The sequence below is a fragment of the Numenius arquata genome, chromosome 10, assembly GCF_964106895.1.
Source record: "Numenius arquata chromosome 10, bNumArq3.hap1.1, whole genome shotgun sequence".
Classification (NCBI taxonomy): domain Eukaryota; kingdom Metazoa; phylum Chordata; class Aves; order Charadriiformes; family Scolopacidae; genus Numenius; species Numenius arquata.
This window is the reverse complement of record NC_133585.1, coordinates 48,039,747-48,183,925: the sequence shown is the minus strand read 5'-3', so window position 1 is coordinate 48,183,925 and position 144,179 is coordinate 48,039,747. Positions and strand designations below refer to the sequence as shown.

The window sequence follows — 144,179 nt, the reverse complement described above, 5'->3', positions numbered from 1 at the left end:
CTTGAGGCAAGTAGTCATAAGAAGTAATTCTGATAATATCAGTGATCGACAAACCTCCAAAAAATATGGAAGTACAGTTACGATAAGGCTCAGTGCTCTCCCGTGTGGAAGATCCCAGGGCCCCTGACAAGTGATGCATACAGGCATTACCCTGTCTGTCAAACAAGCGCAGAGACCTTCGGGATGCAGCAGTTGTTTAACAAGACAACATAACGATGCTGTGGGACGCAGATGAAGTAAGGCAGGTGCGGTTAGATCGGTGGGAATATTTACATGCTTCCAAAATAAACGTCTGCAAAGTTGATGTTTACTTTTAGAAGTTCAAAATAATTCATTGCCTTCCCCTTCCCCTTCTCAAAATGTGATGTGTAGTCTAACCAATTTGTTATTTTTAAATGTCTAGAAAAGTGGAAGGATGAGATGTTTGGCAGAACATGAGTGAGGCTTATCGTAGTTGTACTATTTCAGAACAATCAGGGTAGCAAATTCCAGATCCCTGGAACTTTATTGCAAACATCTAGTCAGAAATATTTTCAAATATTTCAAAATGTGCTGACACACCTCATGCACTGATTTCTGTGGTGCTCTAAGGGGAAGGGAGGAGCATTACAGCTGTTTCCCCAGAAGCTGCATGCACTGATACACAGCACGTGACTCTGCATCTCAGCTGGGCCAAGAGTGCTGGCAATTCTTTGATCACTCAGATGGGTCCAGATTATGGTATCTGCACCCAGGGAAGGACAGGAAGCATTGATGGGAAAGGGGAGTGGGTAGCAAACAGAGTGGTTATCCAGATTTGTGCTAGATCCCTGCAGGCACTCAGCCAGGGCTTTTTCAGGAGATAGGTGGTGTCCACCTGGGTGGCCCTGCAAAGAGCAATGTAACCACAGGATGTCACCTACTGGTTCAGCCTGGTCAACAACCAAATTTGCATTATTTTTATTTTTTTAATTTTTATTCCCACAATTTTTCCAGTCCTTCTTTACAATTAAAAAAGGATACAAGAGCTTAACATTTGCAGTTGTGAGGACAGGAGTATTCCTTAATGTTAGTATTTTTTCTTTATCCTTTTCTCTGTTACTGTAAAGGGAGAAGGAGGAAACGGGTGCAGTCACAGTGCTGTTCAACAGCATAACTACATCTCTCACCCTGGCAGCTAGCACCAGTACAACATACTTCATGAACAGTTACTTTGATGGACTGTACCCCTGTGACATTGGACAGGAGCCATAATGGCAGGCAGTAACTCCATCAAACAGATTCACATTGAAAAAGCTGCAGACCTTGTCAGAGGGTGACCTGTGTGTGATGGTATGACCATTAATTTTCTCTTTTGTGATTTTCTTTTCCTTTTCATTAGCAAAGATTAGGCTTAATTAAACACTAGCTGTTAGATCAAAGGGAATTGGATCAAAGGAAAAAAACCCAATACATTAATGATAAAGTATTTAGCATAATACTTTCCCTACAAGCTCATGAAAACTGTTTTTGAACCATACATTGGTAGCCAGAGCCTGAAAAACAGGAGCCTCCTGTTTATTTATAGCTAGAGTCCTGCAGGTTACTTTTTTTTTTTTTTTCCCCAAATGTTATAAACATCACTTTCAGGACTGTCTCAGATAAAGGTATCCAGTTATTGACAATCAACCTGGAAGTGGTGCCCAGCTTCACTAGTAAATACAAAATAGTCTTGCCTTTGCTACAAATAAGCATCTCTGGTTTAGGAGGCAAGTGAATTTGAAGATGATTAAGTGGAAATCTGCTCAAAGTTTTAAGAAGGATTTGACAAGAGAGGCAATTTTCCTTTGAGCTTGTATTCAGCTTTGAATTTCACTAGAACAGAGCTTTCATTTTGCAGGCAGTCACTCACTGCACACCCGAGCTTTAAAATTTAATGAATGCACCCTTTGCAGGAGAGTCTGGCAATAGCTCAGATATATTAGTAAGTGCAATGATGTCAATCAAAAAAAGAAAAAAGAAATGCAAGTGATGTCTTTCATTGTTATAACCATATTGATAGTTTCAAAGTGTTTGGAATTCCAGAACTGTTCCCTATTTTGAACAAAACAGAACCGCAAAAAAAAATAATATGAGCCAATAAGATATATCTGTTCTTTTCCTAATTATGTTAATTAAATTACATTAATTAATATACATATTTTAAATAAAGTCTTTCCAGTTGTGGTGGGTTGCCCCTGGCTGGATGCCAGGTACCCACCAAAGCCACTCTATCACTGCCCTCCATGGCTGGACGGGGGAGAGAAAATATAATGAAAGGCTTGTGGGTCAAGATAAAGACAGGGAGATCACTCGGCAATTACCATCACAGGCAAAACAGACTCAACTCAGGGAAATTAATTTATTAATACAATTAATAAGAGAGTAGAATAATGAGAAAAAAAGAACAAATCTAAAAACACCTTCCCCCCCCCAATCCTCCCTTATTTCCAGGCTCAACTTCACTACCAAATTCTCTGCCACCTCCTCCTCCCAAGTGGCACAGGGGGACGGGGAATGGGAGTTGTGGTTAGTTCATCACACGTTGTCTCTGTCGCTCCTTCCTCCTCATGCTCTTCCCCCACAGGGTCACAGTCTCCTTCGGGTATCCACCTGCTCCAGTGTAGGGTTCTCCATGGGCTGCAGGTGGATATCTGCTGCATCATTAACCTCCATGGGCTGCAGGGGGACAGCCTGCCTCACCATGGTCTTCACCATCGGCTACAGGGGAATCTCTGTTCTGGTGCCTGGAGCTCCTCCTCCTCCTCCTTCTTCACTGACCTTGATGTCAGCAGGGCTGTTGCTCTCACTTATTCTCAATTCTCTCCGCTGGTTGCTGTTGTTCCCCATCTTAACTATGTTATCCCAGAAGTGCTACCACCACTGCTGATGGGCTCAGCCTTGGCCAGTGGTGGGCCTGTCTTGGAGCTGGCTGGCATTGGCTCTGTCAGACATGGGGGAAGCTTCTAGCAGCTTCTCACAGAAACCACTCCCATAGCCCCCACACTACCAAAACCTTGCTACACAAACCCAATGCACCAGTTTAAAATAGCCAATGCTAGTTTTCATTTAGCTACTCTAAAAGGAACCCACAACTCACATACATAACAACTTCAGCCAGTGTTAGGGTTCCAATTAATATTTATACATTGCACCGACAGGCTTTACAATTGTGCCGTGGCAAGGGCAGGGTTAACCTCATGAGTGAAGCAGGGCTGAAGGAAATGGGTTCAGCTGCTGGGAATTACAGAGCAGGAGGAGGCAGCTAACGCTGTGCAGAGAGTAGGGAAGCCTCAGGGATGTGGAGGGTATCAATTTCACAAGCAGCAGTGGTGTGTGACTGGTGTTGGGAAGCTGCCCTCTGCGTTGGAGGGGATTTTCTGGAGGACAGAGGCTGTCCCAGGTACAGTTGTGGGATTTCGGTCCAGCGGTGGGGCTGTGCTGGTGTGCTGCTTTGTGAAAACTATTGGTAATATGAACATGCAGGTAAACCTCACCTGTAACTTACCTTTCTCTAGCAAAGCACTCATCACGTGTCCTGTGGACACGGGGCTTTTTGTGTTGTGCTAGGAACCGATTCGGAAGAAGTACCAGTTTCCTTTGTGAGAATTGCTGTGACATGAAGCCATTTCAAGTGCTGTGTCTATCTGAGATTCCTGATTTTTTTTAGGCTGATCAGAGACAGCTGAAATTGAGCTGTTTCTATCGTCTGCTTGAAGTTAGGATGCCAAAGGCGGTTTTTAAAGGCTGAGTTTTATTAAGGTAGTCCAAGTAAGAATGCAGAGCTGCTATGTAACATGAAACAAAATAGGAGTTATTTAACCTTGAGTTATCTTGCCCACTATATCCTTGTACAAAGGGTGATTTCTTTTGTCACAGGTCCCAATAAGAGTGGTCTCTTGTGTGTTCTGTGGATGGGATGGTCTCTACCGTATCTGAGACTTAAGTGTGGATCTGCTCTCTTTTACTTCTTAATTGTGCCTTAAACCTCAGTCCATGCTGTAGATAACCTGCCTGCTTAGTCTCTCCCCATCCTGCTGCCTATAATCGGTATAGGAGCCCAAACCTGTAAATATAAAGTTGCTTTTCAGTGTGACACTTCTAAGCTTGATTTAATCTCTATCAGAAATACCATGCACTCTTGTTCTTGCTACGCCATTTTTGATTAGGACTTTGAAGATAATACTGATAATTACTGCAAACGTGTGCCCGCTGGAAGCACAAGTGAAGAACTCCTCAGCCCAGCAGTTTCCTAAACTGAGCAAATTGGTAACCAATCAATTATTTCTAAGTAGGAAGACAACTACTTTGCATAAGAAAAGATTCATGTAAAATGTAATTGTTGCTTTTGTAAACCAGGATTATTCATTATTATGTATCTCATAAAGCTGTAATCCTAATTACATAGAAGGCTACATGTCAGATCCACAAGCCAAATCACTCTTATATCCTCTAGTCCTAAAATATTTACTCTAAGGACGTGACTAATTGTGTAGTATTGTCTTTTTTTTTTGTGAACAATAATCAGATTTGCCTTTAAATTAATGTTTTCTTGAGGCTAAATAGGATAAATATAATACATGTTCTAGATAATGTAGAGGAATGAACTGCTAAAAGGATGAGACATTATAGGATCTAAATAATATTTTCTGGATAATTCTTGCTGAATCCTGTTATGTTGGATGGGATCAAGAAAAGCTGTCTGTGTACTAAGAAAAGTATAGTAATTCAAGAAAAAACATTAGTAATACTAAGAGAGTTACTCTTCTTTAATGATGGACTGTACTTGAAGAAACACAATAAAACCTCAATAAATTTCCAGTGCTTTGTATTTTCTTAGATTTAACAAGGGAATACTATGGTTTATACTTATGTACAAATTATGGATATGAGGTGAAGAGGTTTATCTCAAAGATTTACTATTGCTTTTTAAAAAAATGAAACTAATCAGAAAACAGTAATACTGTGTATGTGAACATTACCTTTCATTTCAAGGTGCTTAAGAGGCATTATCTCTATATAGAAGCTAACAAATTGCTCTCCAGTTCCCAAAGTTACTCAGCAACTGAGGATCGATTAGTGTTTTCCGATTTGTGCCTGATGTACACACATTCAAACACCTTCCTCAATGGCTCTGAGTATGCAGCTACTCCTCTTAAGCTCACAAAACAGTTGCACTTAAATGTGCCTGTATATGCACCTTTACAGGATGATGGCTTAGTACACCTGTACTTTTTGCATAGTTTTTGGCATCTAGCTCTACAGTAGATGTGGTGTTTGGTGCTGAACTGAAAGGCCACAGCAACTGACAAGTTATTACCTGATGAAAAATACTCTCTGTAAAAAGAATGAAGCATGTTTATTATTGGGTTTTAATATAATTACGATCAAATACTCATCAGAGCTAGAAATAAGACTTTGTACTGCTGTTCCTTAGGTGTTTTCTAGGATTTACTTCATTGTTGAGAACAATAACTTATGTTGTGGTTCTTCTTCCCCTCAAATTACTTAATGGAACTGATTTGGTTTTGGAGATTGATTCTATATTTAATAATAAACCAGTGCTGATTGCAGAATACTATCTGTTTATTTACCTTAGCTAGTTTGTGTATGAGGTGTGACACAGCATCCTGTATCACCTGTTGTAGCCCATGTGATAAAATACCTAATTTGCAATATTTGCATTTAATCTGGCTGAGAGGTGATGGTGGCATATATAGCAAACAATTGGTAGCAATTTAGAAAGGCAACTAAATTTTCTGCTTTGGTGAGTTGATTTAATTGTTTTAGAAACTTGGCTATCATCTTCTCCCCTAGAGACCATCAGGTACTCTGTTTTATGGCTACCTGGAAATGGAGGAACCTTCCCTTGGTGGAGGGAAGATCACTGAAGATAGTTGTTTTGTTAAGCTCAAATAACGTGCAGCTTCCTCTCTGTAAAGAGTACGGGCTGAACGAGCTCTTCCCAGCCATTTCCTACAATTAGTATTATGCAAAAGCTTTATTTTGTGTTCTGTCTTCTAAAAGTACTGCAGTCGGGTTCTTTGCGCAGGCTGTAGCACTAGGCACTGAATGGCAGCAGATCCTTTACAACACACATGCATTTCTGCTTTAGTTATTTTATTTAGGAATAAGCTTTTCAGTTATTTACCTGAATACAATATACTGTTGGCTGCAGCTAACACACAAGTTTAAATAAAGGATTATCAGCACATAACATATCTGAATGCAAATAATGTTTATGGGGAGAAGGAGGCCTAATTCTATTATTTCTTCACAATTTAAACATTAATTTGGGAAGTATGACAACTGTGGACACCAGGGAAGCTTGCATGAATTGAATATACTTGTTAGTAAACTGCAGCTAGCATGGGATAACTGAGAGCCTGGTATGTATCAAAAGTATATTTTTTAGCTGTAATTTATTTAAAAATCCACTGACATAATAATATTCTAAATCTACATATTGAGCAGTACTCTTGCTTTTAGACTTCTGACACTCCTGGGAGTACTGCTGCTTGCTTTATCCTATCTGCAAATCATGTTGAAAGCTGGTCTGTATCAAGGCATTCTATTATACATCTTCATTTATCTCTATTATCTTGCCTAGCTTTTTGTCTTTATTAATGCATGACACACTAGAGCACCCTTCGGTGCTGATTTATATTAGTATCACAAAAATTGCGACCTGCAAAAAGGAAATTCCCTCCCTCAAATGGATGATAAATATCTACTTAAGCCTGTAATGACATTAAATGTTAATGTTTTCCTGAAATGAACCAGACAGAAGAGGTGTTTGAAGGAAGACTAACCCAGAAAGCACAACCAATTGAAACCAAAGTCTCCTAATGCACTTCTTCAGGTCCCCCTCAGTGTGAATGACACTTGAAAGTACTAAGCCACTTCAGAAAGAAAAGTGGTAATACTTGTGCACTAATAGCAGTAGAGAGCCTCTTTAAGGAACAGTAAATTTTGAGGGTTTTTAAATATGCCTAAGATTTGGCAAGAAAGGAAGCTGAAAGAAAGACCATGAAATGAGGGCTTTAAGCAGAAGGCAGGCTTAATATGGGGTTCTGGACACCTTGGTTTATTGTGGATTGGTTATACATCATGCCCTTCTTATGTTATGTACTGTTGTCGAAGAACTCTTAGTGATCAAAATGTTTTTTCAGTTTTTCATGCCACTTAATTTCATAATGAACAGAGACCCCAGAGACATTCAAACGTCCCTGAATACATAGGGAAAGAGGTGTAGGTTATTTGGGGTTGCTTTGTGGAAGCAACTTCTGGTGAGGGAGTTAACAAGAAAAATAAATTTGAATGTAACTTAATATCTTAATAGTTCCTGGGCTGTATCAGCTGGTTGGCCTGTTGATGGTGATTAATATATCCCTGAAGAGCATGAGTTGTAGCATATGTGGATTTTTTTATGGATATGAACACTAGGATGTGAGTAACTGTGACTTGTCTGTCAGAGGACACTGATGTCTTGAGCATCCCTGAGAAACCATGGAGATTTCAGATTCCTCCTTGCAGGAGTCTCTGTGGGGACAGAGGTCGTGGGACCTTATGACATTTGGATAATTAAGTATGTAGCCACTTAAAAGTAATTTTCTTAACGACTTAAGAATTGCCTTATCTGGCAACAGTTTAAAATATGAAAAATCCTGTATCTAAAGCTGTGGTGTCTAGATTTTTCAGTGTTTTCTCATATTGTAAATGATCGCAACTTCATTTACTACCACAACGCAAGGGCATGAATGCTTTCACTGTTTTTATTCTGTGAACTAAAATGTAGTCTTAGGATTTGCTGTGATGTCTGTGCCTGTGCCTTAGATGCTTTTTTTGTGGAACTGGTCTGGGGAAGGATCTATACGCTTAGAATGAAATTTTGTTTTCCTTTGAGGAAACTCCTTTGAGATAGCTCTTATGGGAGAATTGGACACTGAATGCTCATTAAAATTCTCAGAACTTAAAAAAATTCCTAAATAACTGAGCTGTGAGGGTAAAAGTTTGACATCAGCCTACAACGTCTTCAGGATAGAGGCAGCATTATAAAGCCAATGAACCGTGACTGTAACCCACTCTCACTGAAAGAGAAGTGCTGGAGAAATGCTTACTCTGCTCTTTCTACGTGTTCTCTGTATTCAAGTATTTGTTGCATGATATGTTAATTGAAGATTTAGCCTGGAGAAAAGGAGGCTCAGGGGAGACATTGCTCTCTGCAACTCCCTGAAAGGAGGTTGTAGCCAGGTGGGGGTCAGTCTCTTCTCCCAAGTCACAGGCAATAGGACAAGAGGAAAGAACCTCAAGCTGCACCAGGGGAGGTTTAGATTGGATATTAGGAAAAATTTCTTCACTGGAAAGGTTGCCAAGCATTGGAACAGGCTGCCCAGGGAAGTGGTGGAGTCGCCATCCCTGGAGGTATTGAAAAGACATGTAGACATGGAGTTTAGGGACATGGATTAGTGGTGGTGGACATGGCAGTGCTAGTTAACTAGACTTGATGATCTTAAAGGTCTTTTCCAACCTAAATGATTCTATGATTCTAAGATCTTAGGCAGTGTTTGCATGAAAAATACTGTTTGCAATACTATTTTTGCAAAGCTGTATCTGTTGTTCTGTTGTGTCTTCAGCCTGTCCTCCAGAAACAAAGGGCACTAACTGCGGGAAGACTTCTCTGGGCTGATGTGACACCATAGAGCAGAGGCTGATTTTTTGCTTTGTTTCCTCTTTTTTTATATGCTTTTTATATATTCCTCTGGTTTTATAATATGTAAGCTGTGAAAAGGGAAAGACCATTCTGCTTCAAAGGGCAGGGCCATTGGGCCAGCCAAGCCCTCTTCTGAGAGAGGATCACCTTAGGAGGAGACCAGCAGGGAAGCTGGTCAAGGCGAGAGGCCGCTTGGGTCAGGCGTCCAAGGGAAATGCTGTGTCTGAGAGGAGGGAGCTTTGGCCTGGGGCTGGACACCTCTGGAGCTAATGAAATTCTCTGAGAAAAGACATGGCACAAGCCAGTCAAGCTCTGTGACTGATTTAAAAGTGGTGAGTGAGAGAGGCAAGAGGAGAGCCTGGAGAAAACAGGGCATCTGAGCAGCAATTAGCTGATGAGGATTTTAAGTGTCATAGTAGTAGGGCCATCAACCTGCCATGACCCTATCCAAGGGGGAGGTGGGGGAAAGAATTGATTAAATACAGCTGAGGAGAGTGAGTAATTATAGAAAAGTAAGGGCTAAAGTCTCTTCTGCACCAGGTATGATCATTCCTAACTCCAAATACCTTGACTAGGGAGGACTTTCTATTGGTACAGATGGACAGCCAAATCCAACCTCAGTATTGAGGTGATTTATTACTTGCCATCAGATGTGCCGGTGGTAGATAGGCCTCTCGAGGGCAAAAACTGGCTACAAGCTTCCTCTGATACTATAAGAGTAACTTCCACTGGCCTTGACCAATGAAAACATTCTCAGATAAGTAAGCTGTTCTGTTTAACTTCATTCTGCAAAATTACTCCGTTGCTTGTCAAAATACATACTATCACAAAACTAAACCTGAACAGGACTCTAACAACTCTTCTTTAAACATAATGTAAAGCTTCCTGTTCTCTATCCTTAAACCCAGAGGATGAAACTCCTACACCAAGTGCTACCGGAGGGGAAACAAATACTTATGGAAGTGTGTGTGTGACAGCCTCGATAAACTCATATTTTCCACTGTTTTTGCCTGAAGCGCTCCTCAGTAATGACTTGCCTTGAGGCTTTTTTTTCCTCTCTAGAGTAAGACTCCTAAAGCTAAAATGTAACTATTAGAAGATAAAACAAAGCTTTCCAAGTTGGGAACTTCTGAGGCTTCTTCATTACTGTTTATATTTGTGAAGCATTTTTAAAATGCAAGGCAGAAAGTCTAAATACAAACCACAGAAATATTCCCTATTCAATTCAAGTAGTTTTAGAGCGACCAACACGCAGCCTAGTATTGTGGAAGTTACTAACATCAAATAAAGTGTACTGACCTGTGTTAATGCACAATACAAACCTCTCTTGAAAACATGGAAAGATAGGGTTTTTTGGCATCATACACTTTCTGATGTCAAAAGAAAGAAATTTGGGTTTGCTTATTCATGTTAGCTGTATCTTGCATAATAGTACATAGCTAACTGGGGTGAACGGAGGACAAGGAATTAAAATTTTTAGCATAGGTAACATCAAATTAAAAACCATTCTGTGGTTTGTTCCCCTGCAAATACTAGTTTATATGATAATGTCAGAGAAAGCAAAAGCCTTGAGTTGCTTGACCTAACCTTTCTTTATGGATGGTGTTGGGCTCGGTTTGCCACACGACAGACAAGGAGCTCTGAGCTTGTGTAGCTCAGTGTAGCGTGTATCCATACTTCTGAGGAGAACATACGGTGCTCCTGTTCAGGTATGGACTGTGCACGGGTGAATGTCTACCATTGGATTTGAGAGGTTCTAACAAGAAATTGTCAGAGCTCCAATATTTTATCCTTAAGAACTCCTAATGAGACATTCTTTTGTATATGTGCGTGTGTCTGGGGTGGATGGAGAGATATGGGGGTGAAATTCCTCTAGGGCAGAAAATATAGGAGGGTAAAAAAAACCCAAAAGCCTCAACAAGTGTATAAAATATTCAACTCGTATTACAGCATGCAAGAATACTTCTATATTACATTTTCCTCACAGGCAAAAACTATAGGCTATTTTTGTCTTGAATATAATTATTCAGTACTACCAAACATAAAGAGCAAAATCATATTCAGTTGTTCATGTATTATGAAGAATTGGAAGAATAACTACTAGAGTTTCTAACTTGGTTTAAAGACATCTTAAAGTTTTTGAGGACGAGGCCCTGAGTCTGTGTATGACTGCCTGAGCAGACACCTGCATCCATGTGGAGGTCTGTTCCTAATCCTTAACAGGACAATGAGCTTTGTTAATGTCACTTACGTGACTGTGGAGAGAGTTTTATTTGACTTTTCTGAACAGTATCTGCAGTTGAATTTGATTGGAAAGAGAATGTTGATTTTTTTTTTTTTTTAATTTTTTTTTTTTACACTTTCTTTGCAGCTTCAGTTGCAGGGCTTTGCTGCTATAAATCCTTATGCTTTGATCCTCAAGTATAGATTTCTTTTTTTAAAAGTTTGTAGGTGTCCACTGATGCAAACACAAACTAGTGAAAAATGCCATCAAGCTTTTTAGTACCACACTCCTGCTCATTTAGAATCTGGGTACTTTTAAGAGATATTGCTGGCTTATCTCAACCTTCATGTTTATACAACATTTAGTTTCATCTAAATGGTCCCTTTGGACGTTATTGCAACTACATCAACATCTAGTTAATGTAACTAACAAAGTGCAACCAAACAAATGTAGAATAACGTTTCCTTAAACATGAGTTGGATCTGTGTTAAAACGGAGAGGCCTGTGCTACAGAAAAAGGACAGAAGGAAGAAGCTGCTGGTACATGAGGATGGAAGAAAATGGAGCTAATGCTTTTGAAAATGCTTGATAAGGTATATAGAAAAATAACCAAACCTGGGGGTGGGGAGCAAGCATATGTGCCAGGTAGTAGGCAGCAGAGCAAGCATAAGAAACAGAGAACTCCCGTATTGCCTGCTGCGTGGAGATTCACAGTTCTCATTGCCTGCTACAGCTGTGTTGTTTCTCACTGCTTGGCTTTGTTCTTTAAATCAAACTCCAACCTGTCCCCATACTACTGTGAATGCCATAGTTAGGGTGATAAAGTCACAGCACTGGAAGTGATCACCTATAAAACATGACAGGAACTGAGTTATCAGCTCCTTAAGAATGAAACAGGAAGGAAAGACATCTTACAACAATAGCACGCACTCTAGCACTTCATAATATGTTGTGCATTAGCATCAAAAAATGGACCAAAGATTTTTGATGTATCACATGGGACGAAAATATCTTAAAGTTGTTAATGACACATTTCTGTATATATTTTAAAACATGGTTGTATGTGTTCTTGTTGCTCAGGACTTGAGATCAAAATGCATTACTCTGTTATGCTCAATTTTGAACTCTTTTTTTTTTTTTTTTTTCCTACAGGGTTTGCCTGACCACCTGCCTTTGGACTGGGGTCTTTTGAAATGTTTCTTATCCTCCTAAGCACTGCCAATACCTGTGTCTGCTTCCTCCTTGACTGCTGGTGCCTTCTGGGCTGCTTGTTTCTGCTGTCAAGAGAACAAAAGTTGCAGTAGATCATACAGGTCTTCTTAACGCCACCTCCTTCCTCCTTCACAGCTCTTAACGAGCTCACAAAATGCCTTAGGAGGTCAGACTAAAAGCCCATCTAGGTCAGTGTTCTGGCTGACTGGCGATACTATTTAGAGAAAACGTGGGCCAGGTCTGTCATACTCTTCCCGGAGTCCAGAATTACTGTGCTAAGGATGGTAAACAGCGCGTACTTGCCTCACCTTTAGAGTTTCTTGTGGAACTGTGACCGTGAATTTTCTGACCGTATTCTGAACCTGCTGATATTACCTGGCAGTAATATACCACCTCCTGTGGCAGATCGTTTGAAAAAGTAGTAAGGATGTACTTCCTTTTAAAGAAGCTGCATGTTGGTTCTAGTATTGTAGGATTTGGTGAATGTTCAGTATTCAGCTTATCTGATGTGTTTATAAACTCGTAAACCACAATCATACTTCTCCGTTTTTTCTTTTCCAGGTGAAGAGTTCCAGTCTTCCCAGTGTCCCTTCATAAGGAGGGACTCTGTCTCCCTGATCAAGCCCCAGTGCCGCCTTCTGTACCTTGAACTGCCCTGTGTCTTTGAGACGTGTAGATCAGAACTACATGCAGCACTTGTTCAACAGGAGAGCACAGACATTTTGTGTAGTTGCAAAGGGTTGTCCTTTGCCTTGTTACCCATACCCCTACCAATGACACCAAGCATCTTCTCGTTGGCTGCCAGTGCACACTGACAATTCTGTTAAAACCTGTTAAATTATGACTCTCCTGTTTCTTTCCTGAGTTTTAGCTGAAGAAGGCATGATTCATTTCTCTCTAGATGCATTGATGCTCACCTGCCAACTTTTTACCCATTCATCAAGCTTTGTGGACTTTTCTCCCCATCAGCACAGCACTGTATGAGCTTATCTCTAATGCAGGCTGCACTGCACATGACCTTCTACAGGTCACTGATGAAGATGTATTCAGCAGTCTTCGGGAAGGTCCCACTGCTGATTTTTCTGCCATGAGAAATGACCATTAAGCCCTATCCTTTGCCTGGTATCTTTTAATAGGTTTTCAAGCTGTGAAAAGAACACCTCTCCCAATTCCAGATTAGGTTCTTTAATAAAGCCTTGCCAGAGAATTTTTATCCACGTGCTTTTCTGACACTGTTTTAGCCCTCTAGAAGCTTTGTGAACTTGAATTCTCCTTTATACAAGTCCTATACCTTTCTCAGCTGACTGTGTTTACCCTCACTCTCAGGAAGTGAGAGTCTTCATTGCAGACTCGACCATCCTATCAGGATTGGCAATTGTTCATTGGTCTGTAGTTCAGTCTTCCCTCTAGACTCTCCTTGTTACAGAAGAGGTGTGTTGGCAATCTGTCAGTCCTCTGACACAGAGGCAATCTGTAATGATCGGCGAAGGCACCTTGCTCAGCAGTTCTGCAACCTCACATCTGATTTCCTTCAGAGCTCTTTGATAAATGGCACTTGGGCCTGAGATCTTACCAGCCTCTACCTTGTCTATTTAAAGCTGCTACAGAGAATTTGGCTTCTCCAGCAGAGTCTCTATTGGTGGATGCCCCTTTGTCATCAGCTCTCTCACTAGTTCCCTGCCTGGTCCCTGCTTTTGATGTCTTTAAAGAATTCTATGCTACCACTATGAGCATCATCTTCGGATCATTTTTTTTAGACCTGTTATGTATACAGTTGACTTGGTCTAGTAGGAGGTGTCCCTGCTCATGGCAGGGGGGTTGGAACTCAATGATCTATAAGGTCCCTTCCAACCTGAACCATTCTATGATTCTGTGACCCATGAGGTGCTGTGAGTTTTCCTGTTCCCCTTGCCAGCATCCAAAACACAGAGCTCCCTCTGAGTAACCTTCCTGTTGAGCCATGTAAGTATTTGTGTACTTCTTTTTGAGTTGTGCCACATGTTTTACCTGGGCTTCTAATACACTATTTAACAGCCCCCAGGCTGGTTGTAGGCATCTTGCCATTTGGACTGTTCCTTTTTTTGTTTTTCTGTTTATTAACTGCCTTTATTTCTACATTGCTCCAACTTATTAGTTCAGATTTCACTTTGACTGTCCTCTCTTGGAACAGTATTAACCCTGCTGTAGTATGGTTGCTGTTAGAGAGTAGCTCTCCCATGAATAACTCTCATGCTAGTACCCATGCACTACTGAACTGCTGCTTTCAATTTGATTATTATTTGAGATCTACTAGTTGTTCCAGGAAAAAGTCATGCATTACTGGAACGCTTTACCTCATCACATGCTGAAATACTTAATCTCATTAGGATGTGGTCTTGAGATCTTTCACTAGGAGAATACACTACGGAGGCATATGCAAAGGTTTATGAGCAATTCATGTAATATGAGATGTCAGCAGCTACAAAACCAGCATTTTTAAATGGCATTATGAATTCCTGCATAAGCTTTTCACAAAGCTGGGTGAACACAGAAAACTGGCAACTGCTGTAACTCCTGTTCCAGCAGACTCATCTATATTGCTTTACAAAATACTATTCGTGATAGTACATTCCTTCTGCTGCTACTTAAGAAAAAAGTGTGTTATGGATTACAAAATATCATTGTCCCCCAACCTCCCACTTTGCCGCCAGTCAGTTAAAAGGATCTGAGTTCCGACTCAACTAAGCCTTCTTGCCTTCATGATTCCACAAACCACTTTGAATTGCTTCCTTTGGTATGAGAGAGAGGAACTGGCATTGCATTTACTCTGAATACTACTGAGCCAGGACATGAAGAAATTCAGGATGAAAATATGTAGAATATAATTTTGTATTATTGGCTCAACACGTCTGAGGTGATCAGAGACTACATATACATCAACAGTTTCAAAGCAAAGTGATGGCAAGGTGCATGTAGTCATTAAGTTATAGTTTCCACAATGGTATTTGTCTTACTTGAAGAACCAATGATATTTTGTTCAGTTCTCAAACACATCTGTAAACCTTATAACAAACTTCAGGTGAAAAGTCTTGGCAATATCCTTTGGATTCATGTACTAACGTTAATGAAGAAGCCTTAAACAGAAGTCCATTATAATGAAATTTATTTAAATTCTTGAGCACACTATTCATAATTTTTAGCACTTCCCAATGAGGTGTTTACTGTATGTTTCTATAAATTACGCATTCATTGCATAAAACTGCATTCATTTCTCTAGCAGCATACTATATAAATTATCACAAAAACAGATGAACCAACAAAAGATTCTTGAATACATGTAACATTGGTGGGCAGATAATATCAGTTATAGCTTATCTTCATGGTAAGCAGCTCTAAACGAATCCCTCTTGAATTCATTTAATTAAGAAGCTGAAAAGAAAGAAAACATGATTAAATGCTGAAAAATGCATATAAAACATAGCATCACGATTATTTGAAGAGAATAAACAAGGACTTCAAAACATTCATTTGAAGTCATTTGACATTTGTGTAATAATCTCTTAAGTTTTTATATCCCATTTAGTAATTACTAAGCAAGCATGAAAGTTATCAAATAAAACTTGACTGAAACTCAATTTGCCTATTTAAAAAAATTAAAAAGCAAAGTGCACTCCAAACATCTGTTCTCTTTAATCAAGTTCTGCATCTGCTCTTACTACTTACAGTGAGAACTACCTCTCCCAGAAGATGTTGCAGATTTATTTAAAACATTCTTCCTTTACTGCTGAACCGGCCCCAGAGTGGGGTGGGTATAGAGTTCCTGGCAAGACTCTGTGGGGTTGCAGAGTCTTAAATTCTTAATATTTGAATAAATTAAGAAATTTCAGATGACACTGCTGTTTCTTTACTCCTGGAACAAAACTTTGTATTTTTAAAAAAGTAGATATATATTGTGTGTCACCCCTTTCTAAGTACTTTACCAAAGAAGAGGTATCTCATAAATTGGGAAATGGGAACCCAGAGAGAAAGACTTGTGCATGACTATAGACTGAGCTAACTGTACAAAACCAAAAGCAATGAACTACCGAATGGAAGGGCTCCTTCACGACCTTTAGGTTTGCATGAAAGATCTTTTATCTCCTAATAGATACGCAGCGTGCTCTAGCATACACGTGTTGTAGTAATTCCATCAGTTTTCCATTGACGGTGTAATTAATTAATCATTACAAAACATAAATACAAGTGCCATAGGCTTAAAAGACTGTACCAGCATAAAGATGTTCCCTGCTGTAACGAGTTGACAAGCTCATTAGGCAAGACATACAAACCAAGGCAAAACAGATGGCAACTGGCTGGGTGCTGGAGGGTGAAGTGATTGTTGAAAGGGAAAAGCGAGTAAGAACAACGGCACGAAGAGGTGAATTGTAGGGTGCTGAGTGGAGAAGAGAATGCCGAGCACATGAGCCTAAAAAAGATAACCCAGGTCTAGGGTAGCTGTATAAGGTGATGTATAGGAAAGAAGGAACTGAGAGGAGAAGAGAAAGGAAGAATACTGGTACTGAAAATGTGTGTGGGGAAGAGTGGGAAGGGATGAAGATTACAATAATCAGGCTGGTAGCATTGATAGTTTCAGGAAGGGTAGAAGACTGAATGATATAAAAGTAGGAAATACAAATATGGCAGTGTTTTGGTTAAATATGCCACTATCATATCTATTGTTCCTTACTTTCTGTCTGTAAGCAAACTGCATCTTTAGCACTAAGAGCCATGATATAGAATACAATGTAAACACTGAAAGTTATATGGAAGTTGTAAAACAAGTTTAAGAAGCTAGATACACAAAGAAGAAAAAAGCCTAAGGCAGAAAACCACGAAAAGCCAAAACACCATAAAAAAATCATAAACTAGAAAGCAGCCGAAAAGAAGGCGATGGGGGGAGAGGGCTTCTGAAAAATCTAGAATAACAAATTGGACAACATCTGTTGGGGTAGATCTGCAAAAAGAAAAAAGAAACAAAAGAAACCATGTCCCTTTATGCAAAGTAGGGGAAAACGGAACAGGAGAGGATACGGAAACTGTGCCCTTCCAGACAGTAACTAACTGGAAATGGATAGAATAGGTAGGAGTAAATGGTAAATTATAAGAGTTACAGGAAAGATTAAGGTAAAGATTTACATAAAATAGTTACATAGATTACAGAAAAGATTTACCAGTTCATAAACTTTAGGTGAATCGACTTAATTGTGCATGAAGTCCACATGAAACAGCTGAACACTGGTTAGCAGTGCTCACTTTTATTAATAAATTTAATTTTATATATTTGCAAATACTATTTGTTCTCCTTACTAATATTTTACCGGTATAATTCCAAGAAATAACTATTTCATTTCATTCACTTGCATGTAATTTCAATTGCTCAATATTATACAGGATTTCTTTATTGAAACTAATTTAATTACAAGGAGGGTAGACATTTCTTATATGGTGTATATAGTGAATGCAAGGAATTTTCAAGCTCTGGGGCATCTTGCAATTTGTCTGTTCTTGTTGCATTGACTGTTTTTCTCTAAGCAATGAATGAATACTTCATGTCTGACTTAACATTTATGGTTTTTTGATGAAAATAAGGCATCTTTTATTTATCATGCTTTCTTGCAGCTTAGTTCATTTTCTCTGCTAGTCATAAAATCATAGAATCATAGAATGGTTAATACAGAATATGTATTTTTCCATTCCGCCAATACATAGTTCTAAAGGCTGATTATTTTTGATGCTTTAAGAACTCTTCACATTACTCTTTTCAATAATACCCAAATACAATGGCTATAAAGGATAATCTGAAAATGAAACACTCAACTGCAGGTACCAAAAAATTATTTTAAAAGCTACTTAATGAAAGCTAGTTAATGAAACCTTATATGAAAACTTTGAATTTTCAGGTGTTCATATCATTTAAATTCAGATTAAAACAACAGCAAATGTACACCTGAAAGGACAATTGGAAGTATCAAAGATAATCATAGAATCATAGAATTGCCTAGGTTGGAAGGGACCTTTAAGATTGTCTAGTCCAACCATCAACCTAACTCTGACAAAAACGAAAAACCACATAACTAAACCATGTCACTGATGACACTGTGCTAAAAGTTTCATCCAGAAAACAAAGCAGAAAAGACAACACAGGGCAGTTAATAAGTTTCAACCAAATCTAAAAAAAAAAATTGAGAAACACTTTTTTAACGTCAGTAACCAGTGGATAAGACTTTTGTCTGCCTGTCCTCTTGAAGAAAACAGTGTAACAAATATTTAGATTCCTAACATTCCCAGTAATACACTACTGTGCTAGTGTACTGATGTCTTCTGTTTTGTTCTTACCATCCTTCCTCTTTCTTCTTAATATTCTGTGTAATTTTTGGACTGTAACGGCCTAAAGTGAGGTTTCAAGAGAACCCTCCAAGCTCTTTCCTGACTAGCAAAGCTAACTTAGAATTCATGCTTTTGGTTTATAGTTAAGAATAGTCTCTCTGTCATTCCCATGTGTATTAGCTGAGAGTGCTGATATAATGAAATTTTATTGCTCAATCACTGACTGTCTGATGCTTAATATATCACTTATTCACTTTAAATACTGAGGTGAGAAGGCTTCCAAAAAAGATTCTCTTGGATATATCAACACTTTTGTCTTATCCAGAAAGCATTATAAAGATGAAAATGCTCTACAGTGTAAAATAAAATTATTGCATTATATCTTTCAACAGTTCATGACAGCAATTAAAATGAAAGTTTTAGCAAAAAAAAATTTCATCTAGTTCCCATAAAAAAGGTGGATTAGTACAGGCATGAAAAAAGCCCTGCCATGGGAAAAATGGCTCTAGCAGAGAGATTTGTTACATGCTGGCTCATCCATCACAATTGTGTTCAGTCAGTAAGTAACCTTCATAACGACCTCCATTTTGCATTACCTCTCCCATTCCAACACTCTACTGTATAAGGATATTTTACCAGCTTATTAATTAAACCATTTTTTCCCCAACCCTAGCCTTCAAGAAGAAAATTCTGTGGACAGAAGAATCAAAAACTTAATTGGAAAATGTCTGAAGTGGATGAAAAAAATGCAAACAAAATGTTACTCTCCCTTCCTACATACATGCCCTCTCAAGAGCACACTTTTAGACCTGTGCTCTTATCTAGCACTCCTGTGGACACTTGTCTGTTTGTCACAAAAATTAACAATGACAATGGCATTACCAGGGTCAAAGAAATAACAGCATTCCCAGTACTTTTATTTATGCACATTAGAAAAGGAAATAACAGTCTTTCTCCAGTTTTTGACTCTTGCGTTATGTTTATCCGCCTCTGTTTTGATTTATTTTCGCTACATGGAGGTCACTGGAGAGAAAGAGGATGCGCAGCAGGTTGTGTTACTGTTTCAGTTTTTATTGATGCATACTGCTTCGCAGAGGACTTATTTGGTTGTTCAGTGCCAGAGAACAGAAACAATTTAGTATATTTGACTTTTTTTTTTTAAGTAAGACAGTGAAGTTGATGCTTGAGATTGTGCATATAAGGTTAAAACAATTTCAGTTTTCTTTAACTGTTGCTTTAGGCAGCCAACATAAATATTCTTGCTTTTTTCTGATAGTTTATTAGTATGCGTTGTTGTTAGTATTGTTAAAGGAAAGCTTTACTAGCCTGAGGACAATTTATCACATAAAGACTGAGAGTTTCAAGGTGAAATCTACAACCAGTGAAAGTAAAAAGACAGACATATTTCACATCTTAACATATATCTATGCTGGGATCAATTGATGGGACACAGAACTCCTTGGAAGATCCCAAGGAATTCAGAGAAAAAGATTAATGCATATTGGCACGTATGACTGAACCTAAAATTCAGGACATGAAAGTAAAGGCAGAAAGAAAAAATAACAGAGTTTATATACTTGGCCCTCCTTAGTGTTCCGCACATTCACTTCATTAAATTCTTAAGAACTATGCACATAAACCAAAAAGCCTTCTCTGAAGGAACACTATGGCATTGTCATGAAGACAGAATCACAGAATCACAGAATCACAGAATATTTTTGGTTGGATGGGACCTTTGAGATCATCGAGTCCAACCAACAAAAACAAAACAAAACAAAACCCAAAAAACCCCCACCACCAAAACAAAAAAAAAAAACCCCAAATCCCAAAACACCAAACACTAACACCAAACCAAAACAAACACCCACAACCACACACCACCCCACCCACAAACAGACACAAACCAACAATCCCAGGCACTAGAGCATGCCCTGAAGTGCCATGTCTACATGTTTCTTAAATACCTCCAGGGATGGTGACTCCACCACCTCCCTGGGCAGGCTGTTCCAGTGCCTGACCACTCTCTCAGTAAAGTTATTCTTCCTAATATCTAATCTAAACCTCCCCAGATGACATGGCTGAGATCACTGAAGTGTCAAAGAATCAATAGTATGTTTATTTACAGTAACGCAACAGGAAATGGGGTCAGAGCTACCCAAGGGACTGACAGAAACCTGAAAGATTTAACAGTGGAAAGGACCATATAAGTAAATTACACATTTGGGAAAACAGCAAATGAAATTTGGTAATAGCAAAGCAAAAGGATCAGTTCTAGTGATGGCTTCCAGTAATTCTGTATTGAGTGAGGATTTAAGATCGAATGATTAATTTATTCCCAAGAAAACACGAGGAATCTAAGACAGTCCAGGTAAGCCTGTAAAATCTTGCTTAATTCTGAAGGAGCAGTAAGATTACAAAAAACCCAAAGAAAACTGCATACCACTTAGCCAGCTGTTAAATGTTTCTCATGTACTTATGCATCCACAGGGTTCACTTTTTTACAAATTTACTTGATGGGTGTTACTGATTACTAAGTCGTGATATTGAATCTCCTTAGCTCCTTAAGACAGAATTTAGTTTACGGATCTAATAATTCCTTCATAGTAGCAACGTGATGAAGGACTATCTCATTTTAACAGGATTGTGATGAATCATTCTTTTCAGCACTATCCTGGATTTCTTTTATGTCTTTCTTCACTAGCTTTAGTGTACTAACAGGTGCACTTTTTTCCCACATGCGCTGCATATCAAATTAAATTTCTTCAATTTAAACTTTTAATAGATTTCAGAAGTTCTATTTCTCTTCCTCTTTCCCTCCCTCCTCACCCCTCTGTTCTTGATGTCCTTTATTCTTAGCTTGGCTACTAACAGAGGAGTAGGTAGGGCTCCAACTTCTGCTAGGTATTCCAAAGAAAAGATGTCTGATATTTCACTAATTGCCGGGGGAGGAAAGAAATATAATCCAACCCACCCAAAATTTACAGCAAACATTAGCAAGAAAAGAGGGAAACCCCCCTACATTACTTACTTTAAGATTCTTAAAGCTTACAATAAAGTCAGATATGGAGTAGACCCGAGCAATTAGGTCTGCAATAGCATCAGTGGTACTGTGTAGGCATGTCAACTCAAAGAGCACAGTCATGTCCACAAGGCACTGTTTAACCTCAGACATCCAACGTACCATCCAGCAGTCAAAGAACCCTAGTACAAACATCCACAAAGGCCATGCAGGGTCTGGAAATTGGCACGGTCATATAAGCATGTTGTTAATAGGTGATAAGAACATTCCTAAGATGAAAGAACTAAAAATGAAACTAGTACAGCTGTCAGGTTTTCTTTAGTAGCTGTTAAATTGCATGGCAAGAAACACAACAGCAACAGTATTTTTCATTTTAGTAAACTTGTTATGAGAAAATGCAAGTCAGCTCAGATCATGAGTTGACAATCTTTGGCAATGCTTCTCAAGTGAGCTTATGAGCTGCAGATCAAGATCATAATTTCTTCTTCTTTTAAGTTTAACGCTTAAGCACTTAATGGGAAGTAAGAATATTTCACACTTGGGAAAACTGGATCCTGTCTTTCACCCTAAGTCAGCTGAGCTAGAAGGTGGGTAGACTCCAGACAGGATGCCGAGAGGCTGTACAGACATTCCCAGATAGCAAACTACTAACTCCATACTGTCGAAATCTTGCAATATAATATTATTGGGCCCTTTACAGACCTCTTTCCTTAGCAGAAATGAGTAAAAAGCAGGAGCACAACTTCTGTGCATATCGCAAGGGGAAGAGTTTCCTTGTCTTGAATATGATGTTATTAAATGCTAAAACTAATCTAGGGTGATTTAAACTAAATGTCAATTAATCTGCATAAAGAGTCCAAGCTCACTAAACAAGAAAATAGTTCTAAAGTCTTGCAGCAAAAACTGATAGAAAAATGTTATGTATTGGCTCAAATGTTAGAGCTAAGTTGACTTTGCAAGGCTGAATCCTTACTAGTGGAACACAATACAGAATATAAAGCTGGCTGCTGTGCTAATCACAAGACCTAGTCATAGAAATCGACACTAAGAAGTATCTGAGAAAAACTGTAGTATTCCTCATATGATTCATGAACAGCGGCTGTAAAAATGATAGAACTTTTAATATTAATAGATGCAGTTCTTTCGTTCCCTAATTACTTTAAAATGTAACTTTCTGAATCTGTTGTACTAACGTTTCCCTTGGCTATGCGTTAGTGACATTTCATTATGTCAGATCTTTCAGAAAATATTACTGTATCTACATTGCAACACACACGTCATCCACTGACTCTTCCATACATGGTAATAGTCATGTAGACTAATATTCTGTCAAGGATTAGTCTACTAGTTTATAGAAACCTATTTCATGGGAAATAAGGGAAATTTCATCTTTTTAAATGCACTGTGGCCAACTAGAGGGGGGAAAACAGCACTCATGCGTATTATTGCTATTATAAATCCTAGCATAGCGTGTTAAGAGTTTGTCAACTGTATACATATGTATAAATATAAATATAGATCTCTACAGGAAAAAAAAAAGTTAAAAAGGAGCAAAGACTGAAGCAATGGGAAGAACAGCACAGTTTCAAATAGCATCAAAAGTCAATGGAACAAAATTGTTAGTCCTGGAGAATATAACAACAGGAAAAGGACTCTTCCCCATTAAAAATATTTCACCTTCCTCCAAAACAAAGCTTTGGGAGAGAAAAATCAACAGGTGTCTGTTTTATTCCACAAACTTGATGACTTGGGAAATGTCACTGTATCGCTTTTACCTCAGTAGCCTAGTCCATCATTACTATAGCACTGAAGATTTGCTTAACTGCACCTTTCCTTTTCCTCTAGCTAGGCTTCCTCATGTATATCTGAAAATGGTAACAGGACCACAAGAGCATGCTATGGGCCAACAGTTCCTGACAGGCTACTAAAAACGTATATGTTACACATCAGCAAGAAGATGTGAATCAGAAGTCTAGACTACCTCTGTAGGTGACCTCCCAGCTGAAAGCATCTACCTACAAAAGACAAGAACTGTATTTTCTTTACTATTTTTTCTGATGTTTAATTGACAGCTGTATATATAATTAAGAGTACAACCCTTTCTTTCCTCTCTGGTGTGGCTGACAAAAGAAGAGGGTACTTTTAGGGATAAATCATAGCTTAGCACTGTACACTGGTTTGGTGGTTTTGTGCCTTGTCTTATGTACATCTTAGTTATGAAGACACAAAAAGAAATATCTAATAAAGGTTTATAAACACAAGCACATATTTTCTTCTGCATTTTTCAAGGGGCACTGTGTATGCCACATGTCTGTGCTCAAACCCATTTAACTAGTCTGCATTAACAGTCATGTTAACAACATTAGATTTCCACCTCTTTTTGGTTTGCTTGAATTAATCACCTTTCTTCCTGCTTCTTCCAGCTCCCATAGACTTAATTGGTAAAAATTAAAGTTTGTTTACCTGAAAGCTATTCTTAAACTTATGCAAATCTATTAAAATCTGTAAGATGAGAACTTAGTGAGAGATTACCTGTATGGGTAGCCATGGTATTTGGAGCGGAATATCGACAACAGGAAGCTGAAGAAAAAGACCACCAGACCCAGGCCTACCAGACATATTACTGGAAAGAAAATAACTTTGTTTATTAGCACGTAAAAGATTTAAAACTGGAATCTCTACAAAGAATATTATTTATGTCAATCATTTATGGAGAATTTTGACACAAATACAAAAATGCTACTGCCTTGACTACTGATGCCCACTATCTTCTGTCAGGACTTCAAACATATATGGAAACAATATTTATGGTAATTCAGGAAAAATAACTTGTCAGTGTGAATGTATTTTCAAGAAAAAAGAGCAGCAATTTGCAACTCAAATGTATGTGGATGCAAACACCTTACTGCAGATAATGGATTTAATAACCCTGTAAATTATACATATCAAGCAATGCAATTTCAGGTATTTGCTTATTCTTTTTAGAAAACAAATTACATTTAGAAAAATATCCCTTGATATTGATCCCATGATCCTGGCATCATGTTGTCTCTAGCCAACCATCTAAGGCTGAAGTAACAGCAAAGGCAGTTTAGTAATTACTTTATCTAGTTCCTAGTGGCTAAAACATTTCACTGTTTTAAGTTCCAAGGCTGGTAGCCAAACCACTTTTTACCTGAACTTGAAAGCAATATAAATCTTTAGGTTTCGAACATAAATAACAATGATGCAGACCTTCTGATAGCATCCAGATGCAAGCGCTTTGAGCCTTTTCAGGCAAAGAACAAATTAGCAACGTAAATGCTTAAATTAACAAATAAAATTTGGAACACCAGTTGGCACCCTGTGTAATAATAGCATAAAATCTTTTTGATCATGATAGCTCACTCAATTGCATGTAAATAAATAAAAATAAAAGGTAACACGCTACAAGGTGATCCATAAAATTGAGATGCAGCTTGTCTACATTAGAGAATGTTTTGGTTCTAGTGAACTACTTTGATTTTAAAAGCTTCTCTTCTTATATTATTCATACTTTAGCCAAACCTTTGCTTTTTAATTGCAATATTCATGCTTCAAAAGTGTGCCCGCTTTGAGCAAAGGATGAGCAACCATGAAGCCAGGCAAACTGACAATGTCGCATTTTTTCATTAAATCCGACCATGTGGAAACTGACATACGTCAATTGAAATATAAAATTTCTGCAGTTATTTTGAGAAAACTAGCCAAGTACAAATCTTATAAACACACTTCATTATAAAGAAATCACCACGCACAAATAAGATTTCAAAGCATGGATGAATAAATTGCAAAGTGCAAGGCGGGTACACGGAAAGAATTCATGTAATGGCCACAAGCAGAAGACAGTCTGAATTTGTCCTGCAGACCACTGTCATTTTGCTGTGTCCGTGTTCACGGACCCAGATCTCAATCATGATCTAAAATCATATTCCAGTTAAACTCATGTCACTGTCTCTTTCATATCAGTATTAAAGCTACATACTGTAAAAAATATTCAGAATTAAATTATACATCTACAGCTCAATGAAGGAGACCCTCAAATCACTATAGAGATCTATAGCCAACATTAAACCAGCTACTATGAAGAATTATAGGATGCTTTTACAGAAATCAGTTGGCGAGCCCTATCTGCAACACTGTGTATGTCATAGAAGAAGCTAAAGAACTGATCTAGAAAGAAAGGGGAAGCAGCATAGGAAGTCTGGTATCTTTCAAAGGTCTTCAACACTTTATATGAGAAAAAAAAAGTGGCAGGGGATATGAAAAAACATATTATGAAAGGTACAAAGGTAAATGAGCATATTTGTTTCAACCTATGTCATGCTCAGTAAAAGTTTGTTCGACATAAGAGTTAGGAAGTTTAAATCTGGATAAAATATTCTCATATCGTGTATTTATGCAACTCATTGCCAAAGAATCTTGCAAATATTCTGAATGACAACAACATTCAGAAAAAACATAAAACTTGCACTTCAGGCTAAGAATTTTTAGATGTTACAGATTAGGATATGTGCTATACTACATCTACTGTTGGCTTTCACCTTCTTCTGGAGACATGATATTGGCAAAGTGTACCAAGTAAAAGAATTTTCACACTCCTTTGGAAGTTGTCATCTTAACCATCTTAAATGCCTAAATTAATTTTGAAAACAATTTTTGATGTTTTTTATGTTGCTGACTTTCAATATAATTCAAGAGCCAAAAAGCATTTATGCAGTACTATGTAGTGGAGATACTTGGCTGAGTACTCTTAAAACATTTTTTTACTGTTAGAACTTCATGTGAATGCAGTTTTATCAACAGAATTTTTATACTCTCCTCCACCTCACAAAGTGTAAAAATTCTTTTAAGGTAGAGACCTTCTGAAAACTTAATCAGATATTCAGTTGTCATTTCTCAATGTCTTTTAATTGTCTAAACATTCTCTTGGTTGTACTAAATAACTTACTTCTCCTTTTTCCAACATCCCCTTTGGAAGTAGCAGCTTCATTCAGGAGCACCATTCCCATGGTGATAGCAGCATCTGTATCGCCATTGTCAAGGAAAACAGCAGATGTGTGGATACCTCAGAAAGCCACAAAGGTACATCTACAGACTAAAGCTTTCGAGTCCATAAAATGAAAGAAAGTGTTTATATATAAAATTGCATATCGCAATCTCTACTGTACTGATACACTCACCTCTGGCAAAAATGTGTTGTAAGATTTTCCTTAGTGCATTCTAGACAAAAAAGGAAAGAAGGTTCAAAAAGCTTTATAGGACAAGTCATCAAGTAGCACACACAAGTTTTGGACAGTTATGGAAACAGCCATTCCCCAATATCTTACAATATTCTGTGTATCGGTAGTAAAGAATTTTATAAAATGAAAATTGTAAGAACCAGAAATCATTCCGTGTTATTGCACACAATTCATTGGTTATTTGATGCAAACTGAAGCAGTTGGACTGCTTTATCTTCCTCTGCTTTTAGATAAGACATTAGCTCCCTCTTTAGTGTCATATTGCTTAATAGTTTAGCAGAGAAACATCTCAGAGGCAAAGTCCTCAGTCTCTTCCAGTGATTTATTGTCTCATTATAACTGTTACAAATGTGAACAAGTACATAATGATAAAACATTTTAACTAATTTAGCAAGATCTTAAACCATTTACTTAATTGTTTATTTGAAACTGTATCAACAAAAAGGAATGGTTACTACTGTGCATAACATATGTTCTGAAGAGGAGGCTGAACGCCATACTGCAGCAGGAGTGCATCATGGGAGCGATATCTCACAATTTCAGGAAATACAAACTTCACCGGAGTTAACTGATTCTTGAATAAGGTTGGATTTTTAACCGTTACTTACGCCAGGGCTAGGTAGCAGAATGACTACAAACTTTAAGAATGAGAAGATGTTTCTGTTTACACACAGAGATAATGCACGGGAGATACTTCAAACATGCCACATCCATAAACAATATCTGCATCCTGGAACATTATACTTGCACTAATCCTATCAATATGCATATTAACATTTTGTATTAGAAATGTTCAAAATTAGACCAAAATGCCCAAAGACATCTGAAAATTCCGTTATACGCTTTCAATTAAGCTGACCCTGAGCAAAAGGATTTAAACATGTCAACACTAACATCATCACACTTCATCAGAGATTAGTAGCCTGATTCAGATTTGAGACTTCTAAACTTCATAAACATAGAATGAGAAAAGTCAAATGAAGAATAACAGAATGTCCTGGTTTGAGGTAAAATAGAACCAACTTTTTGTACAGTAATATTACTTTTAGCTAGGCCTCTTTTAACTCTCTGAAATTAACAGCATATTGTGCAGAAATTGTTTGTTCACAGAGTGATAAGACCACAGATCAGGATTAACAAAGGCAAACACCGATGCTGAAAGGAAGCAGATGTCCATCTCACCCAACAGGCAACATCAAGGAAATAGAAGTTCTAGCACCACCTCTTTGATACAGACATCTACCTACAGTCCTAAATTAGACACTCATTGAAAAGACACTAGTAGCCCAAATGGCTTTCTCATACACGCGCATAAGGAATAATGCAAAGGGTCACTCTTACAAACAAATGGTTATATTAAAGTTTTCTAGAAGCTTCTTACTGGACTTGACAAAATATTTAAAAAAAAGAATTCACAAAATATTGTGGAAAAAAACCTGCAATCCATGAGACGATGTAAATTTGAAGGGAAGGCAAAAATTACTTTCTAAAAATTTTGCCTCTTAAGATTCATATTCATGAGCGTAAGAGACTGGGAACCTCCTGTGCTACTAAACTAGTTTAACTGAGTCATTGCAAAAAAAAAAAAACAGCCCTGAGATGCGAGGGTAACTCACCAGAGCCTCTCAGGGAAGTGCTGCTTTTTGCAGAGGTTTTGGACTGCTTTCTAAATGGAATTTATTTGCTTGATTATCTCACGTGATATTGCACATAATGTGGTGCTTTGCTATTTCCCTTACCTGGTTGCTTCTGAGAAAGAAACAAACCAACCAACCACGTGCTAAAAAAACATTTGGCAGACAACCATTCTGTAATCTAGCTCTTATTTTCTTGCCAGACCGTGAGTTTAATTCACTTTTCTTACCATCAGGAAGAACAGTCTCACAAAAGTAACTGTTTGCTCCGCAACTGAGAATTTTAGATTTGTAACCAGCTGAACCGTGCTGATTTTTTTTTACCTCTCTTTTGGAGTCTCACATCATTACCCCTAAAGCTTTCCTCACATTGTCACTATTTTTGCTTCAGTTGTTGCTTTCTAACTTTAGTCCTCATTGTCGAGCTTTCAGCCCCACTGGTTCCCTTTTAGCTTCAATGACATCAGCTTCATAACTTCACACCAAGCATGTCACTTGCTCTGTGATGTCGAAGCAAAAATTCAGTCTTACAGAGTTGTGATTTCAAGGAAATCATTAGCTTTTTACCACAGAATATATACCTTAAGTTATTATTTTTTGCTTCTAACATTGTAGGTTATGTCTTTACATTATTCTGACATTCTACAAAAGAAAGCAACAGTCCTAGCTCTGAAAATAATATTTTTCAGTACCATATTTCTCTAGCAATGCAGAATGTAAAGTTTTGGCAAGTGGCTACTTGGACAATTATCCATCTGCAAAAAATGAGATGGCACCAGAAGATGTACTTATTTTTTAATTCCCGTTCATCTCCCTCACTATGCATTATGAAACTATTCTTAAAAGATGAGAGGAATGTGGCACTCAGATAAACTATGGCTAGCAAATGTTTTAAATTCAGATGCTCATGTTTTCTGATATAAATGTATCCGTCTATAGCAATTTTTTTTTCTGTGTAAATCCAGTTATGTGTCTTCTCAAATTTGGAATGATTTCACTTTTACATATTAAACTTCTGCTGCTCCTTTTCCCAGCTGGTACATGCTTTTCATAGAAATTGAAAACATATATTATTTAGTCAGTGCTTTTGAAAAGGTTCTGAATGTTTTGATACATGAAGAAAAACAGTTTTAAAGTAGGATGAAAAACACAGTGATCATCAAAATGTGTAAGGTTATTCAGAAAATGATCAGCAGTAACAGAGCATAATATTTAACCCTGCAAAAATCAAGATGCTGATCAGGAGTATTAATAAAAACCACACTGCTAAGCCCAAAATAAAAACCAACCCAAAAAGGATTGGATCAGTAAAGTCCAGAATGAAAGATACTTCACAAAATGAAAGTGATTATTAGTAAATTCTGGATACTTTTTATTAGCGTACTTTAATAGAAAAAATAATAACTGTTAATTCCAGACAGAAAGTCCAAAAGGAAGAAAACCTGATAGTTCATAAGTTTATTAATGTGATATATATATATATATATAATTTATATCTTTACAAATTTAGTCCTAATTAGTAGTGAGTGGAGAATAAAAGAAGGAGAGAAAATAGGTTGGCAAACACTCGGTTACGTTTGTGAAAAATGTTTGGTGGTCTCATTCATATTCTGCTGGATTTCTGCCAAGAATACAAAACCTGGCATTAGCATTATACACATAAAGAAACAACTACCTTTTAGTTGCAGATCATGCAGTTACTTAACAACACATGAGCAAGAAAAAATTAAGGAACAAAATATTCATCCACTCAAGTCTGTCCTCAGTTTACTGTTAACTAAAATGGGGATCGATTATCACACAAACTTTAGAAACTTCCGGTTCACCTTATCATACATGGAACAAAGAAAAGCACATACTATTTTTTTGTGAAGGAGTAATATGATCAACAGGAAAATCTACGGTGTTTTGTCTTCTCTTTTTAGGCTTTTGGTTTTGGCTGGGGGGTGATGTTTAGAACATGAGAAATTCTTTGCTGGTCCCTTATGAGAGGGGTATATTTTGCTTACTGAGAGAGATATTTCTCTTAACTTTTTCCTACTAATGCTTAAACCTCTAAAATACCTGCTACAATTTCAGCAATACCGACCATATTACAGCTTCTTTATCTGAACCATTTCAGGTTGGATTTAATTTTCAATTTATATTTGAAATATCTGAGCATAACACGCATCCAGTCATCCTATTTAGGAAATATTCTTCGGCTATGTGCGGTTCTTGAAAACAAGGTATTAGCCACTTTTCCCAGCTTGAGGATCTGATTTTTTTATCACAGGTTGAAGAAACTAATCAAGACAAATAGTATGGTTCTGCAATGAAACATGCCTCATGTTTGGTTTTTTTTTTAATACATTGCTGCTTTAGTTTAGGAAACAATGAGCAACGATTCTAATATTCCACTTATGCTAATCGATGTGCAATCACTTTTCAATTAAACCATAATCATCCCAGTGGACGGTTCAACAGGCCTTGAAGGCTGAGGAACAAGGCTCGTTTAAGATACCATTCACTGTATGTCTTGTCTCAGTGAGGAAGGATGACTCCTAATTCCGAAGTTACAAAAGTGGATGATAGTCTGAAAATTGTTTATTTGAATATGAATTGAATTTAAGCATGAATTGCACACAATCAAGATGTATTTCAGTATTTTTAATGGCCTAAATTTCAGTTGTACTGATAATCACAATAACCCTGAACATTCTTTCATCTTAAAACCTTCTGGCTTCAGCTATACCACATGGCTTTTCAAGAAGTTTAGGAATTATTACATGAATCTTGGCACTGGAGTTCCCCTCAACTCCTTGAAATATGCAATTCAGAACAGTGAGGTAGCTGGAAGTTTGCATTTCAACCATATAAATGCCAACCAAACTACACCACTTTCCTTTTTGATGCTTTCTCATCATTTTAACAGAGCAGAGAACCAATTTGATACTAATATAGAATCTCTGATAGTGAAAAAGTTTCTTTATTATTCATTTGGTTAGCTTCAGCTTCCATTTATGAGACTGTCTTTCAAATCCAGAGATAACCTGATGGAACTGTCCCTTTTATGATGCTCTTAGACAGTGGAGAATGGAAAGGCCATACAAAAGCCTCAGGGGAAGAGAAAGAGTTTGAAATCCATTTTAATTCAAATACAACAAAGTAGCATAAAGATACCTGACTAAGTTTGTGCTAAATCACTAATCAAACATTCAGGGGGTTTCAGCCTAATTTACATCCTAATTATTCATATTGGCATAATCTTTTAGAATCACCCAAAACTAACTCTGGGAAGATGATTTTTACATTTATTATTTATGACCTTCTGGTTTTGTAAATTACATCTGATGGCGTTTTAGGGTTAGTCCTGTCCATCTCACAAATTATTATAGTGTGGTTTGTCACTGTACCAAATAAATATTTTTTTCTAACCTTATTTACATTTTATAATTTGTCTCTAACTTTTTATTGCTTAGAGACATACAAATCGCCGAAATATACACATCTCCAGAACAGGTAAATATATAACAGTACTTCAGTTTCCTTAATGTTAAGCATACCAGACATTAAAATCATAGAATCATAGAATTGTCTAGGTTGGAAGGGACCTTTCAGATCATCTAGTCCAACCATCAACCTAACTCTGATAAAAAAACATCACTAAACCATGTCACTAAGCACTATGTCAACCCGTCTTTTAAGTATTTCCAGGGATGGTGCCTCAACCATTTCCCTGGGCAGCCCATTCCAATGCTTAATAACCCTTGATTCAACCACCCCAATGATTGAACAAATTTTTCTTAATAGCTTCATTTCTTAACTTTTAAACACAGATACAATGCCTAAAACAAACTCTATTTGAGCTACTTATAAGTATTTATGACGCTACCTCATTTTCTCTATTATAACACATTACTCCAAACATTTACCTTATTTTCAAGCACTTTATTTCAAACACTAGACTTGTTTTAGTACGTTGTCTCATCTGTTAGTTAGCACGCATTTGATCCTTCAGCACCCACACACGCTATCTCTCTCCTTTTCTCTAAGCCCCTATAAATCTTTCTAACAATATCACACATTCTTTTTCTATATCATAAATCATCATCAATATGACTCTAGGCTGGCATTATACTTTCCTTCATTATTAAAGACACGTGCAGACTTTTAATAAACTCAATTTATTCTTAGCTGAATGCACTCGAGGACTATTCAATTCAGTAAAAACTGTCTGTGGATCCAAAAGGTAAAACGTTTAATGCTGGATTATGTTTCTGCATCTTTTAGCCACTCAAATATGCTTCTTAACAATTAAAACAACTGTTAACGTTATTGATTGATGCCTGAAGAAACCCTTAAAAACGCTGTTGTCGTCAGCCTGCAGTCAGTGAATGCCTCTTGGTCTGTGGACTAGTAGTCAGGTATTTGCTAAGAAATAAAAATGCAGCCATTGCCTGAGCAGCCGACAGCTAAATTTGCTTTGCAGGGGTCTGCGCTTCCATTGGAAAATTTTAGAGCCAGAAATGGAAAATTGTTGAAAATCACTGAACTACAGAGCTGGTAATTTCATACGGAGGACACATGCCGCATTTGAAGGTAATTCACCAAATCCAGTATTATTCAACTAGCTGATGAAAGAGAATTATGTTGGATGTTGCACTGACAAATGCCCAGCTGTAAATTTAAAGTCCCTGTATATCTCACATCTAAGAGAATTTAGTATCTTTCTTAAAAGGTCATATTATGAATTATTTTGAGGTGAAGCAGAAGGAGAATGAGGTAATGGAAGGAATCCTTGATTTTTTTTAGCTATCATCTCTTTATGCTTTGCTACAGCCTCCAGAAGAGCCAGCAGAGCCTACAAGGTGAACAGAGAGTATTGGTGGGTAACACAAGTAAAGAACACAAAACATGCAGTATGATTTGCTGCTTTGGGCACCGATTTCCATAGTTAATTAAGAAGCATGCTTAAATATGCTATAATTTTTTGCTTTTAGGTCTTTTTCCACGGTGGTGGTCTTCCCTTTTTTATCCTTAAGATCAAGCATACAAAAACCTTATCTCACTGCTTTAGTTGTTGTTGTGTCTTCCTTTTACGTAATCTCTGGGGAACACAATTTGATTCCATTATGCACGACTGATAGAGTCTTACCACCAAGAGCTAAATGAGAATTGTTCTACTGACTTTGCCTCAAAATTTCAGGTTCCTACGCTCAGTGACTTTGCGTGAGCCCGACTGACAGACAGAAAGACATCTCCCATTTAAATTTGTTCTTTTGTTGTTTTCTTACATCAAAGAGGCACTTAATACACTTCATCTAAATTCACTCTGTAGGACAGGAAATGTCTTTCATAATAGGTGTCATTTTAATGCTACAGAAAAGTTTTGTCTTTTTCTTTGTAACCAATCAGATTTCTTTTTCCTTCTCAATCAACATCTTATATCCACCTACACAGCTGTCACATTAAACTCTACCTTGGGAATTCATATTAACAAACTGAAAAGCCATTTCCATTTTTACTTAGGTGTGTGAATTTTATCAGCATCAAAGTTAACTAAGTTTAATAGTAATAATAAGAAAGATTATCAGGTTCATGGGAACTGCTAATTCCTATAATAACGGTTAAGATTTATGTCCTGTACAACAAATGATTTGCTTAACAACTGAAATTCTTTTGATAATGAAAATATTTTCTGTAACTTTTAATCTTACTCTGTATAATAAAGATTTACTGTAACTGCAAAAGAAAAGAAATATGACACATTACATTCAAATGTGTTTTATTTCTCAGATGAATGACATAAAAACTTGATGAAAATGGATGTTCATTAGAAATATTGGTTAGTGTCTACCAAAGAGAGAAATGAAAGAACTGAAGAAATCTTTCAACTTCACCACAGCCTCTCGTACCTTACTGTTCCTTACCTTTCTTCTTGTATCTTCACACCCAAAGCCATGTTTACAGCTCATCACCGCATACTCCAATGACTGTTCGGTTTACAACAGTCAATATACTCTATCTATCCAACTATATTTAATTACAACAGTAAACTCATTGTGCAGTTTACTTCACGTTGTTCACAGAATCACAGAATCTTCTAGGTTGGAAGGGACCTTCAAGATCATCTTGTCCAACCATCAACCTAACTGACAAAAATAAACACCCACAAAACAATAAAATGCAACACCATCACTAAACCATGTCTCCCGGCACCACGTCAGCCTGTCTTTGGAACACTTCCAGGGATGGTGCCTCAACCACTTCCCTGGGCAGCCCATTCCAATGTCTGATAATCTTTCAGTGAAAAAATTTTTCCTAATATCCAGCCTGAACCTCCCCTGGTGCAACTTCAGGCCGTTTCCTCTAGTCCTGTCGCCCGTGACTTGGGAGAAGAGACCGACCCCCACCTCTCTACAACCTCCTTTCAGGTAGTTGTAGAGGGCAATAAGTTGTAGAGAGCAATAAGGTTCCTCTTAGTAATGGAAAGCTCTTAATTCCTCAGTTACATCTCTTCTGCTTCTATGTCTTCTTAATAACTCTGTCCTCCCTAACTCTACTAACACTGCTTCAATATCCTTGTCTTTAGGTTCCTCTGCCTTGTCTTGACAAAAATGTCAAACTACCCTGCACTTTTTTTTTTTTTATAAGTACCTGATCATTTCTGCTGACTCTATTTCTGTCAGGAAAGGGTTACAAGAATAGATACCAGCAGCCTGGAGCATCTTCTGCATGAGGAAAGAGTAGAATTTTTCAATTTGGGAAGGAGAACAGAAAGAGAAAGCTATAGGGCAAATTCTATAAAGGCCCAAATAGAAGGAAAAAGGGAAGAGGAAAAGGAAGAGAAATGATTATTTCCCATGTCTTATTCAATAAACTCACACAACACAGTTTATCATGCAAATTATAGGCTAAAAAACATCATAAAGGAGTATGAAAACTCATTGCTTTATAATGTTGTGCCATAATTAATTCAGAAAAGGATTAAAAAGAAAAAAGAATGTATTTATAGGAGCTATAGCATTCTGTATGCTCAAAAATCCCTAATTCTTTGATTGTGGTTGGATGTTTTGTTTTGCACAATCCTTCTCTATTTTCTCAACAATCTTTGCTGCACTTATACACATGGATGCAAACTGTGATGATAACTTGAGAAAATGCTAAACTTTATTGTTAAATCGTAATGTGTTTAGATATATGCTCTTTTTATGTGGTATAATTAGATATCTAGCTAAATAGATTGTCTTACCAGGATTCCTCATGCAGACAAAGTTATTCGACTGTGTAAATTATGCAGTCCTACAGTCCTCAGAGATATTCAAACTCTTCAGAAGCAAAAACCTTGCATTACAGGCTGCACAATGTCTAGCATGTTGATAGCCCCACATAAATTACTGCTTTCATATCCATTTAACAAAAAAAGATTTCTGTTTAAATAAAGTTTTTCCATGCTCTTCACGGAATCATGGAATCACAGAATTCTCAGAGTTGGAAGGAACCTCTAGAGATTTCTTATTTGAAATTATTTTTGTTTGTGTACTCTGCAATATTTATTCTACAGCTGACATACATTCATTTCTGTGATGACTTTTTGATAACCGTTGCACTTCACAGGAAAGTCCCAATATTGATATAATTCAACATAATTGCCAAATTATTATGTGTGTAACTTACACCCAGTTGCTTGAAGCAGTGATTATCAGGCTGATGTGGGGATAAATACCATTATATATTACATAAACCTTCCTTCTCAGTTGCAAATGACGACAGTTCTGTCACTCCTGGGAAGGAAATCAAAGTTGTTAAATTTCAAAGAGAACTAAAAGCAGATATTTAAAAGACCAGCATGTTTTTATGGATGATTAAATGCTACCTCAAAATTAAATTTATACCTAACTATTATTCAGTATTACTTTTTCATGGGAGTCATGGGAGGTTCAGACTGGATGTTACCAACAACTGCACTTCTGTTACTGCCCAGAGAGACTATGCAATCTCCATCCATGGAGTTTTCAAACACTTGCACAAGACAAAGACATGGAAGACCAGATCCAGTGTTGGTGATAATCCTGCTTTAAGAGGAAGACTGGAGTATATGATCTTCAGAGGTCCCTTTCAACCAACACGTACATGATTTCCATGACTATTTCTTGAAGATAGCTCTCCAAGACAAAAGAAAGGGGAACCAACTAACAACAACACTGAATAGCAGTCATATTGTCATCATAACATAAATGTCTCAAAGTTTCTGAGTAGTAATAGCCTGAAAGTCAGAGAAGTGTATAATAGAACAAGCACCATCATATCCACGCGTGTTCTTTCACTGTTCTCTGCTAGGTGCTTACCCACAGGGACTTTTTGGAGGTCAGCTCTATGCATTTGCTCCAGACCAGAGAAAACAGCCTGTCTGAGTGACAGTGACCTAAGCCTAACCCTGACTGAGCAGCCATCAGTGTGTATCACCTCTGGATCAGCTTGAACGTGGGTCACCAAGTATTTTCTACTGCATTCCTACTAATGGGAAAATTGCATTGGGATGTCAAGTCAGCTCTGTGGATTTGGATATATTCCAGTTTAGATAGACCAGATCTCTGTCTTGGCAGGGTGCAGCTAAACTGTTGAGGACTAAAATGCTCCTGGAACAAGAACATAGGCGGTGATGCCATGCTGTGCTGGAGTTTGACTGGGGTTGGCTCTGTATTCAGACAGCACCCAGTGTCTCCACATGCTCTGGACCACACAACCATTTCACCTCAAACGCTGCAGTCTGGAACTAGCTTGGGCAAATGAGTCCGACAGATCTAGAAATCCTCATTTCATAAGGCAAAAAGAATATCAGAGTTATGTGGGCTACTTCTTTCATGAAGGAATGCTTCTCAGTTTTTAAAAGCCTGCTCAAATTTTTATTCGCTATTCTGCAGCCTGGAATTCAACAAGGTCTGTGTCAAAATACAGCGTTTTTTTCCTTTAATTTCCAAAAGGAAACTTTACTCATGGTATAAGACACGATGGACTCGGTAAGATGGCACCCATCAACCAACTCTAAGGAGCCTCAGAACTTGGTTTGGGACTTGGTTTGGAAATAATGCATCCTTCTTCTAAGGAGCTTGCTTAGCGTGAGTTTCTAATGTCTTCAGAAAGTGTTAAATCTAACCCATTTCAGCTGTTCTGATCTGTTGCTAAATATTTTGGCTGTTAGAAAACACATAGAAATAAAATTAAGTACAAAAATAATGAAACTGCTTTTTTTTTTTTACAATTGTTTTACTGATGTAACATTGTAGTCCTGTATTATTACACTGACTTCCATTGTGTTAGTACTAAGACGTAGTAAGCACCTGTTAGGACTTGAACTACTTATTTAAAATATTATTAAAACTTTGGGCATACTATGTATGTAATAGCAACATTCACTATAGTATGTAATCAGTAACATTGCACAGATTTTACTGAATTTAATTTTGCTTTATAATATAACTGAAACAGAGTATCTGACACCTTCACAAGTCCTTCTTACCCATGTCCTAACTGTGTACCTACAGCTCTGGAAAAAAACAGCAGATCTTTATATGGAAATCATCCAGCAAACAGGGTAGAATCACTATGTAAAAGCAAGTATAGAAATGCAATGGAAATTCATATTTTCTCATCAGAGGTATTAAAAATTCACTTTATAGAGAAACACAGCATTGCATTTCAAGATCTAGAAAGAAGTGACAACCTTTTTCTTACTACTACAAAGGGAAAAGCAGCAGCCAAATGAAGAATGTACATTACCAGCATAGTGATGTCTTGTTTTAAAACTCAATGCATCTTTTAAACTTTAAAGGATAAAGTGAATGTACTACTGTTTACCAATCTGGCATACTTTTTTCTAATTCCCACATTTTCTACCAACATTTCCTGAATAAACAAATAATGAAGAAGCAAAGAAGCAGCTAATAATTGCTACTAACATTGAAAGAATACAGAAACATTAATTCTTTCATGCATAACTGTTAAAATCTGTCAAGATTTCATGACACTTGAAATTTGTGTGTGAGCGAAAACTCGGCTCAATAGTATTGAGCCATGAAATGAAACCTTAGAGAATTCTTTTTGCACGTGGCAATGAACAACCTCACTGAAAGGATTCTTTCAGCCAGCTGCTTTAATGGAGTTAGCCAACTTCCCAGTTTAAAGACTGCCAACAAAAAGACATCACTTTCATGTTTGAGTCAGACAAACCAAATACATCATGAAAATAAGTTTTGTTTATTTTTAATCTTAGCTGGGTTTTGGGTTCACTTTTCCAATTCTCAAGCAGCCAAGAGAATTTTTTCTAGATAACAGATTTGTTTAAATTGTGGCAGTTCGGGAAAAGCAAAAAACATTAAAAAATAAATTGTGGCTATACAAAAGAAAGCATAAAGATGATACTAATAAGATTCATACTATCTGTTATATAAGAAACTTGTAATCTGAAACGTAATAGCTGCCCTCGTGTACTTTTTTAAAAAATGTAGCAATTTTCACTAATAATCACTGAGTTTTGACTCGGCAGTTTTCAAGTAAAGCTATTTATCTTTAATACTCTCTTCCCATGAAAAGGAGCCCAAATTTAGAAACAATGAACAAATAAATGCGCTTCCAAAACTTTAACAAATACGTTATTTCGAAACATTAAAGTACGATATAAAACCTGGAAACTTGACAAAATCACAGAATGGTGGTGATTGGAAAGCACTTCTTGATACCATCTAATCCAACCCCTTTGCTCAAGCAAGCTGCTAGAGCGGGTTGCCCAGACCATGTCCAGTTGGGTTTTGAATATCTTCACAGATGGAGACTCTACAGCCCCTCTGGGTTCCAGAGTTTGGCCACCCTCCCAGTAAGAAGCCTCCTCTTGTCTTCAGACTGAATTTGCTGGTTTTTAATTTGAGCCCATTGCCTCTTGTCCTGTCAGAGGGCACTACTAAGAAAGTCTCTCTCCTCCTTCTTCACTTCCTCCTATCAGGTATCTACACACATTGATAAGATGCCCCCGAGCCTTCTCTTCTCCAGGTGAAACAGTCCCAGCTCTCTCAGCCTTTCCTCCATGGAGAGGATGAGAGATGAGAGATGCTCCAGTCCTTTCATCATCTTTGTGGCCCTTTCCTGGACTTGCTCACGTAAGTGAGCATTTTTCCTGTACTGAGGGGCCCAGAACTGGACACCATATTCCAGTTCAATAGTGAAGATAACATTTAATCTACAAAATATGATCATAACTTTGAAATTAAATTTACAATGGCTATCTCTGGAGCAAATAATGTTTCACAGGTAGCAAAATTGTTGCCAGGTAAACAAATGTAATGAAAAAAGAAAATATAAGGCTAGTGTTTTCTTTTCGATAGTAAATGGCAAAGAGGAAGGGAGATGGGGAAGCCAGAGGAAGGGCAGGATGTAAACCAACGGAATCTCAGGGAGAGAACAAGGGAGTAGCTATGGTCATCAGACTCTGAGATCTGGCCATTAGTTCAAATTGGGAAATGTGAGTTTCATCCTCTTGTTCTCCTTAGAGGAAGGTATCTGTGATGGAATGACTATATTTTAATAGTAGTTAATGGTGACTACAGTTTTCATTCAATAAGCAAAGCTGATTAGAAGCACTGTTGAAAGAAACCAGATAGATATGAGTTTTTCTTGCAGATTACTAAGACATAGTCACAAAAAAATTAACTTAACTTGCTCTGACTCAGTAAGATTGAAGGAGTACAAGTAGGTCTCAGAATCTTTTTGTGCTGAGATGATGTCACAACAAATGGGACAGGTCATTTATTTCAAGAAGAGGTAGTAAACTGTTCAGATTAGATGGGGGAAAAAAATCAAAACCAAATACAAATCATCTTCATACATGATTAGTAAATTTCAGTATGCTTTCCTTGTCAGTTAAAAGAAATAATTTTGAACATCAATTTTTTAACTTTTATAATAAAGAGTAAAAAAGAGAAGAAAATTAGTTTCTGCTACTTAAAAAATAACACTAAAAGGAAAAACATTAAGGTTAGTAACCAAGTGTAACAAAAGAGATAACAAGGCACATATTAGTGAAAAACAATGCCAGCTTTACTTGGCAGTACATAGCAACAACATTGAATATTTATTTAAATGTACAATAAGTAAGCCAAAATACAATACCTGCTCAAAAGTTCAATGATATTCGCTGTCAGAGCAATTTTATTTAACAGCACACTGTGTCTCAGCTTACTTTTTTTTCTATTCATCACCAGTTTGAAGGATACTCAGCAGAAGAATAATATGCGATTCTGCAACAAACTGAGCCTGACTGCTTCCATGTATGTAACTCTGTAAAATAAAAGTGAAAAACAATCCTCTTTAAAATAAAGGAATCCATTGAAAATGGCACAACTGGATATATGAGAATCAAAATAAAACCTGTTTTGCAGAAAAAATACAGACAGTAACAGCTACAAGAGCACAGTTTATATGTGTATGTTGAGTAAAACAGAGTGTTAAAAATAGCATATTTAGGCAAAGCACATATATACAGTGAATGTAACGTTTCATACACGAGTGCATTTTGCTGGACTCTTCTTCACACTGTTGCTAGCGTGGAAAAAAGAACATGCATTTATTTGCTCAGGAGATACAATCTTTGAGAAGGGAGGTGATGAAATCAAGGACATGCCTCAGCACGGTTTTTACAAAAGTTAAAGCTGAACCTTGCCTTTAAAAAAAAAAAATCATTCTACTTTAGTTTTACTCAGATTGAGTGAAGTTTCTTCATACAAAGTCTATTCCATCTTTCTCCAAGAAGGCACAACTGTGTCCATAGAAAATCTTAATTCATAAAATGTCTTGTTTATATGGAATTGGAGTAAATGCAATCACAGATGTTAATACTAAATGCAAACCTAAAATTTTCCTCCCTACCCACAATAATATTGTTAATGGACTCATTCTGTACATTATTAAGAACATACAGCATATTACTCAGAAGTTATTAGTGTTCGTGGTTAACTAGCTATGATAACTAAAAAAAAAGGAAGCAAAAAATTGAAGGATTGCAAATACGCACAAAACCAGGGAGATTCACTCTCTTCCTCTACTACATCAATTACAAACATTGAGTATAGCTTGTCATACTATCCTATGTAAAATTAAATATACCCATGTTCTCAAAGTATTATTTATATGCATTCTTCTTAGGCAGAGATAAAATTTTCACCCCAATTAAATACAAAGAAAAATGCTCACTCCTATTAAGGTAAAAAAATAGAAACTTTTTGCTCTCCTTATGGATTCAGGGTTTTGTTAGTCTGTTTATTTTTTAATTCATACGTTTTGTTTCAGTTAATTTTACTCTGAATAGTTCTGCCTGAATACTATCCTTATTGAGATTCAGAACAATTCAGATTTGAAATACTCTGATGCTTCAGCATACAAAAGAATGCCTTCACCCACACTGGTTAAATTCTGGTTGATGCACTGTAAAAACATGCAGTTCATAAGATATGATAAAAGTTTTCACTCAGTGGGTGGTTATCTACTGTTTTCAAAATTCAACTATATTACGCTCATTCAAATGACCAATTCAAAGGTAATCCAGGCAAGAACTTAATATATCTCAAAATTCCATCTCTCAAAGATGGCATCGTTTTTCCTTAACAAGATAAAAATCACTGATTTCATAGCAGCATGATATGACAATAAGACAATCGGTACTTCTTGATTTTTTGCAGGGCTCCTTATAAATCTCACTACAGCTATATATATACACACACACGTATATAAAAAACAAAGGAACTAGGAATATTTCCCATTAACAAATCTTAATGATGAAGTTAGAATGCTTAATAGATTGTGTACTCTGACTCAGTTGTGACCACGGTCCTTCAAAAAGTGACCCTCTGTCATTATTTCTCATGCAGCCAAAGCAATATATATATATATATATATATATATATAAACACACAGGCATACATATACACTTGCAGGATCTGGATTCAAGTGTGCCTAACAAACAGTAAATATCTATTTTTTCTTACAATCACAGCACCAAGTTGTAGTTTAAAGCTTGCAGTATATACTGTATTTGTTAGTACAGTGTGAACTGAAATAAAACCCACGCCTTTATTCAGAAAACTGTAACAGGGTCTAGCAGTAATAGTAAAAACTATTTAGTTATTAAATACCTATTTGCACTTATACATAATCACTATGACTCTTTCTCTACACACATGCTAAATTGTATGAAAATGCACATTGGGAACTAAAGAAATGAACTCTATGTTGAAAAAAGACAACATTATTATCACAGATTAATAAAACTGGGTGTCATATTTCTCCTAATTCTACTAATGCCTTTGTACTTGTAAAATATTTAGATGAGAGATGTAATTTTTATTGATAGGCTTTATACTTTGTTAGAGTACATTTCTTTGCTCTTTCTCTTCATGGTAGCAATTTAATTCACCATAACACCATTGACAGAACAGTATGCAAAGCATGTACATAAACACAAAAACACAGGGACTATATGGAGAAATCTTTGCTTTACTTGAAATAGTTTACTGATATTAAATTGTTTAGCTTTCACCCCAATGGGGTGGAAGAGTCTCACCTCCAAAAAAACCCCAAATGCTATTGCTTCTGATGACATAAATCTGTCCCACACTGAGGAGGAATCACATTTTAGGTGCTAGTTTTCATCACCCAGCATAGTAACTTTGTTTAAAAATATCAATCAAGTTGGTGTGACTCCGTGATTTCACTTGGGAATATCCAATAACTACAAGGAATTTTGTTAATGAAAAAGGTCAGCTTTATAACTATCTAGTTGTCAAACCTGAACATTAATGATGTTTTTAAAAATGTCAGAAAATATGCTCTCAACTCTGAAAATTTCAAGCATGATTTTCCTCTAGTTATTCATACTTGAAAAATTGACTGAAAAATTCTCCCTCAATCTGAGGATGAAGTTCACCACAGGTAAACCCAGTTTGCAATGCTGAACATGTAGACTACTTAAAATGCAAAGTTGAAACACCACAAAGAAAAGACTAAAAGCTACAAAACCTAATTATATTGTTAATGTTTTTTTAATCATATTGTGATTAAAAAATGTAAATTTTGTCTACCTGAGAAGGCAAGTTTTTATATGTTACGGCAGCATTACAGTGATTCAATCTAATGTACTAGCAGGGTTGGTATCACAATGGTATAACAAGGATATGGCTATTGGAAAGACATTCTCCGTTCTCAATCAGAAATCTTTGCCTGCCTGTTTGTTAAATTCCCAAAGTAATTAGGTTTATTGCATGATGTAAAATATGTATATCTGGTTCAGGATTTTTTCCTTTGAGGCTTTTTCAGGAACTGTTTGAGATGCTTTCAAAGTACGAGCTGCATCACCAGACCAGCCTCTCAAAAGATTGCATTCTTAAGACGACAAAAACATGAAGACAAAGATATTCTCATTACCACCATTAATTAGGTGACAGATGGAGTCCTAGCTACAACCTGATATTCAGTATAAAGTTAAAACCATGGACTAGATACAGTTTATTTGCAAATGCTGAAACTTGAACCAACTAAACCCAAACAAACTGAAACCTGAAACAAATAAAGACCTGAATCGGAGACTGTAATTTGAAAACTGACTGATGAATATGAATTTCTGGCTAAATGTCTCACAGGGATTAATGTTGTAACTATGTTTCTTTAAATGTGAGTTGCTAAAGGCATAGCCTTGCTTGCAAGGAAGTGGGTGTTCTTTGATTTAATTCTGGAAACATTATGTGTATATTAAAAATCTAGTAATAGACAATTGTTACCTACTGCAACTGGTTGGCATGGGGACAGGAGGGAACAGGAATGGATAAAAGCAGAGTAGCCACCTTAAACACGAAACCCAAGAAGCTTCATCTTTATTTGAGAGGGCAATAGATGTCAGGTTAACTTAGAGAGAGTGAGTGCTAATTGAAAGCCAGTTAGTTAAAATGTTGAATAAGGCAGATGCTTAGTGTCTGGTATTGCCTTAAAATAAAAATAATCATTTTAAGTTAACTTTGTTCTATTACAAATGTCCTTAGGTAGACTACTCTTTGAAGTTACCTAGTAATTAATCTAACTGTGTGTGATCAATAGGCTCCTCAAATTGCTTTCGCTAGATATTGTTCTCCAAATGCTCAGAACAGCAGCACATTGTATCTCCACTAGAGCTGTGGGGCAGTCAGAGCGATGGTAGTGAAGAAGTAAAGAACGACTGTTCCAGTGGCAAAGGATAACCAATATAATTTGCATTTGACAACATAACGTGAAACACCTGAATTTGACAGTACCTCACCCCATTTCTAATGAGGAATCCATCTTAACCACTTCAGGAAGGAATTACAGGATGTGTTTTTTCTACAATGAAATTTCAGACCTATGTTCTAAATAACAGACAAAAATCAGAGCTGAATTTTGCAGAAGACAAAAGATCAGTAATTATTGTAAAAATGATGGCAAACAACTTGTCTTGAAGAGAGAATAACGAGAACCGTGTGGCATTTGTCCTTGTGTCTTTCCCTACAGGCATATGACAATACTGTGAGGCCACTCAAAGTAAAGATTATATTTCTATGGATACATATTTATGCAAATGTACCCAAACCAGTTTTCTACACTGCAATGGCCATTGACTCATCAACTTTTGAAATTCATGGCCATCTGTGGCTCATACTTACCTAAACCAGAATACATTTAAAGACAATATTTTTTTAAGGAATTTTGAGAAATTAGCGTTTCAACAGTTCGCAAACAGTTTTCTCCATACTTTTTTGTGATTCCCCAGCAACTTTTAATTAGGTAAAGTTCTGGAAACTAAGTCCATATAACCAAAGAAAAGATCTAGTCATATGTGAGGTTTCTTCATTTTCATACTACTTCTTTCTTTCTATAAGATTGCTAAATGACCTACATGCAATGCACATATTCTCACAAAATTTTATTTGAAGCTACAAACTATTAAGACACTAAGAAAAAAGATTTCTGTTTTTGCTATCTTTTCTGCTTTTTGACACTGAATCCATTTAATATTTGGAAGCTCTGTGAAGTCTATCTGGCTGCAAACGCTCTAGGCAACCGCTTTAAATAAATTCATGAATAAACTCAGTATGTCTCTTTCATTTTAGAGGCATCAAGAGGGAGGACCATGTAAGATGCAAAGCTAAAGTTTGTCAGAAGAGATGCAACCATGGTTTGAGCAGAAGAGCTGTGCAGCCACATAATTACTGCAGCCACACAACAGATCCAACAGCAAATGCCGCGCTAGTAGGACTAATATGGGAAGCAAAGCATGAGTGACTGACACATTGAACTGGGTCCTTTTCCAGCTTTAGCATCCTGTTATCTCAGGTCTGATCCCGCAGAAGCAATTTGAATTGCTAACTGAAATAACCATGGCCCCAGATCAGGCTATTTTCTTTGGCAGTGACAAACAATTGTTCAAGGCATGCACATTTCTACAAAGCTGTGTTAAATATTTATCTACTATTCGTAAACTCATTAAATATTTAGTGTTATTGAACTGCAGATGGCACATATATATATAATCCCTCACTAGGATAGTCAAGGATAACAACAATGTAAAATATTTTTTAATTTCCCTAAATACAGCATATGCTTGTGATTTCCCTTCAAGAGTGATAGTTGTCTTGGTTCAGTAAAATACTTGAGTTAAGTATAACCTGTGCTCTTCCCTTCCTTTCTGTTAATGCAATGTAAATAAGGGAATAAAAAACTAAGCGGAAATAATGCCTCTGTGAGTTGTATATTAATTCTTAAGGCAATACAATTAACTTGTGGAGTACCCTAGACTAAAACTGAAACATGACTTCAGGTTCTGCAGTACTCTTTCCTAAAATAAACACCATGATGTTTATTTTTTATGAGTATGTGCATGACAAATGCTGGGGTGGAGGGAGCACATTAAACAGAGTTGGGTTTAGTAATAACATACCATACAAAGCTACTTCATGAAGTATTACCATTTTGGATAACGAAGAAATAACTTGTCCTGAGTTTACAAGACATGACAGAAATCTAATAAAGTGTACTGGGAACTAATCAAAAGCAGGCAATTTTGATAATAAGTATCCTTAATGATAAGCTGAATTTGGATTGCATGTTGAAGAAACCTCTGGGTGGAGACAACCCCCTGGAGGAGACAACAGGCTGAATTCAAGCTAATATATGCAGGAAGAGGTGAAGCAACACACTAGCTAACTGCCCGCAAAGAGAGAGTTACGAATTCCACACCACTAGGATAAAAGCTATTAATTCGTCTTCATTTACTACATTAACAATCAGGGTGAAATTCATCAGAAAGAGGAACATTATAGAAGGCATGGATTGCTTAATTATGATTAAGCCAACAGAATGGCCTCTTTCAATTAAAGTCCATCAATTTTGCCAAGAACAGACATGAGCTATAAGAATTTGTTCTTTTCTCTTAATTTAGAGGGGGGAAAAAAGAACCCCACAACAGACTTTATCACATCAGAGTTTTATATGTTTTCCAATTAATGTCCAAGAGTAGCATGGCTTTCAGCAATATCTAAATGTTTAAGAAGCAAAAGTTCTACAACGTTATCTCACAATACCATTTTATGTACCTTATTACTACAAGAGTGAATGCAAAAAAAGGTTAAACCTGTTATGGAGAACAAACAGTTTATTCAGTAAAGCAAACATTTAAAGACCAAACATCATGGTATATTAATTTAATTAATTATTTTCTTTCTTTTTTTTTTTTTTTTGTTTTCGTGATCATAACCATATTTCTCCAGACAGGTTTTCTTCCATGTTAATCATGTAATACTTCAAAGCAGTACCCGGCCCAAGAAGATTAAGAATAAAATCTTACACAGCTCCAAAAAACTATCTTTCAGACTCTTTTATTGCAGGTACCTGTTTAAATATTATGTTTTCTAAAAACAGCAGTTTCACGTAGCTTCACTTGAAGCATGCTCTCCAAATATGCTTATTTTATTACTACATTGTAGTATCTGTTCAGTTTATATAGGAAGATCAGAGTTTTAACTCGCTTAAGAACCCAATAGGGGACTTCACATGAAGTTATTAGCCTAGGCAGGTCTGTGAAAATCTGAAAATAGAAACCTAATGTAATTCCTTGTTTTCTTTCCATCACAGAAGTTACAGTTATCTGCTGGGGATAGTACACATACAGTGACCTATTTTCCCTGTAGCAGCCAGGCCTCCAAAGCCCTTATCATGACTACTGATGTGAAAAACCGTGAGACGGTGCTGTTTTGGGCCTAAACTGTTCACATGTGTGAGAACAGCTACCAACTTCAAACATCTGTTAGCATATGGATATAATTTGCCAAAATAATTTTAAACCTCTTTTTGGAGGGAGGGATGTAACGTGGGTCTGAGTTTATTCTAAAGAACTTAATGCTGGAACTGAGTAAATAAATATATGAAGGAACATTTCAAAAACTAAAGAAATACGAAAATTCTTGACTCCATTTACTAAACAGCTCAGAAACCTCTGACTATTCTAATCACATATTAACACCCAACAGTTAGGATAATGTCCAAGTCTTTAATAGGGCAATTTCTTTTATTGTAGATACCCAGTTACAAAAAGGCATATCTGCAAATGATGCTTAACTGCTTCAAAATTTAATGTAGTATTAAACACAAAATAAATCTAAACTCGCTTACTGCTAACAGAAATCCCTAATTAATGAATTTGTGTTTCTGGCAAAATGCAGGCTGTCTACGGCTACAGTAAGAAATGTGCAGCCAGCTATTTGAGCCAGTTGTTTTTTCAGGGATCTTAATTTTATTTAAACAATGAAACAGGAATGTTTTACTTTAGCACTAACCCACTTGAAATAAATACTTTCTTTTAGACTGTTATTAGCTCTATGAACATCTCCAACTCAAATATAAGCCAACAGAATGCCACTGATAAAAATTTCATTTATTATATTCCTAGGAAGCAATCTCTCTAAGCAACGTCTCTCCATGAAATCCAGTCTATCCCAGTTACAGACCAACAAGACCAGGACTAAGAAAACAGCTAAGGTGCACACACAAAATGTTGAGGAACAGACAGAATTACTAGAGGTGGTGAGTATGCACTTTTAGTGATTTTGTTCAGCTTAGACTCAAGCACTTCACTGTAAAAAGCAGTAGGATAATCTAGAAAATCACTGGACTCCACAAATAAAACTCCATGTGTATTTGCACCTGTATCAGCATCCTTGGTGTAAGTTAGTGAGAGTGTTCAGACTCCTAGTTATTAAACATGACCATAAAACACATCAGCCACTTTTGATGGGAACATTTAATAGCTATGGATAAATTTTATCCTATTTAAGAACTCTTAAATGCTGATTTTTTTTTTTTTAAAGTAATACAGATACACACAACAATTTTTTACAGACTTCTAGATTCACTCATATATTAATTCAATGAATACAAGTTACATTTTCCATGCCTGAGCTCACTGCTGTGTTCACCGTTGCCCCAAACCAAAAGAGAGCCCAGAGAGAGCAGGCAGTTTTCACGGGCCCAGCTGGCTGACAGAGGCTGCGCTGGCCGCCTTCCACGCAGTCCATCTGGCACCCAGCACAGAACAGGGTCTGGGTTCCCAGCCCTAGAGCAAAAGCAGAGAAATGCTGGCTACTTTTCCAGACTGGCTGGAAAGTGTAGTTGGTATAATTTAAAATAGTATACAAAAAATCCTAGTGTATGCTGCTGCTTTGGTTGCCCCTAGGCAGGTTTTATAGCTATACTATATACTGTAGCTATATATATAGCATTATCTAGGGTGTCTAGAAGTGCTATCAAAGGAATTAGGAATTAGTCGTGATCTCACATATCCAGAAACTGCACTCTGCTCAGCTATACAGAAGCTTTGACACAACTACCTGAATAAGAATTTATTCTGAGGGTCTCGTCACACATAATGACTACATAAGAAGACAGAAGATACAGAAATCCTTTGACGAATCATTATTTTGTGGGTTCCAGAAAAAAAAAAAAAGCAGAACTTAACTTCTCATTAGGAATAAGACATTGGTACCTTTATAGCACTTAATTCCCAAGTTATCAAACAGATCGGCATGCAACAAATGTCTTCCCCCTGAGTGGGCGTTGCAACACCCAGTACCCACCTGGGAGACTTTAACAGAGATGAAGGTAAGATTTCCAGGATCTCTGAAACAACATTCTGGTGGTTTGGGGAAGTTTACACAACACAGCTTAGCCTAGCTGCCTAAGGAAAGGAAATTCTTGCAACTGTGATGCTTTGCTTAACAATGTGACTACTTTTTAATCAATTTACAAAAGAGGGCAAAAAAAAAAACCTGAGAAAACTGATGTTCCTACACATTTCATTACAGCCAGACAACCAAACCAGTGATTCTAATGAAAGAAAAGCTGCAATTAAAGTTCAACAGTTAATAGGTGTTTTGGAGTACACATGGCTTGCTTAACACATGGAAGCCAAGCTATGATACTTCTAATCAGGGAAGAGATTTTGAGATGTTTTCCGTGAACAGCATTCCCCCTAAAAACACAAACACATGTTTAACAGAAACTATTTTCTGAACTCTAAAATATCCCTGTACTTTTTGCCCTCATTCTGACGCGGAGCACAATACAGAATGTATCTCATTGGTCATATTTAGCTGCTGCTTTTTTGTGTGTGTTTTATTTTGTTTCTCTACAAAAATTAATAGTCAAAGGTAAAATACGCACCCAGATGCTGCCGTATACCTACAGTTACTTTCCATATAGGGATTAGGCAGCACAATCAGATAAGACCATGGTTAAACAACTTTACTTTTTGGTGTGCTGAGAAAGACTGGTCATGGTGTGACACAGGAAAGGCAGCTGCTCTGTAGTTGCCCATAAGTTTTCCTTATAAATTTTAGAGACAGAAAAGCTGAAATAGCAATTCAGCTGAGCTCATTTTGTTTGTTATTTAAATGATGGTTTAGAACCTAAGACTGGTGAAGTTTTATATGATTCTAGATAGCCAGAAAAAAATCTATACCTTTAAGTTTCCCTTTTCCTGGGTAGTAATATTTTCTTTTGACAAAGAAATTACAGGAATTTTGGATATAGCTTTCACCATAACCACCTATACCTTTGGGTAATACTTATGAACTCAAAGATGTTTTTAATTTCTTAGTCAGGACCTGTGAAATTTTCTCTTTGGAAATTTCAAAGTATTCCTTCATTTGGTTTCTAAACTGTGAAGCAAAAAAGGTAGTTTGACCTGAATCTTGAAGTGCTGGAAGCAGAAGTGAAGAAAGAGAGGCTTTGCTATGACACTAACTCCAAAACAGACTTTGCTGAATTCAAACAGCTATGAAAAACACAAACAAAAGAAGTTTATTTTGTAGCAGAGGCAAGGGGAGGTGTAAATTCCAATTTACCCCAAAGCCACAATCCAATTAACAACAATAGGGAAATATGAGAATAAACCTGTGTTTGATGTAGTTACCGACGCCAAACAGATTGGATACTACCCCTAACCCTGCTTCACAGAGTTCAGAGATATGTATTAAATTATTTCACCTACAGGTTTCACTGACCGCAAGTTCCATAGTAAGTTAAGTAATTTTTTGGATCTGCCACAGCAGAGAAACTTGTCGAATAGAAGAGAAATATGTGTATAGTTGGAATCCTGCTTTTTAAATGCTAATTAACTAGGAAGGTGAGACATACTAGGCAGGCATGACCAGACATGCAAAACTGAGCATGAAAAATTAGTCTATATGATTGAACAGTAAGATACATACCAGAGAGGAAAACCACGCTAGTCTTTCTTGCCAAAGCAATTTTTAGTACCATCTGAAACACAGCCTGTACATTAATTTATAAATCTTAACACTGACTTTAGAAAGAAGTATCTGAGTGAACACAGTATAAATTAACAAATTCATGAACTAAAAAATTTATTTCTTGAGTACAACTATGGGCCTTTGACCCCCTTTCAAATTATACTTTTTAGTAAACACTGGATTATTCCTGAAAAGAAGATTGACAGTTGATTGACAAAACATGAACACAAGGGAGTGGAGCTACAACTGCCGTTAAGGGGAACAGTCATATTTGTTGTAATGCTTTTGCTTTCAGCTACTTGAATTTCAGGATGGTTTTTTTTTATAGTAACAAAAAGAAAAGGATACTTGTGTGAAAAAATGGGCTGCATCAAAAGAAGCATGGCCAGCAGGTAGAAGGAGGCGATTCTGCCCCTCTACCCTGCTCTGGTGAGACCCCACCTGGAGTACTGCATCCAGCTCTGGAGCCCCCAACATAAGAAGGACATGGACCTGTTGGAGCGTGTCCAGAGGAGGCCATGAAGATGCTCAGAGGGCTGGAGCACCTCTGCTGTGAGGACAGGCTGAGAGAGTTGGGGTTGTTCAGCCTGGAGAAGAGCAGGCTCCGGGGAGACCTTAGAGCACCTTCCAGTACCTAAAGGGGCTACAGGAGAAATGGGGAGGGACTCTAGGGATAGGACAAGGGGTAACAGTTTTAAACAGAAAGAGGGTAGATTTAGGTAATTAGGAAATATTTAGTTTATATTAGGAAAAAGTTCTTTATCGTGAGGGTGGTGAGACACTGGCCCAGGTTGCCCAGAGAAGCTGTGGATGCCCCATCCCTGGAGGTGTTCAAGGCCAGGCTGGATGGGGCTTTGAGCAACCTGGTCTGGTGGGAGGTGTCCCTGCCCATGGCAGGGGGCGGGTGGAACAAGATGATCCTTAAGGTCCCTTCCAACCCAAACCATTCTGTGATTCTATGAAATATAACTGTTTCAAATACTCTGAAGTTTTATCACCAATTTTTTACTATGTCATACAGCACAGAGGCACATACACACATGCATGTCCTTGGATTTTAACACCTCTGGGATTTTGTCATTATGTGACAGTGAACCAGAATAAAACCTTAAAAATGAATATTCTTTATTAAAAACAATTTTATGTACCAAACTATGAAAGTACATAAGGTATCAACATTTAAGTCAGTAAAAAGGGGGAAGTATGTTTTTACTACAGTAAGAATTATTTTGTTCAGATTTAGGTGTAACATCATCTGATGTTGTTATAATTAAGATATCATTTCAATGATCTAAAGTTTAAAGTACTGACATTTTAAGTTCATTACATACTATTGCTCCATAGCATTATATATTAACATTACTCTTGGGATAAAGAGAACATCTCATCAAATTTTTAGGAAAATATAATTCACGCTGGCACACATTACTTGAGGGAAACTTATTTATACTCCTCTTTTAATTCCTCTTTCTCCAAAATCTTTTTTTGTTTTAATTTAATCTCTCTTCTCATTCCTCTAGAAGCTAACTTAGTAACTTCCATTATGATGGAAAACTCAAATCTACACCAGAATTTTCTCAATGGAAAAGAGATTTACGCTTGTTATCTTTTTCCCAGTACAATCTCTCTCATTTGGTCTTTGTTTCTGCTAATTAACACTTAAGATTACAAAGAAGCAGTCCTTTGAGGAAGGGGACTAAGGAAAACGATAAGCCTAACATGACTGAACAAAAAATTCAAAGTTGAACTGCATAGAAAAAAGGGTCAAAACCAATTCAAACCCAAGTTTTGCTGTACTGTTTTTAAGCTTCATATCAATATTCTAGAATAAGCTTACATTTTTCAGAATTGTACAGCTGAGTTATTAAAAAAATTGTTCTGTGTTGCCCAGAGCAATTTTTTGCATGGTATATTAGGTCTAGTTAGCACACTGGAAGAAGTACTGCTGACATGACGTAGAAACTGAGCAAGACGAAGCCTTTAGCAGGACAAATTAAGAACAAAGAAATACTCCATGTTTAGAATATAAAATTTGAAAGTAGACACAACTTGACAAATAGGAATTTATTTCACAATAACAAATGCTTTGAATCTATGATTTATGAAGGCTGTTATGGGAGTCACTTATTTAAATTCATTGTTTAACACACTGGCAGATGCTTCCTAATTATTAGAATATAAGAGTCAGAACATTTTTTTCAATGGATGTGCTACGCCATTAAATATCTTAGACTTCAGCAGCTATCAAATTTGTGATGATGTATTTTCTAAAGTTCTGTTTAGGATGGCAAGCATTGACTTAATATACCATAAAAGCCAGTAGCTAAAAATTTTATGTTATGACACAAAACCTGAGACCTATCTGCTGTGCTATCCTTAGCAAGTATTCCAGCCTGCAACGAATACAAATCAAATACTGCTGTCAGCAAGACAAGTTGCATTTCGAGTCCCTTCCGTCAGCTGTCTCCAAAAAAAACCACCTAAATAGTCAAGAACTGAAAAGTTCCAGGACCGGAAAAACCAGCACAATTCTTACAGACATTCAGAATGATCATTACATTCAAGCTTATACAGAAATATCTAAAATGTTAGCTTTACTAAAGAAGTCGTAAAAATTAATACTTAGAAGAGGAAAAATCAATAGAACATTGAATGCCCATGGCATTCAATGGGAATTATTTGAGGCCAAATGAGAAATTCTCTTAAGATGTATTAAGTGCTTGTTTATGTGACACTTTCACACCTGTACTACAGTAGGCAAGGAAGTTAAAAGAATATTACAAGTACTGAATTGTGAAATTGCAGTATGTTTCAGCTCAGAAAGGAGAGAATAATCGTATTTACTTAGTCATACTCTACAAGCATCAAATATCAATATCAATTCTACAAATATCAGAAGTCAGAGTTGTTCAAAGCTCAATTATTGTGCCTAAATTAATGAATAACAAAGCTGCACTTTCATGACACGTTTAGTGTATTGAAATAAATAAAAAACCCCAATAAATAAACAGGCCACTGTGGACAAACAAGTTTTTAAGTCAGAGGCAAAGGCCATATAATGAATTTCATTAACAAAGTGGACTGAAATGCCAAGTAAATATCTAAAAGAACAGAAACACTATTTATTTTTTTTTTTTTTTGGTAAGGATCAGAGAAGAAACAACTTTCCTTTAGTAGATTATGGTTTTGAGGAAAAGAGAGCAGTTTACAAAAATAATATTAATTTGGGAAAAGTTGCCGAAAAGCCAAAATCTTGGAAGGTTTACTTTTTAGAATAGTTTTTTTAATTTATCCAGGAAAAGGCACAATACTGATGTCAACACCAAATTTTATGTAATAGCATCCATATGCTCAATATGAAAGCACTATGATGTCTGAAAAAGGTAGATGAGAACATACTAAGAAAAGGGAAAGATCAACATCTTGTCTGAGAAGGGCACCGTGAATAGGCAAAAAAGACAGAATAAGGCAAAATTTTAAAAAATAGAAAAAAAAAAGAGGAAAAAACAGAAGTTAAACTGCTTGCATGAATTTCTGAAAAGCAGATATACTATGAAGGAGATGGACACAAAGTGAGTAAACGCAATGAGATGTTTAAGATTTTGAGGGCTCTTATGGGTCAAACTGTAAATTACTACTGTGGAGCAGGAGGGAGCGAAAGACAGACAGAGAGAGAGACATGGATTAGAATGGAGATAACTGTAAGAAACCATACAAAGAAGAATCACACAAGCAGGTGAGAGAATATCACAGTGAAATATAAATATAAATGAAATATAAAATAGAGCACATACAAAACTGTTCTCCCAATTAAAGCAAGAACAGAAAAGTTCCAGGTCTGAAAAATATTTCTATGGATGTCCTCAGGCTGAATGGCAGTGAAAAGATGCTTTTGGTCTGTGCAGCCTAGATATCTGGAGAAAACTGACATACCTCCCAAAACCAGGAGTCAGTGAAAAGAATTTACAAATTAAAGGATAGTCTTTCGGTGCTTTGTATTTAGTGCATAAACTTGTACATTGTACGCAAATATGCAGCATTTAAAAAATACTTTTCATTACTACTTTTGTCACAACAGAATTTCAAGACAGTGCGTCAAATTCATTTAAAATTTAAGACCTTCACAACACATATAGTATTTTCTTAATACTTTCAGAGTCCTTGCAGCCCACCGAAACTAAGCAAAAAACTCAAAGTTTGCATTTTAGATGTGTGCTGGAGTGAAACCTATTCACTGGTTGAGCCTGAATCAGGGTCCAATAGGCAGAACACAAACTCAACCTGCTGTATTTCTCTGAATTTAATTAATTCACTAATTTACTGCTGACTGAGACAGGCAAGTTCTAGTGTGGCCTTTCTTGTTTTCTCTAAATGAATTACAACAAAACTCCAGTCAACAGTTCCAAGAAACTTCAGTGGTTGTGTCAGTTCTCAAGACTCATCTATACAGGCGGGTTTGTCTTTAATAACATGAACAGGTAATCTGAAGACTGTTTCTCCACACATCCCACCACTCCAGTACTAAGGGTTGTTCCCAGTGTTGGAGGAGTAGTTGTTGGCTTAGTAATGGATTTTGCCCCCTTTCACCTCTCCAGACTTTCAAGATTTCTTTCAGTTCTTATAGATAAATTAGGTGGTTCTTTCAACACAGCCAGTGATTTCTCAAAGTATCTTTCATAAAATAATAAAAAAAGGAAAGAAGGTGTGTGGCAGAAACATTTTATCTCTTTAGTTTATAAACGGTACTAAGCTCTAGTTACAAAACCTCACGGTGACTTTGACCTAAGCAGATTTCCAGTCCCATGATATTCGTACAAGAGCACAGAGGTTTCTTCTCTGTACCTAAAATAATTTGGGTGAAATGCTGATTCAAAAGTCAATAAGCATTCTGCTATTGATTTCAACAGAGCCAATCTTTCATTCTGATGGTTTATTGGTGATAGAGATTCAGAACATCAATATTTAGAAAGATATATAGTATACAATAAGCCACATAATTGCATAGAACAAACTGTAAAGTAAACCCATTTACTCTATATTAAAGAATTTCAATCTAATGTATTTATTTCTACATAACATTTAGCTGCAGAAGACTGAACTGTCTGTCACAAGAAAAAAAAGCAAACTTTCAATGTAAAAGAAAGGGTTCTGCGAATAACTTCAGGCAAGAGATTTGGCAGAAAAACTTTCATCCACATGTTTCTGGAGGTTAGAAATGCCTCTCTCCCAAGATCCTTCTAAGCTGACCTGGAAAGTGAATTATTTAGTGAACCAAAATAACACTAAGCGCTTGGACGAGTGAAAACGTTTAGGGGACACTTCATGACATCCTCACAGTAATTCTCCATATCCAGTTTGGTATCACACATTTATCGTTTGAAGTTTCTCTGAAATGAGGTTCTTTTCTCTGCCTCTTATCAGAATGTATTTATTTTTTTCCTCATGAGGCAACTACTCCTTGCTTACCCCAAAAGGCAACGAACAGATGAAGTATTGACTCTTACTGCAACGTCTATCTTGATAAAGAATTGTGATGGTGAGAAGCTACTGTATGTAACATATGTACATGCTCATTCTTCTCAAAGATTATGAAGGAAAGAGGATTTGATCACACATCAAGAAAAGAACATACAGTCACAGTCCTCTAAGTACTTCCTCTACTATCTCTCAGCTTCTGCTAGGAGGAGGTTAAGTTTCTCCCAATTCAATCTAAGCCTCTTTTACACGTCCTAAAACTCCTTCAAGTAATAGGGAATGCAGCATCTGCCTTGATAAAGTACTCCAAAAATATAAGTTATTTTCAACACCAGGAAATACATTTTTATCTCTTTGCCTAAGAAGTTTAAGAGCCCCCTACTAGTGAACATCTTTTCAGATTTTAAGTATCTGTCTCCAGTGATCCATATTCTCTCAAAAGCTAATCTGAACAGCTGGCAACTGCATGTATTAGTAAGACTATGTATTGCTCCCTACCAGACCACATCTCATTTTCCCTTCCTCTTTAAATCTAACTAACTCCAAAGGATGTGAATTTATATATACACCGTGTGAATGATGAGGGTATTCTGGTGTGACACAAAGACAGCTCTAGAATGACCACACAGAAGACTCTTCAATTTTGCAATGCAACAATAAAAACCCACTAGTTTCCTTTTAATGACCAACTACTGAAAATCTTTATTCTTGTGACAATACTTGCAGTATTTTCACATCTCTTGAAATATACACACATAAACCATTTGCAGTTAAATTTTATTCTATTATTTTATTAAATGCTGTGGGCAAAGGAAGAATAACTTTGCACTCGAGAGTTTTCACATACTCAAAGACAGACGCTATTAATGACCATTTCATGTTTATGTAGAGGTTATGATCTAGAATAGTCACTTTAAATATCTCCTTGAGACACTGCCTCCCACAACATAATCCTGGTTTTTAGGCAGACTACCTTGAAACTACCATCTTGAAGGAATTTTAATAGCTATAAATTGGTACAGTAGCTTTTTGAAAACTGTAAACTTTTAATGTGCTACAACCTGCAGCAAAGAGTTCCACAGCTATGTAACACGTAGAAAAATTTTATTTGAAAATGTTATCTTCAAATTTAATTTGAATAAATTGAAAATTATTCCCTTCATGCTTCTCTCCATATCAGTCATTATTTAACACACCTCACTCAAATGGGCCTGTTATCATTCCTTCTACAGAAGCACTCCCATACTTCAGCTCACCCTGTGTCATCTCCTGAGTTTTTCCAAGCAGTATTCAAGCTGTGCATGAAACAATTTATAGCATTAAAAGCGTTTTCCTCTCCTAATAATTCTAAACATTGTTTTCTCTTTTACCCGCTGAGTATTTACAGGTTGTTTTGATCATGCTATTCTAACCAAAAGACCTTACTCCTAAATAGAAAGTCTGCTGAAAGCCAATCCTTTTACAGCCATTTTACTTTTCTAGGGAAAACGTATGGTCTGCTTTTTCATTCACATCACTTTACAGTTATTTTCAATGGAGCAATAAAATGGCAGATAACACTCTTCCACAGTTGTTCTGCACAGAACTCTACCTACACTTCTTCACAACGGGCCCCTCTCTCTATCTTTCCAAATAACTTACGGTCAACACCAAATTGTCAAGCTCTTGGAAAGGGATGAACAGTAAATAATAAAGGTCATATCACAAACCCCTGTGAGACAGCACTGATTTCCTTTCACCTTGAAAATTGATAATTTATACCTATCAGCTGTTCCTTCATTCATGAGAACTTATTAGACCTCATTCTGTAACTTCTTCAAACCTATTTGATGATAAAACTCCCAACAGTTCAAGTGGACTGTCAGCAGTAGCTCTCATTACTGTTGATGCCTTCAAGGAACTTGAGTAGATATACAAGGTAAGACTTCCTTCTATTGCCGTGCTGCTCTTCCCAATGTGTCACAGTTAATCACTTATCTATTCATTTGCCTGATACAGAAATCATGCTTACTAGTTTTCAGTTTCTAAGATCTCAAGAGCCTTAATGAAAAAAACCTGCTCAGTTCACAGTTTTATCCAAATCAGGGATTCCAGAAGCACAGTTTCACCTGCTCACATACATCTCCCGCACTGTGTGCTCACTTTATATATATATACACACACACACACGAAGCTCCCTACACAGTCCACTAATGCACACACCAGTAAAAGCATCCCTCACACCCCATATTTGAGTCCCTGTTACTGCATCGTATACTACCAGTCTACTGTATAGTTACTGGCTAAGCCCAGCATCCGAGGGAGAGGATGCTCTGTCAGGCCCAGGCAGTGTCATATTGCTTAGCTATCATAAAGACAAAATAATTAGTCTGTGGTATTGTAATACTACCAGTAAACCTGTGCTTTTGTTGGAGCATTTTCAATACAGTTCCTTTACTTCTCTATGTATCTGGAACTTGCAAGAGAGTCTTTAGTATACACTTAGGAAAAAAATTACCTTCTTAAAAAAAAAAAAGGTGAACTACTATTTGAATTACTCTCCAGTAGACAACAGTCTTTGGACACTTTGTCAAAGAAGATGGTACACTATCATTATACAAGCTAAATAACAGGAAGAAAAATTGGATGGCAAGTAAAATATTTTTCAGAAGTCTTGTATTTTCATTTGTTTCAATTGTTTCTTTACTTCTTTTTTATGTTTTGGATCCTTTTAGAACTACAAGAACTGCTAATGTTCAACCCACTAAGGTATGAAGAGAAATATTAAAGTATATATCTGAAAATAATACTGGTTCAGGTATTGGATTTTAACTTCTTTTCTATCTTTATCTTTATAGTTCAATGAATTATTCCATCGGCAACAGGAAAATTGAGAAAGAATGCACTTAACCACTGCTTCAACCATTTTTGCTTTCCTGAAGAGAGGTAGATTGGCAGGAGAAGAGATAAGGCAATTAAGACGACAAAGTGGAAGAGAGACAAAATTTAGTCCTCTTTCTGTAAGATGAATACTGTAGCCTGACCTTTCATGTAATATGAAACGTATATCAGCTATGTAGCTTGCCAAAATCAGTAATATTCTGGCACAGTTTTCCACTGGCAGAATTCTTAGCACAGTATCCAAAGTTGATCTAAAGGCAGTTGTATGAATTCATTTGGAGTCTTATTGCCAAAAATAATGTGTTCGTTATCAGTCTCTTGAGTGATGCTAACAGCGAAACACAAACGACTTTATAAGATATGGGATACTGTTAACACCAAATGAAGATCTATATTCACTAATAATTAGTTCCAACAATCACAAAATAGGGACTATTTTTTGTGATACTAACAAAAAAAGGTCTAGCTTTCAGCAGAGCCACCATTTTGCCTACATAGAATTCTCCAGGCACTTCAGATATTTGATGATTACTGCATTTTAATTGTCATGATGACAGATTAGATATTACAGGCTATTTTGATACATCTGAAATATTTGAGATTGCTGGTGAAACCCTAAGTCTCTTGTAAACACCTGTCAATCTTTATTTGTTAACCTGTACATTAGAAGATCGGGGATGAGAATTTCACTCAAGTAAAACACAAATATTACTTCAGAATATCTACATGCAGTAATGATTCTTAAGACTACTTAAATCTGGTAGTGAAGAGAACACATATATTTGTAGAAGTGATCTTGAATAACTGAGTTAATTGACATATTGCTAGCAATGACTTACAAGTCAATGCAAAGGAAAAGAAATCCTTTGTACTCTCTGCAGTCCACTAGTAGTGCTTAAGCCCTTGATTAATTTCACTGTAAATATTAACAAATTTGAAGTGGGTCAAATATAAAAGCTTAGTGCAACTACAGTATCATGCAAAATTTGCACAATACTTTTGAATGCATTGAGATTTGGCGCATTAGCCTACAGAAAAAAATTTCAATATATAAGAAATAAAAGTATTTATGTATGGTATTTGTACATTATACAGTGTGGTAGCTTTTATTCTGTACGTTTACATTCCAATGCTGAACTTTGACATTCCAACTGGTTGACAATTTAACACACATCCCAGAAAGAAACACATATTTAATGTCAATTTGCCAAAAAGGAGGTTAGAAATGTCTTTGAAAATTACTTTTGTTCCAGAAAATGCTCATAAAAATCTCTGAAGGAGACCAGAGTGGAATTTCATACTGTATCAGGACTGTCAGAAACATTTAGAATTTAGTTTAAAAGTCTGACATATTTATCATTATACTAATATCTAAACTGTATTAAAAATTGCATTTCAGTACATGCAATGAGAAATTGGCTACACTATAAAAACACTGATAATAGTGTTATCTCTTCTGTTCCAGCGAATATAACCTCAAAGAGGAAGCTTCCTCTATTGACAATTCAAAGCCTTCTTGAGTATTCACATTATGACTCTGACACTTGCATGACTGATAAGAGACAAAGTCAGAAAAAGTTTGAAGGTTACTCTTTTGTCTCCCTTCAAACTGGTATTTTTAATACCATCTAGCAACTGTTTTCTGGCAAGCACTCTTTTGAGAAACACACTATTAGATATTAAAATGCAACTTCTGTATGTTTGAAACTGTTCCATTCCCTTTTTTTAGCTTGCCAAATTAAAATGGAATCATCAGGAATAATAGAACTGACCTTTAAGAAGAAAAGAGGAAGCATTACAATTAGGGAATATATATATACACACCAAGGTATTTGTTAGTTCTGTCAAAAGATTGAGCTTTTTTATCTGTACCTGCCAACAGGTACTAAATATCAACTTGAAAATGTATTTTTACTAAAATTTCAAAAGATTTGTAGAGAATTATAAGAATATAAAAGGACTGAATATTGTGTTTGAAAGTTATAAATAAGAGGATATAAAAATGTTTCTACAGTATGACCAGTTAAATACAGGAAAATTATCTTCGTAGCATATTGAAAATAAATATATGACAAAGGGGGCTGTCATACACCTGCTCTCATACTGAAAAACATGATAGAAAATCCAATTGAAAGGTTTATTATGGACAAAGGATACAATATATTTTAAAATTCTTATTATGACACATTAATAGCATATAGATATTAAGTTACTTTTATAGTTTCTCAGTTGAGAAAATCTTGATTGGATAGTTCAACAAGAATTGTATCAACCTTATCTCTACAAGACCTAAAGTAAGTCCAGATGTAAAAACTGAAGAATTAAATTTTTTGTGAATTTGAGTTAGCTATTAATTATATACAGACCTCCCTCCAACACATTATTTAAAATTTCTTCTCAACACCAAAATTGTTTTACAAATTTAGAATGATAAAAGCAGTTTATCCTTTCGTAGTCATATTTTCTAAACATTAATTCAAAGAGGCATTTTCACTGTCAATAGAAAATTACAAGGTTGAAGAGGAAAGATCTTAACTTAAGTAGACTCTTCAGAAAATATATTTTTTTCCTCTGACATACAGTCTAGTAAAGCTCTAAAAGTATAAAGCAAAGCAGACAGCAAAGCATTTAAGTCAAGATTCTGAGGAGCTACTGAGGTTTGGTCTTTTCAAGAAACAGAGAAAAGATGAGCACAGAGCCACTAAGATGAAAGCAGACATGACACAAAGCTCTATCTAGCTATCCTTCCGACATACATATATTATCAGGAAATAGATCATTTGACGATCCATTAGCAGGATATATCTGGTAAAATGTAAGACACACCTCATAGGAACAAGGATATCAGATACAAATCTGCAATTGAAAAGTCTTCATGGAAGCAGAGCCTCCTGCTCAACAACACCCCTCATATCAGAACAAATTTAAAAATTTAAAAACTGAACTAAGCACTCATGTGAGTGAACCCAAAGAAAAACAGAAATGAAAGTATAAACTGAGCTTCAGAGGAACATTTCAGGCTTTGGAGGAGATCAAGGTCAAGAGATAACTAGGAGCTCACTTACGGAAACGGATATTATAAAGTTGAAGAACTGAAAAGCATTCAGAAAAAACTCCTCATGGTAGACTGGAGACTAATTTTCTAGATAGAATTGAAATGTACATTACTAACAGCAGACCTCAATGATTGGTATGCGACACCTGGCAGATTCTATCACCAGTTACTCACTAGTTCGACAAGAAGCAATAGTATTTTAAGAACGTTTTTCATAGAAAGAAGGGCACTGTAAAGACACAGGAAGGAGAAAATAATGAGAGAAGTCAACTACACTAGAAAAATTTAGGGAATTGAATGAATCAGAGACTACCAGATTCTTAAGCTATCACACACATCTTAAAAATAAATAAATAAATAAATAAATTAGTGACCTTTCAGGGAAGGATTCCAGACCTAACTGATTAATAATCCCAAATGGAATGCAATGAACAACCGGAGTTTAGAAAGAATGGAAAGAGACTGACTAGCAAATACATTTCCCTCTTAAAAGGTCAAGAAGCTTAGCAATAAAATTAAAGTTGTTGGGAGGAAAGCTGAGGTGGCCCTGAAAATGAAATCAAAACAGATATTATATTTCAACTTTGAAAACAGAGAATAAGCAAAGAAGTTAATATGCAGTAAAGGGTGGTAATGACCCAATTTCTGAATTCTCTTTTCGACAATGCTTATGATGAACAAAAGGGATATAAGGGTCCACAGCTGACAGAATGCATCTACTCCACATAAAAAGTTGAAGGAAAACTCAAAAAGCAGAATTCCAAATCTAGTACATAAAAAAGTACTTAAAGCCTAGTAGCAACTTTATTTTTTTTATGTATGTATTCTGGCCGAGCCTGAGCATGTTAATGTAAATCTACAGAACAGCATACCTAGAAACAAAAGACATTCTGGAAGGAAGTTACATTTCAGTAACATGAAATGCTTCTGAATAACTTTTGAAATAAAGAGCAATTAAACATATGAAGGAACATGAAAAATGAGATGAAATACAGCACACTTATTCCAAAGAGATAGATATCAGATTCATCAGGCACAATCTCTTTCTTAAGGTAATTAATCCTCTTGACAAAGAAAATGTGCTACTATTTATCTGCACTTTGGCAATTCATTCTGTTACATGTAAAGCTGGAGAAAAATGGGTTTGGAACAAACACTATAAGCAGGTTGAATAACTGGCTCAATGGGAGACAGAATAGGCTGTTTAAAAACACATAAAGGAACTCTAGATCTTGGGACTAATTTATTAAGTTTCAAGTGGAAGACTTGAGTGCAAAAATAGGTACTAATGAATTCAGCTGATGCCAGAAAGGAACCGAGGAAAAAAACACCACTACATTACATGGGAAGAAAATGAAGGTTATGCGCTTCAAAAGTCAGAAGGATTTCCACAAATTATGATCTCATCATCTGAAGAGAACTCGGGGAAAAAAGTATCTGCTACAGAAGTACAGGCTGAATATGATTCATTAATATGATCTGCCTATTAAAACATTAAGTAAAAATCAAGGTACCAAGTATTGCATCTGCAATCCACCCACCAGTTAAAAGAAGTTCCATTTGAATACAAAAGGTGCTACAACACCACTGTAAAACAAGTCTGAGAGAAAATTTTATATAAAAGTCAAAGATTTTGATAAGATGCACTTGCCCATGACTGGACAAGGGCCATCCCACTGCTGTGTACTCATGCACCATGAATTAAGCATTAACGTTATTTGCTAGATCAGAGCTATCTGAAACAGCATAGATGCTCAAATGCAAAACAAAAAAACCCAAAATAATTAAGATGCAAAGGAGAAGGAAAAAACCTCAAACCAACATTATGTATTTGGACTGAACTTGTTAACTTGGTAGTATACTTATGTTAGTAACCCAACTGTACAGCATTCTTAAAATCTCAAGCAGAATAAGTTCCACTGAAAAGAGGTCCATTTTAAAGACAGAAAAATATATCAGCAGACATGCAGACTGGTCACCTATACCAGTAAAATCCAGGACTCTGCTGGAAGTTGTTTCTGGTTGTTTGGTGGTTTGTTTGGTTTTTTTTTCCCCGTTGTCCTTTTCTTTTTCAAATTGCTGTTGAGTGTTTACTATTTCAGTTGTGCTGTCTATTTTCAGGATTCATTCTACCCCATGCTATATCTGCTATCTTTTTTGGAAGGGATGTTCTTCAATTTATACAGAAAATAATCCTCTGAGTAACAGGGGTTTGGATGTCCCTCTAATATATTTCTTCTAGAATTTTTTCCTCAGCTTTAAAGAGACTCGTTTGGAGGGATTTCAGTTGTTTGCTCTTCAATAAATGAAGCTTTCCAATATTTTAGTAGGGTGAAGGGAACAGGAAATTAAACAGGAGAAAAAAGAAGAAATACAAGTTACAGTCTGTGTACCGTTTTTATTTTTCCAGTTATTCAAGGTTTGCAAAATATTTGTAGGCCTGAATTTAATATAGTGTTTTTAAGGGATTGGACACTTTTAAGATTCAGATGGCCAAGGTCTAGACAATGTTTTTGCCAAGAAAGGTTGGGTCAGATGATCCTTGAGGTCCCTTCCAACCCGGTGTTCTATGATTCTATAAATTCCTTCTTTTACCTGACAGGGATTACTCAGTTTGATTACTATAAACTACAGAATTATGGATGTGCAAAAGGCACATGAATGGTTTTTTTTTGTTTGGAATTTTTTTTAGAACAGTGATTATATAAAAAAAAAATATCATAGACCTAATTCTTTCATTCCATTGACCCATATTAAAAGTGTGAAGGGCTGCTAAATGCAGACAACTTCCCTCTTTAAAATGGTAACGCTACTTTCTCTTCATGTAAAGCACTCTGCTATGCCAAGCGACCACAAGACCTGTGAAAGGTTATTTCATGGTTTTGTTTATTGCTCAAAACATACATTTGAAAGACTTTCAGTGTAGAACTCTTATTAACCTAAAGTTAAAGCTCTCTAGCTTTTAACAGCTTTCATATAAATATTAATGATAGACTTTTAAATGGAACAGTGAAAAATGCCTCCTCTTTTCAGTACAAACATGTACAAAAGAACTACAGTCTATTTCTAATAAATGTGTAAGTATTGAATACTAAGAAAATGTAATGTACGTTAAATCTGCTGCTCAGATTTGTGCATCACATTAGCTTGATGCAAGATGCCTTTAAAAAAATATAAATTAATAGTCAACGTTTCACCGGGATCCTAAACTATAACACTATAGTTCACATATTGGAGTATATTCTAGAGAATCCCAATAATTTAGGTTGAATGTTTCCTTTGGACCTAACAGAACAGCAGAAAGCTTTAATATTAATAACACGTTGAAAGCATTTCTGATGACATAAGCATTACAGATTCTTCTAACAATTTTCAAGATATATTGTAATGAGAATTGTAATTAAGAGGATGGAATTATATACATACATTCCAATTCTTTTATAATTACAACCATTGTAATAAACAGAAGTATAGTACCAACCAATGATCATTACATAAACAAACTGTACAAATTAATTTCAGAAATGCCAAAAAAATCAGAAAACTAGTTCCTTAATTTATCTAAAGGTTCTTATTATTTGTTCTAAAGCTGGACGAAATTTCTTTTCTGCTACTGAAGCATTACTTTGCTGAAAGAAAAATAAATGCATACATGTTCCTGGATATGAGTTTCAAAGGTGCTTTGAATAGGTCTACTGTTATAAAAATCAGTGATAATTTTACCACTGACTTAGAAAAGAAAAAAAGCCATCAAAACCCAAACCAATAAAAAACCTTGTTTAACCCAAAAATCAAGTCTTGCCTTTACCAGAGTACCTACTCTCACATCTGTTCATATGTATACCCCTCCCAAGTACCCCTTTATTCTATTTTAATATAGCATAGCATAGGGATAGGGTTTGCCTATCTAAGCACACCTTCTGAAGCCAAAACTGGTTCCTCAGGTACCGCAGTTCAGAATTTATTGAATTCTTATGCTTATGCTGCTGGGCGGTGGGGAAAAAAACCCTAAGAACAGGACACTTCTAAGTCGCAATATGAAAGGTACAAAGAACAGTAGCAGTAGCATCATTAACGTTGTGAATGTTCATAACTCTTCAAAAGAGTAAGCAGGGAAGATAATGAAAACATACTTGTGTCTGTCCCTATAGTGCCTACAGATACGGGTATCAACATATATAAATTAAAAAAAAAAAAAATTCTTATGAATGATTCAAAGAATAGAAAAACAAAAACCATAGATATCCTGCTATTTAATGTCCAGGACTTCTGAGAAATATTCAATATCTAAAAGGTGGAATGTATAGTACTACCCTACTGCTTTTTTGAGACTCAGAAGAACAATCTGCATCTATAATGAAACTTTTTAGTTTACCCTTTCACTTAGTCTTTATGTCTTCTTCTATTGTTTCTTCTTTCAGGAACAGTCAGTAGACACGAAAGGTTAACCAAAGAAAGGAATTAATGTTGGCACTAGAGCTAGACAAAAAAAACTGTCAGAATAATTTTTGGTTCCATAAAAACATACAAAAAACATTTTATATTTATCAAAATATCAAGTAACAAATAACTGTTGCCTTGCAGATTGAAAAAAAATAGTATCACAAGTTACTTATTTTCCAGTGTGGATAATGTAGTGATATCATCATAGAGCTAGTGCCACGTAAGCAAACATATGCTGTCAAAAGCTCTGAAATAGTGTACTGCTGGGTTAAGTCTAATTTTACTAAAGTCATTGTTAAATTCTAATTAAAAACTCGGGTAAATCAGCTTTTATTGAATAGAAGGATAAAATTTACCTTGACTGTTCCTGAGGGAAATGAAAAAAAAAAGATAAAAATAAATTAAAAAGTAAAATGCAAATAATGATGTGGATGGTCAAACATTAGAACAGGTTGGGGAATCTTTAACCATGGAGACATTCAAAATTCACTCAAAGTCCTGAGCAACCTGACCAGCTTTGAGCAAGCAGCTGGACTAAATGATCTTCAGACATACCTTCCAATCTAAATTATTTTATTAGAGAAGGCTCTTACCTTTTAACATTTACAAAAACAGTGAAGTCCAAGAAGACAGAAAAAATAGATTCCTACCCGGCACTCAAGCTGGGTTTAAGAAAATGGCACTTGTTCTGGTAGAAACAGAACAACATGAACATTCTGGTTTTCTGTCTTAAAAAAAAAAAACAAACATATTTTTCTGTATTTCATTATGATTCTATCTTCAGATAGTTCGTAACTTCACATATTAGAGGTCTCCCTGACTTTTGACATAAAAAGAGCTGTTCTGTACAAACCAGTTCTTCTTTCAAATGAAGTTAAATTGCTTCTAGGAGCCCATCTACAGTTTGCAAAAGGTGGGCAGGCAGGAGGGGGAGGAGAAGTGTTTGTTTGTTGAAAGTGGTATCAGTCAATTAAAATTGGATTTCTGTTGCTACAAGCAGCAATTAAAATCTAGCCCTTTTTTCATTTTATTGGATTTTATCATGACAGACTACTTGCTGCCTGACTACTTGTCTAAAATGAAGTTTTACTTGATGGGAACATGTTCCAGGTTTTCTCAGCCAGAACTACAGAACTTGCAAAACAACGGTACTATCTGAACTTTTACAGCATGGATGCTTCAACAATTGACCATGTTAAGAATTTAGAGGGTCTAATGCTTCCTGTGAGCAACCCTTCTGTCATAACCATTTTCCCACCTCCTTTTCTCCCCACAATAAAAAAATGGGTACAAAATATTGTGTAAGGTTTCCCTTTTCTAATATCAAAGTAGGAACACGTGTAATACAGAAAGTTACTGAAATACCAACTACGATCACCCTTGCAATCTCAAAAATTAGGACAGATGTCTTTACAGGTTAATAGTTTTCCAAATACTACTTTAGATATGATGCTGCCCATTTGTTAGTGTGCTCATCTGTTAACAGAATTGTTTTCTTCTAGTTCTACATCTTACACTGCCATTTGTTAATTTTTTGACTAAATCAAGATAGAAGTTTAAATCAAAGGCTTGAGAAAAACTTCACTAGTTGCAGCTTCTGAGTAGACTCACTGCTTTGATGATCACAGGAAAGTAATTTCATTAAACACACTCATAAAATAAATAACCTACTTCTCATTTCTATCAAGCACATTAACATAAATAATTGGCTATTCCAATAAAATATTAAGAAGTATTTTCAATAGCACTATGGTTAGGAATATTGTCAATAGATCACCAAAATATTACTGTGGTACTCCTAATGCCAATCTGAATATCTTATGTTAGACACTGATATAATAATGCGTATGGACTTTTCTAATCCAAAAGGAAGACAAATATATAATAATGTATCATATATCAAAGTGAATTTCTTGTATATTGAAACAGCTACCAATAACTCTGGCCAGTTTCAGAAAAGTTGGACATTACAAATACAGTCTTGGCAAACTGGACTTCAAACATGCTTCCAGATAGATGAAAGGGAAAAGGACAATGTATTTACTGTGACTTACAGAGCTTGAAAGGGAGAGTCATTCTTTAAAACTGTTCCAAGAAAGTTTCATTTATTTTAATTAGACTCATATGAAAAAGTCACATCAGAAAACACAGAAGAATATAATTTAATAAATGACATTTTGTCCTGCTTATTAATAGGGCACTAAAGCGAATTAGGATTCTTGATATTCTAACCAGAAACTTTTCACACAGAGTACTTAATTTTGCATTAACAAATGCAAAAATGAATAATAGCAAACATATTTTTCATTTAATTTCAGAAACTTACAGATTATCAGATACCTGTATCAGCTAGACCCTTTGAAAAGTGATATGTTAGAGACTGTTCCTGAATAAAGATCAGTAGTTATAAAACTATGAAAGGTAAGTAGGGAAAAAAAAGGCTGAATAAACCCCACAATTGAATAAATATTTATATTTGGTCTGATATTGCGGGGTGTTCTATTTGAAAGATCTGCTAAACAGATATAAATTGCTTCCTAAGGACATAATTTGTGTTATGCTTGAACAATTTTAAGAAGCTTTTAAAATATAAGACACGTTAAAAAAAAAATCCAATTAATATAGTGGCAAATAATACCATTATCTGTTTCACAAAGCATCAGCTTATGTAGGAAAACCATCTAATATCTGACAATAAAAATATCATATTCCCCTCTACACACAAAAAAATCTTCCAACCTCTAATAATTTCCTCTCAGAGAAGTAAAGGAAATTATGAGCTTTGAAAACCATCCGAATTCAGTATTTTAGATCAAGGTTTGCCCTGTTCTCATTTACAGTAAACTTCAACCATTTTAGAGATACAGTCTTGAGCACACTGCACAATAAAAATTGTAAAATTTCTATCCAAATAAAAAAAGAAAGGCTGCTAATCCCTGGATAGACATACGTAAATGCTTTCTTAGCAATTGCTACTATTTGATTAAAAGCTGATGAAAATCTAATGAGAATTCTTTTCTATGAGGTCAATTAAACAGCAACAGAACTACCTCTGCAGGAGGCTCAAAAATATGTAATTGCTTTCTCCAGCTCGCTACTTGTTTCACCACCAGCTCTACACAGATCAAGCTCTGAATAAAAATCACAACTCTCCCAAGACTCTTTATATACAGACACCGATGGAATGCTTAGTTTTCACTCTCAAACCTGGTAAAATAGGTATAGATTTTGGTGTCACATAGTCAGTAAGACCTAATCCTAACAAAATTATTAGGCAAAAGTCAAAGAACTCCAAAAATATAAGAGATAAAGAACATGTCAAGACAAAAGACTAGCACCAGTTTTGTCAACCTAAACTAGAACTGAAATATCAAACGATACTGTGTGATTCAGCTTTCTACATAAAAATTGAAACTGCTTTCACGTTGACCCCAAAACCTGAAATTAGCTGACGACAATGGAGAATAAAGGAAGTAACAGCAACAACCTCAAAAAGAGAGCACATCAACTTCACAGGGCAGACCCACACAGAGTTACAAAAATATGATTTAAAAGCTTCACACAAAGAATACAATCACAGAATTAAAGTAATTTGGGTAATCAAGCAAAGAATCGTAAATGCAGTGCACAAGTCAAAGATTTTAAGAACTGGCAATGTTATTTTACAAGATATTGGCACTAGTAAGTAGTGTTGTTTAAGTAAAGCAAACAAATGTCTTTTCATCTCTGGAAAAAATAGGAATTTAAGGAAGAGAAATGAAGTGTCATCTAAAATTATGACAAGAACAAAGCAAATAATAGAAGATATCTGAGGCAAGGAACAGTTTATGAAGACAGAATGTTATCACTTTCAAAGTCTGGTGGCATATCAAGCTCTACAGCTAGTACAGAACTGAACCACTAACTCCTATTAAATAACAAAAACTAAAAATTAGTAAAATTGAACCTAACAATAAAACAATTAAGCCTGGTGAGCTATTCTATGCCTCCTCTTAAAAGCAGAATTTTACATGGTAAGACTGTAAACAATTTTTCAGAGTATTACATGCAAGTAATCCTTGAGCAAAATTAGCATGGAAATTTGGAACTGCTACTAAATCCTAGACATTAGAAAGAAAACCATGAGTTAAATTTCATCCAGATGTAAGGACAGCAGTTGCTAACTTAATGCAGGACTGTGTTACAGTGAATTATCATGGCTGAATAAATCTAACAGAAGTGTTAGATAAACACTTTTATGATTTCAAATTCACAGGAACACAGATAAGTGCTAGAAAAATGAAATGGGAAAATACTCAATAATGTTATTTAAAAAAAAAAAAAGCGCAATGTAAAATAGGTAAAGGTTTACAGAATTCTTACTAAGCTTCTAATACTGGTAAAATCCAGAGTTTTATGTTACAACTATAGTGGTCAGTGGTCACATCAAATAAATCAGGAACTTGGTGATTCCGCATCTATAGTGGGCATCTGAGTGGTTTTATTTACTGACAGAGACATAGCTCAAGGAGGTGAATGTATTGACACATATGAACAAGAAAAGGCAGGTGAATCAGAGGCAAAAAATAACTTACCTGAAACCATATAATGGAGCAAAACCAGAAAAGAAGCTATGTGTGTTGACTAATAGAACTTACAAGTGTACCTAGAACTTAAAATCACCTCTACCTTTATTTTCATTGTTTAGTTGCATAGGTTAACACTCCCAAACTAGTAGCTTTTCAGACATTCAGATAGGATATGAGGAGTTCACACTCCAGAAACTGAGACAAGATGGCACAAATTCAGGAACAATTAAAAGGGTATTTTAAAATGATTTAATGTAGTCTATACTTCAGAAACAGGTCTTTAAGAAGGGCAATGTTTATAAAACTGGATACAGTAAAAACTAATTTGTCACAAATGGTGCTTTTTCTATGCAGTATTTCTCCTTTCTGTCACTCTGTAGGAAAGCATCATAAATTTAATACTGCAAGGCAGTAATAAAAAACTCTAAATTTTTATAAACATGTACAATGTTTTACAGAGATTATTTATTACATTATCAGTTCCACTACTGCATAACAAAGTTGACAGATGAAATCATGTCATTTTATGACATCAATATGCTGCTACATTCCTGATAAAAAGCAAGTCGGTAATCAAATTCAAACCATCATTTTTTTGTTACTCCAATTAAGATATGGCACAAAGGGAGCTTTGAATAATTTTTTCCTTTGAGACATAAGCCAGTCGTCTTTAATCAGCGATGGCCAAAGTTGAAAATCACTCAACAGACCACTACTCATGACAAAGTTTCCTGACTACTAAGTTCACTGCAAATTTTGTAGATTCCATCCCAACAGCTTGCTTGAAAATTTGTAAATAAGAAAGAGTAGTAGAAACTAGCCAAGGTCCTCTTTACCTTCTAAATAGGTAAAGAGAGTTTCTTCTTTTGAATACTGATGGACGTTTGCTAATTTGTGAGCAGGAAGGAACAAGTAAGAGAATTCCTTCAAAGACAGTAGTAGCAGGATATAACAGTAATTTTGGCTGTAATCAACTAGTGGTAACTTCTTAGTAAATCTGATATAGAATTTAAATTAAAGGAATAAAGAAATGCAGGAAAAGGCATTCCATAAAGTTCAGTGGAAGAGCTACAAGCATGCTAGAAAAAAAAGCAAATGAAAAATACAAAGCACATGAAAATAATTGCCTTCTCCTTTTAGAACTAAAATGCTCAAGAAAAAGTAAGATAAGAGGTTACAACCCTCTAAGGTTTGTGTAAATGGAGCTTAGAAAGAAGAAAAAAACAAAATTGCTTTTCACCTTTTGAGGGAGCACATTTCTACAAAAAGACACAATATCTATTTATCTTTGGACAGTGGAAATTGTGTGGTATGGAACATTTTATAACACCCACCACAGCTGGGAGCCTGATGAAGAGAATTTTGAAAAACATGGCCAGTCATTTCATTCCTCAAATCAAAGATGGTGGAACTTTCTAAACATCTGAAATGACTAAAACAGACTCTGCTTGCAACTGGAGACTTATGACTGGCACAATGTCATACAGTTTCTATGAAACTGCAATAATTCGCTATTGTAGACTCAATGTCCGGAGTGACTATCTATATATTTCCCCTTGAAATAAAATTAAAAAATTCAACTCACCACTTGCCCATTCTGAGGATTTTTATGTGCATATGGGGGTCCACGGATATGATTCCACATCTGACCAGATGTCATAGCAAATACAACACACTAGAAAAAATAGAAAAACAATATACTCATTTATTTGCCCAGAGGAACTCAATAGAAAACCATTCTGCTGGTGATGTTTTAGATACATATTTGTTTACCCAACCAGATACAGTATCTACCTCTATTTGATTTTTAGGATAGGGTTTTCAGATGTGTTGCTCTCATAAAATTCTTAATGACTTCTGTTAGAAAATGAGTTAGCTCAAGACAGAGATTTTCAAAATCTCACTTGAAATAATCCTGGCTTTATGTGCACTTGGAATTGCCAAATTTACACATCTATATGGCAAAAAACACTGATAGCAGTGGAATGGATTCATTGCAAATATTCTGCAAATGAGTGTTTGAGATTTATGTAACTTTTCATGAAGTTATTTCTGCCTCTAATCTAATATAAATATTTAGCTTAACTGTTTCCTTTCAGATGTATGAAATGATATATAAAACCATAAGAAAAATATTTCCAATTATCAAAAAAACCCTGTCTGTCCCATTTTATGAAATTCTTGTTGTGCATCCTATACGACTGTGATTCTTTTTAGCTGTGACGAATAACAACGCTTGAGTTAGCAGGAAAGTGAAACTGCCTATAGAATGAAGTGCGGAGTTGGGTTAGGGATGTATGAAAACTGTAAAAATGGACATTAATTCTTGCAGAAGGTCATATCGCAGAATCTATGTGACAATCATACTCATAGCAAGAGTTAAATTGACTATCCTAAAGATGAAAATATAGTAACTTTTGATCACCAAATGAGACAAACCGAAATGGGAAACTTGGATCATCTAAATATGTCTTCTGATTTACAGTATAGATAATCCTTAGAAAAACTTCAAGATACTTTAAGCACAGTTTTTATATGTATGTTAATTTTTACTGTACACCAGTATTCCCACCAGCACAATATAGTCATAGTGATCGGCCTCCAGGAGAGATAGGGAGGGATTCTTGATCAGGGAGAATAATGATAGGACGAGGGTAATGGTTTTAAACTGAAAGAGGGGAGATTTAGATTAGATAGCAGGAAGAAATTCTTGACTGTGAGGGTGGCGAGGCACTGGAACAGGTTGCCCAGAGAAGCTGTGGATGCCCCATCCCTGGAGGTGTCCAAGGCCAGGCTGGATGGGGCTTTGAGCAACCTGGTCTAGTGGGAGGTGTCCCTGCCCATGGCAGTGGGGTTGGAACCAGATGAACTTTAAGGTTCCTTCCAACTCTAACCATTCTATGATGATTTTATCACAATCACAGAATCATAGAATGATCAATTAAGTCAATGATGATTTAAGCAGATGAATCACAAATGTAAAAATTCATACCATGATGGTTAACTAAGCCAGGGCTTACTAAAACCCTTTAAAGAGTTTTTTTTCAAAGAATGTTTAGTAACACATTTGTGAAATAAATGTAAGGTAGTGTAGCCCTGTATCCCCATAAATGCAGCATTGGCACCACTAGCAAACTTTGCAAGGCTTTAGGATGATGTCATGTAAGCATAGGATGATAGCAGAGACAGCAAAAGTGGAAATACAGGATGTAGTATATCAGTATGGAATGATAAGGAAGGATTACACTGGAGACCCCAAGCTTATAAATATTACACCAATGGTGAGTTAATGACACACAGACATGGGACCTGATCAAAACCAGTTTTAGGGATAACAAAGACAATAAAGGACAAGCATCTAACATATGTAAGAAAATCCCATTTACCCATGTAAAATGTAGTTGCAGATCAGGGAAAAAAGGACAAAGTGTAAAAGTAGCCCCCAGGTGGACCCTAGAGCAAGGAGGAAGAAAGCAGTAGCATCATACTCCTCCCAGCAAAGAACTTGGAATGCTGACAACTCACCATCATAGAACCCCCTCACCCCAAACCAAAGCCAATGAATGGTCTCAAGATCTAGAGAGAAACAGTGGAGAGTAACCATGACATCAGAGAAAGGGAAAGATAATAGGAAGTGTGTGCATAATAGTTTTAATTGTGCTGGTATTATTGAGACTTTTTTGTGCTTGTGATAGCAAAAAAAAGAAAATAAAAAAAATACACTTTCATATCCGGTTTAATAATAACTCTTTATTGTAATGTTAAGATTTCAATTACACTAAGAACAGATTCTTGGCTTTAAATATAAGGTGTATTTCATTTTGCCCTTAACAGGATTTGGAGTGTAATAGTATAGTAATTAATATGGCAGATGAAAGAATACTGGTAGTGATTATTAGCAAATGGATTATGTTTTAATTAATAATATGCAAAGAGAAGAGACTATATGCTTCCTTACTGGAAAAGGGAAACAGGTAGTTATTTCTACCCCTTGCAGATTGCTTTAGCAGAGAAATTTATACTGCAATTTTAGTGATGAATCAGACACGAGATAGCTTATGTGAATGTACAAAAGTGTAGAAACTGAAGATGCGGGTAACAAAAGTGAGGTGAAAGAGGCATTTTGAAAGGCCGAAAGTTAGCTGAAAACTATAACATTGAAAGGGAACAGATGCATTGAGTGCACAAACTGTGGCTCTCAAAGTGAGTTTTCTAGGAAAAGTCATTTTACTCATCCTTAAATTACTGTATTTAATTTACATTCTCCAGGGCCAAATCTGCTTCCATATGAAATGACTGAAACAAAACCCACTTCAGTTTACATACAGACATATACTTTGTAATGGATAAACCTCTTGAATTACTGAAGATCTTTAACGCTTGCCAATACAAATACACTGTCTCACAACGTGGTAATGTCTAACAAAAAATATCTAGGAGACATAATAGTGAGGAGAAATAAATTCCAAGTATTGATCATACTGAAAAGGAAAGAGTTATCAATATGGTTGTTTATCCTGAAGACATCTTTCATATTCTTCCACTTCAGACTGTCAGTGACCAAGAAAACTAATTTAGTACACCACATCCTGGATCTACCATGATTTCCTTCCAACATGCACCTCTTCACTGTGTATTTCAAAATGACCTTTTCAGGAGCCAAAAAAAACTTCTCCAGCTTCTCCCTTGTCCTCTTCAACTCTTAATCTATTTTAAATATCCTAAGAAGAGAGCATTTCCGTCACATCCCTTAAGTAAGCATTTGGTATGCTACAGATAGCACTTGACATTCAAGCTCAGTTTGCTGTGTTCTGTATTCTCTTATTATGATTATCCAGGTGAAAAAAAAACATTGGAAAATACAGACTTCTACTGTTTGCAAAATAGGTTTGAAATACACACTATTATTCATAGAACAGATGCACGCATCTATGATACATCACACCAATACACAATGCTTACCATTCCAAACCCCACAGTTTCCATAGGATCCCATGCTTTGGGGTCCAAGATTTCTACAACAGCTCATTCACTCACCATTACTGTGTGGTGTTGTTTCCCAGAATAAAACTTCACCTACCAATGAGCAACTTGTAACATTTGATTAATCACTCCATATTTATCTTATGGGTTTATAATGTATTTATTTCAACGAAACAATTCATATGCAAAGAAATGGCCCCTTTCTGCAGTTTTCTTGGATCTTGTCAAAGTACAAAGGATGAAAACTGGAGAACAGGAGAAGATTCAAGCTGAGGCACTTTTCTCTGAGCACTGAGAAAGATTTTTAACTCTACCTATCCAGAGTGGAGTCTGTACTCCAGCAGTTCTAGAGAGAAAAGTAGCACAGACACCTTTTATCCACCTGCTCCCTTCTTTCTCCTTGCCAGACTCCAAGAACACGCTATATGCTGCACGCCACCTGAATTACCAGGGGAGTTCAAGGTTTAGCTATTTTAAGAGCTTCCAGATTTAGGTAGCTTATTCTGCATCCAAATGATAAAAGCAAACAGAGTAGATCTAAATTATTGGCTGGTGTGGTACAGGGAAGGAAGGAACTACTATTTGCTACAACACATTATGGTTCCAGGACCAAATATCCATAGGAAGTCTTCAGTGGCAATGAAGTCACTAGGACCAGTCCTAGGTGAGTACATGGTATGTGTAGACAGGACTACTCAAGGACCTTATTAAAAAATTGCAAGTGGTGCTTTCTTGATGGATTTGCAGGACATGACTTCAGCCTTAGTTTTGCCAAGAGGCAAACTGCTTCGAGCTCCCCCATGGTACGTTTGTGGGTGGTACCACCAGACTCCTGAGAACAGACGCAAGGTAAATAAGCCCCAAGAGTCCCACCAGAACACTGAATTGCTAACAAGACACAACTTTACAGGTACACGGGCAGAATTACTTCATTGTTCTTGGTCTTGCAAGCTTTCTTAAATGATTTGGGTTTAACGCATTACTTTCTCAAAGGCACGTTTTGTTTAACAGTATCTTCCAGTGTATTAAAATTACTAGATACTTAAAAAGCCATTTGGTATGCATTTTGAAGTGAAGCTTCCTACTAGCAGATACTATACAAAGCAGGTCATTAGATTTCTCTCTGCAAGTTTAGACCCCCAGAACACAGCAAATACTTTGCAACATAAGAAAAAAAAATAATAAAATTCTAGATTCATTTATGAATATAGTTAAATTCAAACACAGTTTCAAGAAAAGGGGAGACACAGTCAGGCAGTTCTGTACTTAATTTTCTATACTGTTCTGCACATGTAAGTTTTTGCCGTTTCACAATGATAATTTTAAAGAAATGTAATACTTTCTATCTGGTTTAACTTTGCTTTTGTACTCAATGAAGCCTACAGAGCTGCAAGATCTGTACTCAATTTCTAAATAACAATCCATCACTTAGTAGAATCTCCATAAGAGATATACAATTCAAGGACAGGGAGTACAACACAGAAGCAAAGGGAAAGGGTTTTTGTATCTTTAAAAGGTACTCTGCACCTCTAAAACCTCTAACTATGGGAAGAAAAGGAAACTAATAACCTGCATTTATTGCTGTTCTTTTGAGATGCCTACCTACTCATGTAGAGAAGCATGACTTTTCCAGCTGTATCTGTGAATAAAACACATTACTTTATCCTCATTCCCAGAAGGGGGTAAAGAAGCCACTGGTAGCCACGATACTCTTTAAGCTCTTTTGGAGCAATAACTGATGATAAATGTACTGTACAGTCTAGGTACTGTGGAGTGTATCAGCACAGAACACATTTCTCTTAACCATTAACTGTTACAACAAGAGTAAACACATGCTTTGTCTCCTCATTCAAGTGACTTGACATATTTTGCCCAAAAGAGTCAACTCCTAGGCAGCTGCCTTCAAATCTGAACACAGATTTTGCCTTCCCAGATTCCACAGGTATAAAAGCAAATCTGAAACATACACATAAAATAAAACTGAAAAAACTGTGCAGAAACCCACAGTGGCAGCCTGGTAAAGCAAATGCTTTAAAAAGCTCCCTAGTAGCTCAGATTCAAGCCAACTGAATAAATAAACTCTCAGTACCAGTACTGTTGTCTAAAATGTAGCAATTCCTTATCTAAAGTGTTATAAATTTGTCCAGTTTATACCATCTGACCTTTTTTTCCTCTCTGCTTAAGAAATGAAGAGCCTTGACAAGAATCTGAATTGCTTATCAGTATAAAAGGACAGGACTCTGCAAATATCTAAGGACTGAAGTCCTTCCTTATCTTTGTGCTAGCATGTCAGAGGGAAAAATATCCATAGATGAATAGTAGGATTTGAATTAAAGTCCAAAATAATCTAGAGGATACATTTTGGATGTGATCATAAAATACATCTTTTGGGATATTACGTACTGTGAGTGACTCAGTCACCCTGGTTTGCCATTCTAAAGTCTTCTGGATAATGTTGCAAATAAAAATGCCTCAGGCCTACAAGATGCTACCAATCTCTGCAGTACTTCAAAGAGGGGATGAAACTGCTAACAGCAGTTGTGGAATCGAATGTTGAGGTCAAAACCAATTCAATGGTCTTGTGTGACCTGGCATCAGAATCTATGTGTGAGATGAAAGCTTTAGTCTTGCTTTGGATGTATCAAAGCCATTAAATGGATCACTAAAAATCATATTCCTAAATTTTCTCCTAAAATATTGCTGGAAATATTACCTATGAAGCAACTTTCTGGTATCAGTGGAGATAGCAAATAAAAATTCAGTCAATATTTCTGGGATCCTCTGTTCTCCTGCTAGTAAAACCAGCAGAGAACTTCATGCTGAGATTTTTTTCTGATGTTTAGGAATAGATCATTCAATCATTATGGCACTGTCCATTTTTTCCTTTACACTATCCAGCATTTGGGAGCATAAAAGCTCTTCAGAACAAAGAAGCTCTGAAAAACAAGGAAAAGAGAACAAGAAACATATCTGTTTGCAATGATACAGTTTTCAGCTACTGAATTCCAGGATATCTATGAAAGAGTTTCAGTTGAAATTAAAAATGTTATTTTCCATATGGTTAATGAATGCTGGCTATCTAGCAGTACGACACCTCCCTAAAACCAATCAAAACCCAAACCTAAAGGTTTCAGAGAAAAGCGCCTGTGCTTTCTCAGTTCTGCAACATCTGTACAAAACCTCAATAAGGAACAAAGTAATTGCCAATACTCCTGTCAGAAACATGGGCTTCCAATAGATTTTATGCATCTTGCCAGGCTTTCCCTGTTTAATTTGTTTTTTAAAGTTCTAAAAGGAGAAAATATTAATGAAAAATATAATTCTTTAAAAATATTTATTTATTAGTTATAGCCTTCAGAAAAGCATTTTTTTTAGGCATGACTTGCTCCCTTTAACTAGACACCATTTTCTCCACTTTTCCTTTTAATGAGCTTTTATGAAAACACAAGCTTTAAGTTTTACTGGTAGAAAAAAGCACCATGTAAGAGAATCGTAACTACACTATACTTCAGAATGAATATATTAATGACTGTCCCTTTTCTTCTATTGGTATTGACACATTCTAGTCATTTTACAGAACTGAGGTCATCCGTGCAAAAGCCTGCAATCTGGAGTCCCTGCTGATTCCACCACAAAGAACTTGTAACATTAACTTTTATGTCCATGTAGGTCTGAATAAAACCAAAAGGACTTGTAACTGCATGATCTTTGCTAAAACATCATTTTGCAGTATGGGGCTTTGACAATGTTGTGAAGGCAAAAGAATAGTAATGATTAAAAAAGGGAAGCATCAGCTCAACACCATGATTAATTGCTATATACTTTCAGATATAACAACTTTTTCTAAAACATCCTCTCTAAGTGCTATTCGTTTTTAAAGTAAACAGAATTTTACAGGAAATAGCGTTAGCAACAACATTAAGTGGCATTAATGCCATTTTAATTCCTTTTAACTCTATAATTCCTTGTCAATACAATCAGCAGGATGGCAATTACTGAATGGCATCAATACATTGTCTTTAAACATTTGATCACATTTGGACATTGACCCTGCCCACAGAGGTTCAGTTGAATGTGATTATAAGTTTTCTACATTGCAATTTACAGTTATGTACAGAGGTAAAATATCGAGCTCCTACTAAGGAGAACATCAAATATTTTAAGAAAATTAAGGTTAAATATTTTAAGAAAGATGTGTTAATTTTCTTAATTTAATTAGGAAGCTAATTATGTCTTCAACTGTTTATTGAATGCAGATTGTAATAAAACGATTCTTGATTTGAAGAACTGATTTTTAACCTCTGCAAGACAAAAAATACAATGGCCCAAAACATTCAAACATTAAACTTCTGATCTGAAACACCCTGAGATATGAAATTGGAAAAAAAATAGCTGTCTCGAGAGATATAGTGCATGTTTATTACATATCTTTATTTGATTTTTGACACAAACATCTATTTTGGTGTGCTAATTATTGTTTTACTCAGGTAATCTCCAGAGATTAGGAGTCCAAAAAAACAGTTAGACTGACTCATATCAAATTTGGGCTTCTTTAGTGCATCTTTAAAAAGTATTATCATTGAAAAATACTGATAATCTAGAAAAATATATGGAACTAAATATGACAGACTTACTTTGGAAGGGAACTGTCAGAGCTCTGTGCTAGAGCTCAGGATACTCCAAATGACATCCTGGAACAAAGATGACATTCTGGCCCTGGCTCTCTAGATCAAAAGGAATCATCTTATGCTAAGATAAGAAATAAAAAGCATATTAGTAAGGAAAATCTGCATACCAGAGCTGCCATGGCCCAGCCAGTTTTGTTGTAGATGAACTCTAAGTTATTTCTTCGGAGGTATAACAAGCCACCAACAAGAGACACCAGAAGAGCCAGTGCAATTGTACCAGAGTAGTTAGGAGGCCGGAAAACTCTAATCTGGAAAAGATAAATGCAAATACAGATTGCAAATAAATGCATACATACAGATCACCTTCTAGATAAATAAACAGGGAGCATCTGAAATCTGGTTTCAGAGTCAGAAAGACTAATCCCTAAAGGTATACTTAAATAAGAAAAAAATTGTACTTCCCTTAATAAACACATAATATGAAAAAAAGGTTTAAGCACCACTTTTAACCATTCAACTCCAAAATATTATTTCTTCAACAGATTTGCAGGTCATGTCTGAATTAGGAGCAGCTACTTTGCATCTATCTATTCTGTATATAATTTTGCAAAGTGCGTTTTACTCACTAACAATTAATTATCACAGTGTGACTGCTTGTTTTCATCCAGAATAAGACTACATAAGATTTAACAAGGCAAGAATGGAATATAATCTGCAAATTGCAGAAGTTATCACAAGTACCATGACTATAATTCATTCTTTCTTTTTTTTTTTTAATGTGTTCTAGAACCTACATTTGAGGAAAACAAAGTATTAAGGAAAGTTGGAATTTGTCATCAGCCTGTCTCAGACTACAAAGATACGTTTGGCTTCAACTTTTAAAATTGTCGAAAGACTTACATGAACATCTGTTCTGTCAGCTATCCATTTAGCTAACTGCTCAGCTGCAAATCCGATTCTCTGCAGGTCAAACGTATCAGCTCTCTTGGGTTTACCTTTTGGAGGAAAATGCATGAAAGTCGGGGCAGAGTTCATATTCAGCTATAAAACCAGGAAAAAAAGAAAAAAATTAGCAACTATATCCTCAAAAATGTTTACCCGTTATGTATAAGACAACACAAGTCTAATTAGCATGAAAAATATTATTTGCCTTCATACATTACTCTTTTTTATACATCCTCATGTATAGTCCTGCAAAAAGAGTGCTCAGAATATTCCTTCCCATAGATTCTTTGGGATGTTTAATTATTCAGAGTATTTCACCCGCAAGCTTTTCTAAGAGTATTTTATGCTTTAAAGCTCTCACACACTCTAAGAACTTTCCTATAATTAGTAATACAAAGGTCCTCTCACCCATCCAACCTATTAAAGTATATTAGATTATAATTCTAGAGGAGAAAAGAAAGTGTACAAATAGTTTGACATTATTTCTCTTGCCTAGATCTCACCAGTCCAAAAAGTCAACTTGACTACACTATTCATTGAACCTTCCACGGGCTTCAAGACAGATCACCCACTAGTGACTAGTCTTTTTTTGAACCCAGAAAGGCGTAAATAACTACCTCAGACTACATAACTTGCCCTGGAAATTGCACGACCATTAATCCATGTTTTGATACCACTGGAACTAGTCACAGTATATCAAAAAAGTCAAAAGGTGCTGAAAAAATAGATTTACATTTGCCACTTCAAATTTTGACTTCAACTTTGCAAGGTGCTATGGGAGAATGTAATTTTGGTATATAAAATTCCTTCATATTCAGTCCATCATAAAAAGTGCAATAAAACACTTGAAGAAATGGAAATTAACATAAACAAAATCAGAGGAAATACTTAAAGATTATGTAACGTGGGGATCTTTAAATAACAAATGCAGAGTAAGCTTGTTTGTTTTATAACTGCAAAATTATTTTTATTACATTGCCAAAACATAATATTTAATCAACTGCAGAAATGAATTCATCAATAGAAATTACCACCTATGAAAACATTTTCCATCTAAGCAAAAAAAATTCCTCTTCTTGAGTGAACTGATTTGGAAATAAAAAAATATTCTGAGAAGGGCTAAGACAAATGTTGTGAAATAGTTTAATAAGTTTTTTTATAAAATACAGAAACCTTCTGCCATTGTATAGAGCTTGGGGGGCAGTTGGTCTGCAACTGCTTTGTCATTTCTCTATAAACAGAATAAAAGTTGAAAAATCGAAGTCATATTACTTTTTTGGTTACTTTTTTTTTTTTGCGCTATGGCATTGGTATTACATAACTGTTTTGCACACATAAACAGAAGGTCAAAATTACATTTCCCCCAAATCCACCTTAAAACGGCCATTAGCATCACTTATTCTTAACACTGTTTCTCAAAGACAGTCAAAAACTTACATATTTGAATCTAATTTGGTCTAACTTTATATGACTAAATGCATACCACCTGAAATAAACTTTTACACAAGAAAAAAGTTGGACTGGACTATTCTAATAGGTACTGATTGGCCTAAGGCAAGATCAAACAACATATTTTGTATTATTGTAACCATGTAGGATAGCATAAGAACTATTTGAACTAAAAAATTTATTTGAACTAAAATTTTTAAAGCACAACCTTAAGCCATTAATAACTATTCTTTACACAATACACTCTAAGATGTCAATTGGAAGCAAAAAATATTTACTAAACACGGTAATTAACCTTTTTAAATTATAAGTATTTTAGAAATAAATATTGAACTTCTCTCCTGAAAATTTTAAATCACACTTCACCAAAAGGTGGTTAAAAACACAGAACTTCAAAACTTGTCACTCCTCTTAATCTGCATCTTTAGCTTTGATCAACAGAGAAATATTAGAGAAAAGCATGTCAGTATTCAGTATTCATTTTCAAGGGATGTGTTTTGCCTTGACTACTCAATTTAAGACAGGTCCTTCGACTGTTCTCCACCAATTGATTTTTCACTTTTCATAGCCAATATATAAAATCTAAACCAGTCTCTTCTTTTCCCTGAAGAACTTCCAGACTAATACAAATATTACTGTAGTTGAAGAATATTGTATTCCATAAAAGCAATTAAAAGGCTCTTCTAGTCAAGAGTTTTGTTCCCTTAAAGATAAAATAAAGGAAATCTTTAAACGCAAATGTTAGTTGCATTGCGTTTAATTCTAAAAAATGACATGAACAATGGGTTGAAAAAAATTTGCATACATATAATGTAATCTATAAACAAAACCATTAGAAACTACTAGTATTTTCCAAGTGTACTTGCTACTTGTATAATCTGTCTTCACTAATGTCATAGAAACTGCAATGCTTGGTGTTTTTAACCAGGAAAAATCTGTATACAAATCACAGAGGTACATATCTGCACACAGAAAATAATTTGTCTCATATCATTTGGCAAATCAACATTTAGTTATAAAAAGTAAAAATGCTTTACAGTATCCAACATTTACCTGTTGAAAAACATCTGCCCCTTCATCATAATCCACTATTGTGAAAAACAATTTGTTTGAAAACGCAGATGAATAGCGCCATGAATTAGCCAGCACTTGATATTCTTCGTTAGCTTGCCTGTTAAGGAAAAGAAACAAATGTACATCCATGTGGCATTCGCTGGCAAAAAAGATTCTATAACCCGTTGCAGCGGCTAGATGAATTACACTTGCAGTACGATTCTCAACATCCACACTATCAATTAAAAAAAGTCTCGGGTAGTTATGCAACTCTTTGCTTCAAATGTGCTTTCTTCAAAATTAGAAATGCGTTAAGTCAAACTATACCTGAGATATCCCAACACGACATTAACAAAAAATAATGTTTTCCATATTTAAAAGTCTCAGAAAACAGGAGTGGCCAGTGTCACGAGAACTGCTAACAGATCCCTGCAAGGAGATGCTTAGGTGGCCCTGGAGTATGGTATCAGGATTTACTTGCTCAAGACAGCTGCACATATGGAATTCTGAAGCTGCACATAAGGAATTCTGAAACTAGGCAGAAAATAACACAGAAATGTGACAGTAGTAATCTTCTTAAAAGAGCAGAGCCATGGAAAGAGCCATAGAAACTGCTAAGCCCTGGGGAAATGATACTAACTAAATGAAGAGTAGGCTTGTAAGTAGCATAATACACTCAAGATTATTTCTATAAAATTTGTTTTAAAATAGATAAAGGATAATTTTGCACAATGTATAGGGTAAAATAATCTTTTCTATCACCACTAGAAAGTCATATTGCCACTACTCAAATTTGTTAGGAAGTCTCCTGGCTTTACTCACGGCTCTATATTCAGGTGAGGGTTTTTTTGGTTGGTTGGATTTTGTTTGTTCATTCATTCATTTTAACAGGAAAACAAACAACTTTGCCCTGTCTGCACTGAGAGGAAAGGAAAAACTTAATTCCAGGAGAAGAATTCTGGAATCCTTACCAGCAGAGATGTTCTCTAAAGACACAATCACAGAACCATAAAACCCACAGGTTCTTCCACAGGACAAGTCCATATCAATGAATAATTCAGAAAATAAAAAATAAAGTAAGAGAAAAAACCCTGAAAGGATCCTTGCAATCCTTTTGCCTTTACACAGGCTCCTTTGCTAATTATTTCCATATTACTAATTAATCGTATCTGCTGTACAGCCTAAACCAAGGTTCTACCATTTGGCAACTTATCTTGGCATGTGGTAGATACAGAAGTCATATAAATGAATGTATTCTGCAGCTTTCCTCAAAACAGCCAAGTGTTTGATGGTGCAGAACACTATTTAAAAGTTAGAGATGCAAAAATCTTTTCGTTGCAAGAGAAGCTCTGCAGTAAACAGACATAATACATGTCGCATTTTGAGAGAGCAAAGAGGGGGAAGAGGATGACAGGACCACAGACATCATAAGACCCTTCCCATTTCCTCGATCAGCCTTAGGCATGAAATATATTACATGCAACTCCAGCAGAGTTGTGTCATATCAAGGAATATATTGCACACAAAAAAAACCTCTATATAAAAGAAGTTAAAATGAAATTTTACCAATTCTTGCCCCTCCCTCCCCCCCAAAAAATATCTTATGAAGCACAAAAAAACCTCAACTTTCTCCCTTATTACCCGATTGAGTAAAATTTGCTACTTAACAGACTTATTCAATGGGCAAAGTTTGCAATTATAAAAAACATGTCACTTAGGCATTAGATTGTCTATTTCTAGAAACAGATACTAACATTAAGCAGACTAACATATTCACTGTCCTCCTGAAGAGGGCAGTCAAACAACATCAAAGGGATGCTGCAAAATCTTAACTAGTATCTGTAGGGCACTGTTCTGTTAAACCTTCTATATTAAAGCTGGACCACTTTTATTATAAGAACAAGATAAAAATCACTTCATCTTGATTCCATCATTCTTCTTAGTCTACCTTTCACTTGTGATGAAACAGTATTTCTCGGAAATTCAGTTACTCCAGTTATGCCCCTGCTATTTGAAAGAAAATTCTTGTTCCCGTTGATCTCCATGTATTTTGCATCTTTGAATTATTTTGGATTAATATAATAGGTTGAAAGTATCATTTTGCAAAAAGTTGACTTAGATTTTCTATAAAGAGAGTCAAAGCACAGTTTCATTCTCACACTGAAGATAGGAAAGCGTTCTCTAATACATCCTCACAGCAGCTCTTGAGGAGTTTGGGGAGAGGAGAGTGAAACAGGGAGGGGCAGGAATACAAAGTTACAGGATTACTACAAAGAGAACTGAAGAACATCCCAGAGTCCACTATATAATTCCCAATGGACACAATGCTGATGCAATCACTTTAATAACTTTTTGTAGCATTGGTTACTCCTTTTCAGATACAATAACAGTAAATAGGATTAAGTGCTTGGCTGAAAAAAAATTGAACCTCAAATTAACAGTAGGCAGCATCAACTCCATCACTTCTAATCTACCCATCTCTAGCATCAGTTAATATCAATTCTATCAGTTTGTTTCTATGAAGTAATGTTAATTGTATGAAATTACTGTAATAATTATATGAAATACTATAAAGGCATAGGGCAGAACTACACTTGGTATGAAGTCATCAGAATAATAACGTTAGCACCGATCTTGTTAGTTTGACAGGATTATTTGATAGACAGAGAAGATTTAAATATTATTGCTGCTACAATCACCTCTTAAGAATTTCAGCATAACAGCAACACAAGAACTAGCAACAACAGTAATATTAAAGAGATACTAGAAAACAGTGGCCAGATCAAAAGGGAATGCTGCTATTAGATTTGCCTAGAAAATTCAATATACTGAAAAGTAAGCTGCTAAGTAAATACTCTACAGAAATTTCTTCCATTACGCAAGAGGTGCTCATTAAATATTTAAACTTTTATTTAAAAACATTAATTATGTGGGTGTCTATGGCAGATAATCAGATTTATATAGCTTGAGCTATATTAAATTAGATTAATTTTATTCTATTAGTCCAACATTATAGTAAGGAAAACACAAATGGAGTATTAGGAAAAGAATAAAAGAGACTATGTAATTATTTGCCAAAGAAAGCATTAAAGCATTTTTTTTTTTTTGCATACTATGGACTGTACAAAACATTTACAAATGTACAATTGGCAAAGAATGCGCTACCAGGTCGCCTACCTGGCTTATCCATCTGTTTAAAGTAAACTGTGATCAATGCTGCAATTTACCTCCAATATAAACTTCTGGGTTTTATTTGGAATGGTTTTCCCAAAATGAAGAGAAGAAGGGGCTAAGTGCATATTTGAACTTCTTCTCAGCATCGAGAAGATAACACATTCAGAATGCTTATTTGCTTTTATTTTTGTTTAGGCTGACTCATAATGTCAAGGTGAAAAGCACTGAAGAATCTACAAATGTGCCCATAAAATTCACCACACACAACAAAATGAAAAGAGCATAGACACTAGTTGAAAGCTATATTGTTTATGCAACTTAGATATCTGTAATAGGAGAAAGTTAAAATCTATGCTAGTCTATTTACAGCATCCCATGAAATTTCCAATATTCTGCAGATGAAAAGCAGCTATGAAATCATATCTTGTAGAAGTTGCAAATAAAAAAATAAAACCTAAAATTGTGACCACAGGAAGAGTAAGGAGTCTTTTATGATCCAGGTATAAAATTACTGCCCTGTTAAACCGGACTCATCAATACTTCTATCAGGATCCTGAAGTGTACTGGAAAAGCAATTGCAGAACTTTCAACAGCTCCTTCCACATTTCCTGCTCTGTCTTTGAACAAAAGTTCAAAAGATAATTCGCTCTTGGTACATTTAAGAGACCTGTCAATGATTTTCTCACTACTCGCTCTTGATCACCAGCAAAGAACTGAAAGGCAGAGGATCTGTTTCTTCTTTCTGGTGACACCTCCTTGACTGTCAGAATTCTTTTTGCTGTTGACCTACTCTTTGATCGGCTACTTGAAAACAGTTTTCTGAGATGTCTTCTTGAACAGGGAAACCAACAGCGTTCCTCTCTTTTCTAGATTAAAAACCTCCTCTCAGAGGTCTCATTGATAGGGTAGATGTTAATAAAATTACATGGAATCTCTTCTCTCATATTTTGTCATTTCCTTCTGCACATTTTGAGTCAACAGCAGAAGGCAGCTACATTCAGACCTCTTCATGAAACATGTACTACATTAGGCTCAAAACTTAAAAATGTGCACACTATATGTTGAATTATATCTTACCTTTTATATAATCCTGTAAGAAATACAGAAGGAATAGCTCAAGCAGTTGACTGAGTTCATTCTGCAGCAAGCTTTCTGCAGCAGCTACAAGGTTGTTCCAACAGATGCCATTAATAATTTCTGACAGAATTCAGCCTTGTCACTCAAATGAAACAAAGGAAGTCTTTAGAAAACGTGCCATACCTGCAAAATTGACCCATCTCCCTCACATCCTATATATAAATTTTATGTATATACTTTGTATGTATATTTACAAACACACGTATCTAATTTATAGATACACAACTTCAACTAATGGGAGTAATCAGTGCTCCTTTCAATATAATGAAACTTGTAATGCTTTTAAAAATACAACAGTCTAGACAACATGAGGGTGAAGAAAATTAATGGCTACACAAACTCCTCTCCATTACCAGTCATTTCTAGCTGCTTCTTCATAAGTACTGTCTTTGCAAAACTGTTTTCCAAGAATTTGGAAGCAGGTTTGTTACTTCATCCAGGACTGAAACAACACACTTTTCAGTTTATGCAGTGTACAAGTTTGTCTCCACAAGTGGTCACCTGCGATTACTACAGTTGTCTTTGCTTGCCTTTCCCCATTTTTCTCCTGATCATTTATGATGCTAATTCTAGGCTTTAATCTTGGTTTGCAATGGTTCAGAGGCTCAATTACATCTTTAAAAGAAACATTTGGGAACTCATAGATATAAACAAGCACAGTAGAAAGCATGCAAGAGAAAACTCATTTGTTTCAGGTAGTTTGAAATACACAAAGATGTATATGTGTGGTTTACATGTTAAACCATTATCACATAACAAACTAGTGGTACATACATGTCAAGGTATAGATCCTATCCACTGAAACTCATTATCTTTAGCTTCTGACACTACTCCAATCCTTTCAAGGAACACTACTCTAAGGAAAAAAACAACAAAACATAATATGCATCTTTTTGTCGATGGGCTTCAACTGTTGGGGAAAAAACTCAAGTGATTCTCTGACCCAGATTTCCCTTTCTATATGAAAATGTCTGAACAATGAATTTGAAAAATGAACCAGACAAAAATGTGAACTGTTTAGCAAAAAACAAAACATCTATGATATGCACCTGTATGCAAAGCAGAGATGGTCGCTTCTGCCAGTGAGATAGAGAAGCAGAGCTTAGAAAGTAAAACAAAAGACCTCATATAATTTGCTTATGAAGTGATTAGATGGTACAGCAGCAAACAAAAAAAGAACAAATTAATTATAAGAATGAAAGATGCAGAGGAACAGTCACCACAGTGATGGTTTCAGAAGGCTGGAGCAAAAGCCCAAATGCAGCTGAAAATCAAAGCACTAGTACTCAATCAAGTGGAGCAGGGGGGTCATTGAAGTCTGGTTGGTAAAATGGTGCTGATCCCTTTGGGAAAATGTAGTGATAATAAAATGAGGGAACAGATTGCGAAAGGCAAGACAACGAAGAGCAGAGAAGCTTGAAGATAACTTTGACCCAAAAATACATTCAATTCAGGCTGGTAGTTACCGTTTTCCTGGACGCAATACAACGTACAGGCTGAGAAACAGTTTCTGCATCTCTGTGAAGATGCTGTTGTCAGAGTGACCGCTCTTTTGTTCTCCTTCTTACATACATAAGTAACTTTCAGTGACTGAATGATGTGGGTAACAGAGAGAAACTATCAAGTTGAGTGAATACCTAGCACAAAGGAATAAAGGAAGCTGGTCTTATATCCTGAGGAGTCACTGTTTAGAGTTAGATTATTTCTGACTGTCCATCCAAACCAAAAAAATCCAAACTGATTCATCATCACAGCGCAAAGGGCCCTTCAGTATCAGCTTCTAATGTGCTGTTGCTGATTATATAGATCAGGAATAGTAATAACATGTAAAGGGAATTAAGACTACTAAGCTTAATTTCCTGGGACCAAAACTGTTTAATCAAATACATTTCCAAACGTGTATGGGCAAAACCTCTCATCTTCCACAGTTAGAAACACATCCCACCCCCTCCAAAGTCTTCACATTTGAGAGCACATAGGATATCTTATCTGTTAAGGTTAATTCATCTCCCAATACCCACTATGTCATATTGAACTTAAGCAATTGTGTCAACAAGAAAACTGATATTTATGCTACCACTTACACAGTTGTGAAGGCATCAGATGGCTTTCAATAGTTTTTTGGACCAGAAAATTGAAACTTGCTTGTCCACAAAGCTAGAAGGAAATGTTGTTCTCCAAATTCTGCTTTAGGACAAAGACAGAATTTCCTTGAAAAACACTCCAGAGGCATGACTAGAGGCACTACTAACACGTACCCAGAGCTGCTGGTTTACAGAAGCTTTTATGTGTTAGGACTGGATTGATTCAGATAATCTATGGATAACTTTCACAGACTATGGACTGGAAAATAATTTCATTAAAATGAATACAGAACCAATCTCTGTCTCAAAGACGACAAACTGGTAGCTGTCTTTTAGGAACACCTATAAATCAACCTAATTTGTTCTGGGCATAGAGTAAATTCCAATCAGTAATGCATATATATAATTTCTAACTTTTAAAAATATATATTGAAACGGGTTAATATTAAAAATTAGAAACAAATCAAGCAAAATTAAGTAAAAGGAAAGCATTAAATACAGTATGACGTATATCAGGAACAAATAAGCCTAGCATTGAATGAACGAGTAAGTTTCAAAATACTGAAAAAGCACTCAAATTTTTTTTCTAATTAATCTTTAAGATGGCACATAAGATTATGTATTTATCTCCTGCAATGATAAACCCTTCTCATTCCATTGGAAAAAAAAGATCTTATGGTAAATAACTTTTGCTAGAGAATACCTACAAATCCCACAATATGATTTGGTTTTACTGAAAAAAGATCAGCTCTTTTGACTGAAAGAATATTTACGTACAAAAGTTTCATCTAAATATCTGGAGTTCAAGGGACTACTTTGTATGCGGCATTTTAAGAGTAAGTTTGTATTACTTCCATATGTTTTCACAAATCATTAACTGTTAAGTGATTTACATGATTGATGTTACCCTCCTTGCTGTGCACAGAAAAGCCTTCGGTTCCCAGGAAAAATTTGGTCAGGTTCCCATATGTAAGTCCTTGCTATATGAGTAGGTAAGACCTTTTTGAAATGTTTAAATATTATGCCTCCAAGCATTTTAAGACTGGGCTACGACCCCCTCAACCAAGTTTTATCCCAAATCTGGAACTTCTCCGGTGTTAAAAAGGATGGGTGTAGGGGATGGAATCCTTCCTTCATACCTTCTAGACAATGTCCAAACTACACCAGTTTTCAGCAATGGACAGGCAGGATAGTCTTTACTAGAGACCAGCAGACAACTTGGATCACTAAACTGACTTTGCATTCACTTTGAAGGGTGCTAAAAGTGACACTCACTTTCTGAATGCAAGAAACTACCTCTCTATCTTTGCTGGCACAATCATTCAAAACATCAGAAATGCCAGAAAAGTCATACTGGTTTTATTGTAAGCTCATTTTAGCAACACACATTCTAAATATAACCACATGCAAAATCAGATAAATCAAGAATATAGTTTATTTTAACATGACAGGACACAACATGATCTCTTCTGGCCTCAAAGAGGCAAATCTGCAATGGCCTGCTCTAACGAAGATCAGCTTTCACTGCTCTTCTCCAGAAGAGGACCACATTTCCTGCCATTGTTCCCCATCCTGTTATTTACCTTTTTTTTTTTTTATAATGTTGGGTTTTTCATGCTTAGCATTTGACGTAGCTCTATGCAACAGCAGCACACAAACACCTTTTTTTCCACTTTTGAAAATACTCCACCCCTGTTCTTTATAAATCAGACATTTAGAATAGGTAAAATACTGAAATGTCCAATCTAGCCACCAAAGGGAAAGACAAAACCCTTTTTCTTTTCTTTTTAGATAATCCTGTGGTGCATAAACTAACAAGGCTCAAGTTTCAGGGGGAAAAAAAAGTAGTAATTATTGTGACTAAGTTATTCAAAGTCAAAGATTTCAGTCTTGGTGCTTTTTTGTATTTGAAATATGATGGGCTTTTTTTTGTATAAAATTGTTCTGAAAATCTTTCCATGAGTAACAGTTAACTTAAACCTTGGACAACAGCATCCTCACAGAACATTACAGATTAAGTTAAAAATCTATTTTTCCTTTGGGCAAAGTGGCTAGTGAATAGCTAACAATAAAGTAATGCATGCATTTCAGTTCTGTATCTTTTCAGTGCTCCTGTCCATTAATTAGCCATTGATTTGAAAATGTCAATTTTCCCAATAATGGTTTTATGTGCAGTATGATCAACCTCGTTAAAATCCTTTTATTTCATGTGAAAAAGTGGATTGAAACTTCATATTTATTTAAACAAACCCCACTGAAAGCAGTATGTTGATTTTTTTTCCTTTGTTTTTTGCTTAAAGATTTTCAGTTTCTTCTGTACATAAATGATTAGCCTGGCATATTACAGGATGACATTTACAAGCTCTTTTCCAGTACAGTAAACTATGTAAACTAAGTAAAATTAACTTCCTTAATAATGGCAATATTTATGTTGTTTTCACATGCTCTATGAGAGCCCTGTACATAACACAGGGAAAGATTTTGCTATGGTCACTATAATGACAAATACACTGACCCTTAAGCTGAACTTAGTGTATCTCCTGCAGCTTTATTTCCTGGGTAGGAGAATAAGGAATGATTTAAAACAATATGGTAAACTTTCAACTCTTATTTCATCTCCTAAAGTTGAACTCTGGCAACACAAAGAAGAAATAACAGCAACCAAGTGCTGGAAGTTTTGAAGAAAAAATTCCTTTGACTTAAGAATGTTGGGAAGCTTCTGTACCTACTCCTTCACCTTCACAGTTCAGATGCAGTGGGTGAACTCATAGAAATGCAATTTATATATTCTCCCTCACAATTGACCAAATAACTTCAAAGACTAAAAATTATCTATGAAGAAAATTTAATAAAAGCTGTGTATGACTACAGATATGGTGAACTGCATTCCAACACTTAAGAAATCTAACAAGCTGCTACATTAGTATATTGTTTAAAGTGCACCTACTTAAAACCAAAAAATAATATTTCTTCATATATAGCTTATTCATTTCATAGTTCTACAGAGTATTTTGCTGCCTATTTAATAACTGTTTAAAACTCCCTGCACAATAATCCGATCTATTACTGAACACAATTTCTAATGCATATTTTGGCTGAAGAAGGCTTTATTAGCTCAGTTTCTGATTTAGTAAGGTAATTAAGTGCATGACTACCTTTTGGTCCCTTGGCCCTATTTCCATGTCTGTCATTAGTCATTTTTTGGATTAACTTAGTGAGCTAGGAACTTGCAGAGAAAGATCTTGAACTTAGAAGAATATCAGTGCCACTCTAATGCGTATTCTAAAAGGAGGCACCAGAACATACCACAGTCCAGCGCCAGACGGAATTCCACCATAGGCACGTCCTGGTGGATAAAGGTGCTCGTGTGTAAGAACAGTCCCAAGTTGTGAAATCATAGGATAACTCACATTTGCATCAGAGCATCGGACACCTCTTAACTGAAGAAAACAGTGAAGTGTCATATTATTAAATGGTAATGAATCACTTCTGTCACAAAACCTCTTTGGAAAGATCATGGTTGACTGATAATAAAATAAAGCAGATTTCTTAAAGAGAAAGTTTTCCTCAATTGTGTACATTTTATTCAACTATAATTTAATAAAACCCTGAACTAGGAAGATTTCTAGAATTTGACATTTAAATTAATAGGCAGTTGAAAAGATGCTGTAACAAACACATGAGCCTGTTCAATAGTAAGCATCTATCTCATGCAAAACCCAATCCTACTCAGTGTATTGCACATTGATTAAAACGTTCACTTGAAAACTGTGGAAAGGAAGATGAAAAAGATCACAAAGGTATAAATTACCTGCAAACAGAGCACTGCCGCTGCGGCTGGAGAGCAGTGAACATCACTATCACAGAGTAGTTACGAGGTGGAGCCTTCACAAATCTTCGGAATTTGTCTCCGTTCATACGGATGACTGAGCGCCTTGAGCTCCACTCCATCAGCTGTTCCACCTTCTCAGCCAAGAGATTCTGTAATTGAGGACAAGGATGAGGAATGTTTAAGCTTAAACTTCAAGCACTTCATACCTATATTCTGTCTTTGCATCCTAAGAGCTCCCATGGACTTAAGCAGGAGGCTGGGGGGCACCTCTCTATAGCTTATAGCACAATTTAGTCTTCTATGTAGACAACTAGATTTAAAGTATTTAAAAAAATAACTTGTGGTCTTAAACAGAAAGGATTTATAAAATGAAATCAAACGGGTTGCTACTGAAGGCAAAGGAGTAGAGTATGGCTGGCTGTCTAAATACCAGATAGCAGTACAGCAACCATTTAACTTTCATTAGAGATTGGAAGCTTTGGAAAATGCAGCATTATGTTCTATTTATTATATTTAGTAAAAATCACACCAGGATATTGTCAGTCACTCAAATATTGAGATGAAAGAAAAATGTAGCTATGAAGAGAGAGAAATAGTTATTACATTCAGAATTTCCTTACAAATATGTTTCATACTGAATTTAAATTAATATAAGTTTTATATTTTGCTACAGACAGGAGTGTATTTTCTTATAAATCCATCTAGGCACATTCCATTATGAGATCAATGTTTTTAGTGGTTTTCAAGACTGAGATCCCAAAAATATTTTGGTTGAACTATAAGCCTATAAGAAAAAGAAATTCTACTTGTGTGTGGCTTTTGTTTTGCATGAAAGCATTCCACCACATGAATGATTTAAAAGCAGGCTACAAGACCTAGTAGAAGACAGCCCTCAATTTAAATATATTCATCTAACTATTCCTATGAAAAGCTATTTAGATTATTTTTTTTATCAAGTAAGCCTAATGCCACACATGGTCAGCAGAGATTTTTCAGTCTCCTAAATTACCTAGTTTCAGTGAGGTTGCACTGACTGTGCCCTAGGTGGATTGCTACAATTACAGCTTATCAGGATCAATGCAACAATCCATCTTGTCTTAGGTCTTCCGTTCCCTGCTCAAGGACACTGTGGAAGCTGCCTATATCAAATCAGAGCAAAAAAAGAGTGGAGAAAACTGGAATATTATGACTTGCACAGAACCTGAGTGCTGACAGAAAGTGGGAAGGACAGAGAAGGGGACAGAAAGAAACTGAGACAGAAAGCAAAGTGGCACCAATCATAGAATCATAAAATAGTTTGGGTTGGAATGGACCTTTAAAGATCATCTAGTCCAACCTCTCTGCAATGAGCAGGGACTTTTTCCAACTAGATCAGGTTGCTCAGAGCCACATCCAACCTGACGTTGATTGCTTATAGGGATGGGGCACCTACCACCTCCCTGGGCAGCCTGTTCCAGTGTAAAAAATGTCTTCCCTCTATCTAGTCTGAATCCTCCTTCTTTTAGTTTAAAATCATTATTCCTTGTCCTATCACAACAGGCCCTGCCAAAAAGTTTGTCCCCATTTTTCCTGCAGGCCCCCTTTCAGTACTGAAAAACCACAATAAGGTCTCCCCAGAGCCTTCTCTTCACCAAATAAGAGAAACTAAGTCCAGAAAACTGGAAGGTGTGAGACCTTTGATGAAATATGCATGAGGGAGTGAAAGGGTACACAAACTCATGAGGGTCCGCTGTGGAAAGGAAGAATAAACTAGCTTAACAAAACACACTGAAATGGGGACGCTCTGAGAAAAGAGAACACAATGACAGGGAAGGCAAGGATAAAACCCAAACACTGCACAGGAACAACTGAGCAAGAAGACAAGGTGGCTTTTCTAGGACTTATTAAAAATACAGAATGAAATAGAAAAATTAGCTCATCTAGTAACATTCTGACAAATCAGTAAGGCTATAAATAAGAGTAAAGATAGATATATAGAGGAAGGAGTGAGCTGCAAGGGATAAAGGAAAATTACATTTTGCCTGTCAGATTTTCCATCTTAAAAATTAGCACCTTGGAGCTCCTTATAAGCCACAGCTGGTCACTGTAAGTTTTGGGTCCAAAAGAAGCTTTGATCAGTGTAAATCATGAACATTTCTGAGATAGCCACTTTTATTTGACCCTAAAAAAGCCTTTAAAAAAAAAAAAAACCAACCTTTTGAGGTTTTCATTCCTATTCTAAGAATTCAGCTGAGATTTGTAATCAAAAATGTGAAGGAGAGATTACAACTCTGTTTATCATGAGAATACCAATGAAACAATTGATACTACAATTTTTTCTCCTGCTAAAAGACATATTATGGTTTTGGTAGTTTTGCTTCAAAAAGATATTATGTAAGCTCCTCTCTTTGAAAAGAATCATAAAAGATGAAAAGAATCATAAAGCAGATCACATAAAAATGAAGCCTAGTCATTTGTAAGGTTTCCTTGGATTAGCAGTGCCTGGATTAAATCTTTCTGTTCATTTCAAAAGATTCCCTAGTTTTGCATGAGACACTCCAGTTGGCAATGTGCAATAAACCATAAGGAGCTAAAAAGGATGCGTACTCATACTTCCAAAAGCTTTAATAACTGAAGCAGAAAGATAAACCAAAGAGAGCTAATAAAAAGACAACTTTTACATTAACACAGGAAGGATGCGTAATATCCTACTTGGTACAGAAAACCAAGACTCTTCAGAATAGGCCTTATTCAGAGAAAAGAAAGAGAAATACATGAAGTTATCATTAAGGATATTAAAGCAAAATTGTCTCGATTCCTTCAGATTGAGTCATGTATAATGTCACCTTCACAAAGCTCTTGTGCAACACTGTGGAGTTCACCATAATGTTCTCAACCATTTGTATCTTTTATTTTCCTTTTCCTAAATGCACCAAGTAAAAAGCTAGTAACTAAACTAACCTAATATATTTGCTACACCAGGTAATCGAGCTAATGCCTCAGGAATGTAACGTCACCAGGTACAATTTCATTACTCGCTTCACTGGATTCTGAAGAAATCTACTTTTTTCAAACAAAGTTATCACTGCATAGGTTGCAGATAATAGTGTAACTCATGAAACATTCTGCCATAGGGCAGATTTCTCTTACGTAACTGACTGCAGTCAGTTTGTTTGAAAAAAGGAGATTTCTTCAGTGTATATTTTTAAACAAACGTTCAAGCTAGCAGACTGGTCTTACAGATTTCATAATTCAGAATGCCACTTCGATATTTTTATAAGAAAATTAAAATTTTGCAAGATCAAAGTGTATAAAAAAGAAAAACAGATTGTTGAATAAAGGTGTGAGTATGAGATCTGTCTCCAGCCAAAAATTTTCTCCCATGTAAAAGAACAGTGTTGAAAAGTGAAGAAAAATTGACAGAAAACATTTAGAAACAAAAGGCTGAATGTTCCCTATTACCTTAAGGGAACAATAATAACAATAATAATCTATTAATACCCAGGAAAGCATTGTTAGAAGAGACAATGATCTATTCCAAATTATTCTTTCCATTAAGGTACTGAAACTGAACATGTCCTCCAGTATTTTACCATTTACCATCCAACTACACAAACCATACACAAAACTGTCACCAAAGTGAATCCCCATTTGGGGACATTTACAAAAAAATTAATAACTCGCCTCTTTCCACCTCCTGGAGAAAGTTTTCTGCCAGAGGAAATCTGGAAATAGGAGAGGATGGCTAAATCAGACCCACTAGACAAAACATATCTTGTGATGACTGAGACACATGAAAAATTGTTACTCATATCCAGAAAATGAGAGACATGATCTCCTTTTTGCTGTAAACCACTATTTTTGTGCTCCTTTCCAGAGTCTATACAGGTAAAGACCTTAGATTTGTTTAAACGCATTTATTTACAGAATTCCTCTGAGCATTTATTAGCTTTATGCTGGTAACTTAAGGGGTCTGTTTTAGTTGAAACACTGAAAAAACAACCAAAAACCCAACCCACAAGCATAAATCTGAGAAGGGAAATTCTTCCTTTACGAAGAGAATTGCAGTTTTGTTGGTGCAAGTAACTACATATGGGTCAAGAGATAAGAGTCTACTGATAAAAGCAGAGAGAACATTTAAATCAACGGGCAAAGAGGCAGCCACGTATCATTTACTTATTTTCATTAGTTGATGCCCCAAGTAGAATAAAAGAACATGTATGATCTATGTACAGAAACAACATGAATACTAAAAGATAAACCAAACAGAACTATAATATTACATGCTGTTCCTACACTATTTTGTAACAAGTGAAAATAATGGCACAACAGCATTGTTTCAAAATTAAATAACCCTTAAAAACATAACTGAGAAAATCCAGAATCCAGGAATTTTCTGATGCAACAAGGAAAGCAGTTCTGTATTTAGGACAGGGATTTCTCCATAAACAGATCATCCTTAAAAAAAATATTTTTGTTGCTGGAGTAGGTGCAGTCATTGGTATTATGGTCTCAATGCCATTAGGCAGATGAGCAGTCCCCACTGAAACGAGCACCTTGGGACAGCAATTTTTAATAATTCTGCTTTTGTCCTTACGGCTAGTAAAAGATTTTTCCATTTGCGGTTGTCCATGTCATTGAATCAAGAACAAAGCAAAAGAAAAAAGTTAAAAGTTCATCTATTATAGATCTCCGTTTCCAGCAATGTGATGACACAACTATGCCACCTGTCAAAAACGTAGGCAAAGTGTGACAAGCTCTGAAAGAGAAGATGCTGGCAGGCTTGGCTTCTGGCATCTGCACCTGAAGCAATTCCCCAGCAGGGATTGCTTCCCAGTGATCCCCTGTATCTCCTCTCTACTTCTTAACCCAATAGAGCTTGGCATCTACAAGCCTTCTCTTTCTTACTCTGAGACTAGCAGATTAGCTACTCAAAACACAGCTTTATTTATTCACTCTCCCAAGACACAGTGCCTACAAGACAAAGCATAAACAACAACCACCCTGTATACACACGTTTTGCCTCACTTGACTCTTAATCCTCCTTGGCCAGATTTTATAAATTTCTTTTGGCCCAAATAAAACCTTCTCTCTCTGGGAGGAAAAAAAAACAACCAACCAACCAACAACAAGAAGAAAAAAATAAATCCAAAACAAAAACCCATCCAGATTTTCCTAAACACTGATTGTTCTGTCTGTCCAATGGATCCCACTAACATTTTCATGACAAATCTCTTAATTTTAAAACAACATCAAAAAATAATTAAGATTCAAATACTTGCTCATTCAGATTTGTTGATCTGGGAAATATACATCACAGCAAAATAGCTGGAGTTTGGTAAAGGAAAGTTTTCTCCCTGGTTCTCACAAAGGTTTTATCAGACTGTCTCTATCATATAAACGTATTTCTGATGGGTTTACATTACTGAAAATGCATTCTGAATTAAGTTTCTTCTTTAGATCTCCTTTTATTTACTTTGCCTTCAGCCATTCCCCTTTCCTGACGAAAAATTCAAATTCAGTCCAGTAGCTCAAATTTCACAGTATCTGTAGTGAAAGAAATACAGCAAGGAGTTTCTAATTAATTATTTGAAACTATATTTGCTACAGGAGATAAATTAACTACAGATTTTTTTGACTATTTTGTTGCAAAAAAAAAAAAAAAAGTGGCTTGACTTCCATATTTCCTTTATGTGTACCTTACCAAAAAACAGCGAATGTAGACTGAATGACCACCCTTGATGAAGACTCTGCTTTGTTCCTTTAGGTGCATCAAAACCCCAAGAAATGTTAGCTTTGTAGGTAATTATTACAGGACAACACTTATTGTGAAAAAACCAAGGTTGCACTGATAAGGCAACTAAAGTAGCTCATAATTCTCTCAATCTGATGTATGTATCTTAAATTCCAACTTGCTTTAATAGTCCTTTTTAGTTAGATCAAGAATAATGGTATAGAGAAACTAACTGTATTAGTAAATGCATTTCAGCAGTATGTTGTAAGAACAGTTAACTCCTCTAAAAGTGTGCCTGATAAACATTTACAGATATGTAATTACTGACTTCGTGACATTAACGGCCGAAAGACAGTGGAATTAACATTTAAAGTGTTGTTACAGACTATTTAAATTAACAGTCATTCATTCCTCTGTTGTCCCTTGTTCACCCGATGCCTGCATATAAATGTAATTTACACTACCGATATATTAGTATCCTTGAACACATCAAAAATAGTTTTATCATTTGTAAACTTTGACAAACAATATTTGCATATACTCAGGTAACTATACGTACTTATTCCCTACGCACTAAAAAGGGAGATAGATGACTACTTTCCCACACAAGCCTTCTAAACAAGACCTTACATGGCTCACGGACTTGAAGGTGCTAAAGAAGAGTAATTTCTTTGATCTGTCTAGATCTTCACTCTTCTCTCCAACACTTTCTAGGTTATTCTGGAACCTGGCAAAAAATTAAAATATATTTCACTTTTATTAAAGTTTATTCCTCTTCAAAGTAAGGCATGCAGCGCTAGTAGCTTCATCCAAAACATTTATTACCTATTTTAACCTTGTCTATAATCAGGAGTAGAAACCATGGGTCATGTCAAACTCACAAACTTTGTTAAATGCAATTTCTTGATTCACAACACAAGAAACCCTGGGTCCAATGGAGCACTCCAGGGTTAAGCATCTGAATATTCCAGTGAGCAACATATTTTTCTGCAGCAGAAATTAGCAACATTTACATGAAATTCCAGAGGCATCAGAAGCACTGTACAATCTGTTCTATAAGTTGTAAGGTCATAAACTAATTCTTTTATTGAGAATGGCTGTATCAGAACTGCAAATGTTTCCCCCCTGTCCTCCTCTCCTCTGCAGCTCTCCATGATATTTCAAAGGCTGGTTTTTAATTTAAATAAAATAAAAAAAAAAGAGAGAGAGAGAAAAAAGAGTTAATGCAAATATTACTAACCACTAATATATACAGAAATCTGTTAGGACACTTTTTTTCCCATTCAGATAATTTATTTATTTACAAAAAGCCAGTGCCTGAACATAACTGAGAACCCATGTAAGCTGGTACAGTATGACTGACTTGATAATATGCTCCATTGACTTGAAGTCATTTAACTGTGACTGAGGATTTGCTTCTTGGAATCAGACACTGATTTTCGTCTTTATGCAAAATAGCCTACATTTTGTCATATTAAGCCTAAAAATGTCCTTTTAGGGCTGAGTAGAAAAATGAACAGAAAACTGTAAGTACTAAGTTGTTTTTTTTTTTTATTTTAGCCCATAAGTTGCTCTAGTAGCAATTTAAGAAAAATCTGGTTGATATGCTATTACACAGAGCTGTCATTTTCTGATCATTATACAAGAAAGCACTATCATTAGTATTTTTTCCACTATAGAAAATGCGAGACAAAGTAGCCTACGTAATGGTTTACATGGATGTATTTTGTCCAGTTGATTTAAAAAATACCCTTAATTTCCATAGAGCATAATCCAAAATTGAAAGTGTCTTTCAAAGTATAAGAAATTTATCCTTTTTTGCAATTAATACTTTTCAAAATTTTCACAATTTTTCACAATTTTTTTTTTAAATGAAGTATCCATAAAATTTACCTAATTCAAATAAAGTCTGTAAGGGCGATAGAGTAGGACTCTGGCACTGTCAATAAGCACAGTTTACTTCAGGAAAGAGAATCCTTACTGTACTGCAGTAAATAAACACAAGTTAAATCATTTAAGAGTTTAGAGAAATAAGCCTTGGTAAGATGTCTTATACAACTATAGGTTTTTTCCCTACTCTTTTATTGTACCTTTTTTTTTTAAAAAAAGTATGGAAGTAAGTAAAAACATAATGAGAAATATAAAAAGGAAGAATTATGAATTAGAGAAAAGATACTACAACAAAAGCATCAGTTTAACCTCAAAGTATATTTTGCTTAGGTCACCTTTAAACTGAAAGGATATTAGTCCCAGGAGAGCATAATATAGGACAACCAGGATGATTCCAAGAGTACTTGTTATACAGAAAGGCTAAAAAAGTTCCATTTATTCTCAATGGAAAACACTTCAGGGTGACCTAGCAAAAATATTGCTAAAGTTCTTGAGTAAAAGATGGGAAAAATCCTTTGCAAAATATTAAAATGATGCAAAAGAAGTTAAAAACTAACATCATTCCGCACAGATATTTCAATTCAATAATAAGATGATCAATCTCCTAATTCTAAATGACTGTATATTTTTTCAGTATTCAGAGCCTTCAGATTCCTGGGAGCTGGATATGACCATGCCTTTTAAAGTGCTAAGCTTATGATTTTTAAGCAGATACTGCAAGTTAATCATATGCACAATTATTATTTCACAAATAAAAACTCTCTAAATTCAGGAACAAATCTCACAGCTACAGATTATCATGTTAATATACTCGTTCAGCCTGTGATTTCCAAATATTTCTCAGTTTTAGGTAAGACTAAACTTAGCTAAGACAGCCTTCTAAATTGCTACTTATATTGCCATTCTGACTTTCAGAAATTCTTCCACACATCCCCCAAGATATTTGTTTTTTTATTAAATTCATCTTGCTGCAATAATCACCTCACAGCACTCAGCAGACAGGCTGAATTTACAGCGGAGAATTATGAATTAACTACTGAAAGCCATTCAAGAACTTTTATATACTTTGTGTACCTCTCCCTTGCTACAAAGAATATTGACTTCTCGGACACATTATTAACATTGTGCTTATATTTAAAAATAAAGTTACTTTTGATCCCATTCTTTTCCCTTCATTTCTTTAGTGTCTGCTGAAATCAGCAGGCAGCCTTATTTAAACTATCTAGATCATTTGAAGCAATGGCATTTCTCTATAAAAGCAAAGGCTCAATAATACAGAAAGATACAAGTAATTTATCCTTTTTTTCCCCCCCAAATGTCATTTTTCTTCTGTTGTTTTCTAAGGCTAGAGTCCAAAGCGCCTTTGAAAACATAAAAGTGAGGTCTCTCTTTAATTATATTCCTGATTGACTACTCTCAAGGACTATTTGTGAAGTTGAACATTTCTCCAAACAGTGCTATCTAACCAACTGTTCCCTGTCAACCTTACTGCAAATTAATTTGTTCATCTGAATCTCTTTAAAATAAGAGATCTATTTAAAAAAATAGCATTACAGAGTGAGCCATAAGAACCCAGTAATCCAGGATCAGGTTGCTCATATACTAAATAGTTTTGTACAAACCTGAGCATGTAGCTCATGTACAGTATATAGAATGAGGAGATGCTGCCCAGGGAGAAATGCAACTAAGTTACATAGTATAATCAAAAAACCAAAACCTCTTCAGAATAATTTCTTGTGTAATACTTTCTGTATCCATAACAAAAAGACTGGAAAAAAAGGAAAAAGTCAATGTTAAGTTGAATTCACCGATTCTTTGGGATACAATACAGGCAATCAGAATACTGACTTCAAGTCTGAACATAAAGAAAACAGTCTGCATTTCTTATCTAGTCTGGTTATAGGTTCAGTTTACAACTCTACAGCAATTTCACAGAATCACAGAATGGTTGAGGTTGGAAGGGAGCTCTGAAGGTCATCTAGTCCAACCACCCTGCTAAAGCAGGGCCACCTTCTCTAGGTGGCCCAGGACCACATCCAGACAGCTTTTGAGTACTTCCAAGGAAGGAGACTTCAGAACCTCTCCAGGCAACCTTTGCCAGTGCTCAGTCATCTTCACATTAAAAAGGTATTTCCTGATGTTCAGACGGAACCTGTGTTTCAGTTTGTGCCCACTGGCTCTGGTCTTATCACCGGGCACCGGTGAAAAGAGCCTGGCTCTGTCTTCTTTACACTTTACCCTTCAAGTATTTATATACATTGGTAAGATCCCTCCTGAGCCTTCTCTTCTCTAGGATAAACAGTCCCAGCTCTCTCAGTCCTTCCCCAAAAACTTTTCAATTTCGGAACATTAGATGGAAAGCATGATACTTAAAGGACACATGGGACAAGATATCACTTTACTAAACCAGTAGTTTCACCCTCGTTTTTGTTCTTCATGAGCGTAAAGCAAGTTCCACTCTACAGGGAAAGGAGGATCTAGCGAAAAGGGGACTTTAATAAGCACAGAAACCGACACGATTGCCCTTTTGTTCATAGTGAATGCTAGGACTATTTGTTCCCTGTTTCATGAACAAGTTAATTGAGAAATCTACATTAATGGAAAGACTTTCCTAGTGATATGTAGACAGTGCTGTTGAATCAGCATACTGACACTCCTCTTCCTCCTGCCTCGCCTACATATTCCTCTGCATATTTGTGGAATTACAAGATTTAACATTGAAAGCTGATATAGCAAAGACAATGGTAACACCACACAGAGTCAAATCGCTTGAGAAGTCTGAGGTTGCTTTGCTTTTGGTGGAATGCTGGTAACAAATTACAGTTTGAAAGGGGACAAAAAGCCAAAGGAGCAACAAAGGTTCAAGGTATTCCTGGATTTTCTCTCCGAAAATTTAAAGAACTGAAATGGCATCCAGATCTTTTTCCTCCCTGTAAACAGGGATTCCAGAGAGACATTTTACAAAGCCATTGACAGCTGAGCTCACTTCACTGTGGAATCACCACACAGAGACTAATCCCTCAAAGCCCTGAAGTACTGTGCTACCACTGAAGAATCACCCAGCAATCAGGCCAGGCAACCGAACTATGGGTAATGGTAAAAAAGAACATTCTTCCTCTTCGCTTTTCTAAGTTATTTCCAACACCAGGTTAAAATATAGATGCTGTATTTTTAATCACTAAAAGTACAGAAAAAAATGACTGAACTGCTACAATGGAAATAAGTTTTATTTTGAAAAGAAGTTGATGAACTGCTAGTTATGGAAAGAGCATCAAGAATTTACAGTGAAGTAGATTCTAAAGGAAGACTGGGAAGGGGCAGGAAGATGTGCCGTTAAAAGAAAGAACGCTGAAAAATTAATTCAACAACCATTTAAGATTTAAAATGCATAGAAAATACCATAAGAATCAGAGATGCTTTCGTTCCACAGATGAGTGAAAACACACTGGAATGAAGAGGAACAAAAGGGCAAAAATTAAATTGTTTTAAGGGCACTTAAGCACTGTTTGGTAATCAGAAATATAACTGCTTGAACAGGAAAACAATGAGATTTCAATCAAACAAACAGATAATTTTGACAGAATCCAATGTGTGACAGAATCCAATGTGACAGAATCCAATCTTAAGAATAATGAAAAATTTTTTTTTTTTTTTTAAATTGCTCCATCAAGAAAGATAACAGTACTTTACCTTACTTTTTTATTATGTAACAGACAGATAAAATGAGGGAATATAACACAGAAGAATTTTAGAGGAAGCTAAGTGACCTTTAACTAAATCAACAAATCTGGAGAGTTCTCATGAATAAGTAGCTCCAGACAAGCATAGAAAGACCACTTAAATTGATCTAGAAGTCACATAAAGCATATAGCTGAAACACACTTTGGGTATGAGCATGCTCTGGTTAATTCATCTCCCAAAACTTAAAAAAACCCCAAGCAAACAACAACAACAAAAAAATCACCCAAAACCCCCTCACAGGCAGTTGTCATGGATTTGTCCTTTTTGCTATTACCAAGAAGATTCTCAAGGACCTATTCCTTATTGGCACCTTTACTATTAATAAGAAAAGTTACCTTGCTGATTAGCAGACTGGGAAACTAAAAACAGAATTCAATTTCTCATCTGCCTCTTCACAGCAACTGAACAGTAAAGCAAATTAAAGGACTAATGACAGTGGAAAGATGTGGTGGTGATAAGCAATAAACACTTTCTATCTTGTAATAAAGCCAATTAGGTACTTCCTGAAATATCTAACTATGCACAAACTAGTCTATGCACAAATTAAAAAATTCAAAGATTACAATCAAAAAGTTGCAGACAAAGCAGTTATCAATCTCTAGAGTGGAAGTGTTGTTGTTATTACCAAAGAACACTGAAACATCTTCTAACTACTTGCCACAGATGAGTTGCATTTCTTCCTTAAAATTCCACGTGTTCTTCATGTTTTACCCACAAACCCAAGTACTCTTAATATCAAGTCTCCAACGTACAAACATGATAGAAAAGAAATAACCACTATGTAAAATAGCATTATTATTCTCAGTACACAAAAAAAGATAGCTCTTACATCTACTAAATCTGGAGTTATCGGGGTTAAAAATAACCACAGATTTTCCACCACAAAATATGAGATTATTCTTTTGCTAAAGACGAAAATGTCAATTTCAAGACCTAAAAAAGTCAAGAAATATTAAGCTTCAATTCTGTAACATACCCAGGTACAGATCACTGATTATTTTGCCTTTAGAGTTAGAGGAAAACAGAAAGAATACTTGTGGTTTTGAAGTGTAGGGTGTTCAAAGATAGAGAAGGGAAAAAAGAAAATATTTAGCAATTTGGTTTTCTGTGGTTGATTTTAAGGAGTTTGTTGACATAGAATAATGAAGAATATAAAAGGAGAACGGAAGCATAACCATAAAAGTTGACGTTCCACAAACCTATCCTAGAGATTTGCTTTCAAAGCAATTAGAAATATAATTCTACAAAGCACTTTACCTATTTTTATTTTTTTTTCAGCTGCAAAAGAGACATCACTGTTCCAGATTACCTGAATGCACTAAGATACATTCTGAAGTCCTCTGTAGATCCCAAGTCCATTACTGTAAGGACATAACAGAGGCTGTACCAGCTCAGGCCAAAAGTCAGCCTAGTCCACATCCAATAGTGGACTCCTACAAAACATTGCGGGAACTGAGCAAACATATCGTATATCCTAGCGTATATTCTCCCAGCCATCAGGGAGCATCTCAGGGACATCCTGAGGTAGAAAACACTATCTTTCTATTTGAAATAACTCCACACAGGATAAAGACTGAAAAATTACTGAAGTCAAAGGCTGCATTATCTTTAAAGAACACATCCATTTCTATGTGAATAACATTTATGCAGCTTCTTGTCTTGGTTAGCAGCTAGCTGAAAAGATACACTACAGCTAATTCAAATTATTATCTCACATTTAAACATTCTGCATTTTAAATCTGTATTCTTTAAGGTCAATATTAGCACACCAGTTAACCATACCACCTTCCAGCACCCCATTTCAAGTCCCATTCAACCTAGCTTTTAAATTCAGCATGACGGGAGGAAATGCACCTCAGAAACCTTATTTTATAGCCTGAGGAATCTGCAAAAAGTTTCCCTACAAGAAGTTTGCCTTTATGAGTGAGAAGGTCTTCCGTACTACGCTTTATCCCATGTGACTATCCCATGTGACAGCCACTTCCCGAGTTTCCCCACAAATGCCACACCATTTGCCATGATAACCAACTAGCAAAGTCAGCTACCCAACAGATCCATATGGAAAGTGAAAACAAATCATTTTAGTTAAAAGATAGGCTACATTGGTATTATTTTTTAATATAGCACAACGGTCTAAGCTAAAAGAGTCATACCTTGCTATTGGAAGGAAAATCCAGTGAAATCGAAGCAGCAACTGACCAAAAAGCACAGAACAGTTCTGATCTATTCATTTGTCAATTGAACATTACATACTCATGTACAAAGAGGACCTAAGAGACAAGGTAAGCAACTAGTCAAAGATAAGTGAGGAAAAAAAAAAAATCTTTGATAAGGTTACTTTACTTTAGGGAGCAGGAGGTGAGCAAGAGGGTGATACTTTTGATAGATTAACAATAATTGTTATTGAGGGGAAGGTTACAGAGGCCTAAAAACAATTATAAGATCTGATAAATAAATGCAAAGCTCATCAATATGTTTAGCAACAGAATTGGTGAATATCCATTGAACATGCAAGAACAAACAATAAATCACCTCATTACACGGCAAAATGCCAATCAGGAACATTCACATTGCTTGCACCACTTCAAATACAGTCAATTAGGGAGATTTTCATCACTGACAGTTCTTACAGTCTTAAAAAGGTGCCAGAGAAAAAGTAGATACCGCTTACCAGCTCATTCCAATTTTAGTCTGGCACAATTTATACTTCATGTTGTTCAAAGGAATCAGGGTTTCATATTTCATGACCTGGACACTAAAAAAAAAAAAAAAGTCTTTTCTACAGAACTGTACTATTCATGGAGACAAAATTTCCTTCCCCCTTTTTGGGAGGGGCGTGGGAAAATCAACATTAGCATTACGTATTTGCACATTCCTAAATAAAATTCTCAACTCACACAATTTATTTTCCCCCCTCTGTATTTAGAAGAAAACAATTATGGAAGAAACTCTCATTCTGAAAAGACTACAGATGGAATGTAAAGTAACAGGAATTACATTCAGATTTAGTAAATTCACTGCAGACACTTCAACTCCTCCCCACACATTTGCAGCAAAATAATACATCAGTGACCACAGGGAGGAGAAAGCATCACCAGAAATTAGATGCAATTACTGTCCTAATCCCTACAGACACAAAGACTTAGAATACACTTTATCTCCATTTGACAGAAACCTATCCTTTTACAAGAACACCACATGATTTGCTATAAACTTTTAGGTCTGAATCACATTTAAAAATAAGTACATGAGGCATTACTTTCTAATTTACTTTCCTGGTACATAAGTACTTATCTCCCACTCCAAGAATGTAGTTCAGCTGAATTTAATTTAGTCTGCAAAATAATATAATTCTAATAAGGAAAACATTTATAAATGTATAAAATTATGACATGCATATAGGGCACAATAAATATAAAAATTAAAAATAATGTAGTTAAATATTCTGCACTATACATACACACGTGGACTTACATATGCAGGACTGAAAATGGATGAATATTAATCAACCATACAAATGGATTTCTTTATACATACAATCCAAAGAGCATTCTGACTTGACTGAAATCATCTGATTGCCTGACAACATGGTTAGTTTGGCTCATTGGTCTTGGCCAAATATCCTATAATTTAATGTTTTGTGGTACAAGGTGAGAAGAGACATAATATTTTTCTGAAAAAATGCAGCTTTGCCAAAAACTAAGCACACATATGGTTCAACAGACAAATAAGATGAAAAAAATGCAAGTATTTAAAATCCCATAAAATAGAACAGGCAGGGCTTGGGGGCCAGATGGCTTTTTACCAGCTCTTTGTAAAAGGGGGTGGGGGAGCAGTAATGTGTAGTGTGACTAAGTCCCTTTGCATATGCACAGGTCTGTCTCTAGGATAAGTTACCAGAATCTGTAACATTAAAATAAAACTTCATATTTATACAAAAACAAATACCCTGCTTGAGGCACATAACAGTTCTCACTTAAAAAAATACAGTTAAACACATGAGGAAACTTTATCCTCCTGCTACTTCTAAATGGCATTTAAAAAGACTGGCAGGAAGAAGTAACAAGATGCAAATAAAGCAGCGTTCAGACAATTAAAACCGCAAATTTCAAGGAACACAAGAAATTTCAAGAAAGGGTACATTTTAAAAACATCAATGCAAAAAGCTATGTACCAGAGGCAAGCCAGTGCTTTCACCGAGGCTGTAGATTTTAAAGGAAAGTTGTGCCGGAAAGAATTCAGTTCCTGAATCAATTGCAGAAACCACTCAGAGTAAACTCCATTACCTGCTGATCTTTCCTCACAGTCTGTACTACCATTAACACCTCCTTTCTCTCTTTTCCCCTTTTGTACCTTTCCACCACTCATTGACACGAAAGTACCCACTTTTCCCTTGGAAATGAATGAGAAGAGAGAGGGGAATGGACAACTGACTTCACTGCCAACAGACTGGGCCACCAGAATTGCAAGTGGAGCTCAGAGAATGGAGAAGAAAGATTCAGAAAGCCATGGAAATTATTCTAAGAAGAGGAGATCTGGAAGATCTCTAGAAGATATTCTAAAAATAACACAGGATCAACAACAATAGAGGAATGAAAGAAGACCTGGAAAATGGTTGAGAGGGTATAAGCATAAAGGATACAAGCTTCTACCGTACCCACAGCATACAGTTGAATGGTATACTCTAATATGTGCTATAAAGGTTAAAGAAGTAAAAAGTTACATTCAAGGCCTTAAACAAAAGCTTGTGAAAGAATCCATGGCAGCTGCATTGAACTCACCATTGAGCACACCTTTTAAACTGCAGAACAATGTATTTCTTCTTCTCCAATATTAAAATGATAAAGAATTTACACAACAGATCATGTTGTCCAGGGTACAAGCATAATATTGTTGGTTTCCTTTATGCTCTTAATTTTGTGCAAGGAATTATTATGTAATTATTGTCGGTATTTATATAACCAGAGCACTAAGAAGTCCTAGTCAAGGGGCAGAATTTAATTGTGCAAGGTACTGGAGAAGCACATAACAGAAACAGTTCTTGTTCCCAGGATTCTGGAATCTATAAATCAATGAAGATAAAGCAGATCTCATTTGCTTATTTATATATGTCTGCACCCAGAATACAAGAGATCAATGACAACCATGGGTTAACATAGTTCAAAGTTGCTTCATCACATTTATTGTCTAACCACTGTCAAGGTTCTAAAACCTTGACAGCAAAACAGACTTAAAGAGAGATTTAAAAGAACAGGAGTCTTCGCAATGCTTTGCGAGGTGCTGTTTCAATAGGAAAATATTAATAAATTTCATCCAGAGATAATTGTTTTTAAGATTTAAGTGAATGGACAACAAAGACAGACACTGGTGGATAATGAAGAGTAGAAAGTTAGTAAAAAAAAAAAATAATTTCCTTACAAAATAAGTAAAATAACTTCTGTAACTTTTATTTACTATCCATATTTGCAGAAGTAAATGGTAAGTCATTTGTCACAAAAATTGAAGGACCAGAGCTAGAATACAAACAGAAGACAGATGTGGTAAGTAAAATGCTGTCATTTTTGTAAGTTTTCAAAGCAGGCATTGCTTTAATATTCATTAACTGTAGAGACCCTTTATTTTATCCCTGAAGCCCTAATTATTGTGAACCCACACTGTCATCTACATTTTTTTGCAAGACTGCATCCTCTCCCTTTTTAGAAAACTTAATTAAATCTTTAATAAGCCAGTATAAATGTAAAGGATGTGGAACACAAAATATCACCTTATGCATATTTATTAAATTTCTGCAAACCCTAAAGCATTTCTCCCCAGATTAATGGTATGGAAACAATTGATTTCAGTTTACCTGCCAATATCTTTTCTTGTAATAATTCCATCTGTTAGCTCTCATGACAGGGACCTTCCCACTAAATACTGTCTGGATATAGTCTCCAGAACTTGGTATCATCCTTACAGCCTGAACCACAGCTGATCACTTCCTCAGGTAATTGATTAAAATAATGCTGTTCTAATCATGGTGTGAAATTAAGCGTGAAATCTACCCACCCTCAGCAAGTGGACAGCCTTGTTTACATATTCTTGCTCAAACACCAGCATATAAAGTAGTCTAAGATCATAGAGGAAGTTACCAATGACATTCAAGTGGTGTTACCATCACACAAATATGAGATCTTGTATATGATGATAGTAAAAGCACAATTTCTAAAACTACTTAATCCAATATATTTACTCCAGGTAATTCAGTAGACCTCTTTTGACAAGCAGAGATGGCAAGATAGATATGACAGGTCACTGAACTGAGTACTGATGGTTGCATACATGCAAGTAATCTTGTCCTAACAGCAAGCATTCCTTTCACATAATACTAGCATATTCAAGTCTTCCAGGGGACAGAGGAGGAGGGAGGAGAAGAGAGGACAAAAAAAAATGTTGAAACGTTCTAAAGTAGTGAAAAACTGCACTGGGTTTGGAGAAATTACATTAACTTAAAAAAAAAAAAAAAAGAAAAAGTATCTTAATTCCAACTCTGAGACTTGTGATGAAAACCCTATAAATGAATTGATTGATTAGACAAAGTTGATTTCCTCAGGTTGTGGAAAATTCAACAGCTATGAAAGCATGACTTGCATTATTCATATGGTCTGACACCGAGATCTACAAATGGCATTTAGAATGTCAGCACTTAATTCCAGTGCTGAGCACTCCGATAAAAAAAACGTTCAGCTAATATTCTAACAAACTGTTTTCAAACAACTTTCAAATACCCCAAACCCAATGATTAACAGTACAGCAGTATATCTGGTTTGGCACCGCAATGCAGTTATGCTCTGTTGATACAAGTATGTGGCAGACAAAGATGACACAGCATACAAAACGTGTTGGTTATAGGTAGTTTTCATAGCTTAAGCCGAAAAGAAGCGTTACAATCACTAAATCTAAACAACGAAACCCACAAAATAAATTAAATCCCCGAGTAAATTAACCAGAAATTAATGAACTATCTTACAATACAAAAAATTGCACCTAATATCTTATCTCACTTTGCCAAAGCTTCAGCTTTCACCTGTCAAACCAAATATAAATTTTTCTGATAGATGAGAGACCCCTTTCTTAACAGATCTTTCCTCATATAAGCAGTTTGAGATTGTGGCCAAGGCCATCCTTAATGTTTGGTTTTAGCCAGGGTCTGAATTCAAGCTTTTCCCTTCCAGGCAGATTACAAACATTTGTTGTAATTCTTTCCTAAATACTTCATTATTTGTCAAACCTATTATTTGACACTGGTATCAGAACAGGCTATAATAGCCTATGAAGTGTCTCATCCATGCCAGTACTATGTGCATACGCAATAATGTCATCAGCTAATTACTTTCTCAATTGTTTATTCAGAAATCACACTCGCCCTCTCCACCACAGCTTAGAATTGGTATTCATGGCTGCCGTGAAATCCCCCCACTCCATGACCAGAGTGTTCCAGGATCATGTTGTAAAAGTGACCTTCACACCTCCCAGTCACACAGAGCAATCTAGTGGATGAGTTCAACGTACAGAACTCGTGCCCCATTAGTTTTTAATCACAGGAAATAACCCATGTCATGTATAAACCTACTTGTCTCTCTCCAAACGACCGATGGAAGACAACCAATATATTAGACTGAAAAAAGACTTCTAGAATCATCTCATTCAAAACAGTCACGTGAAATTAGCATTTCTTATTCTTAGCTACTTCAAGATCTAATGCCTTGGGGAGCCTACCACTCACCACAGCACCAGCCCTTCTATCAAGATGCAATGTAGATTCAACTACAATGCTTTTCAAAAATTTTATGGTCTTGATACTTATTGTTTCTACAATGTTAACCACGAGAGCCATGAACTTTGAGTTGGATCTTCTTGTTTGCACTGCTCTTCATGTTTCATTTGGTCCATTGTCACGGTGGAGATTTTACACATGGGATGATATTTTGTGTTCTATGCCTCAGATAGTCTGCAACTTTCCACTGAAGGTATAAGGCCTATTCCATATGTATTTTTTTTTCCGACTGCAAGCTTTCATCTTTAATAAAAATACAATATAGAGAGCTATTTCTTCAAAATAATGGGATTTTATTTTTGTTACAAAGGCAGGTTCAGAGTTAAATTATGATTTGGGAACCAGGACAAGATTCTCCCATTTCAAACATAAAACCATATTTTGTGTTGTTAATATAATCTACTGTTATACGATCATGGGTTTAGTTCAATTTTTCAAGAAAAACTGCTAATGTACTTCAAAAGCAGTCAGGTTTTATACTGGGTTGATCTCCATCACAAGTTTATTCCACGTTTGAAGGACTACCATTTAAAGTACTATCTCATGCGCTCACACAGGCCATCCTAAACACTAACATGAAATGTCACCTCTTTAAAAGCCAGAAATTTTGGCATGCAATAAATACAGGCAAAACAAAGATCATCTTGCTGCTTGTTCAAGGAAGTGGTTTGGGTTTTGTTTTTTTTTTAAATAAAGCCTCAGAGCAAGTGACATCTCTTTTCCAATTGGCCATATTAAGCTTAAAATTTTTTCCCTATATATTTAAATCCCTCCTGTCAGGTACTTCCTGCTACAGTTCATTCATGGTAACCTACTGCAGTATGCAGTAATGCACTTAAGAGCTTTTGGACAAAACCCACAAAACGGTGACATTTCTCCAAAAGTGTTTTTTCCTGGAAATCAGGTAGATTGAGGAATTTTCACATTTGTTTACATTTGGGGCATTTCAGTACTACTACCAGGAATCCCAGGTACACTCACTGTGCGTACACAGATCCAACGCACTGTTCATATATCCATTGCATATATGTTCAGTGCAGAATTTCTAATGAATAACCGTGACACTGCATCTAAAAAGTACTCTCATACAGAGTTATAAAAATGTGAAATGAAAATATCCTCTTCTCAGTTTACAAGCAAATGAAAAGTCCATGTAAAAATTAACAAGTGTATTGCAGCTAATCTGTTCAGGGAATGAAGTCATTAGGATTTTCATCATTAGAGCACATCTGCTAATTAGGCTTAAATCAACTCTTGGAGTACTAATGTTCTGATGGATACAAACTGCAGTGTTCTACAGACATACAGTTCACAGGACTACAAATTACCAAATATTATATCCTGTCTCCTTATATTCTTATTATCTCTGATTATTCCCGCCCCCCGCCCCGCCCATAGCCACAGTAATCCAGGACAATCTTACAAAAATCTTTTAAAAGATGCATAAGAGCCATGCAAGCAGACATAGTCAATTTAGAATCATGAAAAATAAGCATGTAAGTTTAGTATTATGGTACTTTTCATACATAGTCCAAAAATCTGTATTATCTAAGTAGTCAAAATAATTTCTTTTTAAATCTCATACTTGCTACAGAAAACCTTGAACTTAAGAGAAGCGAAACTCAGAGGAGTAGCTGATAAACCAGATGATTGTGCTGCCGATCAGAAGAACATGGACAGGCTGGAGAAATGGGCTGACAGAAATCTCAAGTTCAACAATGGGAAATGCACTCTTCTACATCTGGTGAGGAAAATCCCGCACACCATAGGAGAGCACCAGCTGGAAAAAAAGGGATCTGGGGGTCCTGGTGAACAACAAATTGAACACTGAGCTAGCAACAAGCCCTTGCAGCAAAGCAGCGCCCTGTCCTGCAGTAGGAACAGAGCAGGCTGAGGGAGGCCATTACTCCTTCAAAAAAAGTCAATATATCAGTATTTCATATATCCGAATATATCACGCTTTTCAAATGCATAACATTTTTATTCATTTATTCTCATTAAAAATTTTTGTAGTAAGTAATGACTTTCATTTAAGTTGTGAGAAGAATGAATTTTAGTCATCTAGTTGCAGTGTTGAAAAATAAGACCTATCTTATCTTTAATACTTCTAAAACAAAAATCTTCCCCTTGGCATAAAGTACCCATTATTGAAAACGAGTTTAAGTAGCTCAATCTTTCCTTAAGAACCAAGATTATCCTACTTATTACATAATCATGGTTAAAAATGTAGTATGAAGGAACCTCCAGAGGTCATCTTGTTCAACCTCCTTCTCAAATCATGGCTAAATCATGGCCAACTTCAGGAGTTACACTGGGTTGCTGAGGGCCTTGTCCAGTGGAGTTCTGAAAGGTTCAAAGGATGGAGGTTCTGCAACCTCTCTGGGCATCCTCTTCATTATGCATATTGGTTTGTTCCTTCAATATCCAGTAAAAATTTCCTTCTCGCTGCATCTTGTAACCCTCACCGCTTCTCCTTTCACTACGCAAACTACGAGATTATGGATTACATGCCCATACCTCATGTTTCATGGGAAAAAGTTGAGAAAAAAGAATAACTTAACAGCTCTAATGGCCACAAATTTGCTAGCAGCTGAATCTTACTTATTTACTTTCAGTCCCAGAAAGCTGAAAGACTTTGTTCACAGTCTAAGAACATAAAAGGTCCAAGTATCAACCGAATTATCCTGAAAGAAATATGCCCTTCAGCAAGAGAATGGGCTCTTTTGCATCTTAAGTAGAGGCCAATATTTTGGTAGAGTCTCCATGCAGTGTGTAGTGGAAGATGGAGAACCTTACTCTTAACAATGCTGAACCTCTGTGAATAATGTATTGTCTGTGAAGAATATACTTCCATGTAACACTGATTAAGATGTGAAAGTAAGTATTCTAAAGATGTGAACAAACTCTCAACAGAGGTGGTAAAGTCACCACTGCAATCCAACTTGTGCAAGGTAAAACATAAGTTTGAGTCTAGACTGATTTGGCAGGTTCACTTCATTCAGTACTCAAGGCTGAGAGAAAGAAAAAAAAAAAAACTACATCCTGCCAGAACTGGTTCCTGTAAAAGGAAAAATTAGCTACGGAGCAAGGCAGCAGTAAGGTGTTTTGAACAGTAACTGTATGCAGTAAATTCAGAGGGGTGTCTAACAGACAATCCTACCCTAGATGGCAGGAGAAGAGAAAAGGAAAGCACTCACTTTCTTTGACACCAAAACACTTGGCAAAGACGAAGAGTAGTAAAATTACAAGGTGTGAGCCATAATACTTGCCTGAGCTCCTCAGCCAAGCTTGTAGGATTTTTTTTTTTTGTTGGCAATCTATGCTGAATCTATGCCAAGGATGCCAAATGAACATAAAAACTAAACAAATTATTTATGAATTAATCACGACCAAGCATTCCTCAGAGAGAGATCCATTAGTAGAAAACATTAGGATCAAGAAAACCAGACCTGAAACAGCTGAAGGGTGGAAGATTATGGGCTTGTGAGGAGGTAACACTTCCCCTCCCTAGGCAACCATTTGCAGATGCTGTTTGAGGAAGGAAAAAAAAAAAAAAACATATCCAAAACAGGTGAACTCAGCCTGAATGAGTTAAGCCATTCTTACCCATCTTAGATCGAGATCCTAGCTATTTGATGTTATAAAATATTCAAAGCACAAAGTAGTTTTTCACAAATGCTCAGGAAGGAAGAAAAAAAAGATTTATTCTGATTATCACAATATGGCACACAGTTTGCTGTTCTGGAAAGAGATATCATCTGAACCATTTTCACTCAACAGACCACAGCAACAGGACAGAAATCACTTCCATGAGGGCTCCTGTCAATAAATGGATAACACGAGAGGCAATGATTAGAGCTTAATGAATGAGAATCATCCCTTTTATAGATTAGTGCTGAGAGTGATCATGATGAGACCAGAATCCATTACTAGCCTTGTGCATATCAGGGAATGGCAACGACGACTGGAGAAGGGGAAAGAAGTATCTAACCGAGATCACGTTTGTTTTGATAGCATTTCACACCATGTCGTCCCAGTTATTTTCCTTCTCCAAGTGTACCAAAGAAAAAAAGAGTTTATAGAGCTAATTCACACAGCCAATTTTGAATTTTCAGGCAAGAAATAAAAACTCAAGACCTGTGACTCACAACGAAGAGCTTCAAGCCAAAACCAAGGAACCTAGTAAATCTCAAAGACAAAAGGAGGTCACAGAGAAACAGAATTGTGCTGAATCTCTGAGAAATTCTTCACTTTGTCATGATTAGAAAAGTCAGATCCAACAGAATTAATAAAACATTTTCTCTTTCAGATTAACAATCTGTGTCAAGTATCTGTAAAGTTAAAAGTCCTTTAGTATCTTACAGTTAGAAACACTAAGAGCTGTACTTGAAGGATTTATCCTTGTTCTTACCTTGCAGTGATTGGAAACACCAGGAGAGCACATGACACAAGTATATACTAACAATCAGACCAGTATTACGAGGAATTTTCACAGAGAAAAACTGAATCACACCAGATAGCAACTGGAAAGCAAATTTTAAATATTTCTTTCTGCAGGGTAAGCCACAAGCTAGTTTTCTAAGACAATGATTTGATCAATTTAGAAGCAAACAGATGTTTGGATTTTAGGGAAAGTTGACTCCTTAAAAGCCCAGAAACAAGCCAAAGAAAAAAAAAAAAGAATCCTTAAATTTCTCTCTTCACTTGCAAGGGGTACAGACTTTGAAGAAAAGCTGATGTGAGGCAGAAACAAATAACTGAAGTAAGAACCAATGCAACATTCAGTGCCAACTCAGCAACGGGGAGGAACTCAAATAGTGGCTGACATCTGCTGACGGAAACCAGGAGGAAGAATGACATAACATGATCTGTTCTTTCTTGAATGCTGTAAACTGAGCCTGTCTGGGTCCTGACTGACAGGATATATTTGCATAAATACCAGCAGTAATGTGCACATGGTCTCTGGTTTTAGAATAGATCATACAAATCAGAGGGCGAAAGAAAAAGAGGAGAGAAGTACCAAATAATGAACTCAAACCCTTGATTCCTTTCCACATTTCTCTCCAGATACCATAATGATTATAAACATGCCCTCCTCCTCCACCCAAAACAAATCCAGAGGGACGTTACTGAGGTTTTAGTGGAAAGAAAAAAAAGAAAAAATTCTAAACAATATAGTTCTCTTCACATGCATCAAAATTTGACTCATCCTACCTTGTTATTTCTCTTAGCATCTCTTAGCAAAATGTGACAATCTATCTTAGAACAACAGATATAAAACAGCTCATGGGAACGACTTTTAAAATCCATCTGTACATACCAAACAAAGAGGACTATCAAAAAGAAGAAAAGGAAAAAAGAAAAAAGAACAGAATTCTTGAGAAAATGTTGAAAATATTTCAGAAAAAACACAGAAAAGATGAAACCAAAGGCTATAAGGAAAATACCTAGGTAATCACAAAAACGTGGCACTAAGGAAGAAAAGTACGACGACGAAAGACATATGAAGGAAAACATCATATGAAGACAAAAGTAGAACTGTTGGGAGTTACAACATGAAGAAATAATGGAAAAAAACCCCTAACAAAGAGAAAAGAAATTCAACATAATACCGGAAGTTAATGGAGGCAGTCTGAAATTTGACTTTGAACAGACCTAGAGAACAATTTTTGGCAAAAAATATATGAATAACTTTCCCCAGGGCAGCAATGAATGTTCCAGGATGGAATTTGTTGAACAGGGATCAAATGTCCATCAAATATGAGAATAATCCATTTCTAGAGAAAACAAACAAACTAAGATAATAACAAAAAAAAAAAAAGAAATAGGAACTAAATGGTAAGAAGCAATCCAGAGACACAAAAAACCCCCCAAAACAGTTGGGATACAGGAGGGAAATAAGGGGGCTTTCTGGTTAAGCAGAATACGAAGGTAGCCACAGGAAGAAAAAAAAGTAAATTTGTCTGCCATGACTTGAGACTGCAGCTGGTGAGTCTGCATTTAATAAAAACTCAGAGTGTTTGGAAGACAAGTCATACCTTGAAAAATAAAAGAAAAAACAGGGGAAAAAAAGACAATGGAAAACTGTACTGGAAGAGTTGGAAGTTATTTCTAGAAACATGAAAAATCTGCAAAATGAATGGTTAGAGTTGGAAGGGACCTTAAGGATCTTCCAGTTCCAACTCCCCTGCTATGGCAGGGACACCTCCCACTAGACCAGGTTGCTCAAAGCCCCATCCATCCTGGTCTCAAACACCTCCAGGGATAGGGCAGCCACAGCTTCTCTCGACAACCTGTTCCAGTGTCTCACCACCTTCACAGTAAAGAATTTCCTCCTAAGATCTCATCTAAATCTCCCCTCTTTGAGTTTAAAACCATTACCCCTTGTCTTATCACTACACTGCCTGATGAAGTCCCTCCCCATCTCTCCTGTAGGCTTTTTGCTAATCAGGCGGTTCTAATCTTGAAATCTGTTGTATACCGTATATCCATAAATTGTGTTAAGATGAACTGTCCAAAAAAGTCACGTGATAAAAACAAAAATCCCATGTTCTTTTATCCTGCATTGAGTGAATTCTACACCATTAAATCATAATTCTAGCTTCGTAACTGCAAAGTCTTGGATGTCTTGTCCTCAGTATGAATGCCCTGGATCAAAAAAAACCCCTTAATACATTAGATGCTATTAAGCAACACAAGGTGTATCAAGCCCCTTCTACATAGCCCAACCTCCCCAGGAGGAGGAAGGCTGAGGTGTAAGCAAGATCTGACTCGAAAATTTGATTTAAACTTACCCATACACAAGATGATCTCAGAAGGCAGGTGGGGAAAAGTGTGTAATTATAACATTGTGTTGGCTTGCTGAATGTACGCAGTAAAGAGTTTGAAGTGGGATGGAGGAAAAAAGCTCAGGATCAGATGTATCCTCTATTATTTGCTTACAGTGATTCCAAATCCAACCAAGAGCAGCAAAGGCAAATGAAAGTCACTTTCAAAAACTGTTACCAAAGAGGCCTTTGCAAAAAGGGCTGTAATCCTTGTACTGAGCTCTTTTTCTCTCTTACCTTTTTTCATTAATGTTATATACTAAAGTAATCTACTCTACCAGCAGGTCCTCAGCATCTTGGAAACTGGTTTTAGAGAAGTTCAGACTTTCATTTTATTAGTTCACATACAGTTTTCTTCACAACCCAAGTGGTATACAGAAGTGATGACAAAAATCACTTATTCTTTGAACAGCTGTTTTCAGTATTTCGAAGCAACTGTTATTAGAGTATGTATGTAATATTACACATTCATTCATAAAGCATAAATGCATCTGGATATATTCTTGTTCCCACAATTCCTAAAAAGGTAATTTTTAACATGGCACAACAGAGAAGTCATTAATAAAAATGTCAAAAATTTTAAGGGGAAAAAAAAACAACACAAACCCCAGACCTTCAGGCTTTTCTTTTCAAATATGTTACTGTTAAAATCACAGATAGTGATTCAAAAGATATAAGGGGAAGTTGGTTTTGTTTGACCATGTGCACCCCTGTATATCTGATGGACTTTTATTGCACATTCAATTTCCGCTGCTTTAATGAAATTTCATAACATACAGAATAAAGTTTCATAAATCCTTTCAATTATAGCTTTAACAGTGCTTTTGCAGATTGACAAACCCCATCGTGAGCATTTATAGCACTTCTTTTTTTCCAAAATTAAATTAACTAAATTTGACACTTATTACATGCTACTAAGAAAGACATTACAATATCAAAATCATAAACTTTAGAGAGCTAAACTGGCTGAAAGGTGAACTTCTCAAGTAACTTTTTTTTCCTTTTTTTTTTTTTAAACTGAAGTCTTTTAAAGCTTCTGAATTTACAGAAGAATTACAGAGCACATACAAAAAAAAAAAAAGACTGTTACTTTTTCCAAAAAGTATTTGTGCTGTTGTACCTCAAAAACAAAAAATAGGAATTTATTTGCTTAACAGATCCTCTTCTTGGCTATGAAGAGGATAAAGTAGGAGCGGGGAAGTACCAACCTTTCCATTTATAAAATGGACAAGTAACAGAAGAAGATTGGGCAGAGTTACACAGGAAACCAGTTACACATCAAAAAATTGATTCAAATATCTCAAGTCTCCAGATGATGCTTTAACATTAGGGTCAGTCTCAGCAATGACTCTCAAGTGGAAAAGGTAAAATAGCAAACTACCTTTTTCTACAAGGATATCAGAAACTAGTACCTTGTTTCATTACTTCACTTGAAATTAGTGAAAGCTCACTTTGGTTTCAAGATCAAATTGTTCTCAGGATGAATAAATTACTTGGGAAAAAAAAAAAGCTCACAATTATCAGTCAACCTGTCTCTCTGAACAGACATGCATTTTAAAGGCATTAACAATACCTATCAAAGACAATCACAAATATCTACAGCACTTTACATGGACAGCAGTAGCAACATGACCAAATCAATTGAATGGACAGTCTACTATAAGACAAGAAAGGAACGGTTCCAAAGCAGAACACTGATCTGCATGACTTGCCACCAACCCTCCCCGCTCCCCCCACCCCCCCCAATTTAATAAATATCCTCCTTTATATAATGGAAAATTCACAATCTTCTTGTTGCTAGTGTCATGGGTTGACCCTGGCTGGATGCTAGGTGACCACCAAAGCCACTCCATCACTCCCCTCCTCAGCTGGACGGGGGAGAGAAAAATATAACAAAAGGCCTATGAGTCAAGATAAGGACAGGGACATAGCTCAGCAATTACTGTCATGGGCAAAAAGACTCCACTTAGGGAAAATTAATTACCAATCCAATCACAGTAGGGTAATGAGAAATAAAAACCAAATCTCAAAACACCTTTCTCCCATCTCTCCCTTCTTTCTAGGCTCAACTTCACTCCTGTTTTTCTCTACCTCCTCCTGAACAGGGCAGGGGAACGAGGAATGGGGGCTGTGGTCAGTTCATCATGTGTTGTCTCTGGTGCTCCTTCCTCCTCATGGGGATGACTCGTCACTCTTTTCCCCTGCTCCAGCATGGGGTCCCTCCCACAGGAGACAGTCCTCCATGAACTTCTCCTATATGAGTCCTTCCCACGGGCTACAGTTCTTCACGAACTGCTCTAGCATCAGTCCCTTCCACAGGGTTCAGTCCTTCAGGAACAGACTGCTTCAGCGTGGGACCCCTGTGGGGTCACAAGTCCTGCCAGCAAACCTGCTCCAGCATGGGCTTCGCTCCCCACGGGGCCACAGGTCCTGCCAGGAGCCTGCTCCAGTCCAGGCTTTCCGTGAGGTCACAGCCTCCTTTGGGCATCCACTTACTTTGGTGTGGAGTCCTCCACGGGCTGCAGGTGGGTATCTGCTCCACCGTGGATCTCCATGGGCTGTAGGGGATCAGTGTGCCTCACCACAGTCTTTTCCACAGGCTGCAGGGGAATCTCTGCTTCAGCGCCTGCAGCACCTCCTCCCCTTCCTCACTTGACCTTGATGTCTGCAGAGTTGTTGCTCTCGTGTAGTTTCACTCCTCTCTCTCCTGACTGCTGCTGGTGTTGCTCAGCAACCCTCCCCTTCTTAACTATGGTATCCCAGAGGTGCTACCACTGCCACTGATGGGGTCTGCCATGTCCAGCAGCAAGTCCATCTCGGAGCCTGCTGGCATTGGCTCTATTGGACATAGGAGAAGCTTCTAGCAGCTTCTCACAGAAGACACCCCTGTAGCCTCTCCACTACCAAAACCTTGCCACATAAACCCAATACAGGTAGAAATGACAAACCGTAATACAGAAGGGTTCAGATGACACAACTACCTAATAGTAAAAGTTTGGATGCGAGTTCAGACCATTGCTTCTTCCTACTCTCCTTTTATCAAATGCAAAACAATCCTCTTCCTTCTTATTCTTTCAGTAAAACATTTCAGTAAAAAGATTCCACAAGCAATTAAAACAAAGTTATAAATACTAGGCAATAAAGTAAGTTTTGAAAGCATCAAAATTAATTGAGTGTAAGCTCCACTTTTAAAAATTAGGCAATTTGTATATTGTACCCATTATCCCTGTGTTAATGTGTATTTCAGCAGAGTAGCATGCCTCCTAACACTTCTTTCAAACTTATTTTGATCATGACTAATGATCTCATTGTGAAAAAAATCTTCATCAATCCTCAAGTTATTTCACTGGTGTTTTATTACTAATAGTTACTCATACATTCTTTGCCATCTCTGACATTTATTCTTCATGGTTTTATTCTATTATACCATCCTTTTATTGGCCACTTTATGTCAGAATTTCCTAGCAACTTCTACTTCTCAGGAGAAAAAAAAAATACACAAAAATAACAAAACTATTAAATTCAGCATTCTTCTCCTCTGTGACGAGTACCTCAACAGTACTATGTTTTCAAACAACAAAACCTTTTATAAAGCTTTCCTTTTTCCTGTCAGCCATCCAGATGAAGTTCTTGCCTACTTGCAATTACCCATACATTAAGGGACAGAAGTATTACGCAGTTCCTTAAGCAGGAGTTCCTTTCATGGCACTACTACCTTCGCTGGTAAATCATTCAGTTAGAAGACAAAAGGACATTGCACGGTGCTAAATTAACCAATGGATTCTGTGGTTCAAGAGGAGCCAGACAATCTCTGGCAATAGACAAAGCCCTTAATCTTTTTAACATAAAATAATTACTTTGTACTTTCAGATCTATTTCTGAGTAGTTTAAAGGAAGACCATTCGTAGATACCAGCACATAATTCTGATCTAAACAAAAAAGTGCAATTAGTAAGACTGAAGTAGAAGTTCATTGTTGAACGCTAAATCAAGACCATACAAGTGGTCTGGAAGTTTAAATGCAAAACCTAATGGTTTAAACATGCTAAGGAACAGCCATTTAAACACCCATACTCAGCACTAGTTTCTGTGTTGAACATCCAAAAAATCAGGAATTTTGTAATGGATAACTCAAGAACTTGCACTGAAGAAACTGGAAGTGGAATTACTATCTACATTAGAAAACCAAAAGTTTCATCTGAGTGTTTACCAAAATAATGTTGCTTTCTCATAAAAACATGGACATGTCATGAATTTAAATTCTGTCCTTCTGAAATTAACTTCCAAAATTAACCTGAAATCAAGTTTCTAAAGGTCTATGTTTCATTCTTAGAAATAGTGACAAAATGAGGAAAACCAGCTGAAAGAGTCTCCCTAAACTCATTTTTAAAGCATAATCTTTTAACTCTTTGTAGACTCAAGATTCACTGTACAGACTTGAGTAAAAATGTGTTTCCTCCAGATCATTGTTACTATCAAAACAGCTCATTAAATTAAGGAAAAGTTCCATTTTCATTTCTTGGGAGAAGTACAGACTTCAAATTACTTTGGAAAACAAAGCTGCTGTATCAGCTAATGAACTTGTAATTTTCTCTCTTACAGCCAAGCAAGCATGAGTTCTGCATGAGAGCACAACGCATTCATTGCTCAAAAAAACTGATGTTGCTATAACTCAACAGCTTCAGCTAGATTTTTGAATCACTTTAGATACATGCTAATAGACTAATACACGAACACAAAAGTCATTTTATCACTTGAACATGGGACACAAGAAAAAGGCAATTAAAGATTAAAGTTCTACCTCTAAGAAACTACGTGTTACCTGAATATGCAATATATACCTGGACTTACAATCTCACCAACATAGCTCACTTGAGGTTCTTCTAAAATGAACATGCCTAAGGCATCAGCGTATTTGTCCTGAATTTATGAAGGGGCTAAGGATGGCAATATCATTCAGTTCTTACATAGGTGGAACTCTCTACATCAATACCGTGGCTGATGGTACTAAAGGTTGCTAAGCCTCCAATAACAAGATGTCAACTAAAGCCTACAGTGGGATGAATTCAGGCCTCATTTTTTTCTGGTATAGCTCACTAATCTATTTTCTACAGTATAAAGCAGTTTGCACTAAAATAAACTGATCGGCTTCAGTGCCTCTCCCCCATCTAGCATTCCATCAGAACCAAGCTGGTGATATTTGACCACCTAGAACCTAAATCAAACACCACTCTAATCTTGCGCTATACTCCCTTTTGCTTGGTGTCTGTAGAGGTAACACAGTACTTAGTTTAATTAAGACACACAGAAGCAGTGAACTGAGGAATTTGGTTCTATACCAAATAGGAACTGAGACCAGACATAGCAATTCCAGATCTGAACAGGCTTCTCCTGCCTGCCACCAGGTACTTACAACCCAGATTTTGTATAATCTTCCCCTCCTCCATATTCTTGTAATATACACACAGCCTACAACAACAAAAGAAAAAAGTTGATTTGAGCACCTTTACGTTCCCATCAAGGTCCCCATTACTTCTAAATATTCAGGGGCTGGCACTTTGAGCACTGGGCATAGTGCACTTTACACTTGCTTCCTTCAGCCACCTCCACTGACAGTTACAACTGAGAAGGCCATAGCAGTTTAAATAGAGAAAGTGAATGTAGAGAGGTTATCCTGACTCTCACTACTTAAAAGTAACCTTGACTTCTTTCCCTGCCCTCCGTGTGGTCCCCAACTTAAATGTTTGGCAGGCAGCACTCATCTCCAGATGGTAGACAAGTAAATCTACTTGAACAGATTGTATTACAATGTTTTACACTAAACAGTTATTGGATTAAACATATAAATAGTTGTGGGAACCCGGGACTTCCCTCTTCCGAATGATCATCATTCAGCTAGAAAATTATCTTCCCTCTTGTCACTCCTCTGTGGCCCAGTGAATCCTACAACCTTCTCTGAAGCTCTGTGCCTGTACAAGAGGACAGTCTGACGAGATCGATAAGAACAAATACATCTGTAGAAGAAAACAGCTGGTGCTGAAACCTTAATACCCAAACCCAGCTGGATTTTGCTTCAAAATAAACTCTAAACTGGTTCCAAGGACTGAATGTGGATTAGCAATTGGAGTGCATTACCTGCGTTTCTGGAGTGCACGCTTCAGTTTAATTTCAGTAATAGACTCCAGTTCACACATTCAAGAGACCATTCCAGAGTGCAAACAATGCACTGCAGGGGGAAAACAACTGATTCACTTGAGAGCAGCAGCCAGCTTTTTGAACTGAAACAATAATGTAGACCACCTTAAGAGGATCCAAGCACTCGGAGCAGCAGACAGCTGAGTCTTTAGGGTACTTTACGTGAGGCAAGATATCATTTCCCAGAAATCAAATTAATACAACTGCTCCCACTATTTCAGCTTCCCAGACGCAATCTAACAACAATGCTACTGTATAAAAGGTTGTGATGCCACATTTCATTGACAAATTAAATCCTATTGTGAATGTTACAAGTTCATAGCAAACAATGACTCAATGTCCACTTTCTGTGCACAGAAACAAAGAAAAGATAAAAGGAGGCTCAGGCAGGAGAGACCTTATCACCCTCTACAACTACCTGAAAGGAGGTTGTAGCGAGGTGGGGGTCAGTCTCTTCTCCCAAGTCACAGGCGATAGGACAAGAGGAAACAGCCTCAAGTTGTGGCAGGGGAGGTTTAGACTGGATATTAGGAAAAATTCCTTCACTGAAAGGGTTGTCAGGCATTGGAACAGGCTGCCCAGGGAAGTGGTGGACGTCACCATCCCTGGAGGTATCGAAAAGATGGGTAGACATGGTGTTGAGGGACACGGGTTAGTGGTGGACTTGGCAGTGTTAGAATCTAACAGCTAGACTCAATGATCCTAAAGGTCTTTCCCAATCTAAATAATTCTATGATGCTATGATTCTCTCAATGGGCTAAAATACAAGATACCAAATCAAATGAGGATTGTCCTCTGTATGTGCAAAAGTAGAACTTCAGGTGTCTATCAGCATCCAGAACCAATCCACAGTTAAACAAAAGCATTTTAGATGAAAATTTTACTCTGAAAGCTACATTATCCATGAGTTTGATTAAAGCACTTTGATCATTTACAAAATCTAGGTTTAGAGAGTTATAAGAAGACAAGAACTCACAACTGTCAAGACAAAGGTAGGTGCTATTTCATATAGACCAGGGCAAACCAGTGTGTGTACACACATGTGTGTACATATACATATAAAAAAAATAATCTGTATTGACTGATTTATCCACCTTAGAGGAAACAAATAGAAAAATGAGAAAGCCTACTGAGCATTTTAAGTGGAAAATGATTAACAGTGCCCCAAACCAAAAAAAAGCATAAAGGAAATGAAAAACAATGATAGTATCTGGTGTCTGTCCAGTGGATATTAATAATGTTTTATCTTAGTTTCTAAACAAATTGCCCACTAAAGAAGTTAGCGCACTGCTATCAATAAAGAGATACTTGAAGAAAATTTATCAATATAGACAAGAACTTCTACCCATATCCAGCTTAGAAGAGAAAGTGTCTCACAACAGGAAGAAAATACTTACACAGTAGCTTTATTTCAGCATTAATATGCACCATTCCTGTCATTTTCTGCCTCATCCACTCAAAGCACTGTCACATTGACAGTAACCGAATCCACCTGCTGTGGACAAATAAGAGGTATAACGGTACTACATATCTTGAATTTGGATTAAGCGTCCTGGGACTTACGTCCTTCTTGAAACTCCAGTAAAATTCCTGCCATTCACTTTCCACTTCAGTTGGAAGGTTTGGTAGAAATCAGGCATAGAGAAATGAAAGATGAAAAAGCTTCCAATGAAATGCATTAAAGCTGAGCCATTGTATAGTTACCAAGAGTACAAACTATGACTAAAATAATGCGGAATTCAGACAACTTAGTACTACCAGTTTCTACCCTCTAACAGATTTCTAAAAGATTTAAGGATCCTTACTTCTGAGTACATTTGATCACTGAAATTGGCTTCTCTTAAATCTTAATAGTTAAACCTTTCAACAGCTTAATAGTTAAACCTTTTCACTATTTTTTAAGGCAAGGTCATGTCATCTTTCCTTAAAGAAAAAGAATACCATTAGAATGATTTTTAATATATTTACATGCAATTTGACAAGCATCATATTTCACAGGCATTTCGCTGCAAATTCAGATTAACTAACTGCTAATAGAAAAGAAAGTTGATCAAATTCAACACTCTTCCTGATCAGCCCACTCCCCGAGTAAGTCACATTTCAGCATGAGATAAGTTAGAAGAATCTAGGACTTGCTGAGAGAACATGCAGGAGGAATCTGGCTACTAATGAAGTTTTCTGTGCCATTAACAACAACTCCATTTAAGGTACATGTCTGGTAGCTGATAAGAAGAAATCTTATCAACTTCAGTCATCCATCACCAGAAAGATTGATCCACCTTGAACTGATTTTTGCAGTACTCAACTATTAGATTCATAGATAGCCTGAAAGCCTTCTTACAAGTGTAATGGCAACATAAATGCTTGATGCAAATCTAAGGAGTTTTTTTGGAAATGAGGTCAGAAAGGTACAATCATAAGAGCAAATAAAAAGTTTCACTTCTTCATGCTTTTACACTAAAATACTGCATTTAGTGACATTTTAGCCTATGTATATATCCCCTTCATTCTGCTGGTGTATTTATGGTAGTAAAAAAATATCTTCCAGGACTATTTCAAAAGAGTAAGGCAAGGTAGCATCTCAAAGAAATTGCTGAATACAATAAAGCTGGAATAAACATAAATCCCTGGCAATTTACACCTTCTTCATTTCAAGACAGCTTCGAATAGTTTTTATTTTCCCATATGCACTTTTTGTATCCTTCAGACCAATAATAATAAAAAACCCCACCAGCTTTTGCAAAGAAGTTAACTTCAGCAAGTTGTCTTTGCTTTCCAAAACACACTGTTCAGGGAAACGTGATAGGATTTCCATTTAAGTCACCAGGATGTGTAACGTTACACTGGACATGAGGTTTGCATGGCTAGACCTGTGGACAGAAGGTAATGAAGTTCATTAACCACACACACGTGCAACTTGTAGTAATTTTACTTCATAGCCAACCACCAAGTAGCATAACCTACAGGTAAAAAAAATTCTCAAACACAGCAGTAAAGGAAAAGAAAGAATTCTCAAGGCTCTCTAGGCCTCTGAACATGCCTGACTTCACAGTGAGATCAAGTCTATGGCCTCACTAAAAAGACTGATAGAGTAGGTAGCAAGCACAAGAATTCCCTTAGGCATCTGATCTTAAGCGCAACCTGAAAATATCTAATTAATACCCGAAAACATCTAGCTAAAAGGCATCACAGAGGATTTACTTTGAAAGCATGCTTGAAAATAAAACCCACTTATTACTGTGTGCATTTGGGCACTCTAAATTTTAGAGTGTTTGGCCAAGCAAGGAGAAGCGGATTCAATGTGATGTTCATCAACCTGGAAGCATTCAAGTCCCGTCTCAGGAGAAACCCCTGACACCATATCCCATAAACTACAATCCGTAGGCATGCTTGCACCACCTTATATGATCCAAACAGAAACCAGAGTATATACCACCTTAACCATAAATACATCACCATGTGGAGAAAGAAAAAAAAGAAGGCATTACTCTAATCAAGTGATTACATTCTTATTTTACTTTTTTTATTGTTATCATTTTTAAAGACTACATACATAGTCCTCATTGAAGAATTAGTATACAATTATCACCACTATCTCCTCCTGTAGCAATACTTTCCCAAGACATCTTCTGCATTAGGAAGTTATACAAGATTATGGACAGTAAAAAGTGGACAGTACTGCCGTATAGTTCTGACTTTTGCATCCAAGGTCTAGAGAAGGACAAGGTTTCAGAAACATTCTTTTGCATTTCTTATTCCCTAGAGTTCAAGATCACCAATTATGCAGAGTGCCGGTACCACAACCTGTGATGAGCTGCCCCGCTCCTTCCATTACTACGTTGCTCTGCAATAGCCTCACCTAATTGTAGCTTGAATTTCTCTCTTTGGACAAACACCTAAATATGTACTGGTATAGCTAATTTATTCCTTTATGGTATGTAGCCTGAGCCCTGCAACTTTTAGAGTATCTAGAAAAATATACATTATCTCTGTCAGTCAAAACAGATTTCTACTTGTGTTCAAACAGCTTCTTTACACTGCTAGATAACCTTGAAAAAACTGAGTAGAGAAAGGAGTTGTATTTCAAAGCATCCTGTATGCTCATCCTTTACATTAATCTCCCTTGCAGGATCTGAGTGTCTAGTTAAGTCTTTTATAGAAAGGTGAAGATTCACCTTAAAATACTGTAATAGGATTCAGAAAAAAAATTATTTTAAATTTTGTATTTTTAGTATGTCAGTACCCCAGTGAATTTCATAATTACGGATTACATGCAATTTAGATTTCATTCTAATTTCCTACTAAAAGTAGAGAAGGGTCGTAAGGAGTTGATGATAACTAAGAGAAGGGAAAAGAAGAAAATCATTTAAACAATAATTTGAACCACTGAAGTAAACAAAGACAAAGCAGCTACAATTGCCAAGAAAAGTTTAAGCAGCACCAACCAAAAAAAATACCTCTCAATTTATTTTTAAAATAACCATACTCTTCAGCATACTGAAGAAAAAACACTGCAAAACAAATATAGCAATTCATTATTCTAAGAAAACAGACTCTTGGAGCATAGTGCTTAACTATCATAGTGCTTAATCTAAAGGCTTAACTTTAGATTCAGACTCCTATCACTGACAAGATCTAAGAAACAAAATACATGGAAAAGCCTAAAACCGTAGTCAGCAGGACCTGATAATATCCTGTATTAAGAGAATTAGCTAATTAATTAGCTGAACAACTGTCAATTACTTTCATGAGTCATGAAAAACAGCCTAAGTATCAAAGGACTTCATAAAATAATCAAGCTTACAAAAGCGTTTAGTAGAAGTTATAAAATCAAACCCGGAAATGAACCTTATACTTTAAGCAGGTTTTTTACTGTATTACCTACATGTTTGCTCTACAAGCTCCAAAATCTCCATTGAAGAGACATTTACATGGCTCAGGCGTGAACACATACACATCAAAATACAGAAAAGTTAAAAAAAAATGTAAATATGAAAAATTCAGGATAAGACCCTGTCTTACTTGGCCTATGTACGGCAACAGAAAGCAAGTAACTGAACATGCTAATTTTGTAATCGTAGAGCAGACAGCAATAGTGATATGAAATTATTAAAAAGTTAAACTAAAAGCAGAGCAGAACATAGCTGTTATCCTTCAAGCAGCAGATGCTACAGCCTGTAACCTTGAGCAACTCTGTGAGCTCAAAATGTCATTCCACAAAGGGACTGCACAACTGTAATTACCCCCTTATGTTCTAAACTTGATATACAATTTTTTTATGCAACACAGCCAAACTCTGCTAAGCTTAACAACCAGTAAGTCTGAAATTCAATAATAAATTGCTTTAGATTATGAAGAAAAGAACAAGAAAAAGTAACGGAATGGCATAACGAGGCTAAGGACTGCAACTGCTTAAGAGGAAGATTAAGAACTTGGGGTATTCCAAAATGGTATTATCTGGTAAAATCATGAGAAGAAAATAAAATTCTAACAGTAAATCCTATTAGGTGGGAGAATAGTCTCCTCAGAGAAATGATAGAAGACCTGCCACTACTTTAGCAATCATGAAGGAGTGTGCTGTCACGAAGAAGTCTGCACTGGCAAGGGGGCAAATCTTTTCCATCTCAAATTTCTGGGATTATTTTCTGTTACCAAAATATCGCCAGTTTTTGTTTGTTTTTTTTTTTATCCTGTCATAAGAGGAGCAAGCCATTCAATGCAAGTTCCAATTTGCTTATCTTCCTTAGAATATGAAGGACTTGTAATAATAGCATATGAAAATGAGTTTCTGTCTGAAACGCAGCTTTGAGGATCACTACAAAATATCTTTCATTTTATTTCATTGCAATCCCTCATTATTGAAAGTTCTAACAAAAAAAAAAAAGAATGGCTATTACATTTACTATAAACACCAAACATTAAAGATGATATTATTATACATATTGTATCTCATCGCATTAGATGAAAAGATAACAATACTTTCTTATTATGCCTGTTTTTGGATTTATTAAAGCAAGAGGAAGACACCTAAACCAAATAGCAGGTAAAGTTCCTTTTTTAGTTCTGATCATTAGCATAGTCAACAAAATGTGACCTTCAAAATACTTTTAAAGATGAAGAGAATAAATCTGAAGATCCAAAACAATAACAAACACCCCACCCCACCCCCCCAACTCTTTCCCACTCTAATTGTACTGACTGATTTTTCCAGAGCACTTAGAACTCAAACAGATACAATCTGTATTTTCCATGTGGTTGCACAGGATGTGCTGTATAAATGGTTATAGAACAGAACAGGGGAAAGATCAATTACACTACTGATCTGTCTTATGACAGCAAGGATGCCAAATGGAGACATCTGGGACAGAAAAGTTTCAGTAATCCAATTACAAAAGGCCATCAGGCTGCTGTAAGCATCCTTTATTTCACTTATTGTATGCAATCACTGAAGACATCAAGGTTTTCTATACAGATTTGTTAAAATAAGAAACACTGGATAATTTTGTCAAGTTTCTCCAGAACTTCAGTTAATTAGGAATAGAAAGGGAAGGGATATAGATGTCTTTACAGCTTGTAAAAATCAGCAGAAAATAAAGAATTCTTGAAAACACTTTTTCCCATTCTTTTTAGGATGGAGTAGAGAGAAACATTTAGAATTGCATTTAAAGAATTTTACATTTTCAGGCATGACTTATTGCTGTTATTTCACTTCCAACTCAGGACAGTTATTTTAAAGCTCTAAGCATTGATTGAAAAAAACCTTTTCTCTCTCTCTACTGCAATAATAGATAAAATGCCAAATTACACAAATGGATATAAACCCTCCACTTAAAAATACATCTTTAAAATTGCTTGAAGCTGAATCTATAATCAGGACTGAGTTTCCCTTCAAAAGGTCAACCTTTGCCACGTGCCAATTTTTAATAAAGTTTTTAAAGAGGAGTCTATACTTGGTGTAACTACCAAACATTTCCCTGCATGCTGCTGCAAAAGCCAAAACGTGCAGCGCTCCACAGTCTGCGTACCAAACCAAAAACGTTAATGATTAAAAGACCAAAAAGGCTTTATGTTCAAGTTTAACGTTAAACAAAATTTCAAGAGACAAAGTGAAGAAACTTAAGTTTTAATTATCACTGTTTTGTTGAAATAGTATCAGAGATCCTGAGAGATCAAGATTCAGTCTCTTATACTACACATGCCACTGAATCTATGCTGAACACTCCTGACCCATGATACATCTTTCTTCTTTTTTTCCCATTTGCTCTACCATGTATCTACCATTTCTTTCTTTAAATTAAATATGCAGGCAGAATATTGATCAGAAGGAAGGAGCACAGGAAGGACGTGGACCTGTTGGAGTGACTCCAGAGGAGGCCACGAAGATGCTCAGAGGGCTGGAGCACTTCTCCTATGAAGACAGGCTGAGAGAGTTGGGGTTGTTCAGCCTGGAGAAGAGAAGGCTCCAGGGAGATGTTAAAGCCCCTTCCAGTCCCTAAAAGGGCTACAGGAGAGATGGGGAGGGATTCTTTATCAGGGATTATAGTGATAGGATGAGGGGTAATGGCTTCAAACTGAAAGAGGATAGATTTAGATTAGATATTAGGAAGAAATTCTTTCCTGTGAGGGTGGTGAGACACTGGAACAGGTTTCCCAGGGAAGCTGTGGATGACCCATCCCTGGAGGTGTTCAAGGCCAGGCTGGATGGGGCTTTGAGAAACCTGGTCTAGTGGGAGGTGTCCCTGCCCATGGCAAGGGGTTGGAACTAGATGATCTTTAAGATGCCTTCCAACTCGAACCATTCTAGGATTCTATTAACACTGCCTATCATTGAAAACACCATCAGGAGACAGAGGAAGAAACTAAGTAGCACCCTTTCCATTTTGGAGCAAAAGAGACCAAGGGCAGAAGATTTTTCTGCACATTTTGTTGGCCCTAGCTCTGCAAGGGTGAGAATTGCTACATTTATGGTAAAGCATCACCGCCAATTAGGCTAGGAAAGGAATTTTAAAGCAGAAAGTATCATCCTGGCTTCGAGGGAAAGAACACAGTAATAATCACCAATAACCTTGAGTAAACAAGATGGGCTTATTATGCAAATCCAAAGGAAAACAAGAATGCATGGTGCAGAAAGAGGAGGATCCTGTCAATAATCTACCCTAGTTAATTTCACATAAAACAGAGGAAAGTATGTTCAGGACTGAAGATTCTCTCAGGAAAATTATCACAATTAATATTCAAAGCTTTAAAACAAACAAACAAACAAAAAAAAAAACCAAAACACAAAAACCAACCACAACACAAATGCTTGTATTTATAAGAAAAATAATAACAACCCTGGATAATCTGTCAAATGCTACCTTTAGTCCCTCTCTAAATTGTGAAGACTATGCATCAAAGAATAATCTGTTCTTCATAGTCATGATGAGGACAAGAAATAACAAGCTCAAAAATTTGAGGATTGAACACACACAGAAATCTAGGATAGATCTTAGAAAAAAAAAAAATCCTTTTAACAGTAAGACACAGTAATAGGTTGTTGTAGAGGAAGTTGTAGAGTCATCACCACTAAAGGCTTCTAAGGGCACATCAGGAAGACACTTGTCAGGACAAGTAAAAGCACAGCTGAGCTTTGGGATAAAAGATCAATCAGACTGTCCTTCCAACCCTACCTTCCACAATTTCTCACAAATGCAGTAACTTCTACACTCAGTGGGGAAAGGGTGAGAGACACAGGGAAGAAAAGGTAAGGAAGAGTGATAAGGGTATCAGTCTTGAAATACTTCAAAATCACTCAGGCAAACTAAGATATTACAGAAGAGTAAGGTTACTACCACATTGTTATCCATCATGAACATCTTTTTGAGTAGATTTAAGCTCAACAAGATACTTCCACTTGAATGAAACTGATACGTTGGTCTACACAGACAGTGTCCCTGTATCAGATTCTGCAGTAATGATAAACTTGCCTAAAGAAAAATAGCTTAATTAAGGTTCTGAATCACCTACCTAAAAGCTCAAAAATAAACTTTACCGTCTATGAGAAATGCTTTTAATACCACAAAACCAATGCTCTCCTCCTATGTTTCAGTCAAAATCTTATTTATCTATATAAATTTAATATAAAATGCCCAGACAAAGCAATTTATAATGAAAAGCCAAGCAGTATATTTCAAAGTGCAATATTCTTATTATGATTCCTTCCAATCTTTAATAGTTCTAGCTGCTTAGAATTTGTATAAGATATATAAGAAGCATAAAAAGGAGTGGGAACATGCCTTACAGAAAACACATGTATGTTAAAACAAGCATATTAACTCAGATGCCATGGAAACAGTCAATTAGTATTTTCTCTCATTATGAATATAGTTTCCAACAGAACAGCCCTTCTTCAGTTAATTGCTGTTATTTACATAACCAGGAACTGTCCCGGTTTGAAGTAAAACCGAACCAATTTTCTGTTCTGTAACTTTACATCCTAGCTAGGCCTCCTCTAACTCTCTGAAATTAACAGCATATTGTGGAGAAAACTGCTCGTTCTCAGAGTGATAAGACCAATGTTTGTGCTCCATGCCAAGGAATGGTATGCAGGGAGGCCCTTGCTTATACTTATTGCTATAACAACCAAGGTCAGCCAATTTCGTTATTTGCCCCCTTAGAGGGTCGGAAACGGAAAAGACGTAGAGGGGTCACATCAGTGGGGAGGAGCGGACAGGACAGGTGACCCAAACCTGACCAACTAGGGTATTCCATCCCATCTGCCCCATGCTCAGTATAAAGGCTGAGGGATCAAAGGGTCAGCCCCCTTCCTGCGATGGCCGACGTCCAGAGAGGACTCTGTCTGTTCATCTGCCTTTGATCCCGATCTGGGTGTTCCTGACTCCAGAGCTGGAATCCAGTTCCCATTCGTCACTGAGTCTAGTCTGGGACTTCCCCAGTGCCTGCCGGTGATGTAACTGACATCCTGGGAGCTTGATACGGTTTTGTATATATTGTATCTATTTCATTATTTTCATCTTCATTTTTATTTTAATATTAATTTTTCATTAAAGTAGTTTAGTTCATTCTAAACTTCTGAATCTCCTTATCTCTTTCTCCTCCTCTCTCCTCTTTTAGGGGGGGGGAAGGGGGGGGGAAGGGCCGTCTGCCGGTCCAGTTTTGGTAAATTCAGCCAAAACCACGACAAACTTTTTTTTTACCTCACTTTATCTAAAGGTACTGCTCAGCACCAGAATTAAAATAATAAAAGCAGTTTTTTTCAAATCTAGTTAGCTCTTAAGTGCGAGCCATGGGAGAAAGTTATGGTGTTGCTCTTCATCTAATTTCCAAACTATTATATTTTATCCATGGTCATTTTAAGACAGTCCAATGTTTTCTACTGATCTCCTCAGTAGTGAAGGCTGTCAAGGGTGACCACTACACGGAGAAGTGAACAGTAGGATGAAAGAGAAGCAATAGGAATGTTTGTATGTTTACTTATTCATGTTGCCATTCTAGAAATAGCTTCCATGAAAACAGATTACTAATTATCAACTACTTTAAATCCATTCTCTAGTAGTTCTTTAAATTTTCACTTATTTAATCAAATTTAAGATAGATTTCAACACTTTTCAGTAATTTGCCAGAGGAGAAAGTTTCTTTAGTTATCATTAAGAATATTTTTACTGTATAGGTCAATGTATTTTAGTAATTTAAAAACTAGCACACTTTCCACTCTAAATACAGATATAACATAGTATTTCACAGTCAAGATGGAAAGTGACACCAATGTTCTCTAGTTTGCTGATTCGTCTTTCCCTGCTAGCAATAAGTCCTTCAAAAACATCTAAAACCTTAACTCAGTCCTCTTCTTTCTACAAATTCTTTATTTCTGTCTTCCAGGCTCATATAACTGATCCAGACACCTCTAATCATTCAGACTTCAGGCATAATTTTCTATTTAGTCAATGCTTAAAAAGAAAAAACAAAAATGAAAAAAAAACCAACCAAACAAAAAGTCATTGTTTTCATCAAGGATACTTTCCTTGCTTAAGATCCAATTCCAACATCTCAAGTCCTTCTCATTTTTAAGTATTTCACTTTCAAGTACTTTTCAAGTACTCAAGGTTTTCAAAAACGTTGATTGGGAAAGATGTTTCCTTTCTTTAGTCCTTAACCTCTTTCCACACAACCACCCCAACAAAGACACACACAAAGCAATTAGTAAAGAGGAAACAGATGTGACTTCTTTTTATCTCATGAGATACACATTTTAACCCTACTACATTAACTTCCCTCTTGCAGTGTTCATTTTGAAACATTTCACTGTATGTTCAACCATTTTCCCAACTTCCATAAAAGCTATGGCAATCTTATCAGTCTTTGTATAGAAAAAACTTAGGTTTGCTTTACAAATTTAACCTCCATCATCTTTGCCTGTTATCACTGTGCTTCTGGACAGTGTTGTGAATGGGAATCTCCCATAGCACAAGATCCTGTGCTCTTTCCATTCATATGATTTCCCTCAAAACAGTTTTAAAATGTTATTTCCAAACTGCTTACTCTAAGGAAGTTCAGTTTTCTTCTTTCATATACAGATGTTATTCCTCCATATACATTGGGGAAACTACTACAGTTTTCAACAGGATGTTAGTAGGACAAGAAAAAGAAAAAGTGCCAGACCTTAGTGGTAACATGTACAACACTGACACATACAAAGCAATACTCATAACATCAGTACAATGTATAAAACTCTGAAAGCGACTTAGTTACACTTTCCTTTAAGCTCACATTTAAAGTGAAGCAAGCACTTACAATGTTGCACTAGTTTATGTAAAGATGCACTTACAGATACAGTATGTCTACATAAACCCAGTGTTTTGTCTCTAAGAGCAGTATTTAGCCCATTGCATTAACAGTAAAATGTTAGAGGAATGAAAAATGGAGGTACAAAGATGCAAAAGACTGAAAACTCTTACTCATCAATTAAATCAGTTAAAAAGGAAAAAATTGCATAATAAGATTTACAGAGGAGAAATACCAGCTTAAACTGTAGTACCAAACAGCTACGCAAAAAATATCCATTTCAATCCTCTTATGTACCACCTCTGCAGCAGGACTGGAAAACTTTATAGAAAGTAATTGTAGATGTCCATTTTAATTTGCCATTATTTACTTGTTGGGAATGGATTCAATTTAAAAAGAAATAAAGATTATTTCAGCTATCTTGGTAGCACAGCTGGCACGCCACATAAAAGTGTCAGCAAAAGTTGCAATGCCAGCACATCACAACAATAGCGAATCAAGAGCGTCAAACATTAAACACATTTTATTAAAAAAAACCTACAAACTTTTGAAAATAAGTTAATTATAGCAGCAGAAGAGCAACACTGTAATGCCTACACTTTCCAGAAAGAGGAGAAAAAGAGAATGCCTAGAGGGAATGTGTTCATTTTTTACACTGATACCCAAGGGATTTATCTCAATGATCAGATTATTATTTAACTTGGTAAGACCACAAAGACAGATCACTACTTAGATATTTAAACAAGGATTTTACATACTAATTCTGGCCTTTTAGAATCATAGAACATCCTGAGTTGGAAGGGACCCATGAGGATCATCAACTCCATGCAGGGCAACCTAAAAGTTAAAACATGTACCTAGGAGCATTGTTCAAACACTTCTTGAACACTGACAGGCTTGAGGCCGTGACCACTTCCCTGGGGAGCTTGTTCCAGTGCTTGACTACCCCCTCAGTGATGATATATTTCCCAATATCTAATCTGAACTTCCCCTGAGGCAGTTTTAAGCCATTCCCTTGAGTCCTGTCACTGGACACCAGCGGGAAGACATCAGCACCTCCCTCTCCGCTCCCCCTCATTTTACTTCTTTGGCCTATAAGCCTTAGTAACCTATATAAATAAGAAAATCAACACAAACAAAACAAAACAAAAAAAATATCGGTCATCCTTCTGTTTGAGTAGATAGTTCAGAGAGGATCTGTTAGCAAAACTGTTCTCTTCCTCACCACAGAGCACAAGTCTTCTGGCAAAACTAACAGAAAGCAGATCTTAAAAAAAAAAAAAGAAAAAACGAAATTCCACAGATTGGTAAAAAGTTATGCTCTCCCCTAAATGAAGTTATAGAGAAGCTGTAAAGAGACCCTACTGGTTGGCCTAGCAGCGGGTATGAGAGAGCCTGGCCTGGGATTGAGGGCAAACTAGGAGATAGAAAGCGTAGTAAGCTTCAGTAGCGTTGAAACCTGAAAAAGGCCAATACTTACACTACTCATAAAACCCCCTTTTGGCACATTTCCGTATTTAAATACAAAAGTCGCAGAAGACAGACTGCTGCTACTGAAAAGGCATTAAACCGGCTCCTTCCTCCAGGTCTCCCTTTACGCCTGCGACCCCTTGACGAGAAAGCGCACTCCCTACCTGCTGCCTCGGCTTCCCTGCCACCTACCGACCCCCTACTCCAGCAGACACCTGCTGCTTCGGCTTCCCTGCCACCTACCGACCCCCTACTCCAGCAGACACCTGCTGCCGCGGCTTCCCTGCCGCCTACCGACCCCGGGGACACCGCTCCGACCCGGCCCCACAAACGCGGGGTTTGATTCCCTCCTCCCGACGCCTCCTCGCCCTCGGCCGGCAGCTGAGGCACCCCAACGGCGGCCGGGCGAGGGCGGGACGCCGGCCTGTGCTTTTATGTCCTCAAAACCAGGGAGTTCCAAGGCCCACGACAGCCGAGGGCACCCGCCCGGGATGGGACATCGCCCCGGGGACCGCCAACCCGCCGCCGCGCTGCCTCCCGGCTGCCCTGGAGACACCGCCGGCCATCTTCGGCGGGGCGAATGGAGCCCACGGGCATCCTCCTCAGGGCCGAGGAGGGAGAGGGGCCGGCGGGGGAGGCAGGGCGATGGGCGCCGGGCGGAGCGGGCCGCCGCGGGCGCTGAGGAAGAGGAGGGAAGGCAGCCCAGCAGGGCGCGATGGCGAAAGAAGCGAACGTGTCTACCTCCTTCTTTTTCTGTCCTCCCCCGAGCTGGCCGCAGAGGAGGAGGAGGAGGAGCAGCAGGAGGAGGAGGCAGCTCCCGGCCGGCAGGTGCAGCAGCCGCCGCGGTGCCCGCGTACCCAGCGCCATGTTCCCCCCGCCCGCCGCCGGCCAGCACCTGCGGCACCGCTGCCCACCTCCTCCCCGCTGATTGGGCCCGGCCTCTGGCCAATCGCTTCTCCCCCGCCCCGGGGCCGCGGTGGCTGCTGGGAAGTGTAGTTCTTTCTGCCGCCCGCTGAGGCCTTCGGCGCCATTTTGGAGGCGGTCGTCGTCGAGGTAGGGGCTTGGTGCTGGGCCTCCGGCGGGTACCGACACGATTAGCCGTATGGGCAGACGATGTATGATGGAGACTTGCCGTCAGCTGTATCAGAGGGGCAGTGTGTGGTGCCACAGCTGTGGCCCCAGAAGCTGTGGTGGTGCCCCAGTGGGGTGGTTGGTATTTCTGGGGCTGAGCAGCTTCACCTGCTGCTCCGAATTCCCTGCCACAGGTACCTGCAGCACAAGGTGCAATCGTGAATCAAGACTGTGTAAAAAAAAAAAAAAAACACCAAAGACCCTTTTTTTCTACACGTTTGCATGCATACACCTTTCAGATTTTGCTAATCACACAGAAAACTTTCTTTGCAGAAAATTATATTAATGTAATACACTAATACAATTAATTTGAATTTAATTCCTAGAGCATAAGGCATGCAGCTTTAATTTGATACTCTCATTCATGGTACAGTCTTCAAATCAGTGATCACAAATTTTTTGCCATAAAAGTACACAATATAGAGCATGGGCTAGGTAGTGTTAAATTAATGAGCATATACTTAATTTATCCATCTTTTTTTTTTGTAGAATTCCAAGTACTCACCTTATGCTACATTAGTTATTTACACATATCTGTGCTTATGACTCCACAGATAGAACTAATCATTTCTTCAGACATTTTGCTATGTCACTCAAAAATTTTATGAATTTTGTATTCAAAGCACCATAATAAAGTAGAAGGCTGTGGCACTGAGAGAGTAGTCAAAAGTATCTTTATTTAGGGCACAGATGGTATTTTGTGATGGTATAAGTGAAAGTAAAACATCCCTTCCTTCTTTCCTCAAGGAATGACAAAAGAATGTAAGCCTGGAAAAGAAATGCAGTGGTGTAGAAGGGGAGATTAATGGAAAGGATTACATGTAATCTGTTTGTTTTACATTTGTTGTGTTAACGTTCTTGAGAGCTCTGCTGGGTTAGTTCTGTAATAAAATTATAAAGAGAGTTTATATTTGTAATAGCATGTACGTATCTGGCCCAAATAACTGTGTATATGTGCCTGAGATGAGTGTCCTGACCTTAGAAAAGAGGACATTTTTCGCTACTTGCATGCAAATGCATGACCCTGGGACAACAATTTTGGTAAAAGTCTTCTTAAGTTTTAAGAAAGAAAAAAAGTGATCTATGCTTTTCTTGTGAATTTAAACTTTCCTGCAAGAGTGTCTAAAAGCCTACCGTGAGCTGGAAGACTGCTCTTTCTCAGTATTACATGAGGCCTCCGAAGAGGTGATAGAATAACCAGTGAGCAGAGCGGTGGGAGTTCGCTGGAGTGGGTTATCAGAGCAAAAAAAAAGTGGCGTGAGGCTCAGGTAGCAGAGACGGGACGAGTGCAGGACCAGGCAATGGAGACAATCGCAAATGGAAAGAGGTAATGGAGCAAGCAGCTGCCCGGCGTGTGGCTCTGGAGACGAGGGGTGCAGTGGAGCTTGGCTGGGGAGAGCGAAATGAGGAGCAGCTAACATGAACATGGCAAGCCAACAGATCAGATTAGCTCAAATCAGACCTTGCAGTACAGGCAGACTTAAAAAACTTAAAAGACTTAAAAGACTTAAAAGACTTAAAAGACTTAAAAGACTTAAAAAAAAGAGCAAGCCAAGATTATTGCATGAGGGGAAAACGGTAGCCAACAGTTCCCTAGAAGAAAAGGAGTGAACTGTTTAAAAGCATTTCAGTAACACTTTAAGAATTAGTTCTTCTTATCTTGCATACCTACTTTGTTACCTTTTTCTTTTCTTGTAATAAGAGTATTCATTGCATTCTATTTAATTTGTATTCATGGGTGAGGAAAATCAGCTCTCACAGAACCAGAAAGTTTAATATAATTATCCAAAGGTTTATAGGTGGAATTCAAGCCAGTGTTTTTTTTCTTTTTAAGTAATCCCCTTAAATTTAAACCTGACCTTTGTTACAGGAAGCCGAGCCCTGACAGAAGACTTGTACAAGTTAGACAGCCATATCCAGCCATACAAAAAAGAAGTTACTGGTCTGGTTATCAGGTATTGTCTGCTACTTCTTCGAGTCACCATTAGTTTTCTTTAGGGTATTTGTGTTGGACTATTTTTTTTAATGGGAAAAAAATTCCACAAGCCCCCAGCATTTTCTGCAGGAGTATGGCATAGCATCCTATAAAACTACACACCCATTCAGCAGTGTGGGGTTGGTTTTTATCAAGCCCATCACTGGAATGTTTAGTTATGACAGCAGCCTAGCTCTCTGAGAGAAATGTCACGTGATGCTTATGTACTACAGCTTCATGGAAATATGAAATGCATCTGTTAAGTACAATTTAATATTGAACTGACCTGAAATGAAGCAGTTTGGTCATTTCATTAAGCTATGATGAAACATCTCAGCTCTGGGAATGCATAAGGGTTCCCATAAAACTAATGATGCTAAAATATTTTGACATTTCTTAATTAAAATCTCAAGGATATGAAAAAAATGTAAATTTCATTGTGATTTTGTATCAAAAGAAGTAACGTGTCAGAACTTTCTGCAAGAAATTCGGGGTTCTGTTCTAATTCCTATATCTGAAATATGTACAGATAGTAGGCTTGGAAAGTGATCCACATTAGTATAATCCCATTCCTTAGGAGGTGGGTGTAATATGTCGGTTATGATACAGACAAAGTGTCAAAGGCAGTAGCAAGGGCTGCTTCCAACAGAAAAGGTTACAAACTTCTGGACAAACATGGTTTCATAAAGACA

The 144,179-nt window shown here is 36.5% G+C and overlaps 1 protein-coding gene across 1 annotated transcript; it reads right to left on the bottom strand.

Annotated features, from left to right (window-relative positions):
• Nucleotides 1-24,038: 24,038 nt before the first annotated feature.
• On the bottom strand, nt 24,039-141,227 carry TUSC3 (tumor suppressor candidate 3). Its single transcript, XM_074155016.1, has 9 exons — nt 141,123-141,227; nt 94,929-95,098; nt 84,723-84,840; nt 82,176-82,316; nt 81,443-81,583; nt 73,250-73,339; nt 40,654-40,717; nt 26,480-26,554; nt 24,039-24,133 (listed from the first exon to the last, which is right to left on the bottom strand). Exons 2-9 carry the CDS (start codon nt 95,066-95,068, stop codon nt 24,039-24,041), a joined length of 864 nt encoding a protein of 287 aa, XP_074011117.1. The 5' UTR covers nt 95,069-95,098; nt 141,123-141,227.
• Between the last annotated feature and the right edge of the window lie 2,952 nt (nt 141,228-144,179).

Bases quoted from the DNA above. Each gene is read 5' to 3' on its own strand.
- TUSC3 (XM_074155016.1), bottom strand. From the start codon at position 95,068: ATGGAGTGGAGCTCAAGGCGCTCAGTCATCCGTATGAACGGAGACAAA. The intron at 81,584-82,175 runs GTAAGTCTTTCG...TATCTTTTCCAG, and splicing joins CTGACAGAACAGATGTTCAT to ATTAGAGTTTTCCGGCCTCC. The intron at 73,340-81,442 runs GTATGCAGATTT...TATTTTTTCTAG, and splicing joins GCTGGGCCATGGCAGCTCTG to TGTGTTGTATTTGCTATGAC.